General features: G+C 44.4%; 1 protein-coding gene across 1 annotated transcript; it reads left to right on the forward strand.

The window, feature by feature from the left end:
• Positions 1–15,467: 15,467 nt before the first annotated feature.
• Positions 15,468–90,561, forward strand: LOC136627528 (C-C motif chemokine 21b-like). The gene is made up of 4 exons (XM_066602715.1): positions 15,468–15,579; positions 74,925–75,045; positions 79,525–79,675; positions 84,142–90,561. Exons 1-3 carry the CDS (start codon positions 15,477–15,479, stop codon positions 79,667–79,669), a joined length of 369 nt encoding a protein of 122 aa, XP_066458812.1. The 5' UTR covers positions 15,468–15,476; the 3' UTR covers positions 79,670–79,675; positions 84,142–90,561.
• Positions 90,562–144,179: the final 53,618 nt, after the last annotated feature.

A 144,179-nucleotide genomic window follows, 5' to 3' on the forward strand; every position in this document is an offset into this window, starting at 1 on the left:
ACAAGGCCCAGCGGGCTTGCCGAGCATTTAACCTCTTAGCGGAATCTAAATAGGTGAGGTTTTTATGGTCTGTGAGTACCGTGATCTGGTGACGAGCTCCTTCCAAAAAATGCCTCCACTCCTCGAAAGCCCATTTAATAGCCAGCAATTCCCGGTTGCCTATGTCGTAGTTCCATTCAGTGGAAGAGAACTTTCTAGAAAAATAGGCACACGGTCTAAGGTTAGTGAGTGTGGGGGGACCTTGGGACAGTACCGCTCCCACACCAAACTCTGAGGCATCTACCTCCACCACAAATGGGCAGGACAGATCCGGTTGTACTAGGACGGGCGCTGAAGAGAACGCCGCCTTTAGGGTATCGAAGGCCCTAAGAGCATAAGAAGACCTGGTACTCACATCTGCTCCCTTTCTGGTGAGGTCCAATAGAGGTTTAGCCACCACGGAGAAGTCTTTAATGAACTTGCGATAGTAATTGGCGAAGCCGAGGAAGCGTTGAAGAGCTTTCAAGGTACCTGGCCGGGCCCACTCCGTGATGGCCTTCACCTTCCCAGGATCCATCTGGAAGTCACATGGCATGATGATATACCCTAAGAATGATATCTTTTGTACCCCGAAAACACATTTCTCGAGCTTAGCAAACAGCTTGTTATGTCTGAGTCGAGCTAGCACGGTCTAAACATGAGTACGGTGACTCGGCAAGTCGGAGGAAAAAAATCGGAACGTCGTCTAGATATACAACAACGAACACCCCCATGATATCCTGAAACACAGAATTCATGTACCCCTGAAAAATGGCGGGGGCGTTACACAATCCAAAAGGCATTACTAGGTATTCAAAATGACCGAGAGGCGTATTGAAGGTGGTTTTCCACTCATCCCCCTCCCAAATGCGAATGAGGTTGTATGCTCCCCTGAGATCAAGTTTAGAAAACCATTTGGCACCAGCGACCTGGTTGAGGAGGTCCGGAATGAGCGGAAGAGCATACTGGTTTCTGACTGTGATTTTATTTAGCTCTCTATAGTCAATACAGGGCCGGAGACCCCCCATCCTTTTTCTCAACGAAGAAAAACCCGGCACCCACCGGGAATTCTGAGGGCCAGATGTGCCCCTTGGCCAAGCTGTCCTGGATATAGTCCCTCATGGATTCTCTCTCTGGAACCGTAACATTATAAATGCGGCCCTTAGGAAGTTTGGTCCCAGGAATTAAATCGATTTTACAGTCCCATTCCCTATAAGGGGGCAGGGCTTCAGATAATTGCTTGGAGAAAACGTCCGAGAACTCGGAGAGGTAATCTGGTAGGGGAATCCCCTCGCAGGTGGAGATCCCCACCTCCACCGGACATAGGTGGTTGGCACAGCGGGGACCCCACTCTACCAGTTCCAACGTGTCCCAATTTACTACCGGATGGTGCTCCCGGAGCCAGGGGAGACGTAGGACGACGTCCACAGACAAATCTCTCATCACCAAAAATGTGCAGGTTTCAACATGTAGGGCTCCTATAGTAAACCTTACCTCAGGGATAACCAGATTAACTACCCCTGCTTGCAATGGAGTGGAGTCCACTCCTGAAACAAAATCTGAGTCTCTAAGCGTAACAAAACCCCGGACAGTTGAGCAACGAAATTAAAGTTAACGAAATTAGCAGCAGCCCCAGAATCAACGAAGGCTTGCCCAGTACGGTGGAAAGAATGGAATTCTAGGGTGCAGGGCAATAACATTTTGGACAACACAGGGAGTACCTTGGCTCCTAGACAGTCCTCCCGACAACTGCCTAGGAGCGGAAGTTTTCCCACCATGGCTTCTTAGTGCAGGTTGCAATGCGGTGACCCGGCTCCCCACAGTGGAAGCAGAGATTCTTCTTCAGCCGATATTCCCGTCGTTGCTTGGGGTTCATGGCTCCAAGCTCCAGGGGCTCGGTGGTGGGAGGTGAAAATGTCTGGTCAGTAGAAGAAGCGGGCGTGGGGAGTGGAGTGGTCCGAGCGGCATGTCTGGCCCTCAAACGTCGGTCGGCCCGAATAGCCAGCGACATGGCTTGCTCCAGGGTTCTTGGCTCCAGGTGGGCCACGAGTAGGTCCTTAAGACCCTCAGACAGACCAGTCAAAAATTGGTCTTTTAGGGCGGCATCATTCCACCCGGATTCCGTACAATGTTGGCGGAATTGGGATCAGTAGTCCTCCGCCATCTTGCAACCCTGGCGCAGGGCCAGATGCTTGGAGACTGCGTAGCCGGCCCGGTCGGGTTCGTCATAAATTTGACCCAAGGCGGAAAAAAAGGCGTCAAGGGATAGTCGGGCGGTAGAGCCAGCTGATAACGAGAAGGCCCAATTTTGGGGCTTTCCCCTCAGGCGGGTAACTACAATTCCCACTTTCTGGTATTCAGTACCAGAGGAGTGGGGTCGGAGATCAAAGTAGAGCTTGCAGCTCTCTCTAAATGCAAAAAACTGACCTCTCTCTCCGGAGAAGCAATCTGGAAGCGTGGCTCAAGGTTCTGACATTGTTCCTGGAGCGGAAGGGGGCTGCATGGGACCTGCAGCCGCCACTTGTTCCTGTAGCTGCAAGCGGGCGGTTAGGTCCTGGACAAGGTTCGTAAGGACCTGGGCCTGGTTCGCTAAAGCCGCCACAGCCTCCATCGAGGGGTTCAAAGTTGCCGGGCGGATACAAGGGTCTGACCTTCCTTCGGCCAGTGTTACTGTCAGGACAGTGTCCGGGATATGGGGGTCCCTGAGAAATCCCGCAACCCCTGTCCCTGCCTACTTGCCCCCCTTGGCTAACCCCCAGGGTGACAACTGGGCGGCGGTCCCTACCCTCACTAAGGAAGCGGGACACGGGAAGACAAACTGACACTGAAGACAAATAAACGGTAGAATGGTCAGACAATCCAGGTCGGCAACAGGAGGGTACGCAGTACAGAGGGGAAGGCAAAAACGTAGTCAAAGTCCAAAAAGCAGAGGTCAGAAAAGCCGGGGTCACAAGAGCAGTCAAGGTAAACACGGGTGCAGCTGGAGAACCAAACTAACACTGGCAAGGGCTGGAAGGAAAACACACACTTTTAAATGCTGTCAGAGCTCCCGCCCCAGCAGCTGATTGGGGCGGGGAGCCTGACAGCAGCAGGGCCCATCAAGGAGGTGCTGGGGACACGCCCCCAGCCTTGCTGAACAGACAGTTACTAAGGAAGCCTGCTTGGTAGTCAAGTAAATAGATCAGCACCTGCTGCCTCCCTAGCAACACGCGGCGACCAATTTTACAGCGGCCTGGGGAGATCACTAGAACCGGGGCTCCCCTATGCCGCACTCCTGTAACCCGGGTGGCAGGACCGGTGGTGTGGGCACGGCGGCCCCGAGAGTTGCTGGTTCTGACACAAATGGCATTTGCCATTTCCTATATTTTTGAAACTTTTTATTCCAGAAATGCTTACAAATTGATCCTGAGTGTTAATTTGCCCTTTTAAAGCCCACTGAATATTACATGCAATTCCAAATCTGAACACACGGTATGCTGTTCTGTAAGTAAATATCTTTGAACAAAAGATAAGCCCAAACTATTTTCATTCAGACACAGCTAGGCAATACTCTTTACTCCACCTAGTGATAGAAATATTTAGTACAGAAATTCACATGTTATAAACAATTTAATAGACCCATCAGGACACATGTGTAAAAGCTATATAGAGCATTTTTTACATATTTACCTCATGTATGTCCGTTTTTAGATTGATACCATGATCCAAGTCAGTGGTGCTCAACCTTTTCATCACTAGGGAGCCCTTGGAAAAATGTTTTATCTCAGGGAACCGCTACCAATTTAGGCCTCATCCAGAAAATCTGTGCTGTGAATCTGCCATGAGTCCATGGTGAATTTGCAACTAATTTGCTGCAAAATCCACATGTGTTACATGCATTGCAAAGAGTGAAACAGAATAAGTATTCTGTGGATTATAAAATCTGCAGCATGCTCTGGTTTCTGTGAAGGACTTACTGTACTATATATATTACTGCTGATTTCCAAACTGAAAATTTGCAGTAACTCTGCGTGTTTGAACCCATTTTAATTACTTAATTTTGTTTTGTAAGATTAAAAGGCTAAAAAGAAGTAATGAGCAAGACACAGCAAAACTAATTAAGACTCCGGACCTCAGACTTCAAAATTAATTCTGATGTTACATCTCACTATAAATTCAGACCCCATAAAGCAAAGTTAATTTCGCTGTGAAACCCTCAATATATTCATATGTTAGACCCACAATGAATTCAGTCTTCAGACCCCTCAATGAATCTGTCCCCATACTTTAGGTCCCTATATGAATTCAGATCCCCTCACCAGAAAATGTAATCACATTCAATATTTCAACATTCCCCCACACAATACTCACATTCAGAGAAGAGAACATACCTAGGAAGGAGAGAAGACAGCAGTGCTACCAGTGAGGCTTACAGTAACAGCCATGCTCGCCCACTCTGGTGGGAAGAGAAAAAAGAGGGGGTCAGCACTACCCATTGGAAATATATCCCAATAGAAATGTATAGGTGCACGCTAAACCATGGCTGCAACATACAGTAGAGGCAGAAACCAAAATTGGCAGCAGCACGCAAAATAAATTCACTATCAGAGGTATACAAACCTATAATCTAACCACATTAAATAATGCAAGGTTCTTAGTATATAATTTGATCAAATTACATTGGCCCATCTACCAACGTCCAGGTGACCAAGCTCTCAGATGGGTCCTAACATTAATACCAGGTGGATATCTTAACCTGGGAAAGCTGAGTTCCTACCTCTCAAATTGCTCCTCTCTTGGGACTAAGCCTACAAATAAAACCGGGGAGGGTAGGATACTATATAGATGTTCCAATAGGAGGGACAGGAGGGAACTCAGTTTTCCCAGGTTAAGATATCCACCTGGTATTAATGTTAGGACCCATCTGAGAGCTTGGTCACCTGGACGTTAGTAGATGGGCCAATGTAATTTGATCAAATTATATACTAAGAACCTTGCATTATTTAATGTGGTTAGATTATAGGTTTGTATACCTCTGATAGTGAATTTATTTTGCGTGCTGCTGCCAATTTTGGTTTCTGCCTCTACTGTATGTTGCAGCCATGGTTTAGCGTGCACCTATACATTTCTATTGGGATATATTTCCAATGGGTAGTGCTGACCCCCTCTTTTTTCTCTTTCTATACAAATATTGTGAAGCTTTGGCTGCCTTCACTGGGTCGTGCACACCTGCCGCCCATTTACCTCCTGTCCCTCCTATTGGAACATCTGTATAGTATCCTACCCTCCCCGGTTTATTTGTAGGCTTAGTCCCAAGAGAGGAGCAATTTGAGAGGTAGGAACTCAGCTTTCCCAGGTTAAGATATCCACCTGGTATTAATGTTAGGACCCATCTGAGAGCTTGGTCACCTGGACGTTGGTAGATGGGCCAATGTAATTTGATCAAATTATATACTAAGAACCTTGCATTATTTAATGTGGTTAGATTATAGGTTTGTATACCTCTGATAGTGAATTTATTTTGCGTGCTGCTGCCAATTTTGGTTTCTGCCCCCACTTTGGTGGGATGTGTCAGTGGTGGAACCTCTAGCGGACATGCCAAGGGTTTGCTGCATCTGCTAGATGTAATAAAATTTTTCATTTTTGTTCAGAAAAAATACTGAAGTTCTGATGTGTTGTGGGACTGTGGAACTTTGGGTGGGAAATGCTGGTTTGAACTGTTGCAAATTTCTCAAATTTGCACTGAAAACTGTTGGTCCGTCTATACCTGGTCTGTTATATTGTGTACTGCACTGTATTCAGAGTTATAACAAGGGCATACCCTTTTGTTTGACCGCTCTGTTAGATGCAGCGTCTCACACTGGAAAACCCAGAGAATCAGGGGAGTAACTATAGTGGGTGCAAAGCGCATGGTTGCACCTGGGCCCTAGAGCCGTAGGTGGACCATAAAGTCCTCTTCCTTTTATGAGGAGACCAGTGTCATGAGTGGTGGGTCACGATGCAGGTTTCAGGATACGATGTAGAAGATGGACTTACAAAAAAAATATATAATATTTATTTTAGAATTCATAAATGCATAAGAATAGTTGTATAATGACAAAAGGAAACAAACCAATTTTTACAGCAATATTCCTCACCAATGTCTAATTAAATAATTGAATTAATACTTGATGCACAATGAGAAATAACATTTGGCACTTAGGGCTTATTCAGACAGGCGTATATCGGTCGAGTTTTCACGCCCGATTGATATACGCTGCTTCTCTCTGCAAGGGGAGGGGGTCGGACGGGACAGGAGCCTGTGCACTGAGCTCCCGCCCTCTCTCTGCCCCTTACCACTGTTTGCAATGGGAGGGGCAGACAGGGCGGAGCTAAGTTCCGTCCGCCCCTCCCCCTACCATTGCAATCAGTGGCGAGGGGCGGAGAAGGTGCGGGAGCTCAGTGCACTAGTTCCCGACCTGCCTCCTCCCCTTGCAGAGAGGGGTAGCGTATATTGGCAGGGCGTAAAAAACCCAACCGATATACGCCGGTCTGAAGAAGCCCTTAGTAGGAAATAATAATAATACTGGAAGAACACAGTATCAATAATGCAGTTCAGACATCAACATGGTGTAACAGAATAAAAAATTACGGATCAATTCAAACAGCTCGTTTCTAGAGAATTCACCCTCCGCTGCTTGCCAATTTAAAAACCCAGTTTGCACAAATGCAAACAAAACTGTCTAAAAGAATCCAGGCTTGACTCTGATTAAGGTTCCAATAGTAGGCCACCTCTGCCTGTTGGAGCTCGGAATTTATCACTTACAAACTCTGTGTTTTCACTCACTCTCACATTGCACAAAACCCATGCAATTTTATCGCCAGTGTGAAGGCCCCCTAAGGGAGCCTTCATACCTGTGATTGCAATATCTCTGTTTTTTTTAACGTGAATGACAATGAGACTTCCTAATGTTAAAAACACATCCAAAAATCGCAAAGCACAAACTTGCGATTTTTGTGCGGTGCGTTTTTAACATTAGAAAGTCCCATTGACAGTTGCGTTAAAAAAACGCAGCAATATCGCGATCGCAAGTGTGAAAGCACCCTTAGGCCGCCTGCACACGGGCGGAAATCCCGCGGCGGGATTTCCCGTGGAATTTCCGCCACTGAAAGCCTGCATAGGAGTGCATTAAAATACGCACTCCTATGCAGACGGCTGCAGTTTGGCCGCGCGAAATATCTTGCGGCAAACAAACCGCGGCATGTCCTATTTTTGTGCGGGGCTCGCAGAGCCTCGCACAGAAACGTCACTCACCCGGCCGCCGGCTCCAGTCTGCGCATGCGCCGGCTGCCTGGCAGCCGGCACATGAAAGAGCCGGGGCCGCCGGGCGTGGGTGAGTACACGCTCGTCTCTGTAGGCGCTCAGGTCGGGTCCCGCGGCGAGAATTCTCGCCCCGGGATCCAACCTGCTCGTCTGCAGGCGGCCTTAGAGTGTACACACCTTTTTGTCAGATTGAAGCTAGCCTCACTTACAATATGTCACATGGGAGTACTCCTCTACCAAGTTTTCCATAGATCCTTATCGCTGTCCAGGTGCCCCACTGATCTCTCAGGCTCAGCTTCAGCAGCATCCCAGCTCACTCTGCTCAGCAAGGCTCCATTCTCGAGAAAGTTCCTACTGAGCATGCTCAGTTCCATTAGGATGAAATTTGGTGCAAATATTGGCACACATGTTCATTTTGGTGCAAGTCACAGTCCATCTCTATGGTAACATTTAACCCATTAGGGTTGCCTCTTACACCAGTACTGTAGTAGTAGCAGCTTACTGTAGTCAGGGCCCTGTTGCTTAGTTTGTATTTGAGCTTAATAACTACAAGTTACACCTCTGTAAAGAATGTAGGCTTTACATTTGATTTCAAAGCTGTTGGAGAAATAAACAATGGCCTGACCCTGGCCTAAGCCACCTCATTATTTAGCTTATAATTTAGCTTATGATAACAATTGTTCCACGTCACAGGGCCCTTTGAATCTTGGCGCAACCACTTTAACTATTTGCATAGTGTTTATTTTAGATGCGTTGGGTCAATTAACATTCGGTTACGGGACGGACGTCGCCTTTTAGCCTAAGCAAGAAATGTAAAGCTATTTCCTGGTTTTATGTAAATACAGCTACATAATGAAACGTTATGCAAAGAAAGTATACATTGACTTTTTCATGTCTGTATTGCTTTGTGTTTCGAAATGCCTGATTAATAAATCAATTTCAGTCAGTGTAGTAATTCTGTCCCTCTTGTACACGGCATGTTCCTTTTATCAGACTTGTATGGTAGTTTATAGAAGTCATTGACATGGAGCTTATATAAAAACTGCATTCCACATATTTTTTAGGATTTCTGGATAGGAACTTATTACCTATTGGCCTCCTCAAGGTTGACAATGGCTAGTAGCTTATTGTGGGTGTGACTATATTCTAATTGAAAGCTTTGCTTTCTGGTTCAACTATGGTATGTTCACACTCTGAATTTTAAGGGCTCATTCACATCAGCATTGGAGGCCGCTTAAAGAACCTGAATTCCAATAGTGCTGCACCTGTAAAAAAGCTGGAAGCCTGGCTGGAAACTGAATGGATTTCACTATATCCAATGGGGTCCATTTGGTTCTTTCATAAGATGGATCCATTCAACCACATGGTGTTATTTTTCTACTTCCTCAAAACAGCAGGAAAACAGAACCCCCAAGCACTGATGTTCATAAGACCTTTTTAGGATTTTGTAGCAAACAGGTTTTTATGACATTCCATTTGGATTTTCAAAATGCATTTTATGACATCCTATGAAGCAATGGGTTGGCAAGTGTATGCAACATGCGAACGTATCTCATTGCCAGAGCGCATCTGCATTGTAAAATGTAAATGCAGAAATGCAGTTGTGTGTGTGTGCAAATGATGCCTTACAGTTTTGTTGGTGCAAAATACACACAGAACCAGATAGAAAAGAGACCTATGCAGTGGCCCACAAATGGGGCCTACAAAATGTTTGTTCTATTTTGTGGCATTTACAAAACATCCTGGGCAATCAGGGGTTAACCGGCAGCTTAATAAGTCCTGTTACATAAAGCTAGTTATGTAGTTACCCGAAATAGGGGCCCCCACGTCACTTAGGTGATTAATTTGTTTCTTGTGTGTTTTCGCCTATTTGGGTGTCCTGTTTCATATAGACTGTCCGCGTGTATCATTAGCAGGTTGTTGTCTGGTGTTGGTGTAGTTTAACCTGTGCTTGTATGTGTGTTAGCTACACAAACTCACACAGTGTTCTATCTTCTATCACTTCTTCAGGATTGGTTGAGGGGACGAGTTGGGGAGTGATTAGACAGCAGAGTGGGAGGAGTAAAGGGGAAACCGGCGGTAAAAGAAGCAGTAGGTAAGAGATGGAAGAAGGGGGAGGAAGGAAGCCTCAGAGGAAGTCGTCCCTGAGTGTGGTACGTTGGTTCCTGGGCAGAGTGCTATGGGAACTAGTGACCGGATCGCAGCAATGGAAATCGGTTCTTGTCCCGCTGCGCCTGATGGACGATAAGTAGTGGAGCTGGCCACAGGAGAGTCTTTTTCCACCCTTCAAGATGGTAGGGTGTAAGGGCAGACCCCACGCAACTGGAACAGGGAGACGGGCCCAGGTATCGTGAGTGATTAGCCACTTTGACAGGGAGAAGTCAGTGTTCCTCCACCAAGCTCCAGCAGTTTCCTCCACAAGCAACTGTTTACAGCTAGGTTCAGATAACTTAGACTGACCAGTGCAGCTATACAAAGAGGACAGGGAGAAGTAAACGGCGAGAGGGAAAGTTACAGCAATAAGGATTGTCATTATTGTCATTAAACCACTGTGTAAGCTACTGTTGGATTCTACTGTTCACAGAACTGCTTTCGTAGATGTTGCTTTATTCAATTTGCAAGCTTTAGTAAAATTGTGTACCTCCGGTTCTGCACAAACTGACTTGGCTTGGACTTTTTATTATTTAACAACATTGTTCTTAGAGGTACTGGCATCACATGACAATTGCTCTAACCCCCTTTGTCGCGTGATCCGCTTGCTGTGTGAGTCATCGCTGAAGGTTGGGTGGCTGCCACCATGACACAATCTAAGGTTCCCACTTGCACCATCCCTGCCAACTTTAGACCATTGCAGTTACAGTCTGCCCGGCAACCAGCCCTATCCCATTGGCTGCCGAAAGACACAGCTCCGATTGTTCAGATACCAGAATGAGCCAGGCAGCTCTGATTGGCAGCTAAATGATGAGGTAACAGGAGTGTTAAAGCCTGTGATTTGAGCACCAATTACCTATAGACAGCAGAGCAGCGCATGGGAGGAAAGTTAAAGAAAGCGTGTGTACGCTGTGGGTGGCAATTGGTCCAGTCAGTGTGTCCAGTCAAAGGAGAATAGAGAGAGGAGTCAGGTCGGATAGGGAAGAGAGAGAGTTAGTGGCAGACCAACAACAAAACCCCCTTGCTATACACCATCTCTTATTGGCATTTCCCTGGAGACTATTTATGTCAGGAGGCTCAATTAGAAGGCTATAAAAGGAAGCCCATACATATAGGTCCCCAGTTTGTGGATTTGTTAAAAGTGTATAATTGCTGTGGATTGAATGTACTGTACACCCATATAATTACGATTATCATCTACATTACCAAAGAAAAACAAAAGAGAATAATTAATCACCTTTATTTTACTAAACCCTGGCTTGGTGTGATTTATTCATCATTTTCATCACCCACTACATTTCACACTGTAAAGCACTGGTGTCACGGACATATCAATAGGAATATTCAATGTATTACACAACACCCCCCCCCCCCCCATTTATAATGCCATGTGGAGGCCATTTGGGTGGGATCTGCCAGGAGGATGCCAGGTGATAGCTGCCTGCAGGAGAAGAGGGCAGACCCCCGTCACCAACCAGCCGATTTCCACATCTATAGCATGATAGAGCCTTTTTGCTATCACTCTGTCCATGGAAAGGCATACACATCTCAGGTGGATACTGCAGCAGAGTAAAGAAACTGTAAGTCTGCATCACAACACACATTAACAAGTGGATTATCATTGGAGTTTATTAAACTTCATAGGAACCCAAAGAATCCATTTAAGGGCTCAGTCACATGAGCGATTTGTAAGCCATGTATAGGCGCGATTTTAAATCACATCTACATAGAGCCAATGCTTTCCGGTCACATGTGCAATTTTGACATGGGCTTAAAAGTCGTACCTGCAAAAGATAGAACATATGAGTGTCAATGGACCCGGTCACGCAATCTTTCTACACGCGGTATGCGATTTTTTTTTTTAATCACACTTATACATGCGTGAAAAAAATTGCTCATGTGACTGAGCCTTTAAGTGATGAATTATGTCGCTTATACCTCCTATAAGACTAGTAATTCACATATTTTACTAGATCACATCCAACACATTCCTGATATAGAGTAATGTTGCGACCTGCCCGTTGTGGAGTAATGTGATGAATGGGCTTCCGTCCATAGCTCCATTAACTGCTATTCCTTGCTGGGGGGTTTCCATTTATAAAGTCTAGGGTGAATTGATGGATTTGTATGGAGAATGAAATTTGGCTCACTGATAGGATTAGTATAAAATATAACACAGTTAAACAAATATCCTGTTGGGGACAAATAACTGATCGCTGCAGTACAGCAAGACATATATCAAGTCATGAAGCATTGTGATGTGCTTGTATTGAACTAATATATATATATATATATATATATAATACTATTGCTAGACTTTATATACTGAATGCTCCTGCTAGCACCTTCAGAGAGGTTAAATGTCTGTTTTTACTCTAACTTTGCTACTGTGGATTAACAGGACCTGAGCAGCCCATTGATTGACTGATAGGCTAGGTATAAAAGGGCTCTGGCATGACTCAGCAGATTTTGCAGAGAGCCTTGTGAGGAGTGAGCTGCCTCAGTGCCGCTGGAGAGTTGGATTTTCCTTTACCAGTGAGGGAAAGAGGTTGCAATTTGAATTTTTCCTGTACCAAAGAGGGAGAGATGGTGCAACTTAGATTCTTCGAGTGACACTTTGCAGTTGTTACAACATGAGGCTGCATTCAGACGAACGTATATCGGCTCGGTTTTCATGCCGAGCCGATATACGTTGTCCTCGTGTGCAGGGGGGGGGGAGGATGGAAGAGCCAGGAGGAGGAACTGAGCGTCCGCCCCCTCTCCGCCCCTCTGCAATATTTGCAATGGGGAGAGGCGGGCCAGGGCGGGGCTAAGTTCTGAGAATTAGCCCCACCCCCGCCCTGCCTCTCCCTATTGCAAATAGTGCAGAGGGGCGGAGAGGAGGCAGAGAGGGGGCGGGAGCTCAGTTCCTGCTCGTGGCTCTTCCATCCCCCCCACACACACACAAGCACACGAGGACAACGTATATCGGCTCGGCGTGAAAACCGAGCCGATATACGTTCATGGGAATGCACTATGAGTGCCGGAGTAAGGTCTGCTAGCTATCCAAGGAAACGTCTGCTACAATAACTGACCATGAGTACCATCATCTGGGCTCATCACCATTAAAATGGATTATTCTGACTTTATCACCATACAAACTCCACAAAGCCACTGTGCTAAAATTTGCTCAGAGGACAGTGATTGCATATTTCAGTTCGCAGATTTAGTCATTTGGTAGACTAAGTTACTTTAGAGGAGACTCCTATTGTCAGCCTGCATCTGTCGAGCTATTTGCCCCCGGCCAGGATAATCTGTTTATTGGCTGTGATAATTCTATTATCACGGAACTGGGGTCCGGGCACTGGAAGTCCCTAAAAGCTACCCGCAACCCCTGTCCCTACCTACTTGCCCCCCTGGGCTAGGCCCCCGGGCGACAACTGGGCGACAGTCCCTATACTCACTAGGGAAGCGGGGCAGGGGGTCAGACTTACAAACAAATACCGAGACAAACAGACACAGAGGCAAGTCAGGAAGTCCGGGTCGGCAACAGGAGAATACGCGGTACCAGGGATCAGACAAGGTCAGAGTCAGGTCCAAAAGCAGAGGGTCACAACGGGAAATTAGATAAGAATAACGCGGGTGTAGCCTGGAGACAAGCATACACTGGCAATGCTGGAGAGAAACAGGCACGTTTAAATGCTGTCAGAACTCCCGCCCAGCAGCTGATTGGGGCGGGGAGCCTGCCAGCAGCCAGACCCGGGCAAAAGGCAGCGAGTGCAGATCCCAGACATCCAGCAGCAAGTGCAGATGCTGCTAGTCAGGATGTCATGGCAACGTGGACTGCATCGCCGCATCTCCAGCAACTGACCACCCAGGCGCCGCCCCCTGAGCCCAGGAGCACGTGCCCGGAGCCAGTGTCCGGAACCCCAGCGGCCCGGGGAGGTCACCAAGACCGGAGCTCCCCTGCGCTGCACCCGATCAGCTCGGGTGATAGGACCGGAGGTGCGGACGCAGATACCCTGAGAGCTGCCGGTCCTAACATCTATATTGTGTGCACAATATTAAGGACACCCTGTTTGTAGGCTATAGACTGAGTTAGAGCCTTAATTGATTGTTAGTAAACTGTTTGCTTTGTGTTTAAATAATACCGTTGCATGTTATTAATTACTATATACATTCAGTAAAGCATTGTTTGTTCGACTGAACTGGTGTAAAACCTCTCCTTAAGGCCGAATGCCCATGGACTGATTATAGCTGCGGAAATCACGGTCAGACACCCGCCACGATTTCTGCAGCAATGTCCATGCATAGAAATGCGAATTTTCTGCTCATGGGGGGGAGAGTCGCAGTATGTTCTAATTTGTGCGGAAAAACGCATGGACAGCTTCCATTGCAGTCAATGAAAGCCATCCGTCCCACGATACTGTGGGCACAGCGGAAGTATTGCGGGAATCCGTGTCATACCCCAGCATCGGCGCATCATGCGCTGCGCTGCATGTGCGCGCAAGGCTGACACTCGTGGCAGATCCGGACAAGTAAGTATAGGGTCTCTGGGGGATGCCGGGTCTGATTCCGCTGTGAGATTTCGCAGTTGGAATCCGACCCGGTCGTGGGCATGAGGCCTAACTGGCATCATATTTTGCAGCTGCAACCTGTTACAGACCAGATTGGGAGTAATGTTACATAAATGTCCACAACATAAATTATTTGAATAGCGGCAGCTAGATATTGGCATTCTTAGTACGCATAAGGCCTCATGCCAATGTCTGGGTCGGATTCTAACTGCAAAATCTCGCCGCAGAATCAGATCCAGTGCCGACCACAGACTCCATACTCACCTATCTGGATCCACAGCGAGTGTGTAGAGCATGACGCTGTCGTCGTATTGGCGATGACGCGGATTTTCAGCGACTCGCCGCAGGATGGAAGGCTTCTATTGACTGAAATGAAAGCCGTGTGTGCGATTTTCCGCACAGAATAGAACATGCTGTGATTCTCCCCTGGGAGCGGAAAATCACAGCTGATTTCCGCTCGTGGGCAGGGAAGAATCTTTTAACATGGAATGTCTATGGACGGACATTGCTGCAGAATTCACGGCGGGTGTCTGAATTCTGCAGTGATAATCCGTCCGTGGGCATTGGGCTTAAAGACTGGGTTCACGTAGCACTGATGTCTCTTGGCAGTGGCTTTCCTTTTAAGGTTTTTTTAAGGGTATGCAGACTTTTGCAATCACATTTTGTTTTGCTCCAGTGCATCTGACAGAGAAACAACTTTGCAAAGAGTCTTATGTATAGTTATTTATCTCTATCGGTATAGACTACAAACCTGTAGTCAGATTCTGTAGTCCTATGTTGCTTTATTCCCTCTGCCTCCCATTCTTCATAACTTACAGAAAGTAGAAGAGGAGGCATAGGAAAATACAGAAGCACATGAGATACATAGTTCTGCATAGGAACTGTATACATAAAATGTATTTGTAAAGCTGCTTCATTTTTTATTATAGATGCAATGGTGCAAAAAAAAAAAATGGTTGCAAAAGTCAACATACTCTTTAAAGGAAGAGCGACAAGGGTGGCTTCATACAAGCGTATGCCCCAATATCGTAGCCTTAGCGTTATGTATTTGCACAGTGAACAAGTTGATGATATAGATTTCTTTAGTTTAAAAGGCTATTTAGCCTAATGAGTTCCAGATGTCTTATTTTACCTGAGGTTTTGCGCAGTGTTTCGCGCATTTGCTCAAATTCCATAGACTTCTATATGCAAAACATGCTCATGAGAACAAACCCATTGACATCATGCGCAAATGCGGTCGTGTGAAGAAGCCCTAAAAGGGAGAAAAAATTCTCTTACTTATCCTAGTGTATACCAGCCTCTGGCAATCATCACCGAAATGTAACACATGACTCTAGGCTAGACTCCACCCCGATTAAAGGTGTCCACATACAGTGAATGAACGCAGAGACAATTCAGCCCCCAGGCTCCAATGCAAGATAAATAGTTTCCAGCAGTGTATAAATACAGAGGAGTGGGGAGGTCATACAATGCGCTCAAGTCTCCTTCACAAGCGGAAATCATTCAGGATGAAGACAATGTGGACTCAGCTCATTCTGGGGCTCCTTCTGTGTCATCTTGTCTGCCTGACAGGTATGTACTATATACATCGCTCATCTATAGGCACAGAGCAGCTGGTCCTCCACTCCTAGCACCTGCACAAGGGATGAGCTGCGCTCTATGTCTGTAGTATGTAAGATGTTATCAGTTCTACAAAGTAGCACATTGATTAGATAAATAACACAATTCACTGTTTTTCTGTTCAATGAATAACTAACATGTGCTCAGCTTTTATGTTTCATTGATTTATCTGCATGTAGGTTTTATATATAAATACGGTCAAACTGGCTATAAAGATAGATAGTGGAGTAGAAGAATGCTGAAAAGTAAGAATACTTTCAAAAATAGAAGTGTTAATAGTTATTTTTTTTAATCAATGAACAAAATGCAAAGTGAATGAACAAAAGAGAAATGTAAATCATATCAATATTTGGTGTGACTACACTTTGCCTTCAAAATAGCATCTATTCTTCTAGGTAGACTTGCACATAGTTTTTGATGGGACTCGGCAGGGAGGTTGTTCCTAGTTAGAGAACTAAGCACAGATCTTCTGTGGATGTAGCTTGCTCAGCTCCTTCATCTCTTCATGTAATCAAAGATAGACTTGATAATGATGAGATGAGGGCTTTGTGGGGGGCCATATCATCACTTCCAGGACTCCTTGTTCTTCTTTATGCTGTAGAAAGTTGTTAAGGACATTGGTTGGATGTTTGGGGTTGTTTTCCTACTATAGAATACTTTTGGAGTCAATCAGGCACCTTCTATTTTTGAAAAGAATTCTTACTTTGCAGCATTTTCTCCACACCTGCCTGAAACCTTTACACGGTACTGTAGATATTAATGCATGCATAGTTGTTGCTAAGTTACTGCATTCTTTTTAGAATTTCTCTATAAGGGTGCCTGTCCACGGGCGTGATTTAACTTTCAGATAGGGCTGACCGGCGGAGATATGGTGGCGGCTCCCGCGGCGGAGATCCGCCACAGAATACCGCAACGCCTGTGGACAGGGGGCCTAAATGTATCCTGTGATAAAGAGTGATGCTTTAGGGGCAAATTTATTTAATTGTCTGATAGAAAGTTAGTAAAGGGAAATGGCAAGATGTGCCAAATAAATCACAGTGTCACGTGATGTTTGATAGATTTGGTGCATTTTTAGTGCATACTTCTCATTGTTTCCTACTTTATACCGCCTCTTGGAGGTTGTACTATAGACCCGTTTTTTACACCTAATGGTGCAATTTAGCACTCAATAAATTTGTACCTCTTTTTCTAGAGACTTTTCTTTTTCAATATTCTTATTGATATTTAGGTAAACGTTCAAGTAACGCTGTAAATGCAGACATCAGTATTTGTAAGATGTATCGATACAGTATTACATAGAAATTGGTCCATGGATACAAGTTTGTTTCATAAGTTTAACTATAGCATCTAGCAGGATGCAACATCTGTTCTTTTTGGTGCAAAACACTAATAAATATGTCTAAAATGATCTGTGCCAAAATTCTGCTACAACAGCAATAGTAAATCTAGTCCATTAGGCCACTGGCACAGTGTCTGAAAATCAGGCAGAAATAGCAATCATTTGTATGGGTGTATGTACATGGGCTTTTTCAGGGCTCCTGCACACTTGTGTTTTTCTTGCACGTTTTTCTTTTCACACGATATCGCTGCGTTTTTTTCACGCGATTGTCAATGGGACTTTCTAATGTTAAAAACGCATCGCACAAAAATCACAAAGCACCAACTTGCGATTCGTTTTTAACATTAGAAAGTTCCATTGACAACCACGAGAAAAAATGCAGCGATATCACGTAAAAAAACGCGCGCAAGAAAAACACAGGTGTGCAGGAGCCCTAACTTGGATGAACAGTCCAAGTAAAGAAAATTGCAACATGTCCTATCTTTGTCCAGTTTTCAGACGAGAATAGTACATGTCAGTGTGGGGTATTCAGCACATCAGACCACATGGGGATGTCATTGTGCTGACCAATACAAGAATCTGGGTTGCAACTTTTTAGTCGTCTGTGTACAAGTAGCCTAATGTATAAAACATGCTATGAAACGAACCATAAAATCTGCACCATAGAAGGAAAGAGATAAATACCACTGCATTTTTTTAACCCCTTGAAGACACGGCCATTTTGTTTTTCCATTTTCTCCCCCCACGTTCACAAAATCCTAAATTTATTTTTCCATTCACGTAGTGGACAGAGGGGTTTTTTTTTTTTAGGAAGAGTTGTATTTTTCAATGGTACTATTTAAAGTATGACATAATGAACTGAAAAAAAATGTAAAAAAAAAAATTCTAAATTGGATTGATAAAAAGAAAAAAAAACACACAAGGTGAAAGGGGGGGGGTCTTAATTTTATGGCATACACACTGCAGCAAAAATCATATTATAACTTTATTCAGTGGGTCAGTGTGATAACGACAATACCAAATTTACACTATTTTTCTTGTGCTATTAAAAAAAAAAAAAAGAAATATCTTTAAAAAGAGATATTCTGAATGCCGTAAATGTTTTATTTTTTGGTCGATGCGGCTGTGTGAAAGCTTGTTGTTTGTAGTACTATTCGGGGTATATATGACCTTTAGATAGCTTTTTATTACATTTGTTCTTGAAGACAGAGTGACTAAAATGATGATGATGATGGCATTCACTAGGTGGGATAAATAATGTGTTATTTTAACAGATTGGATTTTTATGAACACAGTGATATGTAATATTAAGCAATATATAGTGCTGCGGGACATGTAACTACTGTATAAATCAGTAAAATTAATAAGTGTTTATTTTTGTTTAGATTTTTATTATAAATATGGGCAAAATTAACTTTTAATGTTGTTTTTGTAATTATTAGAAGAAAATTATTTTCACTTATTCTTAGGTCCCAAAGGGGACTTGATCTTGCGATTGTTTGATTGCTTATATAATATCCTGCAATACTTCAGTATGCTGTATTTCTGCAGACATTCTATTAAGACATTCCAAATCACATCTTTATAGGCAGAATATGGCAGCCCAGGGGGTCTTAACAAGGTCCCAAGCTGACATGACACTCCAATGGCATCCTGCAATAATTTTTCTTAATCTCATGCAGTGGGACTAATATTCTGTATCGGGCATCAATACCATACCACAATATTGAGAGAACCTGTCACTTTAAACATACAGTCATCATGTTATACAGCAGGAGAAGCTGACCACATTAATATATAGTTTTGTGGGAAAAGATTCATAAACCTAATATATCAATCTGTCCAGCTCTTCCTGCTCTGTAACATATAATAATAATAATCTTTATATAGCGCCAACATATTCCGCGGCGCTTACAAAACAGGGAGAACAGATACAAAAAAAACAAAGATAGAAACAACACAGCAACATGTAGTAATCAATTGATGGACACAATAGGGGTGAGGGTCCTGCTCCAACCAGCTTACATACTACAAATAATGGGGTGATACAGAAGGTAAAGGAGCTGGAGATGTGCAGGCGAGGTGAAGAGTGAGGGATGCAATACTCATAGCCAATCATCAGACTTGAGCCATGTGGTGGCTGAATCGTTGAGACTGCAAGGATCAGTTCATTGCAGCTAGTAGGGATTGCAGTTGCTAGGACAGGGAGCATGTTATCAGGGGTTTGGTTTAGGAGATATGGGATGCTTCCCTAAAGGTGTGTTTTTAGAGCACGCCTGAAGTTTTGTATGTCAGTGATTGCCCGGATAGTTTTGGGTAGCACGTTCCAGAGGACTGGTGCTGCTCTGGAGAAGTCTTGAAGGCGGGAATGAGAAGTTTGAATTAAAGGTGCACTTAATCTGATTTCATTAACTATTTGATATTTCATATTACCTATAAAGATGTAGAACCGCTAAAGCACCTCATGCTAGCAGGTTACAGCAGTGATAAAGTTGCAGTTCAGCGCAACTTAGCACGGCTACGCTAACTATATAGCATAGCCGATGTTCAAAGTCAATGGCAGCAATTAGTGTAGTGTGGCTGACGGGCGTTTGTCTATCTGCACTGCAGATGTAGTGCAACTGAATTCTGAATCAGCACTGCTATATCTGTAGATCAGAGTGAATGTTCAAAGTCCAAATAAATAATAGGCGATAACATGAGCTCACCACCAACAGTTTATTTAAAAAGCCTTGGTGTTGTTTTTATTGGGAAGTGCACTTCAAGTTTTTAAACAAGTTCTAATTAACTTTATATAATCTTATCTTGAGGCTGGAGAAAATATCCAATTTCCATGGATGTTCCAAGTGACAGGTTCCCATTAATATCATACAATAACAGAGTTTATGAGTAAGATGGTGCAGGATACAAGACTTATGCAAATGTTTCCCTTTGTGTTTAAATGAGGGACAGGGTTGTAATTTTTTGTTCTTTCTTCTCCATTAAACGTTTCATCCATAATTTGCTAAGACAGTGTAGAAGATTCAGCCAAAAGAATAACAGATCTGTTAGTACAGACGCTAATAAAAAGCACATGTTCTTATATATACTGCAGCCACATAACAATCATGTATATCTCAAACATGAGATGTGATTGCCAAGAACGTCATAAAACTGTTATGAAAATTATATTTACTTTAATTCTGTAGTTGAAAACCTGCGTTTATATATTTATTGTATTATTTTATTGTAAGGGGAGGGCCGTTATCTGGGGAGCCACAGCCAATCTGACGCTGCATTCTCCCCCGGCACACAGTCCTTCCTTCCACTGAGAGACCACAGTTGTGTTTTCTCACCACTATTGTCTATTAGTGCACTGCCGGGCGTGTGATTGGTTCGGCCGGCTGATAGTGGCGACCATGCGGTATAACCAGGTATGTACTGCTTGTAATCACAGATGTAATGCTGGTGTAAGTTATACCAGCTGTACATATATAATTACTAGCTGATATACCCGGCTTCGCCCGAGTTAGTTTGGTTCACATTGAAAATTTTCACAAAGTCATGGTTAGTTCAGAGGAACCAAGGAATAAAATATGTATACACATAGTGTAGCGTTAGGTCCTCCTTAGGCTGCATGCACCGATATCTCTCTGCAGAATGTGTCACCGCCCCACTCTCCTCACTTTTTACCCTTAAAGGTAACCCATTTTACCCCACACTGGAGGCTGCAGCCCTTTCTTAGCCTTAACCCCTTGAGTGGCACGCCCGGAAATTTTCCGGGACTAGCTCCACTGCTCATAGCAACATAGCCTGGAAGATTTCCGGGCTATGTATCACTATGGGAGCTGCAGAGCACAATGCCACAAGCTGTGACAGTGTGCTCTGCCTGCACAGACCCACACAGAGCAGTGCAAGGGCTTTGAAAAACCAGCAGAAGATATTGCCGACATGTCGGCAACCTCCTGCTTTGTTTACAGGTTGCCATAGAGACCATCGGCTTGTCAGAAGCAAGCCGATGGTCTCTGTGGCAGGGAGAGCTTGGTGCTTGGCTGTCAGAGGACAGCTAGGTACCTGCTCTTACAGCAGAGATCAGAGAAAACCTCCGATCTCTGCTGTGTTAACCCTTTACATGCTGTGCTGCAGTCTATGTGACTGCAGCATGTAAAGGGCTGTCACTGCAGCATGTAAAGGGCTGTCACCATCGGACCCCTGGAATGTGATCAGGGGTCCTGATGGGTCCCTGTGGAAGTCCCCTAAAGGGACAAAAAAAAAAAATTTAAAAAAAAAAAAGGTAAAAAATTATAAAAAAAATAATAAAAACACTTGTCTCCCTTTACTTTGTAAAAAATCAAAAATAGAATCACACATGTGGTATCCGTGTGCGTCGTAATGACCCAGAGAAGGAAGTTAATACATTATTTAACCCCTTAATGACATGGCCCCTTTTTCTCTTTTTTCCCCATTTCTTTTTTTCCTCCCCCCTGTTTAAAAAAATCACAACTTGTCCCGCAAAACACAAGCCCTCATATGGCCATGTCAATGGAAAAATGAAAAAGTTATGGCTCTTGAGACGCAACTGCAAAACTAGTTGAAATTCAATGATTAGACCATTTTAAAAAACCTGCCCTGGTGGGCACAACAGGGTGGTAGGAAACCTGCCACTCAAGGGGTTAAAGGCATGCTTCATTCCTGCAGTCCATGGCCACTTCCGTATGTGCCTTACAGCCTTTCAGTGTATGCACAAAGAGGTCAGTTGGATAATTGTGGCAAATTTCACGCTTGCATAATACCACAAAGCTACAATACATAGGGGTGCACTTACTTAAGCACTTAGCATTGAATAATTGAGTAGTGACCCTATTACTTTTCCTATTTAGGGCCTAAAGAATGCTCGTGCCAAATTGCACATTTGCACGACACCGGGAAGTTACATTACATGGGGTGCACTTATTTTTGCACTTAGCATTAAATAATTAAGTTGAGACCCCGTTACTTTTCCTATTCATGCTTGTACGACACTGAGAAGTTAGAGAATCAGTGGCGAGTCAGTCAGTGAGAACATTGACACCACACACAGATAGATAGATAGATAGATAGATAGATAGATAGATAATACAGGAGATACCCAGGTTACACTAACATGGTCCATAACGATATATAGAGGGGGATATACATCTCCCTGTATATAGTGATATGGAGCATGATGGTGTAAACTGGATATCTCCTGTATGTAATTATATATGTACAGCTGGTATAAGCTATACATCCTGTGTATAGTGATATCGGCCATGCTGGTATACCCTAGTATATCACAAGAGATGTTTAACGTATACCAGCTGTACATGTATATATACAGAAGATAACCAGGTTATACCAGCATGGTCCATATCACTTTATAGAGAATGCATAACTTATACGAGCTGTAAATATATAATTATATACAGGAGATACCCTGGTTATACCAGCATGGTCCAGATTACAATATACAGGGGGATGTATAACTTATACCAGCTATGCATATATAATTAGATTCGGCAGATACTGGTTTCACACCTGCATTGGGAATTCCGCTCTCCCGCTTCATTTGAGGAGCAGGAAAGGGATATCCACATAGCCAAACAGCTCTATCTATGAACAGAACCCAAAAGCAAATGGCTTTTGGAAGAAGAAAAAGCGCTGCATGCAGTGCCACAGATCCGCATTTTTTAATCACACTAGCTCTGTGATTAGCCAATGCTGATCATGTGACCAGCGCTAGCCAATCACAAACCAGGTGCATCAGCATTTCTAACACTACCAATGCACTATGGACCACTAAATAGTTTAAAAATGGTGATGGCCATCGTGGCCATCAGAACACAGCGGGGGGTAATATAGTCCCTCCAGTCGGCCTTCCACATGTGAAGCGGATGAGAGTACAGGGAAACGGGAAGTGTGTAAAATAACTGAGAATGCTAGGGATTGGTGGTGAGGATTCTGGATAATTTATCACGTCAAACCTCATCATCTGAGGTGGGGGGTGTATTTTGAAAACCTTGCCTTGGGAGCCAAAGAGTTTCTCCTGGCCAGTGTGGTGAACTGCTCCTTCATTGCCGTGCTTGATCAAGGGGTGCTTCCTTACATGTGGCTGTGTATTGGGCAGAGTTCCGCTGTAGCACAGCGGAAGATAGCATTCAGACAGAGTTCACAATGAGTTGCAGTTAAAGCAGGCGGATGGTACGTGCCGGCACGGCGATGATAGATGGAGGTGGAGGCAGCATATTTAAAAAATTAATAAATAAAAATTTACTTAACAAAAACATTATTTTGTTCCATAGGAGGGTTGGTGTACTTAAAAGTTGTGTCCTAATTTGACACTAGTCTTTTAAAGTGACAGTAACTAAATGTTATTCCCAACATCCAGCATAATTCAGCGACAAGCATATCACTGCATACATTTCCGGGTTACTCCCCAGTGGCAGCAGCAAGGCACATAACTAAAGCGGGACTCCTCCATCTATGCGTTAGTCGAATGCAGCTCAATCATTAAACTAAGGTTCCTAATCTGTAGAGCTGACCTCTCCTGCTTCATAGGTGCTGCGTCCTTAGCATACAGGATGCATGATGTCGTAGTTACCATTTCCACTGAGGTTGTCATGTATAATTTCATGGTGCCTTGCTCCCCCATTACAAACATCATAAATACATATTGCATAGAACATATCCTAACAACTATGTAAGGCCTTATATACCTATGGCACCATTAGTTCACTCCATACACTAGTGTTTCACCATCATCAAGGTCATCAGGGCCCTCTGGTATTGCGCTGTCATCTGCCGGATCATCAGGGTGCTCTGGTGGGACATCGTCATCTGCTTCATAATTGCTTTCCGTTATGGTGCCAGTTGCTGCTCTATTCCAGTCCTGAGATGCCTAGAACATTCAAAGACTTTTTGCGGATGGGGTGTAGCGCTCATACACTTTCCCCATGTGGGGGCCATCTCTGGGTAGTGATATTACCACCAACATCATAGGGGCCGAACCTCCTCATACCAGTGCTCACAATGACTTCTCTCTCTCCTTAGGGCTAATTGCCATGGGCGGATTTCCGCAGCGTTGCCCTCCAGCTATTAGGTTCTATTGAACCTAATAGTGCAATGCTCACGGTGCGGAATTCCACGCCCCGTGAATTCACCTGTACTCGCATGCTCTATTTGCCGCGGGCATATGCACGGACGGCTTCCATTGCAGTCAATGGAAGCCATCCGTCACACTATCTTCTGCTGTAGCACAGCGGAAGATAGCATGAAAACGCTTCCTCGCCTACCGCCGGCCGCGTCATGTGACGCTGAGGGCGTGTCATATGACGGGCCGGCAGCATCATGCCCCACGCCAGAGCATTATGCGGGATGTCGGGCGGTGGATCCGGAGGAAAGTATGGGGTCTCTGGGGGGGGGGGGGGCTGTGCCGGGCTCCGCCTCGGAATTCTGCTTGTGGAGCCCGTCACGGCCGTGGGCACTACTGTCCGTGTCACAGGTGGAGGGTGGGTGGCTTTCACCTGCAGTCTGAAGTGCCTCTATTCCTCTCCCTGTCCCCCTCCGTGCTACAACACTAGCTGGAGGGTGCAGGGCTTAGTAGTGCAGACCCAAATCACTTCTCAGAGGGGCTTTAGGTCAGCTGCAAAAGGCGGAGCCAGATTCCTGCAGTGGATTCCTGCTCTGACCCCGGCCTGCAACTCTGCGTACCTTCTTTTTCCGTACTGCGCATGCTCGCCGTGGGTCATGCGCATTACAGGGGGTTTTTTTTAAATGTTTGTTTTTCCTGAACCTTCCCTAGGCGATGAGGCCGGTACCTGCAGCCTATCCACAATTTCAATTGCGGATGGGCTGCGGGTCGTACAGTCTCCATTGACTTCAATGAAGGCCATCCGCGTAGAGTCCACAGCAGAATAGAACATGCTGCGATTTTTCCTCCGCTTGCGCAATACTCAATTCGTTTGTATGAATGTCAAGGAAAAAGCAAATTTACATACCGTCCAAAGCATGCTATTTGCTGCGGATCCTCCATGCAGACACCGATTCCGGATTTTGCAGTAAAAATCCGGTCGTGTGAAGCCGGCTTTAAGTCACTGTAGTAAGTGGGGAGACGGTCGCTTCTCACCCCTCATATATAGTACCACGTACAGCTGGCAAATACTGAGGCATTGCTGGTCTGAGGCAATAGTTAGGAGCTATGGCACTCCTTGGGTCTATGGTACATTATAGCATAGTGCAGATTTTAAATTCTGTGGTCGGTACAGAATTAGACTTCGTAGGGTCATATTTATAGTCCGCAACCATGGAAACACATAGGTTTGCATAGGAGCTGCATACACAAAACAGTAATTTTTTAATCAGTACTTTTATTACATTTTCTTCATACTTTAATTTAGCTGCAATTGAACACTAAATATTTTGCTCGTGAGAGAATACATACCGCTTCAAATTCTAATCTGCTCCTCACCGAGGTCTATAATTGTAGCACCTTACACGTTGCAACTAAAGGTTTTAAGAAATCCAAGTGTTGGAGCAGGATTTGGCAGCAGAAATAAAGCTCCGTCCTGAAGAATAATTCTCAGCGCTTAAAACAACATTTAAGATAAAAACGTTGTGATGACGAACATTAGCTGCAGTCTCCTGTGCATCGCGAAGTGATTACATGTCTCAACATCTATCAGGTAACTTGTTGCCCCAGCCAAGGCTGCGGCAACAGGACCAAAAAGTTGAGGAAACTTATTCCATGCAGGTAAAGTAAAAGCTTTTATAAGGGTGAGTACCCACTAGCTTTTTCGAATTTGCTATGGTTTTTTCCAGGTGTCTATGGGGCTTTCTAATGTTAAAAACGCATTGCGGCAAAATCGCAATTTACTGCGAAATCGCGATTTGCGCGATGCGATTTTAACATCAACAAGTCCCATAGACCCGTGGAGAAAAAAAAAACGCTGCAGATTTTACAGGGAAAAAGAACTGTAGTGGGTAGTCACCCTAAAAGAGAAAAAAAAAGACACTCAGATATTAAAGGCGATGGCGGTAAACTTCTATGATTCCTCGAAATTTAGACCTACCTTGAAAGTAAGCCCTACCCCTGTTTTTGGAGGAGGTTTGAAATATAAGACCTCCCCCAAAATAAGCACTAGCTAAAAAATATATATATATCAATACTCACCTGGCCTGTGGCGTCTGAGTCCCTCGCAATGGTCCCTGGCACTGCAGCAGGCTGCTATGTCCTCTGCGCTGAGAAATCCTCTTCTTTCTGGTGATGGGGCTTTGAATTGGATTAAGCACTGTGATTGAATTGAGCGCCAGCCAATCAGAGCCAGTGCTCAAAGATTCACAGCCATAAGCCCTCCCCCGAAAATAAGCACTAACTAAAAAACAAAAATATCAATACTCACCTGGCCTGTGGCATCTGAGTCCCTCGCAATGGTCCCCGACACTGCAGCAGGCTGCTGTGTCCCCTGCACTGAGAAATCCTCTTCTTTCTGGTGACGGGCTTTGAATTGGATTAAGCACTGTGATCGAATTGAGCGCCAGCCAATCAGAGCCAGTGCTCAAAGATTCACAGCCATTCAGTGAATGACATCACTTAATAGCTGTGATTGGCTCATCGAGCGCTGGCTGTGATTAGCTGGCGCTCGATCCAGTCACAGTGCTCGCTTTGCTGGAAGCGTGGTATTCAAAGCCCCATCACAAGTAAGAAGAAGATACCTCAGCGCGGAGGACACAGCAGGCTGCCGCATTGCTGCCGGAGACCAGCAGCGCCAGGCACCTGGATGCCGCTGACCAAATGTGTTTAACCCCATCCTCCGAAAATAAGACACCGTGCCTCTTTTGGGGCAAAAATTAATATGACAGTGTCCTATTTTCGGGGAAACACGGTAGTGATTTACATCAGCAGGGGAGAGAATCTGTGATTGTTCTAACTAACTTGCTTCACGTTGGAATATGTTTAGTGCTGAGTTAAAATTAGCTTCTTCTTTAATATGGTCTTCATAAAAAAACTTGCTAACTGGAAACCATCAACAAGCATGCTAGATGTTTTCATGGCTTGTGTGTATACAGCCAGGACACCCTGAGTTATTACATGTGAATGCTTCATACTAAGTAACACAAACAGCATATAAATGTCAAATCCACAGAATTTTATGGTATGTTCACACAACAGAATTCAGCAAAGAGGAAGTGGCAGCATCCGTTGAGGGTTTTTAAGTTAAAATCAGCAACTTTATTACTCCATATTCAAAGCAGTACAGGCAATGTTTCGACTACAATTAGTCTTTGTCAAGGCTTGACAAAGACTAATTGTAGTCGAAACTTTGCCTGTACTGCTTTGAATATGGAGTAATAAAGTTGCTGATTTTAACTTAAAAACCCTCAACGGATGCTGCCACTTCCTCTTTGCTGTTGTCTGACTTGGGGACGGGAGGTCCATAGTCCCTTCAGTGGCTTGGCATATATTGCTGGATACCTCTGCGCTGTTAGCGTATCACTTGGTGTGCTACGGGATTCTCTTTTGGATACGATCACACAACAGAATTCGTCATAATCCACTGCCTTCTGCCATAGTTTTTAGCATGGATCTGCACATAGAATTTGCCCTGCCGATAGGCAAAATCCACGTGCAGAATTCCAGCACGGAAAATTCTGTAGCGGAATTTTGCATGTGAAATTTTACCCACAGACAGGAAATATTCCATGTGCAAATCTGTGCCAAAGCTGCAGGAGAAAGCCAGATTTTGATGCAATTTTTAGGGGCAGAATTTGGCACAATTCCACCATATGAAGATACCCTTATAGTACTAGCAGTATATTTGCGCATGCAAAATGTTTGTGCACTGTACGCAGAGAATGGAAACCATTGATGTCAATGGGTTTTTATACTGTTCCTGGACAAGCTCTATTTTCCTACACATTTGCGCAGCATATCTGAACCTCACTAAGCTAAATAGTAATTTAATAGGAGCATGTCTGTTTGCCATAGGCAAATTAACATGCCCTGCATGCACAAAAAGTACATTGGTACACGCGCAAATCGACCTAGTTCATAACGTAAACACTTTGCGCTGAAGCATGCACATTTGTGTATATGCTCATGTGAAGGAACCCCTATGCTACAGATTTTCAGCACGCTTTCAGCTTTTCAAAAAATGGTGTGAAATCCACACAAAAACCAACTTGTTACATGTGAATTTGCACACAGATTTTGATACCGATTTGCACCGAAATCTGCTACATGTGAAGGTAGCCATAATGAGCTGGCCTGCTCCCAGAACACATTCACAACAGATCATCATTTACACAAAGTACTGATCAGAGACACATAGTAACAGATCTATCCACTTCAGCTTGGTGACTGTTTCCATCTTGCCAAATGTTTATTATTGTACATATTCATATTAGTCATGAGTTACTAAAGGAGTTTTTCTGGACTTAGCTATTGATGACCTGTCCTCAGGGTAGGTCATCATTAGTTGATCAACAGGGGTTGGCTGTCAGCTGTTATAAAGCCCTTTGTCAGTGTGGATGGAGCCAAAAGCTGAGAGCTCTGTACACATTGTAGCAGCCCACGTTGGAACTATATTAAATTCAATGGGACCTTTACCTGAACTGCCAAGCCAGGCCGCTACAATGCAGATGTAGCTATTAGCGAGCCAAATAACAGCTGATTGCTAATGGGTCCCAAGCTTTTGTCTCCCGCTGATAAACTACTGATAACATATCCTAAAGTAAAGTCATCAATAGTTATTACTAGAAAACCCTTTAAAAGAGCATAAGACAAAAAAGACGTTGCGTCAGTTTGAATCCTGACTGTGTATTTATCTTCTTTGACTTTGATGGGGGTGTCAGCTGTTGGTGCACACCTGGGGACAATTAGGGAGGGGTGTTAGTTCCCTCATGGCCTGAGTTCGGTCAGTTGCAGTTCAGTCTCCTTTCATTGTGGAGTGAGGACACCCACTGGCGATATTTTCATGAATGAATAGCTAAGCACTAGCTGCTATTGGCTGAGCCCTCAGCCAATCAGCACAGCCCTTTCAGGAGGCAGGGATTTTTAAATCCCCGCCTACTGAAAGTCCTTGACAGCAGTGCTGGGAAGCCAGCCGGAGGATGCGTCTGAGCGGCGGAAAGGTGAGTAATTTTTTTTTTTTTACCACCTATTGATGATTATCGGGGAAGGGCTTATATTTCAAGCCCTTCCCCGATAATCATACTGCGGGGCTTGCCCGAAAGCACTGCTTTCAATGGGATCGGCAGCGGTGCCAATCCCATTGAAAGCAATGGGATAACATGCCGCAGACTTCTGCCACAGCTGTCACAGCTGTGACAGCTGTGGCAGAGCATTCCTTCATCCCCGTGTGGCAGAAGTCCATGGCATTCTCCATTTCTTTTCAATGGGGCATTGAGAAGACTGGCGATATCCCGGCGTGATGCAGTTTTTTTCTAGCACTTCGCTGCGAGACTTTTCCTTTACTCTCGCAGCGCAGTGGAGAAAAAAACGCCAGTGGGTGTCTGCCCTCAATCTTCAAAGTTTTGGTTTAATCTTATGCTGTTTTTTTCTTTTTGTTATTTGCTAGGGTTAGTGAGTGGCACAGTCACACGGGTGGATGCGTCCTTATTAGAGATGAGCGAGCATACTCGTCCGAGCTTGATACTCGTTCGAGTATTAGGGTGTTCGAGATGCTCGTTACTCGAGACGAGTACTACGCGATGTTCGAGTCACTTTCATTTTCTTCCCTGAAAAATTTGCGCGCTTTTCCGGCCAATAGAAAGACAGGGAAGGCATTACAACTTCCCCCTGCGACGTTCAAGTCCTATACCACCCCCCTGCAGTGAGTGGCTGGCGAGATTAGGTGTCACCCGAGTATTAAAATCTGCCCACCCGCGGCTCGCCACAGATGCATTCTGACATAGTTCAGGGAAAGTGCTGTTGATGCCGGAGCTGCTATAGGGAGAGCGTTAGGAGTGATTTTAGGCTTCAAGAACCCCAACGGTCCTTCTTAGGCCATAGAAATCGCAGATCGCACCTATTTGCGATCTGCAATTCCTGTTCTCTTCTCTATATGCGCTCAATGGGGCCGGCGGCAGCAGCGCCGACCCCATTGAGAACATATAGAAGACAAATCATTCTTCTCTGCCACAGCTGTAACAGCTGTGACAGAGAAGAACGATGTTTGCCCATTGAATTCAATGGAGCCGGCAATACAGCAGGTTCCACTGAAAGCAATGGGCTGCCGGCGATCGCGGGATGAATTGTCGGGAAGGGCTTAAATATATAAGCCCTTCCCTGCAATTCATCCAGAAATGTGTTACAATAAAAATATATACCGTATATACCGGCGTATAAGGCGACGGGGCGTAGAAGACGACCCCCCAACTGTCACCTTATACGCCGGGAATACAGCGGAGCAAAGAATAAAAATCATTACTCACTTCCCCCAGCGTTCTGCGGCACTGCTGCAGGCTGTCGCTCCCTCCTGGTCCCCGGCAGAGCATTGCTTTCTGGATGCAGGGCTTGAAATCCCCGCCTCCAGAAAACACACGTGCCTTCAGCCAATAACAATGATGTCATTGAATGGCTGTGATTGGCTGAAGGCACGTGTGTTTTCTGGAGGCGGGGATTTCAAGCCCTGCGTCCAGAAAGCAATGCTCTGCCGGGGACCAGGAGGGAGCAACAGCCTGCAGCAGTGCCGCAGAACGCCGGGGGAAGTGAGTAATGATTTTTATTCTTTGCTCTGCTGTATTCCCGGCGTATAAGGTGACAGTTGGGGGGTCGTCATATACGCCCCGTCGCCTTATACGCCGGTATATACGGTATATATTTTTATTTTTACACATTTCTGGATGAATTGCAGGGAAGGGCTTATATATTTAAGCCCTTCCCGACAATTCATCCTGCGATCGCCGGCAGCCCATTGCTTTCAGTGGAACCTGCTGTATTGCCGGCTCCATTGAATTCAATGGGCTAACATCGTTCTTCTCTGCCACAGCTGTTACAGCTATAGCAGAGGAGAACGATCTTTATGCTGACAGTGCGGGGGGGTGGGGGGCCCACTCTTGCCGCTATTGTGGCTTAATAGTGGGACCTGGGAACTTGAGATGCAGCCCAACATGTAGCCCCTCGCCTGCCTTATCCGTTGCTGTGTCGTTCCCATCACTTTCTTGAATTGCCCAGATTTTCACAAATGGAAACCTTAGCGAGCATCGGCGATATACAAAAGTGCTCGGGTCGCCCATTGACTTCAATGGGGTTCGTTACTCGAAACGAACCCTCGAGTATCGAGAAAATTTTGTCCCGAGTAACGAGCACCCGAGCATTTTGGTGCTCGCTCATCTCTAATCCTTATCAAGACGGGCCATCCACTAGTAGGTAGCTAGGATTGTCACCCTCTAGTTCCTCTTATGGAACGTTTCCGTCATTTGTTTATTTTTCCTTGTACTGCAGGAACTTCCTGGCAGTGTGATGTGAACACTTCCAGAGACTTTATATTTGAGTTTGCAGTTATTGCTTGCATGAAGCTGGTAATTGGAGAGGTGAACAGGATGTTCTTCCAGGAATCTCATATATTATCCAGACGAGAAGCTTCCTACAAATAGCATCTTTCGCTCTAGAAAGATGTGGCAGATCTTTCAATGGAGTGAGGAGAGTGAAGGAGATGAAAATCTTGATGCACATAGAGCAGGGGTAAATAAGGAAACACAGAAGAAAATAAAGGTTGTGTTGTAAATGAAGAAGGAATTGGAAAACAACAACGATCAGAGACAGGGACATGGCAATCTGGAGACAAGATGTAAATGAAAAAAGAGAGAAAGAAGAAAATTTAGAGAAATGGATCTAGATGTAAATGGAGACAAAGTAGGAGATAAAGTTGAAGATCAAAATGTAAATGGAAAAGGAGATGAAGATTTAAGCATAAATAAGAAGGAAGTGGAGCTCTAGATGTAAATCTAGAAGAAAAAAGGAGATGAAGCTCTAGATTTGGATGGTCAAAGAGATGGAGTATAACGTGGATGTAGACAGACAAGGTGATGGTCATCCAGATTTGATAGAAGAACATAGAGAAGAAGATGAAGATCTAGATGTAAGTGAAGAGGGAGGTAAAGATCTAGATGTAAGCAAAGGAGGAGGTGAGGATCCAGATGTAAGTGAAGGAAGAGGTGAAGATCTAGATATAAGCGAAGGAAGAGGGGAAGATCTAGATGTAAGCGAAAAAGAAAGTGAGGATCCAGATGTAAGCAAAGGAAGAGGTGAAGATCTAGAGGTAAGCGAAGGAAGAGGTGAAGTTTAAATGTAAATGTTGATAGAGGATAGAGGAGATAGATAACTAGGTGTAAATGGAGAAGCACGTAGAAATATAAATATAAATGGAGATACAGTAGAGAAGGAGAAATAGAGGGAGATGAAAATGTAGATGTAAATGGAAAAGAATGTAAAGAAGAACATGGAGAAGGAGATTTAGATGTAAAGAGACAGAGGATAATAAGTGCCACTAACAGAATCTGAAGAAACAATGAAGAGGATTATCAGGTGCCCTGAACAGTAGAACCAGGAGCAGCTGAAAATCCTCTTCATTGCTTCTTCATTATCCTATGGAGGCTTCGGCGGTTCTGTTGCGGTTGGCTGCTGCTGTGGTGAATTGCGCACTTACATGCTGAGCCAGCGCACAACTGCTGGACGTTCCATTATTCTTGAGTCTTCCTGCCGCACTTATCCTGAGCCCCTCTGCACTATGGAGCGTTGCTTCTGCTTCTTGTTGTTTCGGCCAGGATATTTCTCACTGTGTATTCACCTGTTTCCTGATATTTCTGTATTCTAAATAAATGCATTAATAAGTTTGAACCTTGAAGGGTGGTCTGTCAGGTCACATAGCGACTGCGCTGCCGGGTTGACTTGGAAGCTGAAGTTGTATTTTAGAATGATTAATGGAGTTGTCAGTGTCAGTGTTGTGCAACAAAAGCAACAATCTATCTGCCTGCAGAATAAACACTTATGTCAAGTTTATTCCTTCTAAGGAAAATGGATTGTTATACAGCAAAAGGGATAATTTGTTCCAGCTTCAAGTTTTCTTTTTCCAGAAAAGACCATGTCATCACAAATATGTTTTATTTCATATTTCAGCTAAATATTTTAAAACAAGCATTAAAAACTGTAGGCCAAAAATACCAAAAATACCATTTACTTGTAGTGTCTGTAATAATATATTGTGCAATGTTACACCGAATACTATACACCAATATAATTAGAGACCCTAAACACCCCCTTTATGCCCATTAGAAAAAAATATATCTTTCATCTTTCTATCGCTTCTTTTCTCTCTCTATTTTATTCCCCAAATCACTGACAGATGACTCTCTGATGCCTCCCAATACATTACTCACATCTGGCAGCACCACCATGCGTCAGATTGAAACCTAATCCAGCTCTGAGCTGGTGGAGGTCTCACATAGAATTTATGTTTCCGGCATCAATTATAATAAGTATGATGGGCCACATGTGGCCATGCCCTCTAAAGCTAATCCCAATCCACTTTTTTGAAAAAGTACCAGAGTCTGGAGTAAAAGTCTAAAAAGTCGAATATTAGCATGGCTTGGCGTACAGGACATATGCCCCTCTGTGTTGGATGATTGTGGCTTTGATTGGTGCTCTTCTAAGTCGATGGCGATGGGAATTCTGGACAGTGAGCATATTAATTTTTTTAGGGCTCTTTATATTTCCTGCTCAACTTGTAACCAAGGCCATAGATAGAGCTCATCCTGGCTCATAGCAAAACTCAGAATTGCCCCCCCCCCCCTTCTGCCCCCAAAAATATATATGTATATGTGAAACAGCTTATCTATAAGGCAACTTTTATAATGCAATGGGCCAAGATACAGCAGCTCAGCTCTAGCGTAACCCAATAAAGCAGTCAGCAAATAATATATATGCCAATTCTACATAGTGACAGTGATTACAGTGCAGTTACTACTAGTGATCACATGTGATGTCTCCTCCGATTAGAGACATCCGTTTTTTTCTCTACACCAGTCCAGACAGCCATAAAGACTTCCTTCTTTCAACCACACTCTCCCTGTCTTGCTACTACCCCAGTGCCCCTCTGTACTAGTTCCACTTCGGTGACCCCATGAAGGAGCAATATTCCCTCTCTTGCCTTAAAGAGTACTATACTCCATCTGTGCCTCAAAAAGTAAGTGTTCCCTCTGTGGCCCCTCAAAGTTATAATGCCCGCTCTGTGGCCTCTCAAAGTTATAATCCCCCTAGCTCACATTTACTGGAAGCCAAGACCTTTACTGCATTAAAGGGGGAGAAGGAAGTCAAGCTATGCTTAGAAAGGAGTCTACATCATCCAGCATTAATATGAGTTTTTGGGCAAAGAGTCATAAGATAGGACAAGGGTGGGCTAATAAGCCATAAGGCCCCTGTTCCATGGGCCCCATAGCAGCCTCGTTCTGTGCTGCCATTGGTGGCACATTCTTCCTTGTAAGGCAGGCTCCTGATGGTAGGAGTTTTGGCTACTAACGCCTTTGTGGCACAACTCTTTTTAAGGTACTTCAATAGTCTAGAAACAAATATAAGAACATCGCCCGGGTCACACAAAGATAAATATTCAGAAAAAAAAATTATTTTAAAATGATGTATAGGCACTCACCAAACGCACAGCGGTCTGACCTTGAACCAGGATGGGGAAGGTTGCGAATGCTCTACCATGTAAGCAACCTTAAGCCTTAAAGAGCCAACCCCAAAACGTCAGATGGACAAAGCACAGCTGCAGGTCCCAGCACCAGGTTCCATCACGGTTCCCAGGAGAAATACTATATGAAGAAGAATTATAAAAAGCAGGTCCACGCTCTCTGTTGGGGTATTTAATAACTTAGTGACCAGCCCGTTGCCTTTTTACGTCCTAGCTTGCTGAGCCTTATTTCCTGAGGACGTAGAAACATGTTTCCTGCAAGGATCAAGGCCCTGCAAGCTGAGGACATGACAGCTCCATGCTGCCAGCTCCCGGAGGTAGCCGGCAACCTGGAGCTGGTCTCCTCCTCCGGTCACATAATCACCGGCATTTACCGAATGCCTGTGATCATGTAAAAGTCAATAAAAAGTGGAAAAAAGTTAAAGATTCAGCTGCCCTTCTCCACAATGTAGCATAGTATGCATGTATGTAAGGCCGAATAAAGAGCTGCCCTTCTCCACAATGTAGCATAGTATGCATGTATGTAAGGCCGAATAAAGAGCTGCCCTTCTCCACAATGTAGCATAGTATGCATGTATGTAAGGCCGAATAAAGACAATGTCTATCTAGTTCAGCCTATTTAACCTCTTGTTGATCCAGAGGAAGGCAAAAAACCCCAAGACGCAGAAGCCAATTAGCCCTATTGGGGGGGAAATTCCTTCCCGACTCCCTAATGGCAGTCTGTATATCCAGATCAACATCCGTCTGGTCACCTAAAATCTATATCCTGTAATATCCTTCCGCTCTAGAAAGACATCTAGTCCCCTCTTAAACTCCTCTATGGATTTTGCCATCACCACGTTCTCAGGCAGAGAGTTCCACAGTCTCACTGCTCTTACAGTAAAGAACCCTTTTCTGTGTTGGCGATGAAACCTGCTTTCTTCTAGACATAGCGGATACCCTCTTGTTACCGTCGCAGTCCTGGGTATAAACAGACCGTGGGAGAGATCCTTTTATTGTCCCCTCATGTATTTATACATAGTTATTTGATCACCCCTCTTTTTTCCAGGGTAAATAATCCCAATTTTGATAGCCTCTCTGGGTATTCCAGTCCCGTCATTCCATGTATTAGTTTAGTTGCCCTTCTTTGAACCCCTTCAAGCACTACAACATCTTTCCTGAGCACCGGTGACCAGAACTGTACGCAGTATTCCATGTGAGGCCTGACAAGTGCCTTATATAATGGAAGAATAATGTTCTCGTCCCTCGCCCCTATACTTCTTTTAATGCACCCCAAGACTTTATTTGCTTTTGCAGCAGCTGACTAGCATTGGTTACTCCAGATGAGTCTATAATCCACTAGTACCCCCAGGTCTTTTTCCATATCACTCTTCCCTAGCAGTACCCCATTTAGTGCATATTGGTGACATCCGTTTCTCCTGCCCATGTGCATAACCTTACATTTATCAATATTGAACCTCATTTGCGATTTTTCTGCCCAAGCCCCCAGCTTATCTAGGTCCGTTTGTAGCCGTACATTGTCCTCCATTGCATTTATTATCTTGGATAATTTTGTGTCATCTGCAAATATTGATATTTTACTGTGCAGTCCCTAATAAATTGATAAATATATTGAACAGATGTCCCGTGGTGCCCTGGCCTCCCGGGTCCCATCGGCGCCTTCTGCGCATGTGCGCCAGACGTCATAAGGCCTCCAGCGACTTCCCCCGACAGGATTTTTATCTGCGGACCTTTCCCCAACTTTGGCTCATATGCCCATCAGCAAAATGGTAGACGCAAGCACAGAAGCTTGCGTCCACCAGAGGCCAAAAGAATGGCACCATTTGTGCCATCGTTTTGGCTTTTCAAGGGCTCTACAAGTGGGCAATGGGGCCTAAATCACCTTTAAGCAAAATGACTGTTCTGAAAGTCACCGGCTGCTCTTTTCGGTTTGGGCCCCGTTGTACATACTGACATAAGATTAGGGCCACAATGGGTATGTTGCTAAAGACGGGACAAACGGGGGAATCCATTTTGGGTGCAATTACTTATTTACATGTACACTATAGAAAAAAAAAATCCCATCTTTTAAATTACATATTTGCAAAAATATCATATTTTATTTTTTCTCCTCTAAATTGCATTGATTCCTAAAGAAAAAATGGGGGGTAAAAATACTACTTACACCCCTCAGTGAATACATTAAGGGATGTAGTTTTTAAAATTGGGTCATTTGTGGGGGTATCTATCATTCTGACACCTACGATTAGAGATCAGCGAGCACCAAAATGCTCGGGTGCTCATTACTCGGGACAAAAATTTTGCGATGCTCGAGGGTTTGTTTTGAATTACGAACCCCATTGAAGTCAATGGGCGACCCAAGCATTTTTGTATATCGCCGATGCTCGCTGAGGTTTCCATTTGTGAAAATCTGGGCAATTCAAGAAAGTGATGGGAACGACACAGCAACGGATAGGGCAGGCGAGGGGCTACATGTTGGGCTTTATCTCAAGTTCCCAGGTCCCACTATTAAGCCACAATAGCGGCAAGAGTGGGCCCCCCCCCTTCCCCCAACAACTTTTACTTCTGAAAAGCCCTCATTTGCAATGCATACCTTAGCTAAGCACCAGACTACCACCAACAAAGCACAATCACTGCCTGCATGACACTCCGCTGCCACTTCTCCTGGGTTACATGCTGCCCCCCCCCCCCCGCACGACCCAGTGTCTACAGCACACACCAAAGTGTCCCTGCGCAGCCTTCAGCTGCCCTCATGCCACACCACCCTCATGTCTATTTATAAGTGCATCTGCCATGAGGAGGAACCGCAGGCACACACTGCAGAGGGTTGGCACGGCTAGGCAGCGACCCTCTTTAAAAGGGGTGGGGCGATAGCCCACAATGCTGTACAGAAGCAATGAGAAATCCAATCCTGTGTCACCTCCATCAGAAGCTGCACACGTGGGCATAGCAATGGGGAACCTATGTGCCACACACTATTCATTCTGTCAAGGTGTCTGCATGCCCCAGTCAGACCAGGGTTTTTAATACATAGACACAGGCAGGTACAACTCCCTAATGTGAGGTCCGTGTGGACCGACAGCATGGGTGGCTCCCTGGAACCCACTGGCGGTACAAAAATATATCCCATTGCAGTGCTCTGGACAGCAGAGCTAACGTCTGATTAAATACAGGTGGGCTTCGGCCCAAACTGCATGCCCCAGTCAGGCTCGAGTTTTTTATAAGTATACACAGGCATGTACATCTCCCTAATGGGAAGTCCATGTGGACCGACAGCATGGGTGGGTCCCAGGAAGCCACTGGCGGTACATAAATATATCCCATTGCAGTGCCCAGCACAGCTGATGTAACGTCAGCTTTAATGCAGGTGGGCAAAAAATTAATTGGATTACACTGTAGGCGAGGGCCCAAAAAATTGGTGTACCAACAGTACTAATGTACCTCAGAAAAATTGCCCATGCCCAACCAAGAGGGCAGGTGAAACCCATTAATCGCTTTGGTTAATGTGGCTTAATTTGTAACTAGGCCTGGAGGCAGCCCAGTTAAAATAAAAATTGGTTCAGGTGCAAGTTTCAAGGCTTTAATGAGCATTGAAACGTATAAAAATTGTTTACAAAAATTATATGACTGAGCCTTGTGGGCCTAAGAAAAATTGCCGTTCAGCGTGATTACGTGAGGTTTTAGGAGGAGGAGCAGAAGGAGGAGGATGAATAGAATACACAGATTGATGAAGCTAAAAGGTCCCCGTTTTTGATGGTGATAGAGAACGATGCTTCCATCCGCGGGTGCAGCCTACGTATTGTTTAGGTATCGCTGCTGTCCGCTGGTGGAGAAGAGAAGTCTGGGGAAATCCAGGCTTTGTTCATCTTGATGAGTGTAAGCCTGTCGGCACTGTTGGTTGACAGGCGGCTACGCTTATCCGTGATGATTCCCCCAGCCGCACTAAACACCCTCTCTGACAAGACGCTAGCCGCAGGACAAGCAAGTACCTCCAGGGCATACAGCGCAAGTTCAGGCCACATGTCCAGCTTCGACACCCAGTAGTTGTAGGGGGCAGAGGCATCACGGAGGACGGTCGTGTGATCGGCTATGTACTCCCTCACCATCCTTTTACAGTGCTCCCGCCGACTCAGCCTTGACTGGGGAGCGGTGACACAGTCTTGCTGGGGAGCCAGAAAGCTGTCAAAGGCCTTAGAGTTGTTCCCCTGCCTGCGCTGTACATGCTGCCTGATCTCCGCGCCTCCCCTGCTACCTGGCCCTCGGAACTGCGCCTTCTGCCACTAGCGCTGTCGGATGAGAATTTTACCATCAGCTTGTCCACCAGGGTCCTGTGGTATAGCATCACTCTCAAACCCCTTTCCTCTTCGGGTATGAGAGTGGAAAGGTTCTCCTTATACCGTGCGTCGAGCAGTGTGTACACCCAGTAATCCGTAGTGGCCAGAATGTGTGTAACGCGAGGGTCACAAGAAAGGCATCCTAACATGAAGTCAGCCATGTGTGCCAGGGTACCTGTACGCAACACATGGCTGTCCTCACTAGGAAGATCACTTTCAGGATCCTCCTCCTCCTCCTCCTCAGGCCATACACGCTGAAAGGATGACAGGCAAGCAGCATGGGTACCCTCAGCAGTGGGCCAAGCTGTCTCTTCCCCCTCCTCCTCATCCTGCTCATGCTCCTCCTCCTCCTCAACGCGCTGAGATATACACAGGAGGGTGCTCTGACTATCCAGCGACATACTGTCTTCCCCCGCCTCCGTTTCCGAGCGCAAAGCGTCTGCCTTTATGCTTTGCAGGGAACTTCTCAAGAGGCATAGCAGAGGAATGGTGACGCTAATGATTGCAGCATCGCCGCTCACCATCTGGGTAGACTCTTCAAAGTTTCCAAGGACCTGGCAGATGTCTGCCAACCAGGCCCACTCTTCTGTAAAGAATTGAGGAGGCTGACTCCCACTGCGCCGCCCATGTTGGAGTTGGTATTCCACTATAGCTCCACGCTGCTCATAGAGCCTGGCCAACATGTGGAGCGTAGAGTTCCACCGTGTGGGCACGTCGCACAGCAGTCGATGCACTGGCAGATTAAACCGATGTTGCAGGGTGCGCAGGGTGGCAGCGTCCGTGTGGGACTTGCGGAAATGTGCGCAGAGCCGGCGCACCTTTACGAGCAGGTCTGACAAGCGTGGGTAGCTTTTCAGAAAACGCTGAACCACCAAATTAAAGACGTGGGCCAGGCATGGCACGTGCGTGAGGCTGCCGAGCTGCAGAGCCGCCACCAGCTTACGGCCGTTGTCACACACAATCATGCTCTGTTGGAGGCTCAGCGGCGCAAGCCAGCGGTCGGTCTGCTCTGTCAGACCCTGTAGCAGTTCGTGGGCCGTCTGCCTCTTCTCTCCTAAGCTGAGTAGTTTCAGCACGCCCTGCTGACGCTTGCCCACCGCTGTGCTGCCGTGCCGCGCGACACCGACTGCTGGCGACGTGCTGCTGACACATCTTGATTGTGAGACAGAGGTTGCGTAGGAGGAGGGTGGTTTAGTGGGGGAAGCATACACCGCCGCAGATACCACCACCGAGCTGGGGCCCGCAATTCTGGGGGTGGGTAGGACGTGAGCGGTCCCAGGCTCTGACTCTGTCCCAGCCTCCACTAAATTCACCCAATGTGCCGTCAGGGAGATATAGTGGCCCTGCCCGCCTGTGCTTGTCCACGTGTCCGTTGTTAAGTGGACCTTGGCAGTAACCGCGTTGGTGAGGGCGCGTACAATGTTGCGGGAGACGTGGTCGTGCAGGGCTGGGACGGCACATCGGGAAAAGTAGTGACGACTGGGAACTGAGTAGCGCAGGGCCGTCGCCGCCATCATACCTTTGAAAGCCTCCGTTTCCACAACCCTATACGGCAGCATCTCCAGGCTGATAAATTTGGCTATGTGCACGTTTAACGCTTGAGCGTTCGGGTGTGTGGCGGCGTACTTGCGCTTGCGCTCCAACACTTGCGCTAGCGACGGCTGGACGGTGCGCTGAGAGACATTGGTGGATGGGAACGAGGACAGCAGAGGTGAGGGTGTGGGTGCAGGCCAGGAGACGGTAGTGCCTGTGTCCTGAGAGCGGGGTTGGATCTCAGTGGCAGGTTGGGGCACAGGGGGAGAGGCATCGGTGCAATCCGGAGGCGGTGAACGGCCTTCCTCCCACCTTGTGGGGTGCTTGGCCATCATATGTCTGCGCATGCTGGTGGTGGTGAGGCTGGTGGTGGTGGCTCCCCGGCTGATCTTGGCGCGACAAAGGTTGCACAACACTGTTCGTCGGTCGTCTGCACTCTCAGTGAAAAACTGCCACACCTTTGAGCACCTCGGCCTCTGCAGGGTGGCATGGCACGAGGGGGCGCTTTGGGAAACAGTTGGTGGATAATTCGGTCTGGCCCTGCCTCTACCCCTGGCCACCGCACTGCCTCTTCCAACCTGCCCTGCTGCTGCACTTGCCTCCCCCTCTGAAGACCTGTCCTCAGTAGGCGTAGCAAACCAGGTGGGGTCAGTCACCTCATCGTCCTGCTGCTCTTCCTCCGAATCCTCTGTGCGTTCCTCCCTCGGACTTACTCCAATTACTACTACCTGAGTGATAGACAACTGTGTCTCATCGTCATCGTCCTCCTCACCCACTGAAAGCTCTTGAGACAGTTGCCGGAAGTCCCCAGCCTCATCCCCCAGACCCCGGGAACTTTCCAAAGGTTGGGCATCGGTCACGAGAAACTCCTCCAGTGGGAGAGGATTCGGAACCATTGCTGCCCATTCTGGGCAGTGGCCCGAGAACAGTTCCTGGGAGTCTGCCTGCTCCTCAGAATGTGTCATTGTAATGGAGTGAGGAGGCTGGGATGAAGGAGGAGCAGCAGCCAGAGGATTCAGAGTTGCAGCAGTGGACGGCGCAGAACTCTGGGTGGTCAATAGATTGCTGGATGCACTTCTGCCATCCACGACAGGACCTGTTCACACTGCTCATTTTCTAATAAAGGTCTACCGCGTGGACCCATTAATTGTGAGATTAATGTGGGGACGCCAGAAACGTGCCTCTCTCCTAATCCCGCAGCGGTCGGCTGCGATACACCTGGATGAGGAGCTCGGCCTGTGCCCACACCCTGACTTGGGCCTCCGCGTCCTCGCTCCCGTCCACGTCCTATAGGCCTACCCCGACCCCTCAGCATGCTGTATTACCAGTAGTGCAGAAACAGAACACTGTAATTAAATGTGTCGCTTATTGGCCTGTGGTTGGAGGCTGACTTTGCTTACGGAACGCACAGCAGAGCCAGGAAAGAATTTTGCGCAAGCCTGCTGTAACACTTAGCTGGCTGCGTATTAATTAGGACTACTACCCCCAGCAGAGACGCAGTACACTCAGGATGGTCACAGGCAGCCCAAATAGAATGTTTTTTCCCAAATTTTTTTGGAAAAGCTCACTGCCTGTATAGACAGTATATCTCTTTCACTGTCCCTGCCTCACCACTACTGGCCCTGGACTATGTAAAATTACATATTACAAATTACTGCAGACTGAGGACGCAATGCTCTGCACAGTCGATATACCAAAAAAAAAAAAATGTGCAACACTGCAAAAAGCAGCCTCAACAGTACTGCACACGGTCAGATGTGGCCCTAAGAAGGACCGTTGGGGTTCTTGAAGCCTAAAATAACTCCTAACACTCTCCCTATAGCAACTCCAGCAAGACAGCACTTTCCCTGAACTATGTCAGAATGCATCTGTGGCGAGCCGCGGGAGGGGCCGATTTATATACTCGGATGACACCTGATCTCGCCAGCCACTCACTGCAGGGGGGTGGTATAGGGCTTGAACGTCGCAGGGGGAAGTTATAATGCCTCCCCTGTCTTTCTATTGGCCAGAAAAGCGCACTAACGTCTCAGAGATGAAAGTGAAAGTAACTCGAACATCGCATGGTGCTCGCCTCTAGTAACGAGCATCTCGAACACGCATCTCGGACGAGTACGTTTGCTCATCTCTACCTACGATCCTTTGTAATCTTGGCTTGGTGTAGGAAAACAAAGTGTTCCTCGAAATGTTAAAAATCAATGTTAAATTTGTACGTCTCCTAAATGGTTAAAAAAACTGAAGTTTTTCCAATGTGCGCCCAAAATAAAGTAAACAGGTGGAAATATATATTTTATCAAAAATCTGTACAGTATGTTTACACATATTTGAGATATTGCATTTGAAAATGTGAAAATTTTTGGTCCGTTTAATAAATATACACAAATTCTATCGGACTATTTTCACCACCTAAATGAAGTACAACATGTGGCGAAAAAAACAATGTCAGAATCACTTGGATATGCAGAACCTTTACGGAGTTATTCTATGTCAAATTGACACGTCAGATTTCCAAAATTTGGTCTGGTCATTAAGGCACAAACAGGCTTGGTCACTAAGGGGTTAAACTGTAAATACAAGCGACAGTCATGTGTCACTTACTTCTGCGGGAGCCTTCTCCGTGAAGCCCCCCTCTCACATAGTCAGTAGCCTTAAGTGCAATCTATGGTACATTCACACTAGTGGTCTCACTATTTGCATAATGGTTCAACTATGATATTGTAACATGTTGTTGTACTTCACCAGGCAGTCACATGTGTAATAGCAGCTAACAACTTCACCATAACCACTGAAGCATATGGACGAACCACCAACTTAAGGCTTCCTGTCCATGGGCGTGAATCGCCAGCGGATCGCGCTGTCTGAAGCTTTCCATAGCGTTGCTATGGAAAGCGCAGCCGCGGCATCCACGAGTGGAGAATCATAGCGATTCTCCGATAGGGGGATCTAAATTGCGGCATCTTGCGATTTGCCGCAATTCTCTGCGGTGAGCCTATGTGTCAGATATCTGTCAGATAGGCTCACCGCTGAGACCTGTCAGTTGTCCCCCTCGTCCCCCACGGTGGAATATTGCTGGCGATATTCCACGACGGCCATGGACATGCGGCCTAAAGGGAATGTGTGATTAGAAAATACATTTTCCGCAACACATACAAAAAATATTTACTCTTTGACTAGATCAAAAACTATTTTCTGTATGTCATGTGAAAAATGGATTCTGGCATCTGGAACTGGATGAAGAAACATCTATTGTTTTGCATTTGCACACTGCCAATGAATGGGAATGTCCATGGGATTACGCCCTGATCTAGAATTGTTCCAGCAGAAGTTAATGCAAGTCTTGCATGACTCTCTGGAGTAGAAATACTAGCAGATGATGATATACTAATTGCTCTACATCAATTATGCTGACTAGAAGATAACATGTGATCTGTATGTATTTTGATGTGCTGAATCCAAAAATCACATCCATTTCCTCCAGTCCCGTCTAGTTTTTCCCCAAAAGGCTGTTTATTAGTAAATAGGGATGAGCGAGCATACTCGTCCGAGCTTGATGCTCGTTTGAGTATTAGGATGTTCGAGATGCTCGTTACTCAGGACGAGTACCACGCGATGTTCGAGTTACTTTCACTTTCATCTCTGAGAAATTAGCGTGCTTTTCTGGCCAATAGAAAGACAGGGAAAGCATTACAACTTCCTCCTGTGACGTTCAAGCCCTATACCACCCCCCTGCAGTGAGTGGCTGGGGAGATAAGATGACACCCGAGTATTTAAATCTGCCCTGCCCGCGGCTCGCCACAGATGCACGGAGAGAGAGATCAGGGAAAGTGCTGTCTTGCTGTAGCTGCTATAGGGAGAGTGTTAGGTGTTATTTTAGTCTTCAAGAACCCCAACGGTCCTTCTTAGGGCCACATCTGACCGTGTGCAGTACTGTTGAGGCTGCTTTTTGCAGTTTTGCAAAATTTAATTTTTTTTTGTTTATCGGGCGTGCAGACCTTAGCGTCCTCAGTCTGCAGTCATTTTACAGAGTATAGGGGCAGTACTGGTGAGGCAGGGACAGTGGAAAAGGTGAAAGAGATATACTGGCTATATAGGCAGTGGGCTTTTTCCCAAAAAGTTCAAAAAAATACTGTATTTGGCCTGCCCGTCACTGCCTTCAGTTTACTGCGTCTATGCTAGGGGTAGTAGTTGGTGAATTTTTACCCAGCCTCGCGCATAATTGTTGCCTGCCTCTGCAGTGCGTTACGTACGCGAAGTCAGCCTCCAACAGGGCAATCGAAATACAGTGTATATCACAGGCAGTGTGGTTGTTCCCAAAAACTTCAAAAAAATACTGTATTTGGCCTGCCTGTCACTGCCTTCAGTTTACTGCGTCTCTGCTGGGGGTAGTAGTTGGTGAATTAATACCCAGCCTTGCGCATAATTGTTTCCTGCCTCTGCAGTGCGTTACGTACGCGAAGTCAGCCTCCAACCACAGGCCAATAAGCGGCACATTTAATTACAGCGTTCTGTTTCTGCACTACTGGTAATACACCATGCTGAGGGGTAGGGGTAGGCCTAGGGGACGTGGACGGGGGCGAGGACGTGGAGGCCCAAGTCAGGGTGTGGGCACAGGCCGAGCTTCTGGTCCAGGTGTATCGCAGCCGACTGCTGCGGGATTAGGAGAGAGGCAAGTTTCTGGGGTCCCCAGATTCATCTCACAATTAATGGGTCCACGCGGTAGACCTTTATTAGAAAATGAGCAGTGTGAGCAGGTCCTGTCGTGGATGGCAGAAAGTGCATCCAGCAATCTATCGACCACACAGTCTTCTACGCCGTCCACTGCTGCAACTCTGAATCCTCTGGCTGCTGCTCCTCCTTCCTCCCAGCCTCCTCACTCCATGAAAATGACACATTCTGAGGAGCAAGCAGACTCCCAGGAACTGTTCTCGGGCCCCTGCCGAGATTGGACAGCAATGGTTCCTCTCCCACCAGAGGAGTTTATCGTGACCGATGCCCAACCTTTGGAAAGTTCCCGGGGTCCGGGGGATGAGGCTCGGGACTTCCAGCAACTGTCTCAAGAGCTTTCAGTGGGTGAGGAGGACGATGACGATGAGACACAGTTGTCTATCAGTGAGGTAGTAGTAAGGGCAGTAAGTCCGAGGGAGGAACACACAGAGGATTCGGAGGAAGAGCAGCTGGGCGATGAGGTGACTGACCCCACCTGGTTTGCTAAGCCTACTGAGGACAGGTCTTCAGAGGGGGAGGCAAGTGCAGCAGCAGGGCAGGTTGGAAGAGGCAGTGCGGCGGCCAGGGGTAGAGGCAGGGCCAGACCGAATAATCCACCAACTGTTTCCCAAAGCGCACCCTCGCGCCATGCCACCCTGCAGAAGCTGAGGTGCTCAAAGGTGTGGCAGTTTTTCACTGAGAGTGCAGACGACCGACGAACTGTGGTGTGCAAGGTTTGTCGCGCCAAGATCAGCCGGGGAGCAACCACCACCAGCATGCGCAGGCATATGCTGGCCAAGCACCCCACAAGGTGGGACGAAGGCCATTCACCGCCTCCGGTTTTCACCACTGCCTCTCACCCTGTGCCCCAACCTGCCACTGAGATCCAACCCGCCTCTGAGGACACAGGCACGACCGTCTCCTGGCCTGCACCCACACGCTCACCTCCGCTGTCCTCGGCCCCTTCCAGCAATGTCTCTCAGCGCAGCGTCCAGCCGTTGCTAGCGCAACTGTTTGAGCCCAAGCGCAAGTACGCCGCCACGCACCCGCACGCTCAAGCGTTAAACGTGCACATAGCCAAATTGATCAGCCTGGAGATGCTGCCGTATAGGCTTGCGGAAACGGAAGCTTTCAAAAACATGATGGCGGCGGCGGCCCTGCGCTACTCGGTTCCCAGTCGCCACTACTTTTCCCGATGTGCCGTCCCAGCCCTGCACGACCACGTCTCCCGCAACATTGTACGCGCCCTCACCAACGCGGTTACTGCCAAGGTCCACTTAACAACGGACACGTGGACAAGCACAGGCGGGCAAGGCCACTATATCTCCCTGACGGCACATTGCGTGAATTTAGTGGAGGCTGGGACAGAGTCAGAGCCTGGGACCGCTCACGTCCCACCCACCCCCAGAATTGCGGGCCCCAGCTCGGTGGTGGTATCTGCGGCAGTGTATGCTTCCTCCACTAAACCACCCTCCCCCTCCTCCTCTTCCTCCTACGCAACCTCTGCCTCACAATCAAGATGTATCAGCAGCAGCACGTCGCCACCAGTCGGTGTCGCGCGGCACGGCAGCACAGCGGTGGGCAAGCGCCAGCAGGCCGTGCTGAAACTAATCAGCTTAGGAGAGAAGAGGCACATGGCCCACGAACTGCTGCAGTGTCTGACAGAGCAGACCGACCGCTGGCTTTCGGCGCTGAGCCTCCAACCGGGCATGGTTGTGTGTGACAACAGCCGTAACCTGGTGGCGGCTCTGCAGCTTGGCAGCCTCACGCACGTGCCATGCCTGGCCCACGTCTTTAATTTGGTGGTTCAGCGGTTTCTGAAAAGCTACCCACGCTTGCCAGACCTGCTCGGAAAGGTGCGCCGGCTCTGCGCACATTTCCGCAAGTCCCACACGGACGCTGCCACCCTGCGGACCCTGCAACATCGGTTTAATTTGCCAGTGCACCGACTGCTGTGCGACGTGCCCACATGGTGGAACTCTACGCTCCACATGTTGGCCAGGCTCTATGAACAGCGTAGAGCTATAGTGGAATACCAACTCCAACATGGGCGGCGTAGTGGGAGTCAGCCTCCTCAATTCTTTACAGAAGAGTGGGCCTGGTTGGCAGACATCTGTCAGGTCCTTGGAAACTTTGAGGAGTCTACCCAGATGGTGAGCGACGATGCTGCAATCATTAGCGTCACCATTCCTCTGCTATGCCTCTTGAGAAGTTCCCTGCAAAGCATAAAGGCAAACGCTTTGCGCTCGGAAACGGAGGCGGGGGAAGACAGTATGTCGCTGGGTAGTCAGAGCACCCTCATGTCTATATCTCAGCGCGTTGAGGAGGAGGAGGAGGGGGAGGAGCATGAGGAGGAGGGGGAAGAGACAGCTTGGCCCACTGCTGAGGGAACCGATGCTGCTTGCCTGTGATCCTTTCAGCGTGTATGGCCTGAGGAGGAGGAGGAGGAGGATCCTGAAAGTGATCTTCCTAGTGAGGACAGCCATGTGTTGCGTACAGGTACCCTGGCACACATGGCTGACTTCATGTTAGGATGCCTTTCTCGTGACCCTCGCGTTTACACGCATTCTGGCCACTACGGATTACTGGGTGTACACACTGCTCGACCCACGGTATAAGGAGAACCTTTCCACTCTCATACCCAAAGAGGAAAGGGGTTCGAGAGTGATGCTGTACCACAGGACCCTGGCGGACAAACTGATGGTAAAATTTCCATCCGACAGCGCTAGTAGCAGAAGGCGCAGTTCCGAGGGCGAGGTAGCAAGGAAGGCACGGAGATCAGGCAGCATGTACAGCGCAGGCAGGGGAACACTCTCCAAGGCCTTTTCCAGCTTTATGGCTCCCCAGCAAGACTGTGTCACCGCTCCCCAGTCCAGGCTGAGTCGGCGGGAGCACTGTAAAAGGATGGTGAGGGAGTACGTAGCTGATCGCACGACCGTCCTCCGTGACGCCTCTGCTCCCTACAACTACTGGGTGTCGAAGCTGGACACGTGGCCTGAACTCGTGCTGTATGCCCTGGAGGTGCTTGCTTGTCCTGCGGCTAGCGTCTTGTCAAAGAGGGTGTTTAGTGCGGCTGGGGGAATCATCACGGATAAGCGTACCCACCTGTCAACTGACAGTGCCGATAGGCTTACACTCATAAAGATGAACAAAGCCTGGATTTTCCCAGACTTCTCTTCTCCACCAGCGGACAGCAGCGATACCTAAACAATACGTAGGCTGTACCCGCGGATGGAAGCATCGTTCTCTATCACCATAAAAAACGGGGACCTTTTAGCTTCATTAATCTGTGTATTATATTCATCCTCCTGCTCCTCCTCCTGAAACCTCACGTAATCATGCCGAACGGGCAATTTTTCTTAGGCCCACAAGGCTCAGTCATGTGACTTTTGTAAACAATGTTTATACGTTTCAATTTTCATTAAAGCGTTGAAACTTGCACCTGAACCAATTTTTATTTTAACTGGGCTGCCTCCAGGCCTAGTTTCAAATTAAGCCACAGTAACCAAAGCGATTGATGGGTTTCACCTGCCCTCTTGGTTGGGCATGGGCAAATTTTCTGAGGTACATTAGTACTGTTGGTATTTTTTTTGGGCCATCGCCTACAGTGTAATCCTAGTAATTTTTATGGGCTTCGCCTGCACCCATGCTACAGCACGGTGTGTGGGGTTGGCCTACACTTTTGCTACATAAATGTAACTGGGGCCTTGTCTATACTGCAACTACTGAAATGTGAAAGAGACTGTTATCTCCCAAAACTGCTGCAACGGGAATGTTACTGTGGCCTGTCGTGACTGCTACTACTACTGAAATGGAACTAATACTGTGCTCCCCCTATACTGCTGCTTCGGAATTGTTACTGGGTCCTGTCTTGACTGCTACTATTACTGAAATGGAACTAAGACTGTGCTCCCCCTATAATGCTGCTAGTGATATGTTACTGGGGCCTGTCCCTAACGCTACCGCTGAAATGTTACTAATTCTGGGCTCTGCCTATACCGCTGCTACTGCTATGTCACTGGGGTGTGGAAACGGAGGCTTCCCAAAGACATGATGGTGGCGAGGCCATTTCCCACCAACGCGGTTACTGTTAAGGTGCATATAACCACGGACAAGTGGAGAAGACACGTAGTGCCTCAAAAAAATCCCCCTCCTCCTCCAACAATGAAAACATTCTTGGCAAATACCTTTGCATTGGTCCGTCTGGTGGCAGTCCAAGAATTTCACCTTTACCGACACAACAAGAGAGCCCCCCCACCATCCTCCCACCACGGCCCACTTAATCCTGGCCATATTCCGAAAACCAACTAAATAAAACCGCGCTACTAGGTCCACAGTCGCCACCACATCCCACCAACGCGGTTACTGTTAAGGTACATATTACCAGTCTGACTGGGGCATGCACTGTGAGCCGAAGCCCACCTGTATTGTATGTGACGTTAGCTCTGCTGAGCAGGGCACTGCAATGGGATACATTTATGTACCGCCGATGGGTTCCAGGGAGCCACCCATGCTGTGGGTCCACAGGGACTTCACATTAGGGATTTGTACCTGCCAGTGTTTATGTATTAAAAACCCCGGTCAGACTGGGGCATGCAGTGTAGGCCGAAGCCCACCTGCATTTAATCGGACGTAACCTCAGCTGTGCTGGGCAATGCAATGGGATATATTTATGTTCCGCTGGTGGCTTCCTGGGACCCACCTATGCTGTCGGTCCACACGGAGTTGTAACTGCATGTGTCTACTTATAAAGAACCCCAGTCTAACTGGGGCATGCAGTGTGGGCCGAAGCCCACCTGCATTAAACCTGACGTTACCTCAGCTGTGCTGGGCACTGCAATGGGATATATTTATGTACCGCCGGTGGGTTCCAGAGAGCCACCCATGCTGTCGGTCCACAGGGACTTCACATTAGTGAGTTGAACCTGCCTGTGTCTATGTATTAAAAACCCCGGTCTGACTGGGGAATGTAGTGTGGGCCGAAGCCCACCTGCATTTAATCGGACGTTACCTCAGCTGTGCTGGGCAATGCAATGGGATATATTTATGTACCGCCGGTGGCTTCCTGGGACCCACCTATGCTGTCGGTCCACACGGAGTTGTAACTGCATGTGTCTACTTATAAAGAACCCCAGTCTGACTAGGGCATGCAGTGTGGGCCGAAGCCCACCTGCATTAAACCTCACGTTACCTCAGCTGTGCTGGGCACTGCAATGGGACATATTTATGTACCGCCGGTGGGTTCCAGGGAGCCACCCATGCTGTCGGTCCACACGGACTTCACATTAGTGAGTTGTACCTGCCTGTGTCTATGTATTAAAAACCCCAGTCTGACTGGGGAATGCAGTGTGGGCCGAAGCCCACCTGTATTTAATCTGACGTTAGCTCTACTATCCGGGGCACTGCATTGGGACAAACTACAGGAGCAATACAGCGCTAATGAGACGTGCACAGCTACACTAGCATAGGAGTCCGCAGTAGGCCCGCGATTGCTGAGGGTTTGTGCAGAGGCCTATGTCCTTGGTGCAGTGAAAGTCCACTTCCTGCCTAGGATTGCTGAAGCTGTGGGCCGAGGCCTATGTCGTGGGCGCGGTGCAAGTCTGCCATGTTTGGCCGCTCAGATCAATTTTTTGTTCATGTCTTGGGCTTCCTAGGACCTCCCTATGCTGTTGGTGCAAACTTAGTTCCAATCGTGGTGTTTGACCTGTCTGGCACAAAGGCACTGACTGACTTGGGTAGGGGGCAGAGCGCTGACGGTTTTTCCCTTGCAGTATGGATTGAGCTATGCGACACCTTGACAGAATGAATACTGTGTGGCACATGGATTCCCCGTTACTATGCCCACGTTTGCAACTCCTGATGGAGGTGGCACAGGATTGGAGTTCTCATTGCTTCTGTACAGCATTGTGGGCTATCGCCCCCCCCCCCCTTTTAAAGAGGGTGGCTGCCTGGCCCTGCCAACCCTCTGCAGTGTGTGCCTGCGGTTCCTCCTCATGGCAGACGCACTTATAAATAGACATGAGGGTGGTGTGGCTGTGAGGCCAGCGTGTGGCATGAGGGCAGCTAAAGGCTGCGCAGGGACACTTTGGTGTGCGCTGTGGACACTGGGTCGTGCGGGGGGGGGGGGTTGGGCAGCATGTAACCCAAGAGAAGAGGCAGTGGTGTGTCCCGCAGGCAGTGCTTGTGCTTTGTTGGAGGTAGTGTGGTGCTTAGATAAGGTGTGCCTTGCTAATGAGGGTTTGTCCGAAGTAAAAATTGGTAGGGGGGGGGGGCAGTCTTACCGCTATTGTGGCTGAATAGTGGGACCTGTGAACCTGAAATGCAGCCCAGCATGTTGCCCCTCGCCTGCCCTATCCGTTTCTGTGTCGTTTCCAGCACTTTCTTGGGTTTTGCAGATTTTCACAAATGAAAACCTTAGCGAGCATCGGCGATATACAAAAATGCTCGGGTCGCCCATTGACTTCAATGGGGTTTGTTACTCGAAACGAATCCTCGAGCATCGCGAAAAGTTCGACTCGAGTAGCGAGCACCCGAGCATTTTGGTACTCGCTCATCTCTACTACTAAACTGTTACAGTAAAAATGTAATGTGAGCAAAATTATAATTTATTGTTGTATTGGTATGTATGTGGTCTCTGGAATGTATATGGGATGTCCTTCAAGAGCGCAGGTTACACAGCGACTACAATGTATATCGTAACAGAGAGAAAGATCTTCTGAAATATTTCCATATGTACGAGGAGCTTGTATACTGCATTGACGTCAAAGCACTTATTGAGTCAATGGGACGGGATGGTTATCTACCTGCAGAATGGAGGCTTTTTATTGACATTTGAAGAGAAGCCTAAGGCCTCAGTCACACGGGCATGTTGATGCACAAATTTTTGAACCGCTGCTATTGAAAAGCATTGATTCTATCTAGTGCAAATTTTTTGACGTGTGGAAAAACGCCCGTGTGACTGAGCCCTTAAGTGTGTGTTGCTTCACAATGGCAATATATTAGCTTCCATTCCTATAGATCACTTGGTAAATATGGGAGAATCTGAATCCATGAGAACCGTTTTCCAAAAAATTAAATATAATGAATGATCATTGCTGGATTGGACAGCAAAGTAGATACACAAAATTCCCTTGCTTCTTGTGCCTTTGGGATAGCCGAGCAAAGGGAGAACATTATACAAGGGCAGAATGGCCAGCTAGAGAGAATTTTACAATTGGTGAAAAGAATATCAAGAATGAACCACTTGTTAATCCTCATAGTGTTGCTCCCTTCACTGCCTATAAAATTGAGAATTATGAAAGTTTGTTAGGGCTTTGGATCAAGATGGTGAGTACTTCAAGTACATCTGTACCAAATTTCCTGCTCTTTCACATGAAAAGTTAAAAGCTGTCATATTTGATGGCCCACAAATAAGGCTTCTAATTAGAGATGAGCGAGCATACTCGTTAAGGCGATTTACTTGAGAGAGCATCGCCTTTTTCGAGTACCTGCTGGCTTGTCCCTGAACATTCGTGGGGGCCGCGGGGGTGAGCGTGGGGTTGCGGAGGGGATCGGGAGGGAGAGAGAGATCTCTCTCACTCTCAACCCCGCTCCCCTCCGCTGCCCCCTCGCCCCCCCGCCCCCCGAATCTTCAGCGACGAGCCAACAGGTACTCGAAAAAGGCGATGCTCTCTCGAGTAAATCGCCTTAACGAGTATGCCTGCTCATTTCTACTTCTAATCAAAGACAAAGAATTTCTTAATACCATGAAAAGCATAGAAAAGGATGTTTGTCCAGCATTTTCTGACGCGGTTACAGATTTCCTTGGCAACTTTACGGCCGAAAATTATAACCATATATTTCAACATTTGTTGATTGCTTTTCAAAGACTGAGAGAAAACATGGGTGTCAAATTGCATTTCCCTCATAGCCACCTGAACTACTTCCCCTCAAATCCTGAATCTATGAGTGAGGAACAAGGAGAGCACTTTCGCCAAGGCATCAAAACCATGGAACATAAATATCAAGGCAGATGGAACACAAGCATGATGGCCGACTACTGCTGGTGTTTACAGCGTGACGATCCTGGACAGAACGACTCCAGAGCATCCAAAAAGAGAACATTTCTCCCTAACAATTACATTTTACACAACTATTGTTCTCTTGGTTAGACGATAGACTCTTCTTTTCGCTTGAAACAAATATGTTACGTGCCATCGCTTCTGCAGAACTTCTGATATTTGACTTTATAGCCTCTAATCAAACAGTTGTTATTTGTGAAAATTTACATATTGCATATTTTTGGACTTCATCAGCACCTTTCATTTGGGTAAAATCAGCCAAAATACTTAGGTCAGCAGAATTTTTTAGATCAGATTATGTAATTAGAGAAGGTGAAGATCTAGAATCTACAACAAATGATCAGGATCACAAGATGATTCTTTGATACATGCAGAGAAAAACAAATCAAGATGAGCTTAAATACATGAAAATGACAGAAGTTCAAGCTATTGGACATCATCTAATCTGCAATGGTGTGAAAATGGATCCTACATATGTACGTGGGTGCGCTTCCTGAGCAGGGTAAATTAGCACCAAAATTTTAGTCTGTGTTTGTCTCAGTAAAGTCAATTGTTCAGTTTTGTGCTATTTTTAATTAACTTTTTTATATATTTAAATGGAACCCCAGGATGACAAGCAAGAAAAAAAGAAATTTCACTTACCTTAGTGGCAAGCATACAAAAACATGGCGGCTGTCAGCAGATGATAGCGGTATATGCCATAGCAGCCCAGGATTAGGCAGTTCGCTGTCAACTGACAGATCCATGGAGAGCGAAAGCGCACATACATGTACACATTGGGGCTCGAAATGTAGAAGAAGAATGACTACACAGTGGGGGAAGTGGGCATGCATGTACTGGCTACCCATGTGTAGCCACAGCAACTGATGCTAAAACTGCATGGTAGTCATTGGGCTGTCAGGCTTGCATATGCCAACAACTCATGGCATGACTGAACGATCAGTATTTAAACTGAACGATTAGTGAACGAGCCAACATTGATTTTCATGTTTGCATGAAATGCATGATGAGCAAAAAGCGAACGATTTATCATTCATCGTTCAATCTCTAATTAAGACCAAGTGGACTCAAAATGTTACGTTTGTAAATCCAATACATCTCACATTGTCTTAAATGGTTTTCAATGAGGTGCGGAAGCTGTTCAACAGGTGGAACTGAAAAGGAGTTGATATCAAACACATCCGCGACTGCCATGTGCGTCAGAACTAGAGATGAGCGAACGTGCTCTTTTAGGACAATTACTCGATCCAGCATCGCTTTTTTGAGTAACTGCCTACTCGGGCGAAAAGATTCGGGGGGTGGCAGGGTGGAGCGGGGGTTGGCAGGAGGGTGCTCTCTCCCCCTCCCCCCCCCCCCCCCCACTCCCCACCGCAACCCCCCGCTTACCCCCGGCACCCCCTGAATCTTTATGCCCGTTAAGGCAGTTACTCGAAAAAAGCGATGCTCGATCGAGTAATTGCTCTAAACGAGCACGTTTGCTCATCTCTAGTCAGAATGCTAGGGGGAGATCTACAAAGCTGTCTAAAATGAAAACTGTCATTGTTGCCCATAATGACCAATCACAGAGAAACTTTCATTTTTCAAAGGCAGGATATGAAATGAAAGCTGCTCTGTGATTGGTTGTTATGGGCAACTGAGACAGCTTTATAATTCTCCATGTGTTTTGTACATCTGTTCACCACCATTACTGCAGTGTTTATTTGTTCTATTTTGCAACATTTATGTAGGGCAGCCAATATATTGTAATTTACATGCACTGTCCATTGGGTAGAGTACAAAATCAATGGAACAATTCAGAAAGGTTTTCATTTTAACCCCTTAAAGGGGTTTTCCAAGGAAATATTATTGATGACCTATCATGATAGGTCATCAATAGTTGATCGTATGGGGTCCGTTGCTTGTGACCCTGGCCAATCAACTGATACGGCGCATGCTGTCAGCACTGTAAATACACAGAGGTCAGAGCGGAAGCAGTAGAAGCCTTCGTGGCAACATCTGTGTAGTGGCTGGCACTTGTAACGGCAGGGACAACTCTCATTGAAATCAGTGAGAGCCGTGTCTGCAGTTACCAGTTCCGGCCACTACACAGAATCAGCGCAGAGGCTTCCGCTCCAACTTCTGTGTATTTGCGGTGCTAACAGCATGCACCTGCTCAGCTGATTGGTCGGGGTCCTGAGCAACGGACCCAAGCCGATCAACTATAGATAACCTATCCTAAGGACAGATCATCAATAGTATTTCCCTGGAAAACTTCTTTAACTACACAGGATGTACACTTTCATTCTGTGCATTCAGAATTTGTATGGAGGACGGTCAGGAGCTGATCTAGAGGAAAATAGATAGGACAGATGCCTCACAATATATGCATACCTTCATTATAAATCACACCTGGTAATAGAAATATTTTAGAAAAATACTGGCATATCTTATTGCATAACCCTTTTTTGCTCAATCTATCCCCTGAAAACCTAAGATAACATTAAGGAGCGCTAGAAAAGTCAACAACACATTGGCACCAAGTTAGCACCTAGTTGGCACCTAGTAGATTGAAAAGAGGATTAACACAAAAACAGACTGCCAAAAATTAGCTGCTGTCACGTATTGTAGGTTCATTCATGTGTGGCCATATGAGGAGCGAATGTGTGACTATCACCAAAAGACACTTTTAACCCCTTAGTGACCAAGCTTGTTTGTGCCTTAATGACCAGGCCAAATTTTGCAAATCTGACACATGTCACTTTAGCATGGAAAAACACCAGAAAGGTTTTGCATATCCAAGCGATTCTGCCATTGTTTTTTCGCCACATGTTGTACTTCATTTAGGCGGAAAAAAAAGACCGATAGAATGTGTTTATTTATTAAAAGCGCCAAAAATTGGGAAAATTTTGAAAAAAAAATCGGCATTTTTTTCACATTTCCAACTGCAATATCTCAAATATGTGCAAACATAATATAGAAATTTTTGCTAAGATATATATTTCCATCCGTTTACTTTATTTTGGGTGCACATTGGAAAAACATTTGCTTTTTTTTAACCATTTAAGAGACGTACAAATTTAACATTACTTTTCAGCATTTTGAGGAACACTTTGTTTTCCTACACCAAGCCAAGATTGGAAAGGCTCATAGGAGTCAAAATGATAGATACCCCCACAAGTGACACCATTTTAAAAACTACACCCCTTGACATATTCACTGAGGGGTGTCATGAGTATTTTAACCCCACAGTTTTTTTTTAGAAGTCAATGCAATTTAGAGGAGAAAAACTAATATTTTTGCAAATATGTCATTTTAAAGACAGGACTTTTTTCTATAGTACACATGAAAATGAGGATTTGCACCCCAGAATGGATACCCCTGTTTGTCCCGTGCTCAGAAACATACCCATTGTGGCCCTAGTATTACGTCTGTATGCACAATGGGGCCCAAAATGAAAGGAGCAAGCGGTGGCTTTCGGAACAGAAATTTTGCTTGAAGGAGATTTAGGCCCTATTGCACACTTGTAGAGCTATTGAGTGACCAAAACGATGGAGAACGCCCACAAGTGACCACATTTTGAAAAGTAGACCCATTAACAAATTTATCTAGGGGTACGATGACTTTTTTGACTTCACAGTTTTTGAATGAATCTAAGCCAAGCCGAAGGAAAAAAATTATAATTTTCATTTTTTTGGTAATTCTGTCATTTCAAAAGCAGTTTTATTTCTACAGCACATATATGAATGAAGACTTGCACCCCAAAATGGGTACCCCTGTTTGTCCTGTGCTCAGAAACATACCCATTGTGGCCCTAATCTTATGTCTGGATGCACAATGGGGCCCAAAATGAAAGGAGCAACCGGTGGCTTTCGGAACAGAAATTTTGCTTGAAGGAGATTTAGGCCCTATTGCACACTTGTAGAGCCATTGGGTGACCAAAACGATGGAGAACGCCCACAAGTGACCACATTTTGAAAAGTAGACCCCTTAATGAATTTATCTAGGGGTACGATGACTTTTTTGACTTCACAGTTTTTGAATGAATCTAAGCCAAGCCGAAGGAAAAAAATTATAATTTTCATTTTTTTGGTAATTCTGTCATTTCAAAAGCAGTTTTATTTCTACAGCACATATATGAATGAAGACTTGCACCCCAAAATGGGTACCCCTGTTTGTCCTGTGCTCAGAAACATACCCATTGTGGCCCTAATCTTATGTCTGGATGCACAATGGGGCCCAAAATGAAAGGAGCAACCGGTGGCTTTCGGAACAGAAATTTTGCTTGAAGGAGATTTAGGCCCTATTGCACACTTGTAGAGCCATTGGGTGACCAAAACGATGGAGAACGCCCACAAGTGACCCCATTTTGAAAAGTAGACCCCTTAACGAATTTATCTAGGGGTACGATGACTTTTTTGACTTCACAGTTTTTGAATTAATCTAAGCCAAGCAGAAGGAAAAAATTACGATTTTCATTTTTTTGGCAATTGTGTCAATTTAAAAACAGTTTTTTTTGTACAGTGTACATAGGAATGAAGACGTTCACCACAAAATGGATACCCCCGTTTGTCCCGTGTTCAGAAACATACCCATTGTGGCCCTAATCTACTTAAAGGAAACATGGCTAGGCCTATAATGGAAGGAGCACCCGTTGGATTTCAGGGTACAACGGAATAAATTCCAGGCCCTATTGCCCACTTGTAGAGCCATTGAGCGGCCAAAACAATAGAGAATCCCCACAAATGACCCCATTTTGAAAACTAGACCCCTTAGCAAATTCATCTAGGGGTGTACTGCGTATTGCGACCCCACAGTATTTGAATGAATCTAAGCAAAGCAGAAGGAAAAAATTACGATTTTCATTTTTTGGGCAATTTTGTCAATTTAAAAACTGTTTTTTTTGTACAGTGTACATAGGAATGAAGATGTTCACCCCAAAATGGATCCCCCCATTTGTCCCGTGTTCAGAAAGATACCCATTGTGGCCCTAATCTACTTACAGGACACATGGCTAGGCCCATAATGGAGAGAATGCACGCTGGATTTCAGGGCACAACTGAATAAATTCCAGGCCCCATTGCCCACTTATACGGAAAAAAAATTGATTTCCTAAAAATAATCCCCCCCCCCCGCCATCCCCATTTTTTGGCATTCCCTAAATATTAGATAAAGGTAATAATATAAACTGCGTTTTATGTCTGAAGACAGGGGTAATTACAAAGGCTGGTTGGGTTGGGCACATGGGGCAAGAAAACCGGGTATTCCCCCTCCTCTCATGCTTTTTGGGGGGTATTTCGTAACCTCAGTGGCGGGGATGGGGTGTAAAAAGTGGCGCTCTGTGAGGCTTTGTAATCTTGCTGCGGTGCAGCGGTCTCCCAGAGAAGGCGCTAAACAAGCTGCTCCTGGAACTGCAAGAAGGCGAGCGTTCCTGGGGCTTCTTGTAAATTACGGATTACAGGTAGCGGTCTGAATAACGCCGGGCTCACACGGCCATATGCAGAATCCGCTTGCAGAGGCCCGCAGCGGATTCCAGCTGTAGGCCGGCTGTGACCCTGCCTATGGCCGCGTAATGTACTGCGCATAACTGCCTATTCACACAGGCGGTCATGCGCAGTACACCATTGTTTGTTTATATTTCACGCGCCGTCGCTTAGAGATGACCCGGGTACCCGCAGCCCACAATGTATTTGCACATGGGCTGTGAGTATATTCGCGGTCATAGAGCACAATGGGCTTTAGGTCGCTGATATTCGCAGTAAAATATAGCATGCTGTGTTCTGTTTCTGCGAGTCGATTACGTAATTCCGACCCACTGACTGGGGGGAATTGTGTAATCCAATGCATGCGATTGATCCGTGGATTACCGCTGATCAAGCGCATGCAGAACCCGTAATTCCTCTCCGGTCATGCGTGACCGGCCTAATGTTAGATCGCTACTTTATCACGTGACCGGGGACCGCTCAACGAGGCCACCCGTCACTGCTCCAAGCACTCAGCGACCATTGATCGCTGGGAGCAAGGAGATTTAAAATTTCCTGGGCTCCCCGGCTCCTGCGAATGTGTCCGGTATTTTGCCGGCTGGCGCATGCGCAGCAGCCGGAAGGGTCCATGGAGGATAATTGCATCTGGATTCAAATACGGAAGCCTCCGAGAAGATGTTTCATCTCCCCCCACCGATCGCATCGGTGAGGGGAGATGAAACTGCCACTTTTTAAAGAACTTTTACGTGATCGCCATTATGCATTGGATAACGGCGATCACGTGACCAGTAACCGCATACCGCGGCTCCCCGTGACATCTCCAGGCTCCTGGCTACTTTGGTAGCCAAGAGCAGGGAGATTTTAAATTTCTTGGGCAATCTTTCACTTTTGCGCATGCGTCCGCCATCATGCTGACGGGCGCATGCGCCAAAGCTGGGGTAAGGTCTGCGGATCAACATCCCATCAGGGAACAAATCCGGGGTACGTAATTTCATCCCCCCTAACGGATACGATCCATTGGATAACGGCGATCGCGGTACCGAGGACCGCTCACCGCGGTCCCCGCTGACATCTCCTGCCTCCAGGCTACCTACAGGAGCTGGGAGCCAGGAGATTTTGAATTTCCTGCGCCGCCGGGCCTTCTGGCATGCGGCTGACGTAATGCCACCTGGGGCGCATGTGCAGAAGGACGGCTTCGGGGCCCGGAGGACCAGGATAGCGGGAAGCAGTGCGGCGGACCCGGGTGAGTAATTTCAGCTGCCCTGATGGATCTGATCCATCAGGGCAGCTGAATATGTAACTTTTTTAAAACTTTTTTAAAATTTTTATGCGATCGGCGCTATCCATTGGATAGCGCTAATCGCATTGCCGGGGGGGGGGTCCCCGCAGCCCGGGATGACAGCTCTATGCTGTCGGCTACCTGCGGGCACCGACAGCATGGAGCTGTCACGTCCAGAGCCCGAGGGGCTTTATTCTCTTAGGACGCATGTTTTTACATCCTCAGAGAATAAAGCCCACTTCGGGAGGACGTAAAAAGGCTATGGCCCGGTCGTTAAGGGGTTAAGAGCTGTTCTACAGGAGAGTCTTTTAACCTCTTTAGGGTACATTTACACGAGTGCGAAACTTGCACGAGTTTTGTGCGTTGCAAGATGCACAAAATTCACATGAATATGAACCCCCTTCTTTTGAATGGAGTCATACACATGAGCGATGTTTTTCCTAACAGCGATGCTGCTAGGATTCCCGGTGTCTGAGCAGGTTCAGCACGCAGTTCGCTAAATTGGCTGTATAATACAAAGAAAAGGGCCTCCCCTCGGCTTACTTCTAGCCAACATACTATATTTTAGTCTGGACTCTGGGGCTGCGGCCTCGCCAGACAAATTTTGTGACCAAGGAGCGAATATGTTTGAAAAAAGATCTGTGCAGCTTAATGGGGAATGCCTGGCATATATATAAAAACCTCAGCAGGGCGTCCATGTTAACCGTGTTTATCCTACTCCCCCAAGATAGAAAAATAGGGTTCCATTTCCCTAGATCCCTTTCTAAATTTTCTAGGAAAGGTTTGAAATTCAGGTTGAACACGTCTGCGGGGTCTTTTGATCGCTTTTTATTGCATTTTTTTTCTCGGAGGCATTGTGACTGAAAAAGTGCATTACTGGCGTTTTTAATTTTTTTTTCGGATTACGTTCACTGTACGGGTTAAATAAATTGCTTCTCTGATAGGTTGAACTTTCATTAAGGCGGTGATACCAAATATGTAATTTTGTTTTATGAGTTAGAATTTTTTTTATTATAGATATGGCAAAAGGAAGGTGATTTAAACTTTATTACTTTTTTTCACAATTAATAAAACTTTATTGATCTTATGTTTACTTTTTTTTTTTAGCCCAGGGGACCACAACTAGCGATGCTTTGATTGCTCCTGCAGTATGATGTAATGCTATAGCATTACATTGCATTGCATCATACTGCAATCTGACAGGCAGTCTATCAAGCCGTCCCCACTGGGACAGCTTGATAGGAAAGTCTTCTAAGGCAGCCCTGGGACCTTTCAGCAGGCCCCCAGCTGCCATGACATCTGCACATCTCCGTGCGATCTCATTGTGGGGGGCCGGTACAGGATTCCCGAACATCATTCGGGGGATTTAAATGCCGCTGTCAATTCTGGCATTGTGTATTTTATTTTCTGGATGACATTCATTGTGTGGGATAAAGGATTACTTTGATAGATCAGACTTTTATAGATGCAGCAATACCAAATATGTATATTTTTGGTTTAGATATTTTTTAATCACAAATAAAGAAAGATGGCATTTTTAAAACTGTTACTGCTTTTTTTTCTAATTATTAAGAAAAACTTTTTAAAACTCATTTTGACATTTTTCTTTAGTCTCCATAAGGGATTTGAACTTTTTATTGTTTGAATGATCCTGCATATAAAACCCAAACCATAGCATTATATTATACCATGATCTGACAAGCAGTCTCTGACTAATGCTTTGCTGATGGACCATGGGATTGAACCTCACCATCAAGATGGTGCCTGATAAGCATCACACATGGGGCTACACTGCATGGAAGTGGCTGCAATATAGAGAGTAGACCTCTAGAGAGTGTGACAAGTAATCAGGTGAGGGGAGCAGAGATAGAAAAATATGTTTTTGGCAGAGTGGCCCTATAATATAAGTGTTAAAGGCTTGGAGATCTTCTACAGACCCATCCCAGATCGTCAATATATCTTTTGCATCGATCCTGTCAATCCAGGATGGTAAAAAGTAATGAATCTAGATCCTAATGCACCTACGTATAGGTTGGCAAAGCTAGGGGAACTCTTGTTCCCATGGCTGTCCCAAGTGTTTGGAAATAAAGTTTTGAATTAAAACTGAAAAAAAAATATTTTTCTGGATAAACAAAATACTGTCCAAAATATTTTTTTTCCTAAATCCTCGGGATAGTTGGGTCAGTTTATAAAAAGGCCGAGGCGACATGAATTTCTTGATCATAAGGTATTTTGGAGTAAAGGGCAGTAATATCCTGAGTCACCCAATAATAAGAGGGCTTCCAACTCATCCCAGAAAGTCATTTTTACGTGAGGGAGTGTCTTCAAGGAATCTAGATTAATAATATATTTCTTAAGAATGATATCAATATATGAGAGATATTAGGTGTAATGCTATTGATGTCAGTGGTTATATGGGCCTGCCAGGGGGTTCTTATGTATTTTCAGACGATGATAAAATACAAGTAATCAGGGATTCTGAATGATAAGACTATCTGTCCGGCTGTTTGAGAGGCCCACTGCCTTCGAAACGTGTCACTTGCAGATTGCAGGTTTAGAAAATTACGTTATCATTACCGTTCATCATTCCAATTCCCATTCCTTAGCTGGTGGTTGTAGCAGAGTCCTAGTTTATCCATGTGCTCCTCTACTTGTCTGACTACCAGTGTCATTGGCCGGTAGCACCCTCCTGACATCACATTTATGTGACAGCGCATCCTTGTTTCTTTCTCACTCAGAGCTCTGCCCACCTTTGTTTTTTTTCTGTATATTACATGCAGCTATTTTTTGTGCAGATCCACGCCAATATCCGCAGCATATTTTGCACTACAGAGTTTGGTTCAGACCCGCAGCGAAAACAATGCCAAAATCCAAACTATTTGGTGTGTTTTTTGACGCAGCAGATTTCACCCTTTCAATTGAATCCACATTGAAATCCAGATTTTGACACATTTTGTGATGTGGATTTTCCACTGTCACCAATTTCACTACATGTGAACGAACCCTAACAACGAGCTCCACTAATCTGCATGCATACTCTTTTCTTTGCTCTCTGCTGTGCACATGTACAGACAGCTCATACTCAGAATAAGGCTGAGTTCACATCAGAATTATTTTACCCGTTATTAATGGACCCATCTTTTTATCTCTTCAGAAGCAAAAAAAGGCACGTGTAGATGATACAAACTGAGGCAAACATCCGTAAGAGAAAGAAAAAGATCGTTTCTGTTTGCATAATTTAGACATCCGTTATAATCAGTTTTTACTGGAATCAGTTTTCTTTAAAATCTAGTTCTATTTTAGAACTGCATTTGTGCAGTGTATTAACCCCTGAGTGACGCCCCTATAGTGTTTTTACGTCCTGAAGCTGGAGGGCGAGTATGGAGGGAGATTGCGCTGCTATCTCCCTCCATGCATCGTGGGTCTCAGCTGTTTCTAACAGCTGACACCCACGGGCAACATCCCCGTAGCTGATCGGCGCTGTTAACCCTTTAAATGCTACTGTGCGAGTGTCATGGCAGCCGGGGACCTTCTGTAAGCTCTAAGTATGCCTATCAAGTTATCCCTGTGGGTGGCTTGATAGACTGCCTGTCAAATCGCAGTATGATGTAATGTTGTAGCATTACATCATACTGCAGGAGCGATCACTGCATGTTGTTGTCCCCTAGGGGAACTAAAAGAAAATGTAAAAATAAGAACAATAAAGTTTAGCTAATTACCATATATACCTGAGTATAAGCCTAGTTTGTCAGCACAAAAAAATATGCTGAAAAAGCTCCCCTCGGCTTATACTCGAGTGAGGTAAAAAAAAAAAAATTGATACTCACCTATCAGCTGGCATCTGTGTCCCCGGCGGTGCAGCAAGGCGCCACAGTCTTTTCCCCGCTGTCTTCTCCTTGGCTTGCTTTTGAAATCCCCGCTGTCAGCGCTGTAATTGGATCAAGCGTCGGCCAATCACAGCTGGCGGTCGATAAACCAATCACAGCCATTCAGTGATGTTATTCTGAATGGCTGTGATTGGTTTATCGAGCGCCCGCTGACGCCGGGGACAGCATAGTGCCGGGACACAGACGCCAGCTGATAGGGGAGTATTGTTGTTTTTGGGGTTTTTTTACTTACTATATACTCGAGTCAATAAGTTTTACCATTTTTTTTTGTGGTAAAACTTATTGACTCAGCTAATACTCGAGTATATACGGTATTTTAAAAAATAGTAATAAAAGTGAAAAAAACCTTTTGCCATATTTGCAATAAAAGAATCTATATAATAAAACAAAAATACATATTTTATATCAGTGCGTCCGTAAAAGTCCGATCTACCAAAGCAATGCATTATCTACTGCGCACAGACAGCGTCGTCTGAAAAAAAAAAACCCTGCCAGAAATGCGCTTTTTTGGTCACCCTGTCTTCAAGAAAAAATGTAATAAATAGCGATCAAAATAACATATGTATTCAAAAATAGTACCAACAGAAACTACAGGATGTACCGCACAAAATGAGCCCTCTTACAACTATGTCAACAGAAAAATAAAAAAGTTATTGTGCGCAGATTATGGAGACAGAAAATAATTTTAAAAATTAAATATATTTTTAAAAAATACAAGTAGTACAGCAAAAAAAAGAAAACTATACAAGTTTGGTATCGTAGTAATCGTACTGACTCATAGAACAAAGTAATCATGTCATTTTTGTTGTAGTTTATACGACTTAGAAACAAAACACACCGAAAGATGGTGGAATGTCATTTTTTTTCCGTTTTTCTCCCCTTAGAAATTTTTTTAAGTTTTTCGGTACGTTATATGGTACTTTAAATAGTACCATTGAAAAATACAACTCGTCCCGCAAAAAACAGGTCCTCAGACAGCTACATCGATGGATAAATAAATAAATAAAGGAGTTATGTTTTTTTAAAAGAGGGGAGGAAAAAACAAAAATGGAAAAAACAAAAAAGCTCCGTCACTAAGGGGTTAAACAGATCTGTAAAACGAAATACAAAAGGAATAGTTTTCATTTGTTTTTGTTCCTCATATAGTATAATGTAAAGAGAAATGGAAAAGACCATTCCGTCCGGTTTTCGTTTTTGGATGGGAAAAAAAAATCCTGCAGGTGAATCTTTTTGCTGTCAAAAAAAGGAAAACCAAACGGAACAGATGCAAACTGAAACAAAAGTCCTCATGAAATCAACTGGACCTTTTTTATTATTTTTGTTTTTCTCTTCTTAGGACAGAATAGAAAAGCAGAAAACGAAATCCTGATGTGAACCTAGCCTTATAGTGCCATCTTGTGGGTGATTTTAGTAACGCCATCTCACTGTGAGTCACGCACAAACCCTAAACAGAGGCACACGCAAACACATGTATACCATATGAAACACACACACTTACGTTCCTTCGAGGCTTTCTTTCATGGTTACTAGTAGGTGGGCACAGCAGGACAGGACTGCTCCAGGCAGCAGTGATTCAGAAACAAATTAGAGACCTGTCAATCAAGCCAAAACGGGAATATTCAATGGTGAAGTCGTCAAGTAGACACTCCCCATGCCAGAGTTAGACATGTCAACTTACTTGGGGAGGCACCCTATTTTAAGCCTTTCTCACCCAGTCACCCTATGTCAGATGGTTTTCACCCTATTCCTAGGGCGGGAGACTAGAAGTAGGGTGCAGGTGAAGCAGAAAACCCAAATCAGCCATTATCTATTGGATTAAACCACTAAATAGTGTCCTGTACATTTAAGGTACCTTTACATGAAATGGCTATCAGCCAAATTATTAAACAGCATGTATGCAAGTTCTTGGATGAGAATGGAGTAATTAACCAGAGCCAGCATGGGTTTGTAACAAACAAGTCATGCCAGACTAATCCAATGCAGACTTTTTAAGACCTCTGACATGTTTGCTGTGTGTTCTGATTTCTCCACGTTCTTTGGCATCCAAGCTTGTGACGTCGTGACTACACTGAATATACAATCATATAAATTATTACCAGAGCCTTTGGCGGTAAAATCCATGTAGTCGTATTACTTTCCCATCAATATCCGGAGGATATGTAAACCTCAGTCTGGCACTAGGGAACAACACACTCCGTGTGATCTGCTCGCCATTGTATAATGTAACCTGCTTGCTCTTCACCTTCCTCATGATAATGTAATCTGAACTGCTTTTCATTATCTCATTCCTCGCGGTAATCTCTTACAGTGGATGTATTGTTCCCGCTTCCCATTTTAGCCTTCTAACAATCTTCAAATCAAAGAGATACTGAGGTAAATATTAGAGAAAGTGATAAGAACAAGAGGGAAATGTTACTTTATGGAAAAAATCATTATCATAGGTCATAGGCGACGCAGAGACGCTCTTTCATCTTTAACACTGAGGCCTTTTTGGGTTGTCCGGGACTTTTTGGATTTTTTTCTGTTGATGACTTGTCCTCAGAACAGGTCAACAATAGATGATCGGCAGGGGTCCGTCACTCAGGATTCTTGCAAATTAGCTGATTCCCGGCGTCACTACAGACAGTGTAGGATGCAGATTGGGCTGATCACAGTGTGGCAGCCCAGGTTGGTATTAAAGGCACAGCTCCCATTGAATTCAATAACCTCATCTATGCTTTGAGATTGGTTATCAGTAGAAAAAAACAACAAGTCCTGGACAACCCTTTTAAATTGTAAGGGCCTATTCCTAAAGGGTTTCAGGGTCACTATGGCCATGGACTGAGAGATGTGCCAAAGGTTGCACCAAAAATACATTGTGTGTGCCAGAAATGGCACCAAATTGTGGTGCAATCAAACTTTCTAGTGTCTGGAGCCCTGGTTATAAAAGGGACCTTTTTGTACAGAGACAGGTCTGAGCAGAGTGAGCTGGACGTACTACTAAAACTGAGCCTGAGGGAGCTGAGGAGAACTCTGCCGAGGAGCTGCTGCCTGCGGGAGTGAGCAGAGATAACACTGGGCTTGGTAACCGATGATTGCCTGTAAACAAAGGCCAGCAAGAGAGGAAGGGAAAGGCCATGACACTGCTCCTATTGGAGGTGAGCTGCAGGACTGCTATACAGGACCAGGAGATTGGTGGTAGAAGATGTGCTCACAGACTGTCTGGGTCAGTAGTAGTAGCGACTCCTGCCCGACTAAACTGTAAGTAAGTGAGACCGGCCTCGGTCAGACTAAAGGTTGACCTATTGAGTAGGACTGAGACTGGTGGATTTGGCTTGTAGTTACAAACTGAAATAGTGCCACTGGAATGCGAGCCCATACAATATTGATATATCTTCTGGCGTTTAGACACTGTGTTCGACGTGGACTGTGTTGTTAATAGCAGAGCGTCAATCCCTTAAATAATGGACTGAGTAAATTATATTCCTGTTTAACAATATTTAATTCCTATTAGCATCATTACTGTTGTTACTTATTGTGCATAAAGTGTTATTGATTCTCAGCCTTACTTAGCCGTAGTCGGTGTTAGGAAGACCTATGGCAAAATTAAATTACTGCTTGTTATTAGAACATTGCTCATTTTCATTTTCTTGTTCACAAATAAATATTCCATATTTTTGTAAGGGCGCTTACCCACTGGCGATTTTTTTCCTTTGCGTTTTGCGTTTTTTCTGAAGAGCAATTAGTATAGAATGTGTTCTTGTCCATTGGCGTTTTTTTTTTCGGTCCGTTGCAATTTTTCACATAGGAACTGTCAGTTGCATATGTGTCCTTATTATATGTGTCCTTAAAAAATGCCGCGGAAAACGCACCAAAAACGCTGCGTTTTTCACGCACGAAAATCGGCAACGCCAGTGGGTAGGCGCCCTAAGGCTGCCTTCACCTTTGCGGGTTGGGGTCCATTTTCCTGCTCTATTATGGGAGCATGAAAAGGGGATCACCTGACTAAATGGATCCATCTTATGATGGAACCAAACAGCACTGAACGGATGCCATCGATTATAATGGGGTCTGTTTGATTTCCAGTTGGCTGTCCGGCATTTTACCGGATCTGCGACGGAACCTCCAAACAGTGGTACCAATACAGGTATAAAAGCATCGTTGCATCGTATCCTGAATCTACACATCTGTGGTTGAGACACTGCTGTAGGGATGGCTGTAGCTAGTCCACTGTTGTGGGATATCTAAGAAAGGGAAGAGGGACAGCAATGTGCACTAAGCTCAATATGTCACTTTTGTCTCATCCCAGCAAAGCCTCTGAAAAACTCTTTATAAATTCTAGTATCCTGCCATGGTGCCTGAATAAATAGTATTATATAGTGTCCAGATACATAAATCCACAGTGCTGACATGAACTGACCAATGACACACTTTGTACATATTACCTCAGCAAATTCTCCATACAGTATTCAGGCAATGCTATATAATGCCCTGATAGTACTGTACATGATCCCATTGAATTTTTCCCTTTTTTTTAAAATGGGAAGATGGAACAATACTTCTGTAGCGCCACCTATTGGAAGGCAGCAGGGGTATTGTCCCATCTTCCATTTGCATATTTCCCAGAAGAGCATGGATGGTCTTATAAGTCTCCTCTCACACCTCCTTAAGGAGAAATGATACTGTTAAGGCGCATTCAGACGACCGTATATCGGCCGGGTATTCACGCTGGCCGATATACAATGTCCCTCTCTGCAGGGGGAGGAGACTAGAAGAGCCGGGAGCAGTGCTCTGAGCTCCCACCCCCTCTCTGCCCCCTCTGCACTATTTTCAACGAGGAGAGGCGGGGTGGGGTGGGGCTAATTCCCAGAGTTTAGCCCCACCCCCATCCCGCCTCCTCTCATTTCAAATAGTGCAGAGGGGTGGAGAGGAGGCAGAGAGGGGGTGGGAGCTCAGAGCACTGCTCCCGGCTCTTCCAGCCTCCTCCCCCTGCAGAGAGAAACGCCGTATATCAGCCGGCGTGAATACCCGGCTGATATACGGTCGTCTGAATGCACCCTTAGGTTGTGCTGCTGGGACCTGTAGTTCTATGATGTTCCAGGAACACACTGCTACATGTGTGGGATAATTGAGCTGGCTGGGTGTGGAATTCTCCAGCCAGCCAACCAACACTGGTCTGCTGCACATATATACCATCCCTCTGGCTAGACGATGCTGGTTTTCCAATACCCTGGTGTTTGCTTCCATGCATGATGTTCTGTATGGGGTGGACAGTGACATGCTCTGTGGGTTTGTGCAGGTGGCCAGACATGTGGGAAAAGTCCTGTTCTGCATGGTGTGTATTCCTTGGTGTGTTGTGTTCTGTCTGCTTGCATCTTTAGGGCTATTTAGGTCCTCAGGTTCCAGCGTGGGGACATCCCTACTGGGATGATCACCCAACTTGCAGACAGGACTCTTGGAGTAAGTTGTCTTGTGAGAGTAGGGACCCACAAGACAATGAGGAATTCTTGTTGTGGGCTTAAATGTCAAAATATGAACCAATACCTTGTACCATATCTATTCCATATTTTTATGCTTGCAGGTATGCTAGGTGAGTGCTTTGAGCATTTGTCAGTCATTGTGTATGTCTGCTCATGAGTCCAGTTTGCAGTTTACTTTATAACTGGTGCAGTATTTAGCATGTGTGCTCGTTTTCCTATCTCACTCCTTCTCAGTCTTTCCCTGGCTTTGGCTGAAGTCAGAGCGTGGAGCTGGATGACCGTTTGTCTGAGTCTTCTCAAAGCTAAGTACAGCAGTTATTATCTTTTCATCTAGTTTGCTGTGGTTTTCTCCTATCCCACATAGGGTCCGCTAGTGATCAAGGTACGTGGCCAGGTTCGCCCATCTCAGGGCGCGTTACCTATGCATAGGCAGGTCCCAGAGGCGTAACTTGAAGTTCCCGGGCCCCTATGCAAAACTTGTAACAGGGCCCCCAACTATAATGCTTAAAGGGGTTGTCCCGCGGCAGCAAGTGGGTCTATACACTTCTGTATGGCCATATTAATGCACTTTGTAATGTACATTGTGCATTAATTATGAGCCATACAGAAGTTATAAAAAGTTTTTCACTTACCTGCTCCGTTGCTGGCTTCCTCGTCTCCATGGTTGCCGTCTAATTTTCGCCGTCTAATGGCCAAATTAGACGCGCTTGCGCAGTCCGGGTCTTCTTATCTTCTCAATGGGGCTCCGTGTAGCTCCGTGTAGCTCCGCCCTGTCACGTGCCGATTCCAGCCAATCAGGAGGCTGGAATCGGCAATGGACTGCACAGAAGCCCTGCGGTCCACGGAGGGAGAAGATGCCGGCGGCCATCTTCACCGGGTAAGTAAGAAGTCACCGGAGCGCCGGGATTCAGGTAAGCGCTGTCCGGTGATCTTTTTTCAACCCCTGCATCAGGGTTGTCTCGCGCCGAACGGGGGGGGGGGGGGGGGGGTTGAAAAAAAAAAAAACGTTTCAGCGCGGGACAACCCCTTTAACTCATAGTACTGGGTTCCCTATATGGAGAAGAAAGGCCTTATGGGCCCCCTAAGGCTCCTGGGCCCGGGTGCAACAGCATCCCCTGCATCCTCTATAGTTACGCCCCTGGCCAGGTGCCTTCCCTGGTTTCATTTATTTAGGGACAGTGTTTTCCTTGTTGCACTTGTCTGTATGTTTACCCCTGTTTGGTGGGCATTTGTGTGAGTGTTTCAGGTAATAGATCTGATGCGTCGTGGTTGGACATAACAGATACCCTTCCTGACTCCCTTTTACTAGCAACACTAGAAATATGAAACTAGTAAACGAAACATCCCTCATATGTAGTCCTGCTCTCAGTTGAAGATCTGTTACAGTGTATCAGTCTAGCTCTCGGCACCCTCCCAATATCAGAGAGATTTGTGCTGCTGCAGTGTTTAGTTAGCAGAGGGTTCTACTATTGACACACTGTAACAACAAACATGGAGAAGTAATTGAAGCTTGAAGCAGTAATCTGTTATTATTGATTACTGTAGTTTGGATCTGGAATTGCATTGCTTTTTAGCTACTAGCCAACAGATGGCGCTTTGATTTCACATAGTGTAATTGTGCTAGCTAAGCGAGAGGTACTAGTGTTTGAAATATATAAAGTTTAATGAAACTTTTTAGAATTGCATTACTTATTATTTATATTATGTATTGTATTTTATTAACATATATTGCATTATTTGTTGTTTGGGATAGTTATTGTACATTACAGTGTATCACCTGCCTTTTGAGATACCTAACATTTTAATGACACCTCTAGAATTTATTGTAAATGTTAGCATATAATTAGCAGGTGTATAATTTGGCAATATGACGATTTCTATTGCTGGAAACCCATTATGGAAAATGCATAGGTGTCCAGAAAACACAACAATGTAACACAAAACACTATAAAATTTACTATCTATCTATCTACTCATATCTATCTATCTACATCTATGTATCTCATATCTGTCTGTCTATCTATACACATATACACACACAGACGTATCTCTTATACCTTTATGTAAGTAGTGTCCTATTATTTCGTATCCAAATACTACCTCTGAACTCACATCCTCCCCCCTGCAGAAAGGTGTATTTACACTGGTGGTTGGGATGTAGGTCTATGAAGAACTGACCATTTTACATGCAATTTCACTGCAATTTTCATGCATGTGATATTTTTTTTTTAGATAAAAACGCAGTTTCCATCAGATTTACATCTGTTTTCACGTACATTAAACAAAATTGCAAGTAAGATGCTTTAAAAACAGATAATACTTGTGACATAGTTTTTCACACTCCCATAGAAAGCCATGGACCAGATTCGCAAAAAAAAAGAAAATAAGCAATTTTTCCAACCCCAGACCATTTATCCGAGAGAAACATCGCTCATATGAATTAACCCATTCCAATGAATGATTTAATTTTCCATGCAAGTTCTTTCCATCTTGGAATTCCATTGCCCCTGTGAATGCAGCCTAAGGTCTTATTCACACATTAGTGTTTCATCAGATGTTTTCATCATTATTTGTAATCTAAAATTTGGAATGGAACCTACAGGATGAGGGCGTATTCAGATGTCCGTAGGGGCACCTACACTTGGCACAGAGCACAGGAGTTTGAAAAAAAATCCCGGGGAGATAGGTGCTGCCCGATCTTTCCTGCACGTAGTGTTCACGGCTCGTATATTTTCCCGCCTGTACAATTAACGGTGAAAACGAAACCACTAAAATCCATTGATATCAGTGGTTTCGTTTTGTTCCATTATGTCGCTGTGATTATCACAGCTGCATAGGGGGTGGGGTGGGGAGGGGAGAAACACGCTTGTCTGAAGACGCCCTGAAAGTATGATGGGTAGATTTGCCCCTCTTCCGTATTTGGGACCCACTCCTGGTTTTGGCTTACAAATACTGATAAAAAATTCTGTTGTGTGAGTAAAGCCAGAACACGGGCCGCTTACCATCTGAGGCTGGATTCACACGGGCGAGTATATTGGTCCAAGATATCACACTCTTAGGCCTCGGTCACACGGGCGTTTTTTCCCGCGATTTGCGCATGCGATCTGCGCATATATAGAACCATTGCTTCGCAATGGGATTGGACACATGGCCGCTTTTTATGCGGATGTCCGATAAATTATAGGACGCAAGGAATCGCAGATCGTGCCTATCTGCGTTCTGCGATTCCTTGTGTTCTATATATGCGCTCAATGGGGCCGGCGGCAGCAGCGCCGACCCCATTGAGAACATATACTATAAAGATCATTCTCCTCTGCCACAGCTGTAACAGCTGTGGCAGAGAAGAATGATGTTCGCCCATTGAATTCAATGGAGCCGGCAATACAGCCGGCTCCATTGAAAGCAATGGGCTGCGGGCGAGCGCGGGATGAATTTTTGGGAAGGGCTTAAAAATATAAGCCCTTCCCTGAAAATCATCCAATAATGTGTAAAAATAAAAAAAAAATATATACTCACCTTCAGCTGTCATTCAATAAGAGCTGCCCCTGATTGGTCCTTGCGCTGAGCCCATCAGAGGCAGCACTCACTCACCCATTCATGAATTCATGAATGGATAAGTGAGAGCTGCCTCTGATTGGTGAGGGCTGTGACCAATCAGAGGCAGCCCATTCAGCAGGCGGGGATTTTAAATCCCCGCCTGCTGAATACTACACAGAGCAGTTCAGGAGAACTGCCGGCCGGCCGCGGCTGAACTCCGGCTGCAGGGACAAGGTGAGTATATATATATTTTTTATTTTTACACATTTTTGGATGATTTTTAGGGAAGGGCTTATATTTTTAAGCCCTTCCCGAAAATTGATCCCGCGCTCACCGCCAGCCCATTGCTTTCAATGGAGCCGGTTGTATTGCCGGCTCCATTGAATTGCAATGGGTTGGACAGCGCTCCTTTGATCGGGGCCTATTCACCGAAAATGCTGCTAGCTGCAGATTTTTCAGGCGATTTATCAGCCCCGGTCACGCGATTTGCGGATGCGCATCCGTCATGTGTTCCGCAAATCGCGGCAAAAAACGCCCGTCTGACCGAGGCCTTAAATTTGCAATTTTGGACATGAATGCGATGCTTCGTTGCTTCCTTGCGAAGAATCACCCAAAAATAGGACGTGCACCAATTTATATATCTTGCAGCATCACATCACATCATAAGTCTCCTCACTCACTTTTCAGGTGTCACACCCCTTCTTGATTCTCTCTATAGGGAGAGATGATGCCATCCCCCAACTCACTCACCCCTAGGTGCCTCCACACACTTTTTGGGTGCTCTCCTTAAGGAGACACGACACCCCTCTTGACCCACATTACAAGCCTCTCACCAGGCAAGCCAGAAACCTACTGCACACTGATGAGGGGCAAGCACCCCAAAATGGCTGTCTATTCATGGATTCTGGCTTGGTTTCCTATTCCCAATCATTGTTTTACAGGCTTGTTAAATAGTCGTACATTGATTTGAAGGAATGCTGCCATCCAATAGGTGGCGCTGCAGAGGTATTGTTCCATCTTCCTTTTTGTATAAATTATCCAGAGAAGCATGCATGGCTGTATAAGTCTCCTTAGTCACTTTTCAGGTATCACACGCCATCTGGCTGCTCTCCTTGGGGAGAGACGATGCCATCCCTCGACACACTCACACCTGAGGTGTCTCCACACACTTTTTGGGTGCTCTACTTAAGGAGAGATCACACCCCTCCTGACCTGGGAGAGAAAAATCCTTCATTTGAATAGAAACATTGAAATCAACGGCGGAAATTTGCTAAGATGGGCTATAGAGTTCAAAGTCACATGAGATTTGTGTGTTTTGCAACTATAAGAAGTCGTTCGATATTTGCACTAGTGTGAGTGTGGCCCAAGGCCAGATTCACACAAAGTATTTGCATGCAAAATTTCTGGACACAATACGCAGAGAATAGAACCCATTGATTTCAATGGGTTTGCTCACATTTCTGTATTTTTTTGAGCGCAGTTCGTTTGCACAAATTAAAACTGAGCATGCTCTACTTTTCTGTGCATTTGCACATCAAAGTTTCCCATAGAAGTCAATTGGGGCGCGCAAATGAGCATTTAATATGCAAGGAGATACGTAATATGCTGCATAATTCCACTGGAAAAAGAATATATATGGAATTTATTAGATTAATTAGCCATTTCAATCGATGCGTCTTTGTTTGCCGCGCGCAAAATAACATGACTTGTGGGCCTAAAAAATACAGCAAATACACTGATGCATACGCAAAATAGCATTGTTCAATCCGCAACAACACTACACTCATGCACACGCAAATACGCATACGCTCGTGTGAATCTGGCCTCAAGGCTACACAACTGTTTGTTGGAAATATTGTTACTGGTCATTCATATGATCATTCTAGACCAATCATTGAACCTTTCAGATGATGCGTTGGAACAGGAAAAAAAATGCCTTCATATCGCTCCCCTAATCTAGAATACTATAACGTCATTATTACAAGTAACAATTCCGTGATTGTTTTCCTATTTGGTGCATTCCAGGTGCCGGACTACCAGCGCAGGACTGCTGTCTACAGACAAGTGCCAAAAAAATCCCATTTTTTGTCATTGCCGGATATGAGATTCAGCCAAAGAATAAAGGATGCGCTATAGAAGCCGTGTTGTAAGTCACTCCTATGTACTTAGGTACTCAGGTACATGTGCATCCTGTTTTAGATAAATGCTATGTTGAGGGGTACCCTACTGAGGTAGCAGCCCCCAATATGGTGGATTCCCCAGAGTCCATCAAGAATGGCAATAGGGGCCCTGCGGTGGGTGGAATGATGGCACCTTAAGTGTCACCAGCTACTTGTGGCGCTGGAGTAGGGCTCTCTACCCGGGATGGGGCAGGTGTAACTAGGGCGGTTTCTTGGCCCCTTTTGCCTTGGTTCTGATAATGTTTCCTATCAGAGCCCTTTAACATTATTAGGGAAAGTGGTCGGTGGCAGGAAGTGAAGAGCCAATCCGACATGCTGGACAATGGTGGTATTTATTGTTAAAAAACTTGTCCGGAACCCTGAACTAGTGGCCGAGTCGGAGGGCCTGACAGAGAAACTAACCTGCATGCCAAATATAACATGTTTGTTCACACTAGCAGTGTTCATTCCACTGGACTCAGACCCCTTTCTGGTTCCTGCACTGCCTGTCACATGCCCTTTTTCACCAGCCACAGCATCCACAATATAATGTACAAGACGGTGCTATAACTGGATGGCCTAGGAAAGCATGCAGCTCTGGATTCCACCTACTAGGTGTCTGCCATAAGGACAATTGCAGGGGCAGTGAAGGGAACATGGCAGACTCCTTTTCTGAGGGATCAGCCAAGGCCTCAGGCACCACATTGCAGGTGCCAAACAAATTAATGAGCCTGGTCACACTGCTTGCACCTTGTGGATAGCGGTCTCTTGCAGGGTACCCGTTGAACATAGGAACACATGGCTGATGCTCCAAGCAAGTTTTATTACCTGGTAACTCACATTGTTGAATGTCCAATCAAACAGCCTCCGGTTATTTGAAGGTAGGAGCAGAAGCCCAAAACATACAGGCGGCAAACACAAGAGTCCTAGAAAAGCCCAACTTCACCTTTCGATTTAAGCTCTGAAGGTGATTTCCCGTAAATGAACTTTCCAGACTTCCTCTAGGTGCGGCCAGGACTGTGATGCAATACCATGCCAGGGGACATGATAGAGAAACCCAGCTGGCATCAATCCTTCCTGGCAGCAGTCTCACTATTCTCTACATTAGAGGAGAAAAAAAAAGTAAGGGCAGGCAGCGCATCCCGGGAAAGAGATAATATAGCTGGTATACTAGTGGGCTGGATATGAGAAGAGGTGAAGAAGAAGATGACAATGAAAAGGTGCTGCCGGACTAGTACACTGAGATGTAAGAGGCTCAGTTGATATTTCCTTGGGCGGTATAAGTGCGACCTCTTTTGGCCATCATACATTGCTGCATTTTGTGTATTTCTTTTTGGAGAATTGCATACTACTTCCCATTGGCTGCAGAGGTCAGGTGGGATGTCTGAAGGACTGGAGATGTTAGAGAGGTGCATGAACTCGGTGAGCTCAGGCGGAAACTGTTACTGCACAAGTATCCTTGATAGACAACTACCTGGGATCCCTCTGTGTTTCCTTTTACTACACAGAATTCCCTTGCGCATTGTCTGTCAAGAATCCCTTAATCCTTAATATTTTATGTTCTCTTTTTCTCTTCTCTGCTTTAATACCTACCTTGGTTTGTGGACTGATTGGTGAAGTGCTTTCCCTATCCCAATCAGCAATTATGCAGGTTTATTCCGATCCCACCCTTATATGCATGCTGGTTATTCATCTGTATGCATGCTATGTGGACCTTTTTTTGGTGTTATGTATGTTTGGTCTAAGTCTTGTCCTGTTTGTGCCACCTGTTTGATAGTGGTTGGATACCTGAGTCTAATCCTGTCTGTTTCCTTTGCCCAATGGTCTTTGGGTGCCAGAGTTAAGTCCTGTCTATTTCTTTTGTCAATTGGTGAACCGCCATTGAACACCCTTTGTCCAAATGGGTTACTGGATGCCTAAACATTGTCCTGAATCTCCTCCATTTGAATGGGTTGTCAGATGCCTGAACAATATCCTTTATACTCCCTTCTCTCCGAATGCGGTTGGACGTCTATACCCTGTCCTGTCTGTGATGTTGGTGTGGCAATGGACTCCTATCTAATATGTGCATTTTCCTAACCCTTTTAGCATCACCATCTGCTAAATTCCCTTCCCTATCTTCTATCTAGGGACAGGCTAGATCCCCTATATACAAGATGTGGGGCCGTCCCTATCAGGACAATGTTCCCAGATTTTAGGCAGGGTCCGACAAGCCGTAGTTGGTTAGGGAGAGTATTCTCCCTTCTGTCTTATTTCTCTTGATTTTGTGATGTAATGCATGTTAGTCCACTGCAGACATAATTATGTCTTAGTTGATGTTTTAGTGACATCTGTGGAGGGCATCATAGTTGTGCCCTACACAAATGTAACACCATCAAAACTGTGGGGTTACTGCGTGACCCCTTAAAACTGCATGCTCTGTAGATCCTTCTCCATCTTTGTCCAGGTCACAAAGCAAACCCTCAAACAGGGCCTCCAATCTAATATTTGCTGACAAGCCACCACCAGCACCTCAGCCCACTTATTTTAGTACTGCTATGGTTCCTTCCATCTATATTATATTCATAGAACATGGCCTATTCTTAAGAAGGGGTAGATTTAGCTGGAAATTTACCTTTCTAGAATTTTTGAAATTTTGGGGGAATTTGTCAGCTGCTTTCAAATGACTAAACTGTGCTAAATGAGTCATTCTAAAATTGGTTGTCTGGAAATCTGGACATCATTGGTCACTGCAGTTCATTAGGGCATTGTTATTTGGCAGTTTGGATATTTATGTATGTACATATGCATATATATATGTGTGATATATGTGTGTGATATATATATATATATATATATATATACAAATATATAATGTATGTACATACATAAAGGGCATTATGGCATTGTTATTTGGCAGATGTATGTATGTACATATGTGTGTGTATATATATATGTATACACACACACATACATACATAAATATCCAAACTGCCAAATAACAATGTCCAGATTTCTAGGCAGCCAATTTCAGCATGATTTATGTATATGTGTATATATATATATATATATATATATATATATATATATATATTACACACACACACACACATATATACATATACAGGGTGAGGCAAAATTCTGGGCACACCATTTTTGCTTATTCACACGAGCGTATATCAGCCGGCCGTGAAAACGCCTGGCCAATATACACTACCATGTGATGCACGGGGAGGCATATACACTGTCGGGCTGTCTTCCCCTTCCCTCCCCCTCACCGGCTTTCTGCAGGGTGAGGAGGCAGGACTGGGTGGGACCTAGTGTACTGAGCTCCTGCCCTCTCCACCTCTAGCTGCTGCTTGCAATGGAAGGGGCAGGACGGGGTGGGGCTTAGCTCCGCCCCCGCCCCAACCCTCCTATTGCAAACAGTGGCAAGCGGTGAAAAGGAGAAGAGAAGAGATATGGAGTTTAGCAGTCACGCTGCTAAACTCCCTCCCAGCTCCCTTCTCCTGCAGCTGTCATTGGCTCCCATGAGAGTCAATGCAGCTGCCGCCGCCGACGTAGCGGCACCCGGCCACACGCTTTTATGCTGCGGGGATATTCCCCCTGTGCACTGATGCATTGTAAACCAATGCATCAGAAGGGCAGCATATATCGGCTGGGACGTGAAAACCCATCCGATATACGCATATATATATATATATATGCCTCCCCCTGTGTATGTATGTATGTGATTTTATATATATATATATATATATATATATATATATATATATATATATATATATATATATATATATATATATATATATATATATATATATATATATATATATATATATATAAAAATCACATACATACATACACAGGGGGAGGCAAAAATGTGGACATACCCTTTAAACTGGTGTAATAATTATAAAATTGACTTCCATTGTATGAAAGTTTTGGGAGAGAGGCTACATTTTTCGTGGAGGTGACATTTTCTGCGGCCATGTTAAAATTCAGCATATTGAATTCAGCTAAGTTTTTCAAATATGAAGTGGGCCATCAACTAATGCAGTCTCCCTCCCAATTTCATAGTTTGCAACTTAATTTTCTCACTATTATAGCAGTTAAAGGGCTTATTCACACGTGCGTATATCGGATGGGTTTTCACGTCCCAGCCGATATATGCTGCCCTTCTGATGTGTGTGTGTATATTCTGATATATATATATATGTGTGTGTGTGTGTGTGTGTGTGTATATCTATATGTGTGTGTGTGTGTGTGTATATATCTATGTGTGTGTGTGTGTGTATATCTATGTGTGTGTGTGTGTGTGTGTGTGTGTATATCTATATGTGTGTGTGTGTGTGTGTGTGTGTATATATCTATATGTGTATATATGTGTGTGTGTGTATATAAAAGAATCTTGATATCTTGCTAATCTTGCTACTCGATAGTTAGTAATCACAATACAATGATGTGGTTTCTTCACTTCTCCACAGGTTTGTGACAAATACCAATCCTGTAAGGAAACTATGTGCCACGCCTGGCATCTCATGGGTTAAAAAATGGATCAAAAAGCTGGACAAAATTAAAAAAGAAACTGAGAAGAAAGGAAAGAAATCTGTAAAAACTCAGCAGGAATGAGCCAAGGTACAAAACCTCAGAGGGAGAATAGTATACACTAAGTGGTCCTTCAGATGCCAGCACAATACGCAGAGAATAGAACCCATGAAATTCAATGGGTTTCTTCTCATTTCCATATTTTATGCACGGAAAAAATAGGACCTGCTCTATCTGCCTGCACAGTTGCGCACCAAGGGTTCCATAGAATTTTATGAGAGGTGCGCACATGCACACTCAATATGCACAGATGCGCAATACGCTGCGCAGTGCCATGTAGGGGAGGGCATATCTGGACCTCATTAGGCTAAATGTCCTTTTAAATCAGTGTGGGGTTGAATGCGCACATTTGAACAGGCCCTGTGTGCCCGGAAAGTGCAGTACTATGCGTCAATATGTGTGCAAATCTAGATCATCAACCTCGCTCACCACGCAAATACATTGTGCTGAAGCATGCTCAATTGCACATATGGCCATCTGATGCTGCCATGACAGGACTCCTGGTTTTCATGCCTTGGGGTACAGTCACACAGGTCGCATAAATCCGCAGCGGAGAATCCATAAACTTTGTCCTGCATTTGAGTGCTGACTTCATCCCTTCAATTACAAAGCTTGAAGTCCACAGTGAAATCTGCAGCAAATAATTCACATTCTGTGGATTTAACATCTGCAGCGTATGTTTATTCTACTTCCTTTCCTTACAGAAATTCACCATGAAAAGTACACAGCATTTATACCCAAAGTAAACACCCCCAGGCCTCGTTCACAAGGTCTTTGGAGTGTCACATCCATGTCGGAGTTCTGGCGTAGATTTTTATGCAGATTTGCACTGTATTTAAGCCTCACTGGGTCCACCCCCATACAGATGCTTTTCATGGTTTCCGCATGAATTCTGACAGTAAACCATGTCAGTGGTTAATTGTTTTCTTCTGCATTGCAAACAGCAAGATAATGATTTCTATAGCATTTACAGAATGCTAGAATAGCAGTGATTTAGCTGCAGATCTGTGCGCGCAACCCAAATCTGTGGTGAAATTACATCACATGAACAAAGCCTTAGGCCAAACTCGCACGGACACAAAAATTGCGGGCTTAATATGAAATGAATAGAACCCAATGATTTAAATGGGTTCACTCTCATGTTTCGTTTTTGCGTGCTTATTCCGCACGGACGAAATAAAACACAGCAGGCTCTATTTTAGTGCTCATTTGTGCACCAAAGGCACCATTGAGGTCCATAGGGGGTACGTAAATGCGCATTCAATACCCGCACAATTGTAAAATACGCTGCCCAATTTTGCGGGACTAAGGGCACATCTGGAACTAACTAGGCTAAAAAGTCTTTAAAATCAGGGTGCATCTGTGTCCGTCGCCCATGTGGGATGCCCAGCTAGCACAAAGAGTACAGTAATATGAGCATTAATGGGTGCATAAGCGCGTTGTTCACTTGCAAATGCACTGCCACCTGCGTTTTTGGAAATATAATACCATGTAAGTCCACCTATAAAGTGAATGTCAAACCTTTAACTAAAGGTGGTTTTACATAGGTGTATGTGTTTCTGTGCGTAACTTTATGCACCACTTTTTCTTATGTATTGGCGTATTTTACTCTCTAAGTCCCATAAGACCACTGTTATGAGTAAAGTAAGGAAAACCCATATGTACGAGTGTATAACCAATATAATACTGTCCGCTATGTACAAAAATATAACACATTTAATACTGCCTCCTACTGTATATACAAGACTATCACTTTAAAAGTATGCCCCCCCCATGTACAAGAATATAACTACTATAATAGTTCCTCCTATGTACAAGAATATAACTGCTATAATACTGTCCCCTATGTACAAGAATATAACTACTATAATACTGCTCCCTATGTACAAGAATAGAACTACTATAATACTGTCCCCTAAGTACAAGAATAGAACTACTATAATACTGTCCCCTAAGTACAAGAATAGAACTAGTAAAATACTGCCCACTATGTACAAGAATATAACTACTATAATACTGCTCCTATGTACAAGAATATAACTACTATAATACTGCCTCCTATGTACAAGAATATAACTACTATAATACTGCATCCTATGTACAAGAACAGAACTATTATAATACTTCCCCCTATGTATAGGAATATAACTACTATAATAGTGCTCCTATGTACAAGAATATAACTACTATAATACTGTCCCCTATGTACAAGAATATAACTACTATAATACTGCCCCCTATGTACAAGAATAGAACTACTATAATACTGCCCTCTATGTACAAGAATATAACTACTATAATACTGCTCCTATGTACAAGAATATAACTACTATAATAGTGCCTCCCATGTACAAGAATGTAACTACTATAATACTGCTCCTATGTACAAGAATATAACTACTATAATAGTGCCCCCTATGTACAAGAATATAACTACTATAATACAGCTCCTATGTAGAAGAATATAACTGCTATAATACCGACCCCTATGTACAAGAATATAACTACTATAATACTACCTCCTACGTACAAGAATATCAGTACCATAATACTGCTCCTATGTTCAGGAATATAACTACTATAATACTGCCTACTATGTACAAGAATATAACTACTATTATACTGCTTATTACGTACAAGAATATAACTGCTATATTACTGCCCCCCTATGTACAAGAATATACCTACTATCATACTGTCCCCTATGTACAAGAATATACCTACTATAATACTACCTCCTATGTACAAGAATATAACTACTATAATACTGCCTCCTATGTACAAGAATATAACTACTATAATACTGCCCCTATGTACAAGAATATAACTACTATAATACAGCCCCCTATGTACAAGAATATAACTACTATAATACTGTCCCCTATGTACAAGAATATAACTACAATAATACTGCTCCTATGTACAAGAATATAACTACTATAATACTGCCTCCTATGTACAGGAATATAACTACTATAATACTGCTCCTATGTACAAGAATATAACTACTATAATACTGCCCCCTATGTACAAGAATATAACTACTAGAATACTGCTCCTATGTACAAGAATATAACTACTATAATACTGCCTCCTATGTACAAGAATATAACTACTATAATACTGCCCTCTATGTACAAGAATATAACTACTATAATACTGCCTCCTATGTACAAGAATATAACTACTAGAATACTGCTCCTATGTACAAGAATATAACTACTATAATACTGCCTCCTATGTACAAGAATAGAACTACTATAATACTTCCCCCTATGTACAGGAATATAACTACTATAATAGTGCTCCTATGTACAAGAATATAACTACTATAATACTGCCCCTTATGTAAAAGAATAACTACTATAATACTGTCCCCTATGTACAAGAATATAACTACTATAATACTGCTCCTATGTACAAGAATATAACTACTATAATACTGATCCCCTATGTACAATATAACTACTATAATACTGCCTACTATGTACAAGAATATAACTACTATAATACTGCCTCCTATGTACAAGAATATAACTACTATAATACTGCCCGTATGTACAAGAATAGAACTACTATAATACTGCCCGTATGTACAAGAATAGAACTACTATAATACTGCCCCTATGTACAAGAATAGAACTACTATAATACTGCCCCCTATGTACAAGAATAGAACTACTGTAATACTGTCTCTATGTACAAGAATATAACTACTATAATACTGCCCCCTATGTACAAGAATATAACTACTATAATACTGCCCCCTATGTACAAGAATATAACTACTATAATACTGCCCCCTACATACAAGAATATAACTACTATAATACTGCCCCCTATGTACAAGAATATAACTACTATAATACTGCCCCCTACGTACAAGAATATAACTGCTATATTACTGCCCCCCTATGTACAAGAATATAACTACTATAATACTGCCTCCTATGTACAAGAATATAACTACTATAATACTGCCTACTATGTACAAGAATATAACTACTATAATACTGCCTACTATGTACAAGAATATAACTGCTATAATACTGCCCCCTATGTACAAGAATATAACTACTATAATACTGCCTACTATGTACAAGAATATAACTACTATAATACTGCCCCCTATGTACAAGAATATAACTACTATAATACTGCCTACTATGTACAAGAATATAACTACTATAATACTGCCCCCTATGTACAAGAATAGAACTACTATAATACTGTCTCTATGTACAAGAATATAACTACTATAATACTGCTTCCTTTGTATAAAAACATAGCTCCTATGGTACTGTCTCTTATGTACAACGATGTGACAGCTATAATGTCGCCAAGGTCTGTGATGCTTCAGTTATCTGCTCAGTGTCTTCATTACATTCTGCTTGTTTTGTGTACATTTCTCTCTTGATCTCATTAGTAGAAGGTTATTTGCGCTCAGCACATTACTGTATCAGTGACTGGTGGACTTTTGTTTCCTTTCCTTTTAGATACGTACGCCTCCTTTTGTGTTTATCACAGTCAAGATGGGAAACAGCAGATGGAATTTGCGTTCACATTCCTCATACTGTATTATCCGTGTTCTTATATGAAAGTTCTTAAATGCTGTATCATAGAGATAAGGAGACTTTAAGGAATATTCCCCCCTCCATCTTCTTTCCTGTTATTCATAGTGATGTGTAGAGCATATTATATAGAGAACATTAATATCTGTACAATTAACTGCTGTGATTCAACATAGACTCAACATGGAAGAAACGGGGGTCAGCCTCCAGCTATATACACAATGTGATGACTGTGTACAAATTTATATTTTATATATTAGAGCTGTTAAATGTATACGCTATATACTAACCCTATATGAATCCTGCAGTCACTGAGAAGTTTATTCCAGATTTATTAAAGGGCCACTCCAGCAAAAACACATTTTTCCATCTCATGCTATCACACTCTAGAGGTCTCCTCTCTATATTTCAGTTACTTCTACGCAGTGCATCCCCCTGATTCTTATCTGGACAGTGAAGATCTTCTTTCACTTTCAATCAATCCCATAATGCATCAGTACAATATTAGCTACAGGCTATACCTTTCTACTTGCTGGGGGAGAGTTTAATTATCATGCCTTCTATAGTCACCCAAATAAGCCGCAGACCAGTTAAAGTCAGGATAAAGTCAGGAGGATGAGCTGTGATCTCCTCTGTTATACCTGTGTGATAAGGGCCTCTAATCATCAGCAACTGTGACAAGAGATTCTGTATCTACCGTCTGGCAGTTTCTGTGCTAGGTTTATGTAACAGCATCACACAAACTGAGAATTTGCCTAGAAATGGAATACATAACCCCAAGTAGATCTAAGCTGGTGAGAACTGAGATCACATGACTATTTGAAGTGAAAGTTTCAGATAGAAAGGAAATAATAACCAAGGTAAAACAAGCTCACTTATAGAGTCAAGTCACAATATTATGACCACTAGCCAATATTCAGAGCAATCGCCATACGGTCAGCAGCTAGACTTGCTGGGGGTGACTAAGTAAGGGGCTGGTAGGTGGTCTCAGGTAGCTGGAGCCGTTTTGACTGTAGTACATCCCACAATTGCTGGAGGCTGCATGGGGGAGGATCCATAGAGCGAACACGATGATCAAAGTGGTCCCACAGATGCTCAATTTGGCTCAAGTCGGGAGAATTAGGGGCCAGGGAAGTCTTGGTTGTGCTCTTTCAACCATTGCTGAACCTTTCTAGCCATGTGACATGTCTCATTGTCTTGCTGGAAGATCCCATCTACCCCGGGGAAGACAAAACGCATGTATGGGTGTATGTGATCAACAAGGATGGATTCATAAACAAATTGGTTCAGGGTGCCTACCATATGGATGAGCGGCCTAGAGAATGCCACCGAAAAATTCCCCAGACCAGAACGATGCCACCACCATCCTGTGTTCTTCTGGCAATCACAGCAGAGACAGTCACTATAAAGTAAAACATACCAATCTTTATTAGAAAACCACATTAAAAATATCTATATAGAATGCAGGCATGTAAAGACCGGACCAAAGCCAAGCCTATATTAATATGATGTACCATAATGGCAACAAGAGTGAAGGAAAAAAGTAATATACTATCCCTTCATATGAGAGTATATGCCTAAAACTGCAGGATACAAGCGCAAAAAAAACAAAAGTCAGTAAAATATATTAAATATCCATATAAATACGGTAACAAAATGACCAGTAGCAAACCTGAATTCTGGTGCCCACAACACGCGTTTCGCCCTGCGCATTGTCAAGGACTTTGATCTTTTGAAAAAGGGAATGGATATTATGTAACACTTTTCCCTTATTGTTGCTTTTACAATTATCACTATTTTATGACCACATATAATACCTGTTGATATATGACGCAGCTAGCTATTAGTGTACATTACTTAATATATGCTTGCCTTTGGTCAGGTTTTTACATGGCGATATTCTATTGTGATGGTTTAAATGTGGTTTTCTAATAAAGATTGGTATGTTGTACTTTATAGTGATTGTTTATGCTAGGATTCATGGTTTGGTGTAGTGTGTTTAATTAAGTCACAGCTTCCTGTAATTTATGGTCTACTTTATAGGTGGTGCGTTCTTCCAGTAATGGCTGCAGGGTGTTTGTTCTCTGATGTTTCTCACCAGACATGTCAACCTCCGCCTGTTCGAAGAAACAGAAAGTGAAACTCATCGGAGAAGGCAACTGTTTGTCAATAGGTGGTGGGACAATTCCAATACAGCCATGCACATTGAAGCCTTTTGCTTCCGATGCACCTTTGTTAGCATAGATGCAGTAGCCATCCATCTGTTTCAGAGTCACATGCACAGTAAGTTTTACCGAACTGTTTTAGACACGTCTGGTAGCCCCCTGGTTCATTTTTTATGGGGAGCTGCTCCACTGTAGCATATCAATTGGCTCTCCCGCATCTTCGCAGCCGATGCTCACCTCTCACATCAATGGCACCTGGTGCTCCGCAGTTTCCATGTTGCTACCATTTGTCCATTCACAATGCACTTTCACCACAGTAACACGCAAAGAGTTTACAAACTGCGCTGTTTAAGAAATACTGCCAACCTTGGCCCAGAAGACAATAATCATCCCTTCTTGCAACTCTGATAAATCGCCCCTTTTACCCATGACAACAAGTGATTTCTGAGCAGACAGCCTATCACACACCTTATATACTCACTAGAGATGAGCGAGCATGCTCGGTTAAGGCAGATACTCGAGCGAGCATCGCTCTTCTTGAGTAACTGAATACTCGTCCGAGCAAATGAGGGGGGGAGAGAGGGAAAGAGAGATCTCTCTCACTCTCCCCCTGCTCCTCCCCGTTTCCCCCCACCGCCCCCCACATTTGCTTGGATGAGTATTTATCTCTAATACTCACCAATCCAGCCCACAACATGTCACTTACTTAATGGGCTATGCGCTGCCAAAGTCGAAAATAGGAAGTGTCCATAATAATGTGACTTGACCGTCCATATATACCTGGGGGGATTGCTACATAATCAATGAATGAAGAATTCACTGGAGTGGCCATTTAAAACTTTTATTTCACTGTCACTAAAATATCCCCTTTCTAGTTGCACTGCTAACATCTATTTGAGCCTTAAAGGATGCTATACCAGCTTATACCACAAGAGGAGGTGTTTGTTTACTACTTAGCTTCAGGCTGTATGGCGGTTCGTAATAAAATTGCGGGAGTATCGCAAGCTCCAAAGCAATGCAATGCTGTTAACCGGGGTATTACGTTACAAGTTATACATTTTCAGTGACATTTAGTTATTCTCCCTCAGAGAGTCTGTCTATTATGTGTGCTTCCTGCTATAGCTTACACTCACTTCTAAGAATATAACACAGCTTGAAGGATGACCGTAGAGGAGGTCCTATCCAGCACTCGTAACATCTTCATAAAAGCTTAATTATGTGCCTCCTAAAATTAGTACAGGAAATATGACAGATTGCTTACGCGTTTCAGACCAGGAACACATGGTCTTAATTCATAGCTTAGCCCTGCCAAACTAGACTTACAGTGAAATGCGTAAGTGTTCTATAATTTCACCTGTACGAACTTTAAAATGCATATATTGTAGTCTAGTTTATATGATATGTTGAGAATACTGATTACAACTTCTACTATAGTCATCAAAGGGGTTGTCCTGTTACCAGACAACCCCACTTCAATAGGGCTGCCTGTATTAAAATAATAAGCTGACCTATACTTACCTCTCCGGGATCCAGTGCTTCAGCCCTGCTGTGGTCCCAGCATATGTTATAGCAGATGATATCACAGGAAATCAGGTGACTGATGCAGCCAATAAAAGGCTGCAGCATCTTTGCTCATTCCCCTGGCATCGGCATTCACATCCTGAGCGCCACAATGCCAGGAGTTTTGGAACGTGATGCTGCACCTCTGATTAGCTACAGCACTCACTTGATTTCCGGTGACATCATCTCTTACAAGAAACACCGGGACCACAGCGGGACTGCAGCGTGGATACCAGCAGCAGCAGAGGGATAAATATAAAGTTCAATGTATTACTTTAATACATGCAGTCCTATTGAAGTGGGGTTTTCCGGTAACTGGAAGACCCCTTTAATAACCAGACTCGAAGTGACACTTTCTACTGTGTTCTGTGCACAGTGAAGAATTGCCTGGTGTTGGTGAGCTGGTTAAACACTTTCTCATTCTTACAGCTTGAAGAATCCCTGTCATATGTGAAATTATAGACAATATGAAATACTTACTTATATCGCAGACAGTGATGTGTAGTGTGGATTTGTTACTTCTGTTTATGCAATATATAATTTACAATTTTCTTCACTGAAATCCATACATTATGAGGAGGGTCCTCTGATTAGTAGTCAGAACCCTCATCTACTAGTCAGATTGGAGACTAGCTTCAAAGAACGTCACTCATTCCGAAGGACCCCGCATATCAGTGTATTACATGGACAACCAAGTTATTTCAAAAAGCTGTGCATGTAATTCCTAATTTCCCCTGTGGTGGAGCTGCAGGGAAATTGAACACTTACTGTTAGCTTCATCACCAGTAAAAGAGAGCGGGGTGATCAGCTTATCATATCGAAATCTTCTAACAAAAAAGGTTGTCAGAGGTGGACAACACCTTTAAATTCAATGCACCTCTATTTACTATCTATTCCTTTATTGTCTTGTCTCGGAATTAAGAACTGATGAGTAAAAAGTTTGTTGTCCGTCACATTAAATTTTCTATTGTACTTAAATATCCATCTTTTTGCACCAAAGTCAAGAAGACAACATTATTGTTCTCAGCAACTTTTTTGAAAAAGGGGCTGGGTTAAGCAGGAGAGGGCATGGCCACCTGCAGCCTGGTGAATTTAATATAATTTACTCCAGAAACTGGTGCAAAGTTTTGTGGCCCAGAAAACGCCACCCAAAAATTCCCCAGACCAGAACGCTGCTGCTACCACCATCCTGTGTTCTTCTAGCAATCACAGTAGAAACAGTCACTATAAAGTAAAACATACGAATCTTTACTAGAAAACCACATTAAAAACATCTAGATGGAATGTAGGCATGTAAAGACCGGACCAAAGCCAAGCCTATATTAATATGATGTACAATAATGGCAACAAGAGTGAAGGAAAAAAGTAATATACTATCCCTTCATATGAGAGTATATGCCTAAAACTGCAGGATACAAGTGCAAAAAAAACAAAAAAAAAACAAAAAAGTCAGTAAAATATATCCATATAAATACGGTAACAAAATGACCAGTAGCAAACCTGAATTCTGGTGCCCACGACACGCGTTTCGCCCTGCGCATTGTCAAGGACTTTGATATTCTGTAACTCTTTTCCCTTATTGTTGCTCTTACAATTATCATTACTTTATGACAGCATATAATACCTGTTGATATATGCCGCAGTTTTTACATGGCGATATTCTATTGTGATGGTTTAAATGTGGTTTTCTAATAAAGATTGGTATGTTGTACTTTATAGTGATTGTTTATGCTATGATTCATGGTTTGGTGTAGTGTGTTTAATTAAGTCACAGCTTCCTGTAATTTATGGTTTCACATTATAGGTGGTGCGTTCTTCCAGTAATGGCTGCAGGGTGTTTGTTCTCTGATGTTTCTCACCAGACATGTCAACCTCCGCCTGTTCGAAGAAACAGAAAGTGAAACTCATCGGAGAAGGCAACTGTTTGTCAATTGGTGGGACAATTCCAATACAGCCATGCAAATTGAAGCCTTTTGCTTCCAATGCACCTTTGTTAGCATAGATGCAGTAGCCATCCATCTGTTTCAGGGTGCGGGCAGATGAGCGTAGGCGTATTTACGTTCGCACGAGCGCAACGTATAATCGCCCGAGCGATCGTTTTTCACCGATCACGACCAGAGCTAGAAAGCGTATTTTCGTTTTTTCCTACTTTGCAAACGGTCTTTTCGGCAATCGAATATGCGTTGGCGCGTATTTCGGTCGCATATGTTCCGTTTTTTTTCGAATTGCCGTTTTTACGCGCCGTAAAATCGCCCATGTGAACGAATACATTCGAAACCATTGCCTCAGATGGTCACGTATATACGTTTGGTCGCAAAAACGCGCCGTTTATGCGCTCGTCTGCCCGCACCCTCAGAGTCACATGCACAGTAAGTTTCACGGGATGGCCAGACATGCTTAATGACGAGGCATGTGCCTCTTAATTAATTTAGGCGCATTTCCCCTCCAGTGCATTTTATATGAAGACAGGTGTAGGAAACACCTGTTTTGATAAATTTCCCCTTAATGTCTATGATGCCTCCTAACTTTCCCATGATGGGAAGATGTTGGGGGTGTACAATTGGGCAGTTGGATTTCAACTGCTGAATCCTTTGTTCTTGAAAGATAAGTCGCGGCTAGAGGTTACCTTCTACATTTAGAAAAACAATTAACTGTTAACAAAAAAAGCCCCTGCGCTACCGGAAATGGTAATGAGTTGCAACTCATTACCATTTCCGGTAGCGCAGGGGCTTTTTTTGTTAACAGTTTATTGTTTTTCTTTTTGGGGGTTCTCTATACAAGAGATACCCTTTGCTTATCTTGAAGCTCTCCCTAATCACAAGGGATTGGAGATTGATGTGTAAAGAAGTGAGAAACGGACCTTGTGGCGCATTCCCTATCTTCTATTCACTTCTACATTTAGAACATGTATATATGGGGCAGTGGCAGATAAAGAGGACCGTTGGCCTGGGGCTGTTCACACAACTTGGCCCCATCACACAAACAATGAACCCCGCCACATGTAGAATATTCACTAGTAAAACATTAAATAATCACAACAATAACCTTTTGGTTGTATTATGGTGTGGATCTGCACCAGATTTCATCTCTTCAATTGATGGGGTCAAATCTGCTATGGATCCATACCAAAAACCTCATGGGAATCTGCACCAAATGGTGTGCATTTTAACACTGATTTTGGTGCAAATTTGCTGCATATTTTTCCACTTTGGAAGATCTGCAGCAAATCTGTCGCCTGTGAATTTGATTCTCGGCCCCCCAAATAATCATATATATTCTATAAGAAAACCTTTAGAATGCAGCAGGCTAAGATATAGTGGCTCAGTTTAAGTGTACCTCTAAATAATACAGTCACCATATAATGTACTCAGATATTCGCTTTGCACAGTGATAGTGATTACAGTGCAGTTACCTCCAGTGATGTCATCTCTGGAGTCGTTCATATTTGATTTTCTTCATTCTGGCCCTGGATCTGTCTTTGAGATTTCTTCTAACCATGACTTGCCTCTGCAAACTCTCCCCAGCCTGCTCACAAAGCCCTAATGAACTTCTCGGTGCCCCTCATAGTAATAATGTAGCAACTGCAGCCCCACTTTTTAATAGTTACACCCTTTGTGCCTTCAACTTGTTAATAAAACCTTATATGGCCCCAAATTAGTAATAAGACCCCTTCTGTGCCCAACTTGGTAATAGAATCCTCTCTTAGTAACACTAACCACTTTGTGGCCCCAATTATTAATAGTCATCCCCTTTGTAGCCCTAATTAATAATACACTATGTCCTCCTCTGTGGCCCTAATTAGTACTAGGCCCCCTGTAGCTGATGGTAGGGAGCCGCAGGGGGAGGAGGGCACATTACAGCTAAGAGCTACAGGCTGAGGGACCTTATCAGTAAGACTGTGTGGCTATCTTAAAAAAAATAATCAAACATGCTTCCTTAACCCCTTGAAGACCTGACATTTTTTAGTTTTTGTTTTTTTAGTTTCATGTAGTTTTCAGGAATGACAGATTCCTGCCTTTCAAGAACCGTAACTTGTTTCTTTCAGGGCCAGTTGTGTTTTTCACTGGTACCATTTAATATAACATAACATATATTGTATAACTTTTTAAAAGGTTTATTAAGATTGAGATATAAAAAACCACAATTGTGCCATTGATTTTTGGGTTTGGTTTCCATGCACAGTGCACATGCTCACTTTATTCTGTGCGTCGGTACAGTTACAGTGGTACCAATTTTATATAGTTTTTCTGTTTTACTACTTGTAAAAACTTTTTAAAAATTGCTATAACTTTTTTTATTTTTCCATGGATGCAGGTGTGTGAGGGCTCAGTTTTTGCAGTGCGAGCTGTAGCTTTTATTAGTATCATTTTTGGGAACATGTGACTTCTTGATAACTTTTTAGAGCTATTAATTGTGCATTTTTATGACATTTACTAAGCAGTACATATAATGCAATATTTTACTAGTTCAGACTTTTACAGATGTGACAGTGCCAATTATGTTGTTTTTGCTTTGATTTTTTTTATGTTTATTCTAGGAAAATACCCCAAACTTCACCACCATACACCAAACCCCACTTCTCACAAGGTGGTGCTGCCTCCATTCAGTGACCCAACTTGCCTCATGGCAGATGTGCCCCTGGATGGAGTGAAGGGGTTGCCTTCCTATAGTTCGCCTCAGGTTGCATTTACATTGGAAAGCACAATAACAGTCCGAGAAACTAAGACCAATATCATGCTTGTAAAATTGTGATGTTCTCTGTGAGTGTATTGCGATTTGCTAGAAAATTGCATCGCTGAATATGCGTTTTTCACACAGGTGAAAATCGCACGTATTTTTAATAGGAGAATTTAAAAATCACGTGAAACAATGGGCAAGATTTCTGTGGACTCACAGAAAAATAGAACATGCTGCAAGAGAAGAATCATACATGTAAATAGAGTCCTTTGAAAACAATGGGGTCTATTTCAGTACAGGTTTTGAATGTCTTGCAACTTTCAAAACTGCTCAAGTGAATGCACCCTCAGGTAGCAGGGAGGTAGGTTCACTCCTGCCAACAATCATGTGTTACTCTACAACAGGATCAGGTCAATTCTCAGTCATTGTTACAAGGCTTGTATAAAGAGGCTAACATTGGCTTGCGGGAATGCTGCCTTCCAATAGGTGGCACTGCAGAGGTATTGTCCCATCTTCCTTATTTGTCTACAACAGGAAAGATGGCTTCAGGCACAGACTATGCAGGAGTTGTGTGTAGCCTGTAACCTTACATACATACATCGGTCTGCACAGAAGCTGTGTACATAAAACCGTAAGAGAGTTCTGTTCACAATTATTTGCAAAGTTGATCCATTATTATTTCGAACCTTTGTATATATCACCCTCGATCCTTTTACTGATTGGTTATTATACGACTTAGAGGTTGTTAGTTCTGTTAGGATCTTTGGTTCAGCTCAGATGCTTACTGTAATATATCAGTCTGACATTTTCTATAATCTTGTGCTTTCATCATTTTATGTTCCTGTTATATTCACATTGAATCTGAAATAAAGAGGATATTTTCTGGATGTTGTTGGTTTACTTGTATATATGGTTGGAACTACCACAGACCTGATCCACAATAGAAAGCACTGGGTTTTAAAAAGTTAATGGTTTAGTGGAGTTACTGAGAAAATGCTTTCATATTCAACGTTTTTTAGTTTCGGGCTTTTTTAACCCCTTAATGACGTGGCTTATTTTGGTTCTAAGCATGTAACAATTTTTTGAGGATTTTCATGTCCACATTTCAAAAGCCATGACTATTTTATGTTTTCTGTTAACATATGCGTATGAGGGCTTGTTTGTTGTGTGTCGAACTGTAGTTTTTCCTGGTACAATTTTTAGGGTACATATAATGTTTTGTATAACGTATATTACATTTTTCTGGAGGGAAAAGAGAAAAAACATTTCAATTCTACCATTTTTTTTTTTACAGCTTAAGGGTGGCTTCACACGAGTGTGTTTTTGTGCATGCATACGCACGCGCAAAAACATGCGTCTATTAGAACCAATGCATTCCCTATGGTGTGTTCACATGTCTGTGCTGTACTGGCGTGCGCCTGCAAAGATAGGACATGCGTGCACCATAGGGAATGCACGCATTGTCTTCAATGGAGCCGCGGCTGCTGCCGGCGGCTCCATTGAAGACAATGGTCTGCTGGCAACCTGTAATTGTTTTTCAGGGAAGAGCTTTAAATATAAGCTCTTCTCTGAAAAACAAGAATTTTAGTGTAAAAAAAAATTAAATAAAAATATACTTACCTGTCCGCCGCTGCCGTGTCCCCCGCGGGGATGAAGAACAGATCTGCTGCATGCAGCAGATGTTTTCTTCATCCCCGCTGGGAATAAATAATTCCCTGCTGCACCTGTCACAGATGGGACAGATGCAGGAAAGGAATTCTAAATCCATATGGGGAATAAAGACTTCCCTACCACAGCTGTCACACATGACAGCTGCAGTAGCGGATCCAGCTGCCGGCACCTAGTAATTGTTTTTCAGGGAAGGGCTTTAGATATAAACCATTCCCTGAAAAACAAGGCAGTGTAAAAAAAAAACATACATACCTTCCTTCAGCTGCCGTGGCTCAGCCGAGTCCTCGCTGCGCTGTCCCCAGCTCTTCAAAGCAGTTCTTTGAACAGGCGGGGATTTAAAATCACCGCTTGCTGAAAGAGCTGCTTCTGATTGGCTGAGGTGCTCAGCTCAGACCTGAACCTGCGGTCTTAAGATCACTATGACAATACATTGCAGTACTTCTGTACTTCAATGTATTGTTGTTATTAATAACAATCCTAGCCCATGGCAGTTCTAGACGCCATTATATGGCATTTGATTGTCATGACAACTGATCGGGCCTCCACAATTACGTTGTGGTGGGCCAATGATGTCACAGAGGAAGCGTCCTCCCTCTCTAAACTCTTTACACGCTGCAATCAATATTGATTGTGGTATGTTAAGGGTTAGCAGTGGGGATAGGCTCGACTTCGGATCCGGTGCCATCCATGGGACGTAAGTTTACATCCATTTGTGGAAACCCCTTCCCCCCTAGGACATAAACTATTGCCATGTGGTGGGAAAGAGTTAAAGCTAGTTTTTGTGGCCATGTAGTTTTTTTTTATATGAAACTTGAATTGGATTAATAAAGAAAGAACTTCTACTTCTCCCTCCTGCTGGACCCACTTCTGGTTTTGGCTTAAAAATACTGCCTCAAAAACTGTGGTAGTTTCTTTCCAGACAACACTTGCACAGATTTATTATTCAAAATTTGATCGTTTTCAGTCTTACGTGCTTTACCCCACATTCACTATGTGTTTTTAGACACTTTCAGACATTTTTTCTGACTACTGCAGTCAAGGACATACTCTACGAGCGAGCCCTGGTTTGGGCATTGCTGAGGAATGGTCCATGACCTCCAAAGAGCAGCCTACAGCCAGACAGCATCTAACCCTCATGTGAGGGACTGTTAGAGAACTGAGAAGCAAATGTGCTCCGGTCTGCCTCCACATCGGAGTTTGCTCATGGTACTTCCCGCCATACTGCTTTCCACGCCGCATGGAGCACTGTGACACCAGAGTTATCAAGCGGTTCTAGCAAGTGTTAACCTTTGGAGAGAAGGTACCACAATTATCCCCTATGAACTCTGTCACAAACTTTTGGCTCTAGTGGCCATGAACCTGGGTGGGATAAATCTTCTAAGTTAGGCACAGATACAGAGACTGTTTTTTTCACTACTCAAAACCCCGTTTGTGTACAATTGCAAGGTTTATGAGAATGTATCTCTGCTGAAGCAGGAGATTTGTCATACTGACTATGACATTGAATTAAATCAGTTAATGGGCCATGCTAGGTCAATGGCCTATTTAATTATTGATACAGCAACGCAACAGGGTCTACAGCCCAAACACCCCACAGAGGGTGCTGAACCCAGAACCATTACCCTGGAAGGAAGACATGAAGCAGCTGCAGCCATCAACACCAGATCGGAGTACCCAGTGGCTGGCACCAAAAGCACACAAGGTAGGTCTCCTATGCCCCGAACTGAGGGGGAGCCCAGCCACCACCTTAGGGTCTCTCGACCTCCGGTTACATAATAGTGAACAGTTATGTTCGGCCATATATTTTGTGATATCCTTGACCTTTGTGTTGTTACACAACCTGCCAATTATCTAAGTTGGCCATCTTTTATGTGATTTATCAAGACTTTTTATACTTTTCAGATCTAGGTACAGACCTATCAAGAAGCTCTGTTTAGGAGCCACGATAATGGGTCTCCATTTCACAGCATAGATACCCCCAGGAGATAAAAAATAAGTGGTAAAATGATGACATGTTGCCATGGGAAAAAAATAATAATTTGTATCATATAGCATTGAAAACTAATTTGTATAGAAACTATGTTGGCCAAAATAATGCTATAGAGTAGAGCAATATGAGCCACACAGGGAGACGTGAGTGCAGCTCATACACTAGTAGTCCCCCCAATCACACTCCTCTTTGCCCTACAATAACCTCCGGCCTCTGCATTGGATTCTCCAGGCTGTGCAGTCCGTGTGCGTGTTTCCAGTTGCCTAATGTTTTTTGGCTCTCTATATACATCTCAGATTACCTTCATCCATCACACATCCTGCCACTCATCTAGTCATGTATATTATATATATTGTTAACCATTTAGTCACCCATGACCCTTGGTGACCCTAAATGCGAGCTTCTTCCCTGCCTGTTTTTTGGTTTTGCCCTGCTTCTTACAGTTGTGTGATATCCATGCTAGTATCAGCTCTGACAGTATCAGATATCATGCCCTTTGGCGGCCGGGTCTTCTTTTGCCACTAATCTGTCGAAGCATTATAGATTTTTCTAGCGACTCTGTTCGCATTACATGGCTAAAATCCGTGAGCCTGAGCCGGGCCATCTTCCCCTCCAGTGATATATCGGGTCTTATACGATTCAGGACTTTTCTGTTTGTTACTCTCGTCATCCAGGGCATACGCAGCAGCTTTCACCAGCACCGCAGCTTGAACGCATCAATCCTCCTTCTTTCAGCTTTTTTCACAGTCCAGCTTTCACATCCATGCATGGCTATGGGGAAGATGATGGTTTACACTACCCTGCGTTTAGTCATATATAGATCTTCCCTTTACTTAGGCATCCTGTCATATATATATTTCCCAACCTCTTTCTTACTACACATGCATCTCACTATATTCCTGACCTCCAACTCATTGCACTAGTGCATCCTGCTAAATACACTACTTTGCAAAAGTTTTAGGCAGACATAGTGATGCTGTTTTGGGGACACCAAATATTGATTTGATTTCTCTTTGGTTCATTCACTTTGCATTTTGTTAATTGACAAAAATAAACGATTAAGACTTCTATTTTTGAAAGCATTCTTATTTTTGCACACCTGCCTAAAACTTTTACACCATACTGTATCTCCTCATGTTCCTTAAACTCCATGTTATTGCATATACTGCTGTAGATCCTGTCATTTCTCCTGCTTCAGTCTTATTACTCATCCTGCCACGCATTTTACCATATTCCCATCCTTTGTACTATAACACATCCTTCCATTAATGTGATCATATTCCACATACATCCTGCCATATATCTTGTCATATTCCATAACTTCCTCCTATTACACATCCTGCCATATATCTCGTCTTATTCTTGATCTCATTGCACATTCTGGAAATGTTTACAAGTTCCATAGTTTTCTTTCCCGCAGATTTCTTGCAAAATCCCCTTTATGTTAGCACTGCTTTCCAGTTCTTTTGTGTTTCCTGGAAAACTATAATTTCTTGCTCGGACATTGTGATTTCTCTTCAGCTGCACAAGGAGTCATCGGGAATTTTTCAGTCTCCTGAATAAATGCCTGTAGTGTGGAAGGGAACACGGAGGCTACCTAATTATTATAAGTCATCTCCACTCTGATGCTAAAAATTGAGGTTTAATGTAGAGCTGATACCATCTACCTACAAGGGGAAAGGAAGCTGAGACTATTGTTGCCATTTGCAGTGTTTTAGAGTCTGTGTTTATAGTTTGATACATTTTACCTACTCTGATACATTGTAGCAGCCTAGATAAAGGCTGTTTAGCTCAGAGAGGATTGTCTAGGCTGGATAACAACAAAGAGAGACAAGAATAGTTATAAGGATCCATAAGGGGAAGGTCAATGAAGGCTTGTTGGAAAAGAAGGAGACATGAGAGGAAATGACTTGGGCGAATTGTCGGGTTAGTTTTACATGCAGGAATATGAAAGATTGCTCAGGCATTAGCTGCAGGGGAAGTTATGTTTATGACTAGAGATGAGCGAGCATACTCGTCCGAGCTTGATGCTCGTTCGAGTATTAGGGTGCTCGAGATGCTCGTTACTCGAGACGAGCACCACGCGGTGCTCGTCTCGATTAAACAAGTACTGACCATTGAATTCAATGGAGCCGGCAATACAGCCGGCTCCATTGAAAGCAATGGGCTGCCGGCTAGCGGGGGATGAATTTTTGGGAAGGGCTTAAAAATATAAGCCCTTACCTGAAAATCATCCTAAAATGTGTAAAAAGTAAAAAAAAATATATACTCACCTTGTCCCGGCAGAACGATGTTAGCCCATTGAATTCAATGGAGCCGGCAATACTGCCGGCTCCATTGAAAGCAATGGGCTGCCGGCAATCGCACAATGAATTTTCGGGAAGGGCTTAAATATATAAGCCCTTCCCTGCAATTCATCCAGAAATGTGTAAAAATAAAAAAAATATATATACTCACCTGGTCCCGGCAGACGGAGTTCAGCTGCGGCCAGCTGGCAGTTCTCCTGAACTACTCTCTGTAGTATTTAGCAGCCGGGGATTTAAAATCCCCGCCTGCTGAATGAGCTGCCTCTGATTGGTCACAGCCTGACCAATCAGAGGCAGATCTCACTCACACCCATTCATGAATTCAGCGCAGCTCTCAGCTGAATGACAGCAGTTCAGCACCACAGTGCAGGGGACAGCAGGAGAAGACTCGGCTGTGCCCCGGCAGCTGAAGGGAGGTGAGTATCTATTTTTTTTGTTTTTTAAATAACTTTTAATTCATTTCCAGGGAATGGCTTATATGTAAAGCCCTTCCCTGAAAAAGAATTCAGGTGTGCCAGCGGACCATTGTCTTCAATGGAGTCGCCGGCAGCAGCAGCGGCTCCATTGAAGAGCATGCCTGCATTTTTATTCTTTTTTACACTAAAATCTTTCTTTTTCAGGTAAGGGCTTATATTTTTAAGCCCTTCCCGAAAATTCATCCCGCACTCGCCGGCAGCCCATTGCTTTCAATGGAGCCGGCTGTATTCAATGGGGTTTGTTACTCGAAACGAACTCTTGAGCATCACTGAAAGTTCGACTCGAGTAATGAGCATCCGAGCATTTTGGTGCTCGCTCATCTCTATTTATGACCCCTTGTTTAGGTCCAACAGAGGCGAGCAAGGGGTCAGCAGATGGGCAAAGAGAGGCCGAAGGGGCTAATAATAATGGTGGAGTCCCCTTGGTAAAATATAAAGAGGTGCCCAAGCAGGGAGAAAGTTACTAAGGCTCAGGATACTTTCCTCCCCATACTTGTTCCTTCTTTTCACTATGCTTTACATGTACAGTTAGTGGTATAAGCGTATAATCTTCACCTTTTTCATCTTGAATATGAGATGTGAGGCGGAATCGCAGCACTATACTGAGATAGTAACATAGTATGTTAAAGATGAAGTGAAAGAGAGATGTCGAGTAGGCGTAGCAGCCTTTTTTTTTTGCAACAGCACTATCTTCTATGGGGAAGGAGTCACATAAGATTTTGGGTGTGCCTCCTCAAGCCGATATTAAGCTGGAAGCCATGCTAGAAATGCAGCAATGAGACCAATGTTAAGCCGGTGGACATGCTGGTAAATTAATAGCATGGTATTAAGTTATTGATAAGCTGGCATACCATAACAGCCTGGAGGGATCATAGTGAACGATGGCAGGTCAGGTAACAAGCTGGTGATGTGACATGCATATAGCAGTGCCCACAGTCTGGCAGCAGACATAGCCAGGCAGCAGGGAAGGGCCCTGTTCATTTTGTAGAAATCAACTGCCGTGATTAACGTCAGGCTTACCGATGTATTGCCTGCAAATAAAATGTGGCCTATGCACAAATTTTGTTTGCAAAGGATTGTTATGTGTTTTCTAGTGGTGCGGTGGTGGCTAGTCATGTAAAAGGACAATGCGTGTCGCAGGTGCCCCACTCTAAAAAAGGTAGCAAACCCTTTACTATACGAGGTCTCTGGGTGGGGTGTAAGTAAAAATGTTCCCATTCACTGACAGGACCGTGAGAGATTCTAAACTATATGGAAATAAAACATAGAATGAGGAATATACCATTAATAGAATCTTTAATGCTAATTTTCTGGCAGTTTTTTCCCCTTTTCCAATTTAAATTACAACACATTTATCAAATGTCAAACAACATTAGACATATTTAAACATACAACAAATGTATCAGAGATGTGGAGTCACTTTGCATGCCATCCAGCTACTGAAATAGGATTGCGACAAATTTTGTGACTTTCTGAAAAGTCGTAATGCTTAAATTATTCTAAAAACCTCCCTCCACTCCCCACCGCCCTTTTAGACACTTTTGTAAAATTGTGGAAGGTGTAATATCTGTTCTTTTTGGTACAAATCAATAGTAAATTTGTCTAAACTGATTTGAACAAAAATGTGTAATTTATGCCACAATCTTAGCACAATACCAATGGTAAATATACCTCCAAAGTATATTAGGAACCTTTCTAGAATACTATGGTAGCCTTTACATAAATCTGTATCTAACGTGCTGTATGAGGTTTATTCTCTCTTCTTCCTCCTCATCTTTTTCTATGCCCTACTGCAGTTACATACACTATATACTTCTATCTGAGAAGGGTCTGTAAGGGCCCAATCACATTTTTGCTACGAAGAAGTAGACAAAAGCGGGCAGTGTGTCCCAGGATAAGAGGCCAATTATGGCTGGTGTACTTGCATGTTGGAGTAGGATGAAAGTGAGCTGACAAAAATGTTCAGACAAAAAGTAGAGAAGGTGCCTCTGGCCTAGAACGCTGAGGGACCAATGGTGTAATTATCGTCTGTAGAATTGGTGAAGAGGTGAAAAGGCTAGGACTCTGGTGGTGTAACCTATAGTCGGTTTAGTCTTGTGAAGTTCACAAGGTATAAACTTTGTAGAATCCTTGTGATGATTTAATGAAATCAAGCCAACAATGTATCATGTTTCAAGGCACACAAACCTCTTCATCAGACAGCTGGGTAATTAGTAATATTGACAAATTACAACATAGGAGAGGTAAAATAGAAAGTTGACAGAATAGTGAAGTAAAAAAACAAGGGGAATATTGAATACAATTAAAATTAATTGTAAAATATAGTAATAATGATAGAGTAAAAAAGAAATTTGTATGAGGGTGACTACCCACTACAGTTTTTTTTCAATGCGAAATTCGCAGCTTTTTTTTCTGCAGGGGTCTATGGGACTTGTAATGTTAAAATAGCGATTTTGCCTATCGCGATTTTAACATTCCAAGTCCCAAAGACCCCTGCAGTTGATAAAAAATGCTGCAAATTTCGCAGTGAAAAAAAACTGTGGTGGGTAGTCACCCTAAGGCTGCATTCAGACGACCGTATATCGGCTGGGTTTTTACGCCCAGCCGATATACGGCATCTCTCTCTGCAGGGGGAGGAGGGTGGGAAGAGCCGGGAGCAGTGCTCTGAGCTCCCGCCCCTCTCTGCCTCCTCTCTACCCTCTCTCTGCCCCTCTGCACTATTTGCAATGAGAGGAGGCGGAGCGGGGTGGGGATAAGTTCCAGGAATTAGCTCCGCCCCTGCCCCACCTCTCCTAATTGAAAATAGTGCAGGGGGTTGGAGAGGAGGCAGAGAGGGGGCGGGAGCTCAGTGCACTGCTCCCGGCTCTTCCAGCCTCCTCCCCCTGCAGAGAGAGACGCCGTATATCGGCCGGCGTGAATAGCCGGATGATATACGGTCGTCTGAATGCGCCCTAAATCAGAAATTGAATAAAAATATAAAATTTAGTTGAGATTAAAAAAAAATTATAATGTAAAAGGCAAACAAGAAAAAAAATTAAAATTGGAATTTCCCTACCTGTGGCAGATCTAGTATAAAGTACGAATTGACATTTGATATCAATATTGATATTTATTCTGCCCCAGATGAGGAAAATCTGATTTGAAATTCTAATGTCACAATCACATTCAGTAGTTACCCAACTTTCCCAGACTTCCGTATATCAGCTGCAGTTATATCTCACCCACTTTAGTATTACTTCCCTTGTTGGTTCCTTTACAGGAGGTTGCACTGATTATTCTCCCTGTACAAAGGGCACGCGTATCTAAATCTATTGTCTCTTTTTTGGTTCAGCTAAGGCGCTTTCCTGAATATCAAACAGAAGCCTTGGAAGTTCCCGGAGTTTTCTTTTCTATTTCCTCTTCTTCTTTCTAAGTAAATGTATCATAAGAATACAAATAATTTCTATGAACTGGACACAAGCTGCAAACCATAGAAATCCTTACTAAAGCCTACTACTATAAACAATATTATTCAACCCCCAAAACAAATTAGATTTGCCAAATGTATAAACTTTCCGCTGTTTTCTAAAAACAACGTATTTGCTATCCTTTTGCTTGTTTGTGCAAGGAAATGATCTTTTACATTTTGGACCATCTCATGACTCATTCAAATTTCTAAGATGCAATCAAATGTCCCAACCAATAGAAGCCCAGCCAGTCCAGGTATTTGATGTGTTTTATCTAAAGAACACCTGACGCAACTAATGAATTGATTAGTTGCATCAGGTGTGCTTGAGACAACACCTGATTTGTGAATGTATATTCTTATGAGGAATTCTATTCAGGAACTTGAATAATTCTCAGACTGCAGTTATGTAACAAATCCCAATGTCCAAGCAAGAAAACATGGTTTTCCAGGAAACACTAAAGTGCTGGAAAGAAGTGCTAGAATAGAAGAAATTTTACAAGAAGTCTGCAGATAACATAAATATACTTCATGCACTCATAAAGAGTTTATGGAGAAGGTTCAAGTGACTGCCGTCAGAGTAAGCTCTGATTTCGGCAGTTAACTGTTTAGATGTCGTGGTTTCTGCGTCTCATCAGTACCCCCCAGCATTGTGGGGTACCGATGAGCTAGCATGGCAGCCCGGAGCCTACTGAAGGATCTCCTGGCTGCCATGCATAGAGGCCTATCAAGCCCTCCCTGTGTCAGAGTTTGATATGCAACACTGAAAAACGTTATACAAGCGATCTCCTGTGGGAACTAAATAAAAATTGTAAAATAAATTTCAATAAAGCAGTAAAAAAAATCTGAAATCTTAAAAATTAAAAACAAAATCCTTTTCTTATCCCCCCCCCCAAAAAAAACCCTCAAAACACACATATTTGGTATCTCTGTGTATTTAAAAGTCTGAACTATTAAAGTATCACAATTTCTATCCCAAACGGTGAAGGCCATGAAAAAAAGTATGTCATGGGAGAATTGTGGAGCTCTTTGTAATCCCAGTTCTAAAAATAACTAGATTGACCATTGAAAAAAAATGTTTCCCTGAGTGTAGCAGTGCTGAGTGTGTGTACCTGCATGTAGCAGTGCTGAGTGTGTGTACCTGCATGTAGCAGTGCTGAGTGAGTGTGTGTACCTACATGTATCAGTGCTGAGTGTGTGTGTACCTGCGTGTAGCTGTGCTGCATGTGTGTGCGTACCTGTGTGTAGCAGTGCTGAGTGTGTGTGTGTACCTGTGTGTAGCAATGCTGAGTGTGTACCTGTGTGTAATAGTGCTGAGTGTGTGTACCTGTGTGTAGCTGTGCTGTGTGTGTGTGTACCTGCGTGTAGCAGTGCTGAGTGTGTGTACCTCTGTGTAGCAGTGCTGAGTGTGTACCTCTGTGTAGCAGTGCTGAGTGTGTACCTGTGTGTAGTAGTGCTGAGCGTGTGCACCTGTGTGTAGCTGTGCTGTGTGTGTGTGTACCTGTGTGTAGCAGTGCTGAGTGTGTGTACCTGCATGTAGCAGTGCTAAATGTGTGTACCTGCATGTACCAGTGCTGAGTATGTGTGTACCTGGGCTGAGTGTGCGTATACCTGCATGTAACAGTGCTGAGTGTGTGTGTACCTGCATATAGCAGTGCTGAGTGTGTGTACTTGTGTGTAGCAGTTCTGAGTGTGTGTGTACCTGCGCTGAGTGTGCGTATACCTGCGTGTGTGTGTGTACCTGCATGTAACAGTGCTGAGTGTGTGTGTACCTGCATGTAGCAGTGCTGAGTGTGTGTGTACCTGCATGTAGCAGTGCTGAGAGTGTGTGTCTACCTGAGTGTAGCAGTGCTGAGTGTGTGTACCTGCGCTGAGTGTGCATATACCTGAGTGTGTGTACCTGCATGTAACAATGCTGAGTGTGTGTACCTGTATGTAACAGTGCTGATTATGTGTGTTTACCTGCGTGGAGCAATACTGAGTGTGTATACCTGTGTGTGTATGTGTACCTGTGTGTATCTGTGCTGAGTGTGTGTACCTGCACTGACACCAAAATCAGCCACAAGAAGTTGCGCAAAGGGGTCAAAGAATGGTGCAGAAAAGCGCCGGTATGCTTATTTAGATTAGATTTGAAAAAAAGTGATCAAAACGAAATGCTTCCCAAAATGATACTAGTAAAATCTATAGCTCAACCTGAAAAAATGAGCCCCCACATAGCCCAATTGTAAGAAAAAATTAAAGAGTTATGGGTCTCAGAATAGGATGATGCAAAACAATTAAGAAAAAATGTAATTTACTTTTTAAAAGTAAAAAACATTAAAATATATAATTTGATATCACTGTAATTGTACTAACCCAAAGTTCATATGTAATATTTATTACACTATGAACGCTGCAACGTCCCCCCCCCCCCCACCAAAAAAAAAAGAACAATTGCAATTTTTTACATTTTCCCCACTTAAAGGGGTGTGCCAAATAAAATTTTGTAGTAAATGTCTGTTCTGTATGCAGTAAAATAATTTACCGGCATATACTAACCTCTCCACGTGCCGCTGCTCCGGGTCTCCCCTCTGACATCACAGGCTTCCCCAGTCTATCTACGGGGATGTCAAAGAAGCTGCAGCCAATAAAAGATCAATCCTGACGCTGTGACGCCCAGGCAGGACCGCAGCCTGTAAATAAACAAAGTAGCGGGACACAGTAAAGTGGGGAGAGGTGAGTATATAGCTATTTGCTGTTTTACTGCATGCAGAACAGGCTTTTACTAAAAAAAATATATCTATACCCCTTTAAAATATTCTCTAGTTTTTTTTCATACATTATATGGTACATTGAATGGTACGATTAAAAACAAAAAACACTTACAGCAAAAAACAAGTCCCATACGGCTATGTCACTGGAAAAATAAAAATGTTATGGTGAAGATGAAAAAAACGAAAATAAAAAAATGAAAAATCTCCATGTCCTGGGCGAGTCAAATAACACAAGGAGTTCCTCAATGTTTAACCAGCACAATCCTCCTCCTCAGTGATTGCCACCTGGCTGTCTGGGATTGGTTGGTACGCCTGAGGGTGGATTCAGAAGACCGTATATCGGCTCTGTTTTCACGCCGAGCCGATATACGGTGTCCTCATCTGCAGGGGGGTGGGGGGGGGAGGATGGAAGAGCCAGGAGCAGGAACTGAGCTCCCGCCCCCTCTCTGCCTCCTCTCCACCCCCTCTCCGCCCCTCTGCACTATTTGCAATGAAAGGAGGTGGGACATGGGCGTGGCTAAGTTTCGCAAATTAGCCCCGCCCCGTCCAGCCTCTCCCCATTGCAAATAATGCAGAGGGGCGGAGAGGGGGCGGAAGTTCAGAGCACTGCTCCTGGCTCTTCCAGCCTCCTCCCCCTGCAGAGAGAGACGCCATATATCGGCTGGGCGTGAAAACCCAGCCGATATACGTTCGTCTGAAACCAGCCTAAAGGCGGTGAACATTTTTTCCGAACTTTTCTGCTAGCGCTTTCCCTCCAAATTAGCTCCCTGCTCTGGGAGTTACTGGCGTACAATGCTGGGAAAAGAACACAGCTAGCGTGATATAAACATTACTGGTCAATCCGAGCATTTTACAGCAGCGGCCCGTGTGAATGACTGAACATACATGGCTAAAGAATGCTGTAATTATTCATTCATATTATTATACAGTGCGTACAGGCAAACATAAAAACGCATACAGTCATGTGAAGAAGGCCATAGGGTGCCTTTACATGGAACAACTATTAGGCCTCATGTCTACGGCTCGCGCAGATTTTTCCTGCAGATTTCCACAACAGATGCACTGCGAGTCATCGTTAAATAGATGTTTTATTGCCTGCGGGAGATCGCAGATTGCATTTTTTTCCACGCGGATGTATGGGGATGCACTGCAGATCATCCGTGTGGTAAACATCTGCAACCTCACCTCCCAGCCTTTTCCCACCTCCCTAGGTGATTTTAACCTTCAAATCCGCAGTAAATCCACAAAATGTACTGCGAATCCTAAGGGCTCATGTCCACGGGCAAAATATGATTTAAGATCCGCAGCGGATCTCCCGCATGCGGATCCGCACCCCATAGGGATGCATTGACCACCCGCGGGTAGATAAATACCCGCGGATCGTCAATAAAAGGGATTTAAAAAAAAATGGAGCATGGAAAAATCTGGAGCATGCTCCATTTTCGTGCGGGTCTCCCGCGGGGACGGCTCCCGCGGGCTTCTATTGAAGCCTATGGAAGCCGTCCGGATCCGCGGGAGACCTAAAATAGGAATTTAAAGTATTTACCATCCGTAGCGGGCCGGGAAGGTCTCCTCTTCCTCACGGCCGCATCTTCCTTGCTTCGGCTCGGCGGATGTGCCCGGCGCATGCGCGCGGCACGTCGATGACGTGCCGGCGACGTGCCGCCGGCGTCAGGAATTCATCCGCCGGCCGAAAATGAAGATCCGGCCGTGAGGAACAGCTGACTTTCCCCGCCCGCGCCGGATAGGTAAATGCTTTTAAATTGCTATTTTCGGCGCTCATGTCCGCGGGGCAGGAGGGACCCGCTGCAGATTCTCCATTGAGAATCTGCAGCGGATCTTATTTTCCCCGTGGACATGAGGCCTAAGGGTTTCCCTTCCCTAGGGCGACATGATTTGCGGATCTCACGCACAGGCACCACACAAGCATTCAGTCACTGTTGTCCCAGTAATTATCACTATGATAAGAGTTCTTTTACACCGGAGTGATAGTCGTTCAGTAAATGAATGCAGAGCATGCCGGAGATCTCTTCTGGCCACCCAGACAGTCGTTCAAAAATGAATGACTGCCTGTTTACACTGAGCTTGAAGTTTGACACAGTTCGCTCAAACAGTTTAAACACACAAATAATTATTTCATTATTCATAATTTATTTATTTTTTAATTAAGATCGTTAGTCTTCAGTTCGCTGTATCAGTGAATGAGAACGACTGAACGATCGGTGTTTAAACCAGAAGATTAGCGAATGACCAACGATGATTTTTATGCTTACATAAAATGAACGCTAAGCGAACAAAGTATTGTTCAGTGTAAACGCAGCCAACAATGAACGATTATTGTTTAATCGTTGGAACGATCCTGTGATTTGTTTTGAGCGATAATTGTTCTGTGTAAAAGCACTTTGATTCATTATACATCATAGACCATCCACGTGGCTGAATTACCATATTTAATATTGCGTTTGCATGTTTTTGTGCTACCATCTAGCTGAATAAGTATAAGGCCACACAGTGGCTGTATTGCCATATTGTTGGTACATTCATATTCCGGTAAGTCAAAGTGAGGGTGCGGGCAGACGAGCGTAGGCGTATTTACGTTCGCACGAGCGCAACGTATAATCGCCCGAGCGATCGTTTTTCACAGATCACGACCAGAGCTAGAAAGCGTATTTTTGTTTGTTCCTACTTTGCAAACGGTCTTTTCGGCGATCGAATATGCGTTGGCGCGTATTTCTGTCGCATATGTTCCGTTTTTTTTTCGGGTTGCTGTTTTTACGCGCCGTAAAATCACCCATGTGAACGAATACATTCGAAACCATTGCCTCAGATGGTCACGTATATACGTTTGGTCGCAAAAACGCGTCGTTTATGCGCTCGTCTGCCCGCACCCTGAAAGTTATATACTTTATAAGGTGCTAACCAACTTTATACCAAGCAGGAAGCCACTGTGAGAACACAGTGTAAGGTCTCTGCCCTTCCTTTCTGCTTCTGTCCAGGGTTGACCAGTGCTGAGAGGGTTAACCAGGTCTCTGCCTCTCAGTTCACTTGTGGGGTTGATTAGGCATTACTCCCCTATTTAAGGTGAGCTGAGGAACTTCCTGGTTGCCTTTGAATTAGTGTTTGTTAGTCCTGCACCAGCAGCTTTCACCGGTCGGTCCGGTCCGGTCCGGTCCGGTCCAGTGTCCAGTGTCAGCTCTGTCCGCTCTCTGAGTTCTGTCCCGTGTCAGCTCTGTCCGCTCTCTGAGTTCTGTCCCGTGTCACCTCTGTCCGCTCTCTGAGTTCTGTCCTGTGTCACCTCTGTCCGCTCTCTGAGTTCTGTCTTGCAGTCTGACTTCTGTTCTGTAAGTTTCATGTCAGTTTGTCTCCACTCTGTCCTGCATCTGTCAGTGTGCCAGCCCCGTCTGGTTCCATGTATTACCCATTCAGGGATAGTCAGGCCCGAGGTTCCGGTGCAGGGTTGCCTTTATCGAGGCAATTGCCCTGCTTATAGGTAGGGTCCTGCCATCTTCCTTGCAGCCAGGGACTAGTTGTCTTGTTAGCGTAGGGACTGCGAGGAAACGAGTAACCGTGAAGTGGGCTTGCAGCTTAAGTGACTTGGCAAATTCATGAACTAATTCCTCGTACTTTTATAGCTGTTCCATATGGTTAATCGTGCGGAAATGCTGGTGAGTGTTTTGGGAGTCTGACGTCTGTCATGCCTCTGTCCATCCATGAATATGTGGTCTCTTTCTGTATTCTGAGTTCTGTTTATGCCTTTCTAGTTCTGTCTGTATTCCTGTCTCTGGGTTGGTTCTGTATTCCTGTCTCTATTCTGTCTATCTAAGGAGTCAGCTGCCAACCACTCCAGGACTGTCTTCAGCCTTGGTGGATTGGTCCAGTGGATCCACTAAATCTGTGTAATAAATAACTATTATGTAACACACAGCATGGGGACACAAATTGGTTTGGGATCGGCAAAGGCATACGACACAGCTGCATCCTCTCACCCTTCTTGTTTAACCTGTATGTGGAGGTGATCATATGGAAATGGACCTAGACGAATTGGAAATATGGGTGAAAATAGGTGGAAGAAACATCAACAATCTGTTATGTGGATGACACAACTCTACTTGCAGAAGCAGGTCTGAAGCAGTTGATATGTAAGAATAAAACTGAAAGTGAAAAAATGGGCCTCTGCCTGAATTTAAAGAAGACTAACATTATGAAAACTGCAAAAAATGGCCAAAATCAAATCAAAATCAACAATGAGGTCATTGAATGCGTGCGAGACTTCATGTTTCTTGGCTCAAAAATTGACCAGGCTATGCTAGAGATAAAACGTAAGATAGCATTGGGGTGAAGCGCGATGCTAAACATGGACAAAATCTGGAAAAGTAGGGATATCGGTAAAGCAACTAAATGCATTATGGTGCCAACCACTGTTTTTCCCATAGCCCTGTATGGATGTGAAAGCTGGACTGCGAAAAAAGCTGATAGGAGGATTGATGCATTTGAGCTTTGGTGCTGGCAAAAGCTGCTGCGTATACCCTAGATGGTGAGAGTAACAAACAGAAGTCCTGAATTGAATAAGACCAGATATATCACTGGAGGGGAAGATGACCGGACTCAGACTCACGTATTTTTGCCATGTAATGTGAGCAGAGGTGCTAGAAAAATCTATAATGCTTGGACAGATCAGTGGCAAAAGAAGACCGGGCTGCCCAAGGACATGATGGCTGATACTGTCAGAGCTGATACTGGCATGGATATCACACAACTGAAAGAAACAGGGCAAAACCGAAAAACATGGAGGGAGGAGCCTTTAGGGTCGTGAACAACTAAATGAACAACAATAGCAAGGTGATAACATGTAATTTAGCAATATACTGATATAACTTGATTTACAAAGCTGCAGACATATTACTTCACTCTCCCCACCCTGCTTAGTTTCTCATCGGCTTAACTGGTCAGGCACGCTCAGTGCCTTCACATTCTGTAACAATGACACATTTTGTAGAGTTGTTAATGCGCACTCATCAGTAACTACCAATGGGGCATTGCGGGACATGTAGTTTTTGTACACTTTCTGGCCACTGTATATATGCTAGGTGTATTTCGACCGCTTATGTTCCATCTTTCATGGAGCTAACGCATTTACGTGCAGTATGATCTCCCATGTGAACTAATGCTTCACATGGGTAGCATATATACACCCCGGCGTAAAGGCATTATTCACACAAATGCATATACCGTGCATTTTCATGCCCAGGCGCATATACGGTACCCATGTAAAGCATTAGTTTCCAATTCAGCCGTTCACAGGGGGCGAATATATGGCACGTAAATATGCCGGCAGCATGAAAAATAGAACATATACGCGGCCGGCACATATACACTCAGTCAAAAGATAGTTCAGAAACTATCTTTTGGCCAATATACGCCAGCGGTTCCCATAGACTCCTATGGGAGCAGGGAAAGAGAAGGCATTTTTGCAGTGTTCAATGCTGTGAAAAGCTTACAGGTGCCTCTATATAGGCATTGGAAGCCATCCCGAGGATTTTGGCAGAGCGAGGGTTTTCCGGAGTCTGGCGTATTATTCTCAGAACTTAGCCCCACCCCCGGCCCGCCTCTCCCCATTGCAAATAGTGCAGAGGGGCGGAGAGGAGGCAGAGAGGGGGCAGGAGCTCAGTTCCTGCTCCTGGCTCTTCCATTCCCCCCCACCCCCTGCACACGAGGACAACGTATATCGGCTCGGCGTGAAAACCGAGCCGATATACGTCCGTCTGAATGCAGCCTCAGGGAGAGGATTTTATTTGCTGCTTCAAAGAATATTTCGCCATATTTGATTGGTCATTATGGCTGTGTGTACTCTATCCCCATTTAAGCGTTATTGATTTCAAAAAGAGATCACTCAAAGTAGTGAACACAAATGTCCTACTTGTGGCAGCCATTTAGAAAGTACTGCTAGAGCCATGCGCGCCACCTGTGAGACATCTTTGTTCGCTACTTTCAGGATTATTTGTATCTGTGAATGTATTGGCGACATTGCAAAGGACAGCTTGCTAGCTTGTTGTGTTATAGCACTGCCCTTAATTACTCAATCGCCATGTAATGTAACTGGGGTTGTTTTTCTACAGTTGTTGATCAAGAGGAAGATCGCCACTTTGACAGCGACAATGCTAATGTCTTGTCGCCACTAATGGCTGTGGTGCCAGCCCAATGACTATCGTGACACCACAAAGCGCTATGGCGAGCGCTCATTTTATTATTATTCTTTGTGATTGGCAATGAATTGTGATTTGTTTTGATCGGACGCCAGTGCCCTTGGGCACACTTTGTAGTTGTCAGTGGTGAGGTGTGGAATAATACATGGACCCAGATATTTTGCTTAATTTGTTGTAAAACCAGTATTATTAAGTAAGGCAGTGAGATAAGGTTGTTTTCTTCATAAGGGTGACTACCCACTACAGTTTTTTTTCACTGCGAAATTCGCAGCGTTTTTTTGTCTGCAGGGGTCTATGGGACTTGTAATGTTAAAAACGCGTGAAATCGCGATTTTAACATTACAAGTCCCATAGACCCCTGGAGAAAAAGAATGCAGCGAATTTCGCAGTGAAAAAAACCTGTAGTGGGTAGTCACCCTAAGGGTGCATTCACACGAGCGTAGGCGTATTTACATTCGCACGTGCGCAGCGTATAATCGCCGGAAAGAACGTTTTTCGTCGATCATGACCAGAGCTAGAAAGCGTATTATCGTTTGTTCCTACTTTGCAAACTATCTTTTCGGCCATCGAATATGCGTTGGCGCGTATTTCGGTCGCATGTGTTCCGTTTTTTTTTCGGGTTGCCGTTTTTACGCGCCGTAAAATCGCCCGTGGGAACGAATACATTTGAAACCAACGCCTCAGATGGTCACGTATATACGATTGGGCGCAAAAACGCGCCGTTTATGCGCTCGTGTGAACGCACCCTTAGGGTGACTGCACACGGGCGGATTTCCACCGCGTATTACGCGGCGGAAATCCGCCACGTTACTCCGCAGCTATTAGGTTCTATTGAACCTAATAGCACAATGCTCACGGTGTGGAATTCCACAGCGGAATTCCGCACTGTAAAAATCACCCGTCCTCACCCGCGGCATGCTCTATTTGCCACGGGTGTACGCGCGGACGGCTTCCATTGCAGTCAATGGAAGCCGTCCGTCACGCTATCTTCCGCTGTAACACAGCGGAAGATAGCGTGAAACCGGTTCGCCGCCCACCACCAGCCACGTCATATGATGCGGCCGGCGCGTCATGTGACGCTGTGGGCGTGTCATATGACGCGGCTGGCGTGTCACGCGTTCTATTGCGCATGTGCACCGAAGCGTCATGCGGGACGTCGGTCGGCGGATCCAGAGGTAAGTATGGGGTCTCTGGAGGGGCGCCGTGATGGACTCCGCTGCGTAATTCTGCCTGCGGAGCCAGTCATGGCCGTGGGAAGCCGGCCTAACATTCAGTGCATAATAACTGATACACAAATTACAACAATGTAGACACCTGTGTCTGACTCATCCATATACTGAGAGCTTGCTCTGGATTTCTTCTCTCTATACGTCTTTGTATTTATATCTCTTTATTTCTTTATCTCCCTCTCTCCATATTTACATCTTTTATTTTCCCTCTATTCACTGTCAAAGCTGTCGCTCCTCCTCAGTTACTCACGGTTTCTCAGATTTCTCTCTTGTTTATCTCTCTGTCACAGCTGATCTCTCTCTCTCTCACTCACTCACACAGGCCTACTGGCTCACTTACCAACTGACCCCTGTCACCGTAGTCTGGGCAGGAGGCCTTAATCAGTAATCACTCTGCACAACATGTGCCACCTGGCTGACATTTGTGTATGCCAATGTTATTCAAGTGGCAGATGTGATGAAGGCTCATGAAAGGTATTTTATGGCAGCGGTTATCTGAGCAGATAGATCTAGAATGTTATGAGGAAGGTTGTACTATATTGATTTATCTTTAACAAATGTGCAAAAACACACAAACGCAGTCTGTTTAACTATAAAAATGTGTTATAACTAGAGATAAACGAGCACCAAAATGCTATAACTTATAACTTAACCAAACAAGGTACAAAACTGTATGACAGGTTACTGGGATACCGGGAAACGCTACATAGTAACCCAGCTAATGAGCCAGCACACTAAGCCTGGGTTCACACAGGGTGGATTTGCCGCGGTTTTGCCTCGCAGAATTTCGCCGCGTCAAATCCGCCCGCGGTCGTTAATCTTGGGATTAGCCAGCCATGTGGACGAGATTTCTCAGAAATCTCGTCCACACGGGATGGCCAATCCGCTGCGGTAAGTCCGGCTGAAACCGCGGCTGCGGTTTCAAGAGATGCAGCATGTCTATTTATTGTTTACTTCTGTCGCGGCCGCGATCTCCTCTATGGGAGCGCCGGCCGCAACGTAAAAGCGAGCGGCCGGGCCGCTTCAAAGCCGCCGCGGGTTTTTCCGCGGCGCTTCTCCCGGTGGAAATCTTGCAGGTTTTGCTGCGGCCAAACCGCGGGATTTCCAACGGGAATATGCCCTGTGTGAACCCAGCCTAACGAGAGATTCACCCCATCTGCAACCGCCTTCACAGAAGCAACGGATCCTGAGGGTTCTGCAGATACTGGAGACAAGACATGGCACCATTCGTGATGTGGAGTGACCTGAAGCTCAACGCTGGTAAACAGCCTCTCCACACTGCAGGAGGACAGTTCTCCGAGGATATCTTTGGTCACAGTCTGCATTGCTGCAACCTGCATAGCAGTGCGTCAGAGGCCCTTGAAGAAAAAATGCCTCCTCTTATCAGGAAAAATATCTTGCAGCGCTGTTGCGCAAAGAATCAGTATCAATGATACAGCCTGTTTTTAAAAACTATGCTTAATAAAGAACAATCATAGTATTTAGTATACAGAAATGGGAGATGTGACGAGTATAAAACAGTGCTTCCTGTTCCCTGACCTCTGAGGCCCAGAAGGTATGGGTTATTGGGCCAGTTAGGTCACTGAATGGGGAGTGCTGCCTCCTCTACTCACCGCTACCACTGTTCCTGTGCCCCAGTTATGCCTTATTTACACTGGATGAGCTATCGGGCAAGCAATGCCCGACAGCTTGCCCCACTGATGCTCGCTCCAGTGGTGTTACACAGGAGTGAGTGTTGCTGGCATTGCTCAGAGCACTGTCGGCATTGAGAAGGAGCAGGCCGGGAAGCGTTTTATCCTTGCCCACCTCCATTCTCTTTGGACCGCTTTCCCATGGCATTGAAAATTGCGTGAGATTTGTGCATTGTGAGAACACAAATCTCACACGAATATGAACCTTAGTCTTTTGAATTGGGTCATATAGATAAGCAAGTTTTTTCCCACATTGCGGGGAAAAAAATTGTGGAATGTCCCTATCTCTGGGTGTTCCCTCGGAGCGCCTCGCCTATTGTTTTTACATCGCATGACTTGCCACGTGTATGATGTGTGCCATGTGACTGCAATGTGAGGTTTCCCATTGAAAACAATGGGAAACACTTGCTGATCCTCCACCACGACTGAAAAAGTGCATTTCAGGCATTGTTTGTTTATTTTTTTCTGAGGGCATTCGCCAGGCTGGGTAAATAGGTTGTTACTTTGATAGATTGGACTTTTACGGTTGCAGTTTTTTTTTACTTTTCCTACCATTTGATTTTTTAATTAATAAAAGTTTTGACAGAGAAAAAAAGAGAGCAAGGACAGTCTTCCAAGGCCTAGTGCAGAGGTACTCAATTATTTGTTTGTCACGCCCAAGCGTCTGAAAGTCTGAGAGTCCCGCTGAGTGGAGGTACATGTCTTTATTTTGTCACGCACAGGAGGCCTGAAGTTCGGGTCTGCTAGGTGGAGGTACTTCAGTTTCTCTAATTCCTGCACTATTCAAACTTGTCATTTGTGCCTTGTATCACTAAAGTTAAAGTTTCAAGTAAAAGTTTTTCCAGGCCCTGACCATTCCCAGGGACCTGAAGTACTATAATACTGTCTGTGGCTCGTTTATTTCCTCGACAATGTTCATAGCAGTAGGTACAGAATAGTGGCGTCACCCATGCCAACCCCTTCTCCTGTTTTAACTCTTATTAGGGATCCCCATGCCAGGGTTGTCTGGAAGAGGCCCAGCACTGGCCTGGCCTTGGCTGCAAGCGTCCCTCCGGGAGGGAGTGTTGTGAGTGCCACCGTGACAAGCCAGCATCTTACACTCCCAGATCCTCACCGCATGCCCTGTGTCCAGGATGACCCTAAGGGACGCTGCATGAGGAACCTAATGGAGCCACTGATGCCAATGAAGCATCCGGCTCAGGGGAGAATTCAGCCGCTGGCTCTTCCTCTGCTGCATGAGAAAAAAAAGTGTGTTAACTAAAAAATTCAGGACATTGAAACACAGCAATAACTCATGGTGTTTTATACCTACCAGGGTGGCCGTACATAGGCGCCTGTGGTGGAGGAATCTGAGGACATGGTGGCCTGCCCTCTGCATGTGATGCTGGGCCACTTCCACTTGTGGGAGGAGGCACCAATTAGATATTAGAAAAAATATTCTGACAGTTAGGGAGGTCAATGAGTGGAACAGGTTACCACAAGAGGTGGTGAGTTCTCCTTCAATGGAAGTGTTCAAACAAAGGCTGGACAAATATCTGTCTGGGATGATTTAGTGAATCCTGCACTGAGCAGGGGGTTGAACCCGATGACCCTGGAGGTCCCTTCCAACTCTACCATTCTACGATTCTATGACTTCCCGCCCTGTGACTGCGGTGCTCTTCTGTAGTGAAAAAGAAACAGGGAAAACATTAGCAATGTCATAAGAAAGAAATGGTCACCCAATGAACTTTCTGTTCATTGGGCGACCATTTCTCTCTTATAGTGTGGACAGCACCCACATCTTATGCCGTGGAGCCGCACCATCTGTTTACTAATTGATGGATATTTGTCAAAGCCAACGGGAAAACTGTAATCCCACACCAAAAACCCTGGCGCCCCTTGTTAACAAACCTTTGGCGTAATTATACTGTGTAAACTAAAACCAAAACAATAGCGATGGCATAAACAGACAGGCGCTAGCGTAAATACGCTCACCGCAACAGAGCGTATCTGTGCACGCATCAGTATTTTTTCTTTTTATTTATAACTGTTCAAAGTTTGCACTGTTGCACGTGAGTAAAAAGAAAAGATGAAAGATAAGCCCGGGCTTTTCTATTGACGCACGTGCGAAAACTACACGCACGAAAAATATAGGGCGCAAAGCACTATTGTGTAACAATTACAGCTGTGAACACAAAACCATTGGTTGAACGGCTGCAAAACCCTCCGCAAACATGGCCATTTCTATAAGCCCTAAAGCACAAGGAACAAAACGGAATACATGCACGGTGGTCACTGTTCCACACTTGTCTCAAACACATTCTCCTATAGTAATGGGAACACTCTGCACACTCTGCCACCCGAAATCCCTGTCGCCCATTTCAGGTTAAAGGTTCACAAAATAGAATATCTGTTTTGTTAAATGTATGCTCACAGAAAAATCACACACAAAACCGAAGGTTATTCGCCTAAATTTGCGCTTGCTTAAATGGAAAAAGCCTTCACAGCAACATGGGCACAGCGCTCAATTGTTCCATACATAACAATCCACAAAACACCGCTTACCTCGATTTCTGTGTCGAACCTCCCAGCAGATTGCTTGCAAGCGACCTGGCTCCTTCAGTTTCAGGTTACTCAATTCTTCTGCAACTATTCCCGGATGAGCCATAACTTCTCTTCAGCTTCCTTACAACTTTCCTCAGGATCCGTTGCTTCACCTGGTTCGGGTACAGGTAGGACCCATGCACTCCATCATAAGCCAGCTGGTCCATTAGCTGAACCAGCACTTATATTAATGTCAATAGGGGTTATGGATGGCGGGCAACTGAGCAGCGATCCCTACTCTTTCTAAGGACCGAAAAGGGATGCTGGCGTACCTGGATGGAAAGGGTAGAATACTGACAGAAAAGGCAGGTGTTACCATGCGGCGGCTGCCGGGGCCGCGAGTGGTTGGTCGGCGCAGTGCGCACGCTCGTGGGTCCGGGCGGCAGCGTGTGCGCGGGCGTCTGTGAGTGCAGCTCTATGCACGAGTCCCTCTTATGAGATTCTGCTAGGAGGCGTCGCCTCCCCCTCTCCACCCCTGGGCGGAGGCTTCTGTTTATAAGGCTGGCAGTGAGGTCCATTCACTGCCAGTTATTGGTTTCTGTTTCAGTGTGCTAGCTTCCTGCCGCTGACAGTCTCCTGCTTTCAGCTTCTGATATATCTGCCAGGTTATCCATCTGCCTCGGTCTGCCTGTATTTCCTGTTGGTTTTCTTCACCTGCCCTTCCTGTCGGTATCCTACCCTGTTCCATCTTGGTACGCCAGCATTCCTCCTCAGTCCCTAGCGAGTGTAGGGACCGCCGTCCAGTTGCCTGCCTGGAGTTAGCCAGGAGTGGAGGCAAGTAGACAGGGATAGGGGCTGCAGGTAAGTTCTAGGGCAACCCAGGCTGGCGTATCATCGGGTAGGATACCGTAACATAATAACTGGCCCTTAAAATTTTCCTACGGGTTTTTGCTTGGTCTCCCATGGAGACTATGAGCGTCCTTGCTAATCAGTTGCAGGAGCTAGTGGGCGTGATCCAAGACCTGTCCGGTCGTATGGTGGCCCAGGAGCAGCGGATGTTGGTGCAGGTTCCTGCCGCCTATCTATTCCTGAGCCCAAGTTTCCTCTCACTGAGGTGTTTTCTGGGGAGAGAAGCAAGTTTTTTGTTTTTCAGCAGGCATGTGAACTATATTTCCGGATGCGGCCCGGATCCTCCGGCTCTGAGTCACAGAAGGTGGGATTGATTCTGTCCTTGCTGCGGGCCCCCCCCCCCCCCCCCCAGACATGGGCCTACTCCTTACCTGAGAGTTCTGCTTGCCTGCAGTCTGTTGATGCATTTTTTCAAAAACTAGGAGGTATTTTTGATGAGCCGGACCGGGTGGGGTTAGCTGTATCTTACCTCATGGCTTTGCGTCAGGGGCAGCAGTGTGTGTGCAAGACTACTGCTCTACGTTTAGACAGTATGATGGTGAAACCTCCTGGAATGATGGTGCCCTCAAAGATGTGTTTTTCTGGGGCCTTTCTGATACTGTCAAAGATCTAATTATTTCCCATCCCGCTCCCATAACACTTAATGAGGCGCTGGTATTGGCAGTAAAGGCTGACAGGAGACTGAGATCTAGAGAAAAGGAACGTCAGGCCTGTAAAACTAGGGAGTCCTGTAGAACCGTTCCCATTTCCCCCATGCCAGCTCCAGGGGCCGAGCCTATGGAAGTGGACTAGCTAAATCCTGGCGAACAGCGACTCTTCCGGATGACCATCTTTGCCTCTACTGTGGGGAAGACGGACATCGAGTAGTAACCTGTCCACAGAAGCAACGGCAACATCAGTCTGAAGCGGCGGAAGAACTACCCATCCTAGGCGATTCTCTGAAGGGTCGCCTAGGGTCACAGGTACTCCCTAGGTTGTTGGTGCCTTGTCAGATTGGCTTCCGGAATTTTATTCGGTCTGGTCAAGCCTATATTGATTCGGGTGCTGCAGACAATCTAATTTAAATTTTGTCAGACCTCTAATAACCGAATTTTCCATGCTGAAGCCCCCCATGCGCTTCATTGGTATTGATTCGACCTCTCTCTCCGCAGGTGTTGTTAAATGGAGGACTCCCATTCTGCAGTTCACTGTGGGTGTTCTCCATTCTGAGAATCTGTCTTTCCCAGTTATGGAAAAGATGTCTGTTGATGTGGTGCTTGGTATGCCCTGTTGGCACTGCACAATCCCCAATCTGATTGGTCCACCCGGGAATTGACTCATTGGGGGTCATCCTGTCATAATCACCTAACTACTATAGCCATGTGCTCCACAGATACTGTGCTTATTCCGGAATATTTGTCGGATTTTCAGGACGTATTCTCCAAAAAACTGTGAGGCCTTGCCTCCCCATAGGGAGTGGGACTGTGGTATTGATCTGATTCCCGACAGTCCCATCCCTAAGGGAGCCATTTTCAATTTGTCAGGGCGTGAGCACGAAGCCCTTAAGGCCTCCCTCACACGGGGCGTTTTATACAGCGTATAGCGCGCTGCCTTTTCAGCCCAGCGCTAAACACTGTACAACATTCCCATTCATTTCAATGGTGCTGCTCACACAGGGCTGAAAACACAGCGCCTTGCAACGCTGCGCTTTGACAGCGATGCATGTTCTATTTTGGGGCGTTTTCAGCCCTGCATCGCCCATTAAAATGAATGGGCAGCGGTTTTAGCACTGCTGAAAACGCGGCAACACTTGGTGCCACGTTTTTGGCAGCGTTAACTGCTCGCCGATTTTCGGGGTGAGGGCTTGCAATAGAAGCCCTACCCCGAAAATCTGCCCCAGCTAGGTAGACAGAAAAAAAGAAAGTTAATACTCACCTAGCCGCTGCAGTCCTGGTCGCGGCCGCTGGTCTCTGCCGCTGATCCGGGCTTCTCCAACACTCCCAAGTCTATTGCTGGAGGGCAGGTTTGAGAACCCCGCCTCCAGCAATAGAGTGCTGTGATTGGTTATCGGCACGCTCGATGCCCAATCACAGCCCTTCATTGACTGTCTCAGCCAATCAGCGCCGGCAAGCGCTGATTGGCTGAGACAGTCAATGAAGGGCTGTGATTGGGCATCGAGCAAGCACCGACAACCAATCACAGCACTCTATTGCCGGAGGCCGGGTTCTCAAACCTGGCCTCCGGCAATAGACTTGGGAGTGCCGAGCAAGCCCGGATCAGCGGCAGAGACCAGCGGCCGCGACCCGGACTGCAGCGGCTAGGTGAGTATTACTTTTTTTTTTTCTTTTCAGCATTCTTGGCTGCGTTTTCAGCGCTGGCATAAAGTATGCCAGCACTGCTGAAACGGGGCGGAATCTGCAGTAACGCAGCATTGAAAAATGCTGCGTTTCTGCAAACGCCCTGTGTGAGGGAGGCCTAAGTCCTATGTCTCGGAGTCTCTGGCCAAGCAACATATCCGGCCGTCCAGGTCCCCTGCCGGAGCAGGTCTCTTCTTTGTTGAGAAGAAGGATGGGACATTGAGGCCTTGTGTGGATTATCGGACCTTGAATAAAATCACAGTGAAGAACCAGTGCTCCTTGCCCCTAATTCCTGACTTGTTGAATCAGGTGGTAGGGGCCCACTGGTTCTCCAAACTGGACTTAAGGGGGGGCTTACAACTTAATTCGCATTCGAGAGGGAGATGAATGGAAGACGGCGTTCAACACCCCGTTAGGGCATTTTGAATGTCTGGTCATGCCCTTCGGACTTTGTAACGCTCCCACTGTGTTTCAGGGTTTTATGAACGCGGTTTTTCACGATTTCCTGGGGGTATTTCTGGTCATATATGTTGATGACATCCTGGTGTATTCTCCTGACTGGGATTCACATGTGCAGCACCTGAGGTTGGTTCTGACCCGTTTGCGCGAGTATCAACTTTTTGCCAAGTTGGAGAAATATACATTTGGTTCTAAACAAGTATCTTTCCTTGGTTATGTGATTTCACGCACGGAGATTCAGATGGAGTCTGACAAAGTAGCTGCAATCTCCCAATGGGTCAGACCAGACAACCTTAAGGCTCTCCAGCGGTTATTGGGTTTTGCAAATTTTTACTGCAAATTCATCAAAAATTACTCGGTTATTGCTCAACCCTTGACCGATCTGACTAAGAAGGGGGCCGACTTGATAAAATGGTCACCTGCAGCCCTAGAGGCCTTTAGTCATCTAAAAAGGGCATTTACGACTGCCCCGGTGTTAATACAGCCGGATGCGCATCTACCCTTTTTCATTGAGGTAGATGCATCTGAGGTGGGGACAGGGGCAGTATTGTCGCAGGAAGTCAGTGGGAGATCTGGGTATAGCCCATGTGCTCTCTTTTCGCGGAAGTTTAGTTCAGCAGAACGCAACTACGACGTGGGTAACTGAGTTACTGGCAATCAAATGGGCTTTAGAAGAGTGGCAACACCATCTTGAGGGTGCTAGACACCCTATTACTGTATATACTGATCACAAGAATTTGGTATATCTCACCAATGCTAAAAGATTCACAGCTCGTCAAGCCAGGTGGGCGTTGTTCTTCGCCAGGTTTAATTTCGTCGTGACATATATCCCAGGAGAGAAGAACGTGAAAGCAGACGCCCTGTCACGGAGTTTCGGGGTGCCGGAAAGTGAAACTATGACCCCCGAGAATATCTTGGCACCTGGCGTGGTGGTGGCAGCTGTAGAATCTAACTTAGTCCCTCAACTACAGAATGCTCAGCAGGACGCTCCTTCAGGGGTGCCAGAGGGCAGATGGTTTGTGCCAGAGACCTTACGTCTTAGAGTCATGGATGAATTTCACTCGTCGGTTCTCGCAGGTCATCCAGGGTTTCAGGGAACCCTGGATCTCTGTTCTAGGCACTTCTGGTGGCCAGGCATGTCTCAGGAGATCCGCGACTTTAAGGGATGCTCTGTCTGTGCACGCAATAAGAGTCAGCGGCGTCCTCCGGAGGGTCCTCTGAGACAGTTACCGGTACCTTCTAGTCCATGGTCGCAGTTATCGGTAGATGTTATCACTGATCTACCAGAATCCCAGAAGTGCACCACCATCTTAGTGGTTGTCGACCGGTTCTCAAAGATGGCACATTTTGTGGCGTTAAAGAAGCTACCTTCGGCAAAAGAGTTTGCCAAGATTTTTGTAAAAGAAATAATTCGCCTACATGGGGTTCCCCAAAACATTGTATCTGATCGCGGGGTTCAGCTTGTGTCGCAGTTTTGGCGTGCCTTCTGCAGAAATCTGGGAACGACGCTTTCCTTCTCCTCAGCATTCCACCTGCAAACTAATGGTCAGACTGAGCGGAAGAACCAGGATTTAGTGCAATATTTACGGTTGTTTGCTGGCGAAAAGGCTCATCAGTGGGCAGAGTTCCTGCTGTTGGCAGAGTTTGCACTAAACAACCGCACTTGTTCTTCCACTGGGGTATCTCCATTCTTTTGTGTATACGGTCAGCATCCTCGCTTCCTTACAACGATCCCTACTCCATCTGTCTGTCCTGCAGCTGATGTCGCCACAGATACGCTGCAGGGAGTATGGAAAGAGGTACAGAAAAACCTGGAAGCAAAGGGGGCTCGTATGCAGTTGCGTAGTGGGAAGAGTCTGTCTGTATCTGAACCTTACAGGGTGGGACAGAAGGTATACCTGTCCTCTAAAAATCTCAAATTAGGGGCCCATCTTTGAAGCTGGCGCCATGTTACGTGGGTCCCTTTGTCATCACACGTGTGGTGAACCCACTCGCCTACGAACTGGGTTTGCCAGCTACATGGAGGGTTCACAGGGTGTTCCATAACTCTTTATTGAAACCTTTTGTCCCTTCTGTGATGCCAGGTTATCTATCTGCCTCAGTCTGCCTGTATTTCCTGTTGGTTTTCTTCACCTGCCCTTCCTGTCGGTATCCTACCCTGTTCCATCTTGGTACGCCAGCGTCCCTCCTTGGTCCCTAGCGAGTGTAGGGACCTCCGCCCAGTTGCCTGCCTGGGGTTAGCAGGAGGGGAGGCAAGTAGGCAGGGACAGGGGTTGCGGGTAAGTTCTAGGGCAACCCAGGCTGGCGTATCATCGGGTAGGATACCGTAACAGCAGGTAAATAACCAACATGAGCAATACTAAGCAGAACTGAGGCAGATGGAAAAACCTGGCAGATAATAGCAAAGTATGGCAGACAAGATGACAGAAGCAGGAGACCAACCGAGGCAGACTGGATAGCACACAGAGGGAAACCAATAACTGGCAGTGATTAAACAAAAGCCTCCGCCCGACCTTTAGACAAAAGCCTCCGCCCCGGGGCGGAGAGAGGGAGATAGCTGATTCCCAACAGAACATAATAAAAGGAAGCTCGTGCACGGCCGCTGCACACACCCACGGTGCTGCGTGCCACCAGCACCACACCGGCCAGGCACTCACGCCCCTGGCAGCCGGACAAGCCGGGGGGACGTGCCCCAACTGTGGGACCCCGTACACCGCCGCCCCGGGAGGACCAACCGCCGCATGGTAACAATAGTATTATGTACTTTCAGGAGCACATCTCTCCAGGTGTGGTAGACTTAGCTGGCTGATTGTGTGCATTGCTCCAGCCAGCCTATCACCTGGGTCTGTGCACGTAAATACCAGCCTCTCTTGATGTAGGGGGGCGCTAGTCATTATATTCACTTGGTGTTAGGAGACATGATATGCAGATTTTTGTTTGTGTCTAGGCCTGTTTAATCTGAACTCCCTCAGATGTAGTGTCTGACGCCTGAACCCATGTCTGTCTGGTTTGTAGTCTGCATGCATGTGCTTCTGTTTGGTTTATGTCTGAATTCCCCTTCGTAGGTATACAGATGCTTGATCAGTATGAACCATGCTTTGTTTAGTTTATGCCTGAATTTATTTCCATCTGTAGGTGTGCAGATGCCTGGTCTGAACAAAGTCCTGCTTGGTTCAGGTCGGAATCCCTTGAACAAAGTCCTGCTTGGTTCAGGTCGGAATCCCTTGAACAAAGTCCTGCTTGGTTCAGGTCGGAATCCCTTGAACAAAGTCCTGCTTGGTTCAGGTCGGAATCCCTTGAACAAAGTCCTGCTTGGTTCAGGTCGGAATCCCTTGAACAAAGTCCTGCTTGTAGTTTTCTCTGTCTGAAGCTGCTCTGACCCTGTTAAGTGTTCCCCGCCTCTCTTCTTTATTTCCACCTAGAGCAAGTCAAGTTCCTGTGTGGAGCGGTCCTTTTCAGGATGATTGCCCTGCTTTTAGACAGGGTTACCCTGTTCACCCTGCATGAACGTAACATTACTTACATCAAATGCTTTGACTATAGTACTTGCTAAAGGCACCTCGTACTATGTTACATATTAGCATGTAAGATATACTGATATGTATGATAAAATGGTATGTTAGTGTCAGAATGTGTAGTAATGAGCTTACAACTCTAAAACATATTATACGGTATGTAGTCTAATCAATCAAACATTACTTAATCGTGAAAAGTGTCGTATCGCATTCACCTCTGCTTTCTTCTTGGCACAATGATGAACTCATTCTTGTAGACAATGAAGGCTATGACCCATCTACTGACTTCTACTCAGTATGACTATTTATATTATAAGATTAGTTTATTGTATTCTTGCCTTGCATGTCCTTTCACAAGAATAACCACCTATTGAATTAATTGGATGCTGTCTAGTGAAGTAATTATACTGTATAATTGCCTTCTGTATTCATATGCCAGAATCATGAAAGATTTCATCATTATTCATTAGTTCTAGCTGTTATTTCATCTTGTTTAAAAGGATCAATCATGAACATCTCTTTAATTCAGTCTTCATAGATGACATAGCTATATGATTGGCATATGGAAGCTGGAATCCGAAACAATCTCTGGCTCACTCCGTGTCCATCCACTGAGTGATGATCTCTCCTGTATGAAAGCACCTTAAGGGGTTTCTGCACCCAACAGTCATCCCATGTAAAATGGCCTAAAATCCGTAAGAAATGCACATGTTGGCGAGCACGAAATGCGGCCATAATTAACGGTCCCATATCGTGCTCACCTGTGTGAAGTTAGCCCAAGGGTGGTTTCCTATATAGCACATTTAGAAGAAGTGTTTGTGGTGTTTTTCTTTGCACTGGCTCTCACACTCTTACTAGTAAAAACACTATGGACACAGATGTTACGTGCAAGTGAACAAAAAAATATTTAACACGCTAAAACAGTTTTTTGGGGGGCCATTGTTTTTCATTTACCATGCACTTTTTGGAATCCATCCCTTTTTTTGCAATTTCAGTGGGCTGTAAGGGCGGCTTGACACAGATGTATGCGTCTTTGTGCACAACTCATTTAACTGTACTTTTTGCACATACAGGGCATGTTCGTTTGCATGTAGGACACACCCACTCCATGATTTAAATGGCTCTTTAGCCTAATGAGTGTGCACTTTCTCCAGGGAAATTGTGCAGTATATTGTGCATCTGTGTACTTTCTATAGACTTCTATGGAAACCTTTGCGCAAAAGAAAGAACCTGCTTTATTTTTCTACGCATGTAAATACACCCCTGTGAAGGAGCCTTAATTATGACTTTTTTTTCTAGGATTATGTTTGATCCGAATGCCAAAAACCATGTCCAGATTAACTGTCTAAAGGATGAATATATACGCAATACGAAACTAAAAATACCGGAAATAAGCAACTGGGAAATTTCACCCTATCTATCTAGTAGTGGAAAAACCCGCCTAAAAATAAGGGCAATCGCCCTGACAAGGGTAGCCCTACATCAGTACCCTGCAAACTACCTAACTGTCCCTAAGATGGAAAAGGCAGGAAAAAGTAACAGATGCAATAATTATACCACAGGTAAGCCGCTTTTACACAGCCAAGAAAATCATGCAAGATTTGTGTGTTGCGAGATGCACAAATCTCACACGAATATGAACCCCATTCCTTTGAATGGAGTCATATACAGGAGCAACCTTTTTTTTCTTTCCTGCACCAGAGGATTGCTACTTTACCTGAAATGATTAGAGGCCTTTTTAACCCCTTAGTGACAGCTCCACAGTGTTTTTATATCCTGCTATCACAGGACGTGTATGAAGGGAGATAGCGCTGCTATCTCCTTCTATACAGTGCGAGCGTCAGCTGTTTATTACAGCTGACACTCACGGGCAATAGCTGCAATCAGCCGCTCATCTGATCGCAGCTATTAACCATTTAAATCCCCCGACCGATGTTCGAGCGTCCTGTACGACCCATCCGCGGTAAGATCAGGGGAGCCGTGCAGGTGTCATGGCAGCCGGGGGCCTTCTGAAAGGCCCCATGGCTGTCTTGGCAGTATGCCTATCAAGCCATCCCCGTGGGGTGGCTTGATAGGCAGCCTGTCAGAATGCAGTATGATGTAATGCTATTGCATTACATCATACTGCAGGAGCGATCAAAGCATCGCTAGTTGTGGTCCCCCCTAGGGACTAAAAGAAAGTGTAAAAATAAAAACGATAACGTTTTACTAATTATTAAAAAGAAAAAAAAAAGTAATAAAGTTATAAAAACCCTTTTTCCATATTTGCAAAAAAAAAAAAATCTAAATAATAAGCAAAAATACATATTTGGTATCACTGCTTCCGTAAAAGTCTGATCTAGCGAAGTAATGCATTATTTACCCCGCATGGTGAACGTTGTCCAAAAAAAAAAAAAAAACACCCAAAAAGGCACTTTTTTGGTCACCCTTTCTGCAAGAAAAAAAATGTAATAAAAGGTGATCGAAAAATCGTTTGTAGACAAAAATTATACCAATGGAAACGACAGGACATACTGGACGAAATGAGCCCTCACACAACTATGGTGACAGAAAAATAAAAAAGTTATTGTGCGCAGAAGATGGATACAGAAAATAATTTTTAAAAATTATATATATATTAAAAAAAATATACCGTAAGTACAGCAAAAATAAAACTATATAAGTTTGATATCGTAGTAATCGTACTGACCCATAGAATGAAGTTATTGGGTCATTTTTGTTGCAGTTTGTGTGCCACAGAAACAGGAGGCACCGAAAGATGGCAGAATGTTGTTTTTTTTTTTCCAGTTCTCTCCTATTTTTTTCAAGTTTTCAGTACATTATATGGTACAATAAATAGTACCCTTTAAAAATACAACTCATCCCGCAAAAACAAGCCCTCATACAGCAATGTCGATGGATAAGTAAAGGAGGTTTTTTTAAAAGGGAGGAGGAAAAAACGAAAATGGGGGGAAAAAAGCAAAAAAAAGCTCCGACACTAAGGGGTTAAAGAAAGACACCTCACATCCGCGGTAAGTTGCACGTTGGCGAGACTGATATTGGGCCCAGTTTCATGACCCAATATCGCACTTGCCCATGTGTAAGTAGCTTTAGGAAGCTGTAGCAGTGCAGGGGGAAACACACCAGGCCACGACCAAATGGTGTGTCTTGTCTTTATTCAGACTTGATGAACAGAACATAAAGTACTAGCTTCTCCAGATAACATAAAATTCCAGGAAAGACCTTTTAATTCGGCAGTCCAGCAATAGTAAATACAAAAGTCTTTTACATTTCAATAGGGCATAGTCTCAGCAAACCCTCCCTGCAGCATGGTGCGGTGTCTCCAGCTCAGGGCTCTCACTCTCAGCCTCTGCTGCTCACACAGGTCATCTCTCCCTGAACTGGTCAGCTGCACCAATTTGTACCCACCACCTGTCCTACTCAGGTGGAACTCCGTACCGGAGTAAGGAAGGGACCGGATCTAGATCACAGATGCTAGTAACCTCCGCGATAAATACCTTCCGTCCCTCACTTCATTTCTCACCCTGCTACAAAGCAAAATAAACAGTAGTAATAACAGTATGGACACCAGGCATTTATCTGGCAGCCTGCCTCTCTGTAGCTGACAACGCGCCATGATATTCTTTCCGATACAGAAGTATCCATAGGCTTCTCTATAGGACATGGTAAACATCAAAAAAATAAGTCACCCAAAAATTGCTTGTAAAACACACATGTACTAAGTAGTGTGTGTTTGTGTGAAGAAAGACAGATATAAATGCTGAAGAATATGTTTTAAAGGAGAGATGAGCTTTAAAGGGAATCTGTCACCGACTATGAGCACCATAAACTCAGTTATGCTGCTCATAGGACAGGTTCCTAGGAGAGCGGGGAGGTATTTCTTATATTTACCCACCTCCCAGTGCCCACGCTATCACCCCCAGAAGTCAGCGCGGGGACCATGGCATTGGACCCAAAGTTCCTGGCGTTGTGCGCATTCTTCCATTGATCTCTATTAGAGATGAGCGAACGTACTCGTTAAGGGCAATTTCGCAATTTCGCATCGCTATTTTCGAGTACCTGGCTACTCGGGTGAAAAGATTCGGGGGGCGGGGGGCAGCGTGGTGGAGCGGGGGGTAGCAGTGGAGATCTGGGGGGAGCTCTCTCTGCTCCCCCCCCCCCCCCCCCGATGCCCCCCGAATCTTTTCACCAGAGTAGTCAGGTACTCGAAAATAGCGATGCTCGATTGCGAAATCGCCCTTAACGAGTACGTTCACTCATCTCTAATCTCTATCAATGAGTCTGATGCCACGGTCTGCATGCTGACTTTCGGGGCTGAAAGAACAGGCATCGGGAGGTGGGTAAGTATATAAAAAATACCTTACTGGGCTCCTGGCAACCTGCCTTATGACCACCATAATTTAGTTTATGGTGCTCGTAGCCGGTGACAGCTTCCCTTTAAATCTAGGATTATCCTATCTCTGATCCTTATTCTGCGTCTGTTATTACAACCTCTCAGTTTGCCAGCTGGCAATGTGACTCTTCAGTAAACAGTAGTATTTTATAGCCTTCCACACACCAGATAATATGGAGTTATTTTATTCGCTTTCTGATTTTTTTTGCCAATTTTTGTTATACTTTTTTTTGTTTCTCAAAACCTTAACTTGGAAGTTGGCTCTTCTGAGATTTGTCGATTAGCGTAAGTTTCACAGATTGTAAAAAACCCCACTGGACTTCTGGCAATAAATTTATGAGCTAATAAATTCTGAATAAGCAGAGTTTCAATTTCTCATCAGATACCAAAGTATTACAGTGAGTGTAATTGTTATATTCTTGTGACACAGAACATTATTTTGTGATTCATGCCATTTTGGGCCACAGAATTTAGTTTAGTGACTTTGGGGTGTAATCTGGCTCAATCCTCATTTTATTTTCAATTCTTCACTACTGTTTATAAGCAGATACCCAGGGAAAAAACGGGTCACTTCCGCTGTTGGTTTCCATTTCGAGGTTCTGTTGGCATTGCCAAAAACGATATTCAAATGGCCAATAGACTTTAATGTGTCAAATAGAGAGTACTTTGGTCTCTGTTTGACAAGGTTTCCATCATTTCCTTCACCCAAGCGCCATGAACACTTTACTGCATACTAGGCACAACACAATAAATTTTATCGTTCTTATGTCTGGTTCAGGTTGGGGTTTGTCTCTATCCTCCGGGCCTGTGCGACATTGTGGAGTTTGGCCAGAAGCTGGAGACTTACCTCAGCTTGGCTCACAGCTTAAGTCATACAAGGTGTCATTATACTTTTATTCTTGTACACTGGCGGAGAGGTCATTAAATTCTCATCACCAGGTTCTGGTCACACCAGGTCAGGGGTTGGGCACAGCGGCATAACTCAGGCTTCGATGGTAGGCTATAAAAGGCACAACTCTGACATCTCTGTTGTTTTAACAATATTCCAAAGCTGTACCACGGGAACAAGTAATGAGCCTTTTAACCAGACCACAAATGTTCAGTGATAAGGCAGTTCTCCTTTTCCCCGCAAGGCAATAAAAGTCTTGAAATCAAAAACAACCAAACACATCCGGGAACTGCATATGTGTACCGTTCAAGTCATAGTCTCAGAAGTGAGGAACTAGACTGAGGATGACTACATCTGGCAGTGGTGCAGTGGTGTTTGCTCTCCAAACGTCAAGGCTTCAGTCCCGTAGGTACCTCCTTTCCAGACTATACACCCTTGCTGCAACAATTCACAATCAGGTCTGGAAGGTCACAGTGTTCTCCTCAACACATCTACTTCAGCTCACTTCCCAGTTTCCAGTCTGTGATGGCCCACCGAATCACAGCCAGCCCCTCTAGTCCTCCATGTCCTTAAAGGGTTAGGTCTTCATTTACATAACCTACACATCTATATCTTTACAGAGCCAATAAAATACAAACATGTAAAACAGTATACAAACAAAACCGTCATCTCCTCTTACTTAGCAACTCAATACTATTTACTTTGAATAGAACTTAGTTACTTTTAGGCTATGGGATCTATGACCATAATGTCACAGGCCAGAGAACGGGCTGTGGCTTCTTCAATCAGCTGATTGGCGGGGTTCCCGAGCAGCATACCCTCACTGATTTAGTGTAGATGATGTTTCCTGAGGATAGGTCATTAATATTTCAGTTCCGGAAAGCCCCGTCAAGAAATCTATAATCCTGGCATGCTCTATGTAAAAAGCTAAACCAAAAGTGCAGAGAGGGTTCATGTTATAATTTGCTACATTGGGGAGGGGGTATTTATTGTAAGTGCAACCGCCAGTTTTCTTCTATTATAGATTCCGTAATGATATAGAAGTCTTTTCTAACAACTCCTTAACTTGGGAACATACATGTCTGTTACGCAATTCGCTTAATGCATCGACATTGGCAGGAGATATAATAAAGAGATTTATTTTTTTTTCTTCACTGTGAATTTCACCTTTTTATATGTATGATTTAACAGGTTGGAAAGCACCTACAAGTTCTACAATGCATGAGAAACACAAGGTGAGTCCTGCAGTTATCAAACCGATTTATGTAACCAGTATGGCAGGGACGGACTTAGGTTAGGTGGCGCTATGTACAAAAGATGTTTTGGGGCACACACCCATCCTCCTTCCTTCCCCAGCATAACAAAAAACCCTACTGGATAGAACATGCATATTTATAGGGTGGTCGAAAAAATAGGGGTCCAATTTTTTTTCGGCGTATCTTCGACAAGAACCCCTAAATTGGTGTAAAAATGAGATTGTCAATGTTTCAACTCAATCGGAGAACGTTAAGACCTGCCTCATCAACCTTAAAGTATTCTAAACCGGCTATTTTTCTAAAAAAAAGATGTGGTGTTTCACTATTAAATTTGAATAATGTATTCTAGGAACATGTTAATTTTTTTTTTTGTTTTGTAGAGAATGTTCCTGGCTTCAATTTTCACTCCCACAACTTGTTTCCCAAATGTACAAATCGGAAGACATTTGGCTTTTTCGTGGACCAATTCTTTGCATTCAAACACATGAAAGTAATGTTTCAATATGTTTTTTAAATGTATTTAAAAAAAAAAAATATATATATATATATATATATATATATATATATATATATATATATATATATTTCTTGTTTTCCAGATATGTAAGTAATAATGGATTCAGAATTTCAGAACCTTCGACTTCGTCCTCTACAACTACAAGTGGTGTACGTTTGAGGCAAAAAGACAAGATTTTTCTGGCAGTAAGCTGCTGTCCAATGGTCAAGTCTCACGCACTTTGTTTAATAATAAACGCCAAGTTAAACTAGAAACCAGAGATGCTGCAAAGCTCACAATCCAGGAAGTTCTACTTTTTTTGTAGAACTCTAAGATGCCTACCAATCTCTGTGCTCTTCATTCTTCTGCTCCCATGCAGCCAGTACGTCCCTTTCGTCTCTGAAGGAGCAAAAACTGTCCGTCTTCTTCATTTGTGTTCTTCAGTGCGTCCTGGTGTGCAACATCAAACAGGTCATAAGTGCTTGACTTAAACGCTTTCTTATGTTGAGCTTGACTTATGCTTCTAGTTGCAATTTTTTGCAGTTTTCTCCACTACTCGTGAAGTTTTTCAAGCTTTGCAAGGCAATCTTCCAAATGTTTGGTAGGTAGACTTTTTTTCACTTAAATAACTTTTGGGCTGACAATAATTTTTGTAATAGGGTTGCATTGTTTGCCTTCTGCAGCTTCTACATATCACTGTGTATAGACACTGCAGTTAAAATCTCAAAAGGGCGATCTGTCAGTGAGACTGGACTGAAAGCTTAAGGTACCTTAATCGCCTGAATAATCGCTCAAATGTGTGATTTGGGGTGACTGTCGGCCCAAGTACACACAGCCTCTTGACAAGGCACTAAGCGATAAGTCCATCAGTTGTCGCTAGTCATTCCATTTCAGCTCACTGAAACAGAACAGCTGCTGACTGGCTTCTCGCTCAGTGTAAACAGAAGTTGTTGACTCTGTGAGCACCTCCTGTTTACTGTGAATGGTGGGGGGTGAGCCGGAATGTTCCTGGCCCGCTCTGCCTCCATTCAATTGAATGACTATCACTCCTGTATGGCTGTTGGGCTCTTATGCACCTGACAGTCATACCCTATGAAGCTACTCTACTCTCTCTTGAATGTTCTTATCAGCTAATTTAAGACCACAGCAAAGTTTATCTTTGTTGTGGTCATAAATTAGCAGCTAAAAAGTGCAGGAGAAAAGGGATAAGAGCTCAATCAGTCAAGTCTCACTGACAGATATCCCATTAAGATTTAGACTGCAGTTTCTATATACAGTGATATGTAGAAGCTGCAGAAGACAGTGCAAAATTTTCAATCAATCCCCATTACAAAAACAGCTGACAGCACAAAGTACATGAATTTAAGTAGCAAAAACTCCTTCTGAGGTTGTCCCTAGCCTTTAAATCTTGGAAAGCCCCTTAAAGTAATGTACTGCTTGGGTAATAAAAATAATGACAGTGTAGAGAATCGCGCTGGACTTCCATTATCAGGTCATATAATAAAAATGTTATGCATTTCCTTTCTGTTTTATGACTTATTTATTGCTCAGTTGTAAAAAAGGTTTATTTTACACAAAACATCTGCTTTGAACTTGCCTTATGTAGACTTACAGTTCTCTTGTAATCTCAGTTATAGCTACCTGACCCAAGCGCCTCTTCTGTATTTAGGTAGCACATAAATCCCTAATGTTTGCTTGGCACAACTCTCCTTATGATTTACATTCCTCATTTCTTGGCTTGTTCCAAGCTCCTGTCATCCATCAGGTAACGTTTAAAGCCTTTAGCATCACATCTTAGAAGGTTTCATATTTCTTATGTTACATCTCTTTTATTTATCCTTTCTTCCATTTTTGGAGATAGATTTTGTGCTTTTCTTCACTTGTTTGTAGTGCTGACTGCCCCTAAAGTTTCGTTTACTTGGATGGCGAAGTTCTGGAGATTCCCCACTGTTGTGTTCACAATATTACAACTGCAACACATAATGGCAATATAAGAACTGCTCATCACTTCCATCAGACTAATAATCTAAATTCTAGAGTAGCCAATTAATGTATTCTTTTGAAGTGTGGGAGGAAGATAAAGTACCTGGAAGAAACACACCCAAATGCAAGGAGAACATGCGTGTTCCATGCGGATGTTGGCCTTAGGTGGAATCAAAAATCCAATCAAATTGATATTTAGCTCTGGGTGAAAAGTAAGTAATATTTTTTTTTTATTTAAATCCCTGCTGATTCTGCGCTTAGGAGCCCAGTGGGTGGTTCCTTTTGTCAATTATTGAGACGCCCCTCCCACTGGACTCACAGTGAGTAGGGACTTCAATCAATAAACTACAAGGTAGGTCCCTGGCACGCTGGTCTATTTGGATAAGTGTGCTGTTTGTGTCAATTCAAGGACAGGATATGGATCCATTATAGCCTATGCAAACTGCCATTTTTTTACTGATGGTCTTTATGAAAAACTTAAAGGGGTTGTCCCGCGCCGAAACGGTTTTTTTTTTTTTTCAATAGGCCCCCCGTTCGGCGCGAGACAAACCCGATGCAGGGGTAAAAAAAAAAACCCGGATAGTACTTACCCGAATCCCCGCGCTGCGGCGACTTCTTACTTACCTTGCTAAGATGGCCGCCGGGATCTTCACCCACGGTGGACCGCAGGTCTTCTTCCATGGTGCACCGTGGGCTCTGTGCGTTCCATTGCCGATTCCAGCCTCCTGATTGGCTGGAATCGGCACACGTGACGGGGCGGAGCTACGAGGAGCAGCTCTCCAGCACGAGCGGCCCCATTCAGAAGGGAGAAGACCGGACTGCGCAAGCGCGTCCAATCGGGAGATTAGATGCTGAAATTAGACGGCACCATGGAGACGGGGACGCCAGCAACGGAACAGGTAAGTGAATAACTTCTGTATGGCTCATAATTAATGCACAATGTACATTACAAAGTGCATTAATATGGCCATACAGAAGTGTATACCCCCACTTGCTTTCGCGGGACAACCCCTTTAATTGTGTGTCCTATTCTTTTCTGTATCACAGATGAGAATTAAGACATGCGAATGCATGTCAATATCCTTATATATGACAGCACACGGACAGGTGTCTGATGCGAGTTTCGCCCAATACCTTTGGGATGCAATTCAGACACACGGCAAGTGTGTCAGAGCCCTTATACTGAATATTTTTCCATAAAGCTATATCTCAAACTGCCCAGCTCCTTCTGCTCTATACCATAATGCCTGCAGATAGGACAACATGCTTAATGTGACATATCATCAATGATGTCAGTATGTCTATTACCTTAAAAAGAACCTCCATAAACTCAAGTTATGGTATTTTTTTACTCACCTGCCTCTCCTTTTTCCTGCTGTCCACTTGAAGAGCTAGCATTCAGTACATGCAGCAGAGGCCTCGAGCACACGCATATATTATCATTTCATGACATCATAATCACGCTATCTCTAACATCATGTCCTCTCTCTATCCGAAAATGAGTCTTCAAGGGGTTTTCCAAGCTATATAATTTATATGAAATCCAGCTACGCTGCCATTAAATAACATAAACATATATACTCACCTCTCCCTGCTCCCACTGTGTGCCGCACCGCCACTCGGTCCTGCACCGCTGTTTGTGTACAGGCTGCAGTCCTGGACAGTTTACGGAACGTCACAGATACAGCCGCCAATAACCGAGCTTAACACTCGATCGCTGAGCTCTGTTATTGACCGCAGCTCCTGTGACATCCTGTTAACTGGATGGGGCAGTCTGAAAATGTGACTTCAGAGGGGAAACCCAGAGTGGTACCATGGGACACAGTGGGAGCAGAGAGGTGAATATAAGCCAATTTGTTTTTTTTTAGCAGGGAAGCTGGATTTCATGTAGATTATACATTTTGGAAAACCCACCTTCTGCTAACCAACCATTTCAGGACATGTTGCTACCATAACTTCTAGACAGCATGCCCACTGTCTAGGTGTCAAATTTGACTTCACTCTTTCCTTCGCTACCTATATTCAATCACTTGCACGGTCATGTTATCTGCACCTCGAAAACCTCTCCATGATCCGCCCTTTTCTTACTGTAGATGCAGCAACTCTTATTTTTGCCCTGATCCATTCTCGGTTTGACTACTGTAACTTACTACTAATTGGCCTTTTCTTCAACTCTCCCCTCACTAATCAATTCTGAATGCAGTCGCCAAGCTTATCTTTCTGTGTAACTTCTACACAGATGCCTCTACCCTGTACCATTCACTACATCAATGTCTCTGCCCTTTGACTGTCACTACTTTTGTTGCCCGCCCACTATAGAATGCATTTTATACTTATCACTCTCATCCATAAAGCTCTCTACAGTGCTGCACCGCTCTATATCTCCTCACTCATTTCTGTCTACTGCCGTATTGATGCTTCCATTCTGCTAATGATCTTAGGCTAATGGTCCTTTTACATGGGGCTCGCTGTTGTACAAAAGATGCCTGGTAGCTCTTCCCTGTGTTACTTGCCCCTGTGTTGTTACACAGGAGTGAGTATTGCTGGCATCCCTCACAGCTCTGCTCGAATGGAGGCAGAACGGACTGGGAAGCATATCCCCCCCACCTGTCTCCATTCACAGTAAGCAGACAGTCATTCAGAAGTGACTCCTCCTTACACTGAATGACATGTCTTTCAGTTTTCTGCATGCAGAATCTGAATAACTAAACAATTTTTGTTCAGTCCTTTAGTCACTGGATGCATTTACATGGGGTGATTCCTGCAGGACCGTGGGTGTCTGAATGATTCAGAATGATGATCATCCCGTGTAAAAGTGCCATAAGCTTCTCCATGATCTGAACCTCCCAATTCCGTCTCCAAGATTTCTCACAAGCGGCACAAGTTCTCTGGAATGCGCTACCCCAGACATTAGACTAATCACCAATACTCACAGCCTTAAGAAAGCCCTAAAAATGCATATCTTTAGGGAAGCCTACCACATTCTCTAGTCTAATTCTTCTCAGGTTAGCCGCCTTCTACTTTCTCCCTCAGAACTTGATCCCTTCATCTAACAGTATCCCCCATACTTTGTGCATTCAAAGGCACTACATACCGGTATATACACAAATATCGTCTAGATACCACTCATACAGCTTAATGTATATTACCCTATTTATATAAAAGATGTCCAGACCATTGTACAGAAAAATTACTGCTACTTCTTGTGTCACCCCTGTTTCCTCATAGATTATAAACTCTTGTGAGCAGAGACCTCACAACTATTGTTCTAATTGTTTATTTTTTTAGTACTGTATGTAATGTCTGATATTTGTAAAGTACTGTGGAATATGTTGTTGCTATATAAATAAAGAAGATTATTATTAATGTTCAAAAAGTTATTTGCGAATCAATTTATAGGAAATAACCCTGTAGACAAGTGATTGGTTCAAGGTCATTTCCCAATGGAGTTGTTTTCTGCAAGATGAGGCCTATTATTGTGTCAAAACCTGGACCTACTGGATAATTTCTGGTGGCATGGTAAGTCCATGTGCTTACTGCTGTGCTGACTACCTAAGAAGAACAAAATGTTTGAGATCCTAGAAAAATGATTCCATAGAAGTGAATAGAGCAGTGGTGATGCATGCACAGCATCACTCCATTCACATGGGGCATTCAGGGTGTGCAGACCTTGGGATCACTGGGGGTCCCAGAGGTCAGACTCTTCAGTGATCAGACATTTATGCCCTATCCTAATGAGAGAAAATCTCTTAAACCCCTTGAGTGGCACACCCGGAAATTTTCCAGGGCGAGCTCCACTGCCCATAACGATATAGCCCGGAAGATTTTGGGGCTATGTTTCCCTATGGGACCTGCAGAGCCCAATGCCATAAGTTGTGGCATTGTGCCCTACCTGCACAGACCCACACAGAGCAGTGCAGGACTTTGAAAAAAGATGCAGGGAGATAGAACCGATCTGCTGGCAATCTCCCGCTTCTATTTTCAAACTCCTGCACTGCTTTGTTTACAGGTTGCCACGGAGACCATCGGCTTGTCAGAAGCCAGCTGATGGTCTCTATGGCAGGGAGAGCTGGTGCTTGGCTGTCAGAGAATAGCCAAGCACCAGCTCTTACACAGCAGAGAATGGCAAAAACCTCCGATCTCTGTTATGTTAACCGTGTACATGCCGCGATCTATGCGAACACCGCATGTAAAGGGCTGTCACCATTGGACCCCCGAATGTGATCAGGGGTCCTGATGGGTCTCTGGGGAAGTCCCTCAAAGGGACAAAAAATTTTAAAAAGTTTTTAAAAAAAGTAAAAAAATTATTAAAAAGATAAAAATGAAAACACTTTTCTCCATTTGCTTTGCAAAAAATAAAAATCAAAATTACACGTGGTATCCCTGCATCGTAATGACTCAGAAAAGGAAGTTAGTACATTATTTAACCCCTTGATGACGACCCCTTCCCCCCCCCCCCCCCCTTTTCTTTTTTCCTCCCCCTGTTTAAAAAATCATAACTCCTTTATTTATCCATACATATCGCTGTATGAGGGCTTGTTTTTTGCGGGACGAGTTGTATTTTTCAATGGTGCTATTTAAAGTACCATATAATGTACTGAAAAACTTTTACAAAATTCTAAGTGGAGTAAAATGAAAAAAAAAATGACATTCCACCATCTTTCGGTGCGTCTTCCTTCTACAGCCCACAAACTGCAACAAAAATGACATGATAACTTTGTTCTATGGGTCAGTATGATTACTACGATATCAAATTTGCATTTCTTTTTTTTTGCTGTAGTACCTATACTACATATATATTTTTTTCAATTATTTTCTGTTGCATCTTCTGCGCGCAATAACTTTTTTATTTTTCCGTCGACATAGTTAAGCAAGGGCTCATTTTTTGCAGGATGTCCTGTAGTTTGCGTTAGTACTAATTCTGAATACATACGACTTTTTGATCGCTTTTATTAAAATTTTTTCTGGGAGACAGGGTGACTGAAAAAGTGCATTTGTGGCGTTCTTTATTTATTTTTTTTCGGACTACGTTCACCGTGCAGGAAAAATAATGCACTACTTTGATAGAACGGACTTTTACGGATGCGGAGATACCAACTAGGTATTTTTCTTTTATGATTTCGATTTTTTTTTTTTTTTTATTATAGACTAGCGTACCCGTCGCGCGTTGCTGCGAAGACAGACATACATACATTCGTTTTTATAGATCTAGATAACAACCAATCACAGCACAGCTTTCAAGTTACCTCAGCGGTATAATATATAACAACCAATCACAGCACAGCAGCTTTCATGTTACCTCAGCAGTATAATATATAGCAACCAATCACAGCACAGCTTTCATGTTACCTCAGCGGTATAATATATAGCAACCAATCAGAGCACAGCTTTCATTTTACCTCAGCAGTATAAGAAATTGCAACCAATCACAGCACAGCTTTCATTTTACCTCAGCATTCTCAATATCCAGCTATTGTCTTGCGAAACGTTCGGCGGATGCATCATTTTGTAGTTGAACACGCATCCCGTTGCTCGTAATGCCTTTTGCTTTTGTGCTTGAGATGGAAATCAAACGATCTTTGTCTGGGGGGCATAACTGTCGACGATGCTCGCAGGATAGGTGTACTATGCCAGTAATCTTCCCAGGAGTGTACTCAACAACTTCCCAAAGTTTCATGGCGATTAGATGAATGGTGTAGTAGCGCAAAAAGGATAGAAAGACATACATTGCTTTTTATATATATATATATATATATATATATATATATAGATGACATCAGGAAGTGAGAGAATTAGATTCCGTACGTAAAATTTGGACGCTAATTATTTTGTACTTAGAATTGAATAATCGAGTTGGGACCCATTACCTTTTCCTATTTATGACATAATCAATGCTCGTGCCAAATTACAAGTTTCTATGACATTGGGAAGCGAGAAAATTAGATTCCGTACGTAAAATTTGCATGCTAATTCTTTGGCGCCTAGAATTGAATAATCGAGTTTGGACCCATTAACTTTTGCTATTTTTGACATAATCAATGCTCGTGCCAATTTTCAAGTTTCTATGATATTATGAAGTGAGAGAATTAGATTCCGTATGTAAAATTTGGACGCGAATTCTTTGGCGCTTAGAATTGAATAATCGAGTTGGGACCCATTAACTTTTTCTATTTTTGACATAATCAATGCTCGTGCCAAATTTCAAGTTTCTATGACATTATGAAGTGAGAAAATTAGATTCCGTACGTAAAATTTGGACGCTAATTCTTTGGCGCTTAGAATTGAATAATCGAGTTGGGACCCATTAACTTTTCCTATTCATGACATAATCAATGCTCATGCCAAATTTCAAGTTTCTATGACATTGGGAAGTGAGAGAATTAGAGTCCGTACGTAAAATTTAGACGCTAATTCTTTGGTGCTTAGAATTGAATAATCGAGTTGGGACCCATTCACTTTTCCTATTTATGACATAATCAATGCTCGTGGCAAATTTCAAGTTTCTATGACATTGGGAAGCGAGAAAATTAGATTCCATATGTAAAATTTGGACGCTCATTCTTTGGCGCTTAAAATAGAATAATCGAGTCGGGACCCATTAGCTTTTCCTATTTATGACATAATCAATGCTCGTGCGAAATTTCATGTTTCTACGATATCGGGAAGTGAGAGAATTAGTGGCAATGATGGAAATCGAACGATCTACGTGGGGGGGGCATAACTGTCGACGACGCTCGCACGCGCGCCATTTATCATAGCATAAATGTACTAAGCCTATAATCTTCCCAGGAGTGTACTCAACAACTTCCCAAAGTTTTATGGCGATCGGATGAATGGTGTAGTAGCGCATAAAGGACAAACAGACAGACAGACAGACATTCAATTTTATATTTATAGATATGGCAAGAGGAGGGTGATTTAAACTTTCATTACTTTTTTTAGGGTGGATTCAGACGACCGTATATCGGCTCGGTTTTCACGCTGAGCCGATATACAGTGTACTCATCTGCAGGGGAAGGAGAATGGAAGAGCCAGGAGCAGGAACTGAGCTCCTGCTCCCTCTCTGCCTCCTCTCTACGCCTCTGCACTATTTGTAATGAAAGGAGGCGGGACAGGGGAGGGGCTAAGTTCTGAGAATTAGCCCCACCCCCGTCCCGCCTCTCCCCATTGCAAATAGTGCAGAGGGGCGGAGAGGAGGCAGAGAGGGGGTGGGAGCTCAGAGCACTGCCCCTGGCTCTTCCAGGCTCCCCCCCTTCAGAGAGAGACGACGTATATCGGCTGGGCGTGAAAACCCAGCCGATATACGTTCATCTGAATGCAGCCTCAAACTGTGAAAAAATTACAATTTGGTATTGGCACAATCGTACTGGCCTGTAGAATTACTTCAATATATGAATTATACTGCTCAAAGAATGCAGTGAAAATAAAAATAAAAAACATGCCAGAATTACAGATTTTGTAAATCTTGCCACTAGAAAAAATGGTATAAAACACGAGCAAAATTTTACATGTTCCTAAAAATTATGTAAATGAAGACTAGAGTTCATCTCGCAAAAAACAAGGCCTTCTAGAGCGCTGGCAATGGAAAAATAAAATTAATACAGCTCTTTGAATGTGGCAACACAAAAGCAAACCTTTTAGAAAAAAAATGTTTTAAATGTACAAAAATAGCAAAACATAAAAAAACTGTATAAACTTGCTATCGCCGGCATCGTGCTGACTCACATTATTTATTCTGCACGCTGAACGCCGTAAAAATGAAATCCTAAAAACAAATGGCAGAATTTCTCTCTACTAATTTTTTTTTACAAAAGTTATGCAGTACATTATATATACTCAAAAACGATGCCATCAAAAAGTACAACTTGTCCCACAAAAAACAAGCCCTCATATGGCTGTGAAAAATGAAAAAGTTATGGTTCTTGGAACGCGACTGGAAAATTAGTTGAAATTAAATGATTGGCCTACTTAAAAAAAACTGCCCTGGTGGGTCTGACAGGGTGGTAAGAAACCTGCCACTTAAGGGGTTAAAGGAGTGGTCTACTCAGGAGGCTGTACATGTAATATAAGGACAGCTCAAGTGTAGAGCGAATGGGTCAAAATCTGAAGATCAATCACGTGCAACAATGGAAAAGGAGCATACAATGGTAGAGGAAAAGATCAGGCCTGCAGCCAACACCAGGAAATACACAGACCAGTGACAATTGAAAGAATAAGGGGTCTTTCACACAGAATCAAAAAACAATGTTGTGGAATATGCTCTCCTGTGGAATATATTTAGCACCAAAATCTTTAGTTTTACTCTCTTTGTCAATGAGTCTCTCAGTTTCCATGCTTTTATTTGCTTTTACATAGTTTTTTTCCTTATAAGTTTTCAGTGCTTCTTTGCTTCTTGTTTCAGTACTTTAAACACTTTCTTTTTGCTGTTTACTGCCCCCTTTACATCTTTATTAAGTTATATTAGTTTTCTCCTATTCCTAATCCTTTTAGGCCTAGTGCCCACGGCCATGGCGGGCTCCGCAAGCGGAATTCCACAGCGGAGTCCATCACGGCACCCCCCCAGAGACCCCATACTCACCTCCAAATCCGCTGCCCGATGTCTGGCATCCCGTGCCGGCGCGCATGCGCAATACAGCGCATGACGCGCCTGCAGCATCATATGACACGCCCACAGCGTCATATGATGCGCCGGACGCGTCATATTAAGCGGGCGTCGGTGGTCGGGAAAGCGTTTTTACGCTATCTACCGCTGTGCTACAGCGGAAGATAGCGTGACGGACGGCTTCCATTGACTGCAATTCCACACCGTGAGCATTGCGGTATTAGGTTCAATAGAACCTAATAGCTGCGGGAAATCCACCCGTGGGAATTAGGCCTTATTCCTGTAAGGTATGAACCACTCACAGTAAGTATTTAAGATGTTTTTAAGCATTTCCCAAATACTGTCTGCACTCCTTATTTTTGAGGACATTGTCCCACTCAATATGGTTTAGGGCATCTCTGAGCTGGTCAAACTTTGCCTTCATAATGTTTCGTATTTTTGTAGCTCCCATATAAAATCCTCTTATAAGACAGGTTGAAATTTGTTATATCATGGTCACTATTTCCCAGGTGCACCCCAACCTCCATCCCTGTTATTCTGTCAGGTCTGTTAGTTAATATTAAGTCCAAAATGGACATGTGGATTTTTGACGAGGAATTTCAGGATGGCATATTTTGCACTGCTATTGCAGAATATTCTGTCACATGTGAAAGCACCTAAAGGCATTACACCAAAATCCAAGGAAAGAACAAATTCAAACACAGGCAGTCAATATGGATCTATAACAGAGTAGAAGCAGTAGAAGAAGCACCAACTGATACTCTGGCAATAAGTAAGCGATTTGGCTGGGTTTAAATCGTAAGCCCTCATGACATCACCAGAAGCAGCTCTGGAGTAGGCATTCTGCACAGAACCAGGAAGAGAAGGAAAAAAAAATACTATTTTGCCGGTACGATCAGGTGTGGTCATGCAGAGGGGACAGAGAAATGTAAGATCCTCAGCAGATACATTGCAGTAGTTTCTTCCACCTGCTTACGGTATGATTTATGTATTAGTTTATACGGCTCTTTATTAGAGATGAGCGAGCACCAATATGCTTGGGTGCTCGGTACTCGAGTCGAACTTTTCGTAATGCTCAAAAGCTTGTTTCGAGTGACGGACCCCATTGAAGTCAATAGGCGACTCGAGCATTTTTGTATGGGACCGATGCTCCACATAGGGGGTGATTTGGGAAACACCTGAAAACATCAGAAAGTCATAGAAACACCACAGAAATGGATAGGGAACGGCAGGGGCAGCATGCATGGCTGCATCTGAGGCTCTCAGGTCCCACTATTAAGCCAAAATGGGGGCAAGAGCCTGGCGGTCACCCCCCTAACAATTTACTTGGGACAGACCTTCATTAGCAAGGCACACATCTTAGCTAAGCACCACACTAGCTCCAACCAAGGACAATCACCGCCTGCGGGTGACAGCGCTGCCTTTTCTTCTGGGTTACATGCTGGCATTGCTGTCCAACCCCCCCCCCCCCGGGGCAGCCTTCAGCTGCTCTCATGCCACACGCTCGCTTCATAGCCACACGACCCTCATGTCTATTTATAAGTGCGTCTGCGATGAGGAGGAGCCGGAGACACACTGCAGAGGGTTGGCAGGGCCAGGCAGCGACCCTCTTTGAAAGTGTGGGCATAAAGGGGACTCAGGTGCCAGCACTTCTACACATCTCTACAATGCAGCAGCGCTTACTAACACAAAAGATTGGTTTGAAGCAGGAGGTGTCGCAAAAGTAGCCACCACAGGTATACAGTGACCCTGTGAAAGTCTCATACAATCACTAACGCTTCCTGTGAATGCTCCAATCCAGTATCTCGGATAACTGTGGTTACGCTGATCCGCAGACCTCAAGCAGGAGGAGGAGGTTGCATAATACGCCCGAGAAACGATGACCGAGGTAGGACCCGCAATACTGTGTGTGGGAAGCACATAAGCGGGCCCAGGGTCAGGCTCGGTCCCAGCCTCCACCTTGTGTGACCCAAGGTGCCGCGAGTTACATAGCAATGGGAAATCCATGTGTCCCCACACAATTCATTCTGTGTAGGTGTCAGATAGCTGAACACCGCAATGGGAAAGCCATCTGCGCCCTACCCAAGTCAGTCAGTGTATTTGTGCCAGATAGGTAAAACACTGCAATGGGAAATCTTTGCGCACCCACAGCATAGGCGAGCCCATGAAACTCAAAGACAGTATTACACATGAAGAGTGCCCAAACATGACAGAGTTTCACCCCGCCAAGGACCTCCGCCTCGGCCCACATTTCTGCCCAATTCATTCTTCGTATGTGTCAGATAGCTGAACAACGCAATGGGGGAGCCTTTGTGCACCCATAGTATAGGCGAGCTCATGAAACTCAAAAACAGTATTAAACATGAAGAAAAAAGAGTGACCAAACATGGCAGAATTTCACCCCGCCCAGGACCTCGGCCCACACTTCTGTTCTAG

The sequence above is a fragment of the Eleutherodactylus coqui genome, chromosome 5 (assembly GCF_035609145.1).
Source record: "Eleutherodactylus coqui strain aEleCoq1 chromosome 5, aEleCoq1.hap1, whole genome shotgun sequence".
Taxonomy (NCBI): Eukaryota; Metazoa; Chordata; class Amphibia; order Anura; family Eleutherodactylidae; genus Eleutherodactylus; species Eleutherodactylus coqui.

What these genes read in the sequence shown, in the direction of transcription:
- LOC136627528 (XM_066602715.1), top strand. Translation starts at nt 15,477, where the DNA reads ATGCGCTCAAGTCTCCTTCACAAGCGGAAATCATTCAGGATGAAGACA. An exon ending in TCATCTTGTCTGCCTGACAG is followed by an intron (nt 15,580 to 74,924) that starts GTATGTACTATA and finishes GGTGCATTCCAG; the next exon opens with GTGCCGGACTACCAGCGCAG. An exon ending in TGCGCTATAGAAGCCGTGTT is followed by an intron (nt 75,046 to 79,524) that starts GTAAGTCACTCC and finishes ACTTCTCCACAG; the next exon opens with GTTTGTGACAAATACCAATC.